Source organism: Numenius arquata, chromosome Z, assembly GCF_964106895.1.
Source record: "Numenius arquata chromosome Z, bNumArq3.hap1.1, whole genome shotgun sequence".
Classification (NCBI taxonomy): domain Eukaryota; kingdom Metazoa; phylum Chordata; class Aves; order Charadriiformes; family Scolopacidae; genus Numenius; species Numenius arquata.
The window spans coordinates 30,345,464-30,489,194 of record NC_133616.1 but is presented as its reverse complement, the minus strand read 5'-3'; the positions used below and the strand labels follow the sequence as shown (position 1 = coordinate 30,489,194).

The 143,731-nt window shown below is 41.0% G+C and overlaps 4 protein-coding genes across 4 annotated transcripts; 2 read left to right on the top strand and 2 right to left on the bottom strand.

Annotated features, from left to right (window-relative positions):
• The first annotated feature begins 60,707 nt into the window (after window positions 1-60,707).
• Window positions 60,708-79,827, top strand: FAM169A (family with sequence similarity 169 member A). Its single transcript, XM_074166655.1, has 12 exons — window positions 60,708-60,842; window positions 62,323-62,422; window positions 63,444-63,529; window positions 64,939-65,110; window positions 68,691-68,870; window positions 70,277-70,405; window positions 70,621-70,730; window positions 74,609-74,660; window positions 75,027-75,153; window positions 77,317-77,482; window positions 78,316-78,522; window positions 79,285-79,827. The coding sequence occupies exons 1-12, from the start codon at window positions 60,708-60,710 to the stop codon at window positions 79,825-79,827; spliced, it is 2,007 nt and encodes a 668-aa protein (XP_074022756.1).
• Window positions 79,828-85,874: 6,047 nt separating this feature from the next.
• NSA2 (NSA2 ribosome biogenesis factor) lies at window positions 85,875-90,123 on the bottom strand. The gene is made up of 6 exons (XM_074166139.1): window positions 90,054-90,123; window positions 89,650-89,837; window positions 88,566-88,716; window positions 88,186-88,365; window positions 86,832-87,024; window positions 85,875-86,164 (listed from the first exon to the last, which is right to left on the bottom strand). Exons 1-6 carry the CDS (start codon window positions 90,054-90,056, stop codon window positions 86,097-86,099), a joined length of 783 nt encoding a protein of 260 aa, XP_074022240.1. The 5' UTR covers window positions 90,057-90,123; the 3' UTR covers window positions 85,875-86,096.
• Window positions 90,124-90,387: 264 nt separating this feature from the next.
• On the top strand, window positions 90,388-112,257 carry GFM2 (GTP dependent ribosome recycling factor mitochondrial 2). The gene is made up of 21 exons (XM_074166902.1): window positions 90,388-90,472; window positions 91,205-91,294; window positions 92,643-92,727; window positions 94,402-94,447; window positions 95,436-95,533; window positions 96,575-96,700; window positions 97,104-97,192; window positions 98,641-98,729; window positions 98,972-99,032; window positions 99,128-99,313; window positions 102,156-102,236; window positions 102,979-103,127; window positions 103,621-103,761; window positions 103,844-103,943; window positions 104,746-104,932; window positions 107,855-107,931; window positions 108,448-108,586; window positions 108,741-108,926; window positions 110,330-110,445; window positions 110,701-110,883; window positions 111,313-112,257. Exons 2-21 carry the CDS (start codon window positions 91,232-91,234, stop codon window positions 111,439-111,441), a joined length of 2,331 nt encoding a protein of 776 aa, XP_074023003.1. The 5' UTR covers window positions 90,388-90,472; window positions 91,205-91,231; the 3' UTR covers window positions 111,442-112,257.
• On the bottom strand, window positions 112,258-130,163 carry HEXB (hexosaminidase subunit beta). The gene is made up of 14 exons (XM_074166901.1): window positions 129,830-130,163; window positions 129,585-129,742; window positions 126,658-126,723; window positions 125,821-125,867; window positions 125,527-125,637; window positions 123,025-123,126; window positions 121,288-121,417; window positions 119,361-119,541; window positions 118,182-118,268; window positions 117,522-117,594; window positions 116,684-116,858; window positions 115,768-115,858; window positions 115,449-115,553; window positions 112,258-112,568 (listed from the first exon to the last, which is right to left on the bottom strand). Exons 1-14 carry the CDS (start codon window positions 130,126-130,128, stop codon window positions 112,505-112,507), a joined length of 1,689 nt encoding a protein of 562 aa, XP_074023002.1. The 5' UTR covers window positions 130,129-130,163; the 3' UTR covers window positions 112,258-112,504.
• Window positions 130,164-143,731: the final 13,568 nt, after the last annotated feature.

Here is a 143,731-nt window from a genome sequence, read left to right as displayed (position 1 = left end):
AGGCCGCAAGGACTGCCCTCTGTGGCCAGCTGCCCCTCCTATTTCCTTCTAGTGATTTTTTTTTTAATACTATCACTTGTGTTTTACTGAGAATGCTCTCTGACGAAGCCTATTAGGAAGAGTGCTCTAGTAGTTTTGAGGAAAACAGGAAAGTCAGTGAGCAAGCTTCTTTGCACAGCAGGAATTTCTGCTGCTCCCCTTGGCTTGGTGGGCTCTGCCACTTGGCAAACTGTCACCGGTGCACAGTAAGCAGGGCATCAGAGGCTCTTCTGTGCCAGTTCGGAGATCTTCAGGTTTCTGCTCCAGCTGACACTGGGTTCAACGCAAGTTAAGTTTATGAAGCAGGGCTTTCTGCATCCGGTCACTTACTGGAGGTGGAATTTAGGTGGGGCTTCCTCTGGTCGCTCACTGTGCCAGAGACAGCAAACGCGGCATCCCTGTGCAAGCATGTGTACGTATATAAATACACACCGATATATATATACATATTATATATCTGTGTGTATTTATGTAGGTGTACATGTATAAATACACACTTTTAAGCAAATACAGACATTAAAAACATATTCTAAATGAAAGTATATTTGCTTTCCTGATTCACAGGTAATTATGCTGTTGTACCTTTCAAAAAGAAAATACTGCAAATGGCAAGTAGAGTTTGTGTCTTTCTCTTTGGCCTTTGCTTAAAGACTGTCTCATTGGTCTCTGTACTTAGGTACATGCTTTCACGAGTACAAAGTGTGTATTTATTACTTTGGCAATTTTCTTCCCATTTTATTAGCATGGACATTAGGAGCATTTTATGGTAGTTTGCTCAGATGTAAATGAACTCACCCTTTCCACTTTTGCCTTATTTAACTGGATTTATTAGGACATTGCTTTGATTTGATCTTTGGGATCTCCCTTTGATGCTTCCCAGTCCTTTCCCAGGGTATTTTGAAAGCACGTGTTAGAAAGAGAACAAGGGGTGTAGCGTGTGAAGGCACAGACCCCGGTCGCTGGTGCAACCAGAATCGTTTATTACAACAAACATGCAGCTTATATAGTACCAAGTATCTCCTTTCCCAGACAACACGCCCCTGCAACCCCCAACCGCCAGACGGGCGGAATTCCCCTCAATCAGTAGGGTCGCTAGGTGCTGTTTGTGGGTCATCCCCTGGCAGTGTTCCAGCTGCTTCTGTTCCTTTCTCTGGCCTTGCTTCTTCCACAATCCTGTTCACCCACAAAAGGGTGTGAATTTGGTCACATTACCCTGACTGTAGCAGCAGTATTTGGCCCGGTCACTAGGCAGAACATACCACTTGCTGTCCTTCTGGGTTGTTCCAATCCAGTGCAGCGTGGCCCAGCAGGGAGAGCTCAAGACTTTTCCTGCTCTCCCATTCATCCTTTCAGGATTCAAAAATATCCTCATGCCAGGGCCAGGGCATGGAAATAACATAGGCTGCATAAAATGTGGGGAGGCTTTCTGATAGCTGGGAGATCAGTATTCAGAATCTGCTCCTTTGTGCTTTTGCTGGTCCTGCATGACCCATACCCACAGTGCTTTGCCCCTGCTCCTTTTTGCTTGGCTTGGCTCTAGTGTGTCAAAAACACTCAATTATTTCTTCCTCTTCTCTCTTCACATCTGCTTTCACTGTGTCCCAGATAGCAGAGACCTCCTTCCTCGTGTCTAAATTAAAACATTTCTTCCATGTAGTCCTGATCATCTTCTCAGATGATAAAAATAAATCTCCCAGAACCTTCAAAAGGTTGTCATTACCTAGCACAACATCTATAAGCTCTTGTTGCAGACTATATCCTCTTTTCCTAGCAAATGCTTTCCTGCCACAGTGTTTGTTTCTGCCACTCATCCAATAATAGTTCAATGTAAAGTCTTGTGGGTCTTGTGAATATGAGCAAGCTTTATGTGTGTTAGCTGAAGAGAAATTGGCGATTCAGATTGTATTTTACAGCAAAGATACCTACAGTAGCTCTTTTCACTCTACTGGATCTGGTATTTTCATAGTGCTAGAGATAAGAACCTGGCCAAAAGAAGTTAATTCTTTGGAAAAGGACTGGAGGAACAAAAAATGCAGCCATTGGATTGTAAATTCATTGATGCATAAATACTTAAAAATACCTTGGAAAATTCGTCATATCTTTATGTGTACCAGAAGGTGAAAGTGATGTTTTAAAACATCATAAACACAGATTTGTGTCTTTGGAGTGTGTGTGTATGGGTAGTAGTAATATTAGGAAGTAAGTAGAATCAAGAAGAAACTATCTGATTATAATGTTACTACATGGGAGAAAATGTAGAAGGGGCGAATCAATGGATTAGATTATCACTGAGGCATTTGTACCTTCTGTCCTATTAAAAGCCCAGGCTGTCAATTTGACAGAAATGAAACTTAAGCCGCTATACGAGTGTGAGCAGTTCTGTCCGTGAAGATGTAACTACAGGTTGCATTTGAACTGCTGTGAGTAGGGTAGACTACAGGTTTTTGCAGGCAAATCTTTCATAGACCTGTCTGTGAATGCTGCATAGGTAACAATTTTTGGATCTCTACAGAAAAGAATCACCAGCTATATCAAGGGTTTGGAGCCCCAGTCTTGATGCATTGTTTGATCACGGAGTCTATGCCGGCTATTTGCAAGACCCAAGGAACAAGGCATGGAAGTAGAAAATGAGGATATATAAATTTTCAGCCTCCAGAACTTGCATATCTGTCTGATTGCATAGTCATAAACTTCTGAAATACATTTTGACTCTATATCAGGAACAAAGTTCATTATCATACTCACTCTCAGGCAATTGTCAATGGGGAAAATACTAATTACTTGCAACAGTTGAATATACTGAGGTTTTTATTAAGGGCTGCAGTTGCAGAGAGCTCTGTGCTCAAAGGAGTTCTGCATTTAGCTGCCTCCCTCAGGTCCTGTCTGACTGAAAAAAAAAAAAAAAGCTGTCACGAAAGCTGTCTGAAAGCTGTCATGCTAACATTAGTTGGTGAAAGGAACAAGTACAACAAAATCTGTCTCACTCAACGACTGTGTTCAGTGGGAGGCCATTAAAGCGAGCAGGCTGCGGCTGCTGGATATGACCCTTTGCTGGCAGACCTCTCCGTTGGTATCACCCCAATTCTTATTTATCATGGTTTTGTAGGAAGCACACAGCAGGTGGAAATCAGACAGGAAAGCAAGAGAAGATTTTCCACAGTTCAGCTTGTAGCTCAGGGCACACACAATGACAAAAACTATCAGACAAAGAATCGCTGCAACACTGGGACCTAATAGTGTGTAGCACCAGCTACAACCCAGGCATGTAAGAAAACAAGGCTAGCTGTAGTCAAGTCAAAGAGAAATGGCTCAGGGCAGAAAAACGGCAATGGCCTCACTTTAGCCTGTGCCAGACTCTTGGGAAGCTGGTGCTGATTCTGCCAGGATAAGGGGTTGAGGTGTAGAGAGCTTGCTCCTCCTGGTGACAGCACACCTCTTACCAAAACTTCTCACAGCTGATGGCAAACGAGCATCAAGATTAACTCTCCACAGTTACTTTTCCACTACTTTTTCCCTTCCTGAGTGCACAGCAGCATGACCCTGGCCCATGTTGCTGATGTGGCCAGCCAAGCCTCAAGGCAGCTCTGTGGCAAAAATGCGCAGCTGAACCTGCAGCTCTGGTTCTTCCAGGCATGGGCTGGGGTAAGTTTGTATTCTCTGAAGTTAAAAAAAAACACATGAATTATAGCTCTGTTGTGCTCAGATGCAACATGTAGTGATTTTGAGACTCTTCTTTCTATCATATAACTGCTGGTCAGAGGCAGATGGAGAAGTATTCACAGTTCCTAGGCCATTGAGTTAATCAGAAAGGATGAATTTGCCTATTATTATGAATATTTTGTGCTGCTGAAGTGTCCAAATCACTTGGCAATGTCTTCCGCAATCCAACCCCACTGGCATTAGCACAGCAGGCTCGAGGCAAGTCCGTAGCCAAGGAGATGGCTGCATCCAGGAAAACAGGCGATGTTTGCTTTCAAAGCGTTTAGAGATACCCTGTAGGAACTACACTGTGGTGCAAAATCAGGCAATCAGCTCTACCATTGCAAACAAATAAAACTCACCCATTAAATTGGGACCCATTTGGCTCAGTGGCAAAATAAGCCAAAAAAACCCCACTTGGGACTACTGTATCCTGTTTAGACAGTTAGTCTTGGGCAGATTGGTCTGTTCCTGTATCTTCTTGTCCTCTCTATAAGGAACACAGGCATTCACTTCAGGAGATGGCTTTCCTACGTACCTAGAATTAAGGTATGACTTAAGTGTTTCAGTCAAGCAGAGTAAAGCCTACACTGGGATCCAACAGAAATTTGGTCTTTCCTGGCCAGTGGCCAGATAAAACCAAAATGTGTTTAATGGAGCTTCTGTACTGACAAGTAGGGAAGATGGTGCTGGCTAACAACCAGGAAAAAAGGGAAAGAGGAGAGACAGCAGTCTGGAATGGTTTGGTTTTATTGACAGAAATGTCCTGGATGCAAATTAGGTTCTTTCTCAAGTCATTTAAAAGTAACCTTACTTTACCTGCCCTTAGGTGAGAATTGCAAGCTCCACAACACGCTGTGGACTGGTATCATCACAACTTGCTTTGTGATCTACAAATACCTGTGGTCCCTTCTTATCAGATTATGCACTGGTTTTGTTATGTCTCACCCTAATACTCAGTAGGTCTCGAGAGGGTTTCCCCACCTCTAATACTTTGCCCTTCTCTTTCATTACTGATTTTCTTACAGTAGTGCAAGACACAGAAAGGTCTGGCTTGGCCTGATTCTCAGTATTTTCTGCACTAATACCAACGAAGCGATATCATTATGTGGTGGTCTCCAGTGAGCAGGGTAGCATCTCCTGTTATGAGTGGTATCACAGATTCTGGTGAGAAGAATTGTGTTAGGGTGATATTTTATTGCTTTCTGGGTTTTTTTTTTGTGGTGGTTTTTTTTTTTTAATTTCCTGTTCACTGCTGATTGAAGCGATAACATATCATGTAACCAAGGTGCAGGCAAATTAATCGAGAAGAGGTGCAGACAGAAAGCAGTTAGAACATGTGCAGGGCAGAAATTGCAGTTGTTTTTTCTTAGTAATTTGGGAAGCATATTTCTGTAACTCTAGCTACAAATCCTACAAACTTAGATTACATTAAAAGGTTTCACACCATATAAAACACTGAACTGCTTCTGGAGGGACCTCCTTGGACTAACCAGACAGCCTAATGCTCCTTGCTTAGGCAGCAGTGTTTGTTGCCAAAAATTAAATTATATGACTCTTCTCCTGGCTTCTACCTCAGCCAGATTCGAACCAGTCATCATGCTTTGTGAAGGACAGTGCCATGGAGCAAGGCAAGCAAGTGTAGCTGTGCCAGCTCCTTACAAGCCATGTGATTCTCCTGCTGCTCCCACCACTTCTTGGCGCCCTTTCTGTGGTCCTCCTGAAAAAGGCTATTACAATTTCTTTACAGATGCATTGACAAAACCAGAAGACATTAGATGTCCTAATGTGATCCAGAAGCTCAGGCTTCTGAGCACACAGATATTACTGTCTATGTCTGACAAGCCAGTCTCCAGTGGACCCTGATTAACTGTACCAAAGAGCAGAGATGTAATAAATCTAACTGTAGGGCATAGTTCACCCGAGCCTTCATGACCACCCTTGAAAATGATGGGGTGATTGAACATTTAAGCCCTCAAAACCTCAGTGTAAGACACTACAGAGGCTAACAAGACACAATGGACTCAAAAAGTACATGGTGACAGATCCTGCAAGGAAAATGAATCAAAGCCTACTTCGAGCCACCTCGTGGGGTGCAGTGCTGAGTCAAACTGGCCTTAAGGGCCGATTGCTAGTCCCAGTTGCATGAAAGGACCCTCAGTAGTGGAAGTAGAGTAGCTTGTGCTTGCCCATGCTACCTGCTTTTTTGTGTACCCTTCAAATTGGGAGAGTGAGGAGAGGAACATGAGGAGATGCAACAAGGCTCCTCTAAACTTCTCCTCCTGGCACAATCTGCTGGAGATGCCTTGGAGTTTTTCTAGGCATCAGGTCAACCATATGGGCACATGCGGAGTGAAAGCATAAAAACACCCTACAGCTTTCCTACTTTACTGCCGAGGCTGCAGGCAAATGTGAGCATTATACAACATGTAACTTGATTAGGGAAGCAAGTTTCGCATTTCTGTAGCAATGCAGACAAAACCAAACCAAACCAAAGCAAACCAGACCCTACCTTCACCCTCAGTTTTTGCCTTCTGGAGAAAGCCAGGTGTCTATCTCTCCCCGAGGGCAGCAAAGTAAGAGGGAAGGAATTTTCATCATTAATCAGATTTCCTCCCCTTAGAAGTTGGTTGCTCAGGTCTCTGCTTCCCCCAGGTCTTTCCCAGCCCTTGGGGGAGAGGCTGCCCTATAAGCTTGTGGGGTTTATGTGGTGTGCTTTGGGATTGACTAACAAATCTCATTAACCCTGCTGTAATCTGTAAATCCCAGGCAGCTCAGCGGAACAGAACAAAGCTTGGGACTGGCGTCTTTGGCAAACAAGCAGGGCAGCCAACAAGAAGTCTGTTTGGGGTTTTTGTCTCTTACTGTCTTGGTCTGCTGGGTCCGGCAATCTGATCAGACAATCATTTTCATTAACTATTGCTAAAAGAAAAAACAGGAGTCAAGCTTAATATGGTCAGCAGCCACTCTAGTTTGCTAAGCAGCAGCTCATTTGGTGGATGAAGGCTTTTACAGCAGTATTTTTTTTCTAGGAGGGGAAATACTCAAATATTTTCACACTTAATTGATCTTCACTTCTAAAAAGACAGCAAGACTTTAGCCATGTTCTATCAGCTCTCTTCTTTTTCTCTCTGGTGTCTGTGTCCGTCATCACCAGGAGGTGGGCGCAGAATTTTCCCAGTGCTGAGTATCTCTGCAAATCCTGCTTTTAATCTCTGGATAGGGATCTGGGAATCAGATCTTGAATTCAATTACTGTTACTTTGTGCGCGTTACTTGATCTCTGTGTGACTCTAGTCTATGTCTATGGCTAAATGAAATGAAAAAAAATAGTTCTCATAAAGTATAGCTCTCCACCTGCTTTTCTAACTAACTTCTTGCCTACAATAAAGCACTGCAGCTGTGGGAAAAGATCAGCTTGAAAAGGTAGACATCCATCACTTGAACTAAAAAGGTGATCTGTTAGCTGTGAGTAGCAGGGTGGCTGCTCAGTTCAGGCAAGACAGGGACATAAGATCAAATACAAAGCCAGGATATAGCACTTTGTAATCAGAAATTTGGTGGTGGTTGTGAGTATTGTGAAGTGGACCTGCCGAGTTCAGTGATGAGGGTTTCATTGAACTTGATGGAAACAAGATCTAGACAACAAGGGCAAGAAGCAAGCAAGAGTACGGAAGTGGAACTTTTGTACAGCTTTAAAATATACATTAAATTGATGAAATCAAAATTTCCTCTGAAATATTTGCTCCTTGATGACAGGACTGGGAGGTTCTGGGGCCCCATCATGGCAGAGAAGGGCAGCTGAGTGCTCTGCAGTACCAGCCAGCGGTCCCACTCCTGCACAGGCAGCACCCACAGGTGCCTTTCCCTGATGTGCAGTCAGCATGGGCAGCCACGGGCACTGCAAGACGCACCATGGCCAAAGCTTGCAAGGCACTCCAGGTACCTGGGCTGCAAAGCGCCTCCATCCCTTACCTCATTTCAGGCATCAGCATTTACAAAGAGCAGACAGGGACAGAACTGCATTCGGGGAGGGGGGGAGGATTCCCTCTGTGTGTGGCCATTTAATCTTCCCTCAGCTCTTCACTGCGTGAGTTTGGCAAGGGGAAGTTGCTGATGCCAGGCAAGCCAGGGCTTGAGGCTGAAAGATAGGCACTGCGCTGTGCCTCTTGTAGGGTGCAGCGCAGAGTGCAGATGGACAAAGCCATAGGTATTTATTGTTTGTGTATAAGGAGTCACCTCTGAGTCCTAGTGAAGAAATGATCCTTTGATTTCAACAGGGCATTGTCAATGTTGCCTTTACAAGCAATGTTTGTGTTGGGCTGGGACTTTGTCAAAGCATGCTTTAAGCTCCAGTGGAAGCTTCTGCTTTGCTAAACTGCCATCAACATGCATAAGTTACTTTAGTATTAGAGCTTAAATGTACTTCTCTTTGAAAGGCATATTTATATTCAGGTGCTGCAGCTCATTGCAATTGGTGGGAAGATTCTCTCTAGTCTAGATGAAACACCTTTCTACATTTTCAGTTCATCTGCTATTCACCTAGCATTTCTCAGAGCTTCAGGCTGGGAATTTTTAATTTCACATTCCAAATATGAAATCTCAAATGCACATTTTAGGAGGTCAAAGTGAACTGGGTTTTTTTGTTTGTTTGTTTTTTCCTTCCCAAAGCCAAGCCATCAGAAACAAGAAGGAAAAAGTTACCATTTAGTTTTGTTGGTGGAACACTAGCGGCTGGATAACCCTCTGGAGAGATTGGGTAAAAAGCAAGGTGAAGCAAGTGTCTGGAAGGCAGTATTAATTTTAGGAAGGGGCTAGGCAAGGAAACTAGGGAAGGTTTAGCACAAAGTAATGAACGGAGATACCAATAAGGCTTTGTGGTCTACATGTAGTGCCTTTTGCTCTTATCTTAGTAACGTGGATGGGAGAAGTTAGCATGCCTGCTTTTTAGTGTAAACAAAAGTAGACAAAGATAGTGCTTGTGATTATTGAACTGTGAATTGCCTCTCTTTCTAATTGCAGGGATTTTTAAATAACTCTAACTCTGCAGTGCACTGTGCTTCATATTACCAGACTTTTTTTTATTACTTGAGCTATAATTTTTTTTGGTCTGGGACCCACCATTTCTATTTTCCTTTTCCATTTGTTAGAGTGTCATTTTTCTTTACACACAAACTCTATGTTTTCTGTCCTCACATACTCTATGCTCCACTGAAACAATCAGAAACTTAACATGCTTGAAAACTACTCCTGCCGGGGGTAACGAAGTATGCCCATACAGACTAAGCACACAGTTGTGGCACCACTTTCTGCTCTGTTATCTCTTGGATGAGTTTAAGAGTCGTTTAGATGTGGTGTTGGGGGATATGGTGTAGGGAAAAACTTTGTAGAGTAGGGTGATCGTTGGACTCTATGATCCCAAGGGTCTTTTCCAACCTAGCTGGTTCTATGATTCTATGATTCTTAACGTTATACAGGTCTACTCACTGTCCCAAAGCACACGCGCAGCGTTTCTCTGCGCTACTGAAACCTGCTGCATTCTACCCCAGCTGTGAGGGCTTGTGACTGCCATTTTCCCTCTACAGGGAAGATTATGTGAGGTTATTCAGCTGGATTTATTTTTTTTTTCTCTCATTTCTGTCTCCTGTGTCATGTGCCTGGCATGATTAGAAGTAGATGAGAGGAATTACTTTACAATTATATAGCATGTTGTAAAAGAAGTGCAGGGGTTTGCTCTCTTATATAACACTGTGCTGTGTACTGTAAATACATAGATGCTTTTGACCTTATTAGTAGCTTACCTTTGTGTTCAGCCAAATCAAATCCTCCTTAAGCATCTGCAGAAGTGATGCATAAATTGTTAAATATTTGGGTTTCCAAGCATCTTTCCAAATGTACTGAATATTTCAGCTGCCTTGTCACGTTACTGCTATTTGCCTTTCATTGGGCTCAGCAGAATCTGTCTGGTCCAGATTTACAGCAGCTTAATATTAAAGCATCTCTGTGCCAACACTGTGATTTGCTGACTTTATAAATTATTAAAGCATCTGGGTGCAGGAATATACTTCAGAGAAATCTTTGCAGGCCTTTGGCATTAGCAATACTATGACAAGATAATCTGGGAGCTTTGGTACCTTGAGGAACACAGCTTGCTTGGGGAACCCAAATGTGTCCATTATCCGAACTGCAGTGAGAGAAGCCTTGAAGGCTATTAAGGAATGGGGTATGGAAACAATGTGAGGTTTCCAGATTCATGTACCAATATTTGCAGAGTGCTGATGGAGAGAAGTCCATGAAACCTTTTAGGAGAGAGAGTTGCTACTTCCAGCCCCTCGGCCCTGGTTGATGACAGGCTGACCAGAGGCTGCTGCCATGCCCAGCTGCCTTGGGGCTGCACGGTCACTGTCGGTAGAGCAGGCAGGGCAAAGGGGAGTTGAGAGCCTCCAGATCCTGACGACATGAGGGAGTGCTCCCAAAGTGCGGAGATGTCTAAGGTGAGAAAGGAGACACGGCAGCATCCAGGGCAGGGGACACAAAGGGTGGCTCCCTAGCTGAGAGTCACCGTGCTTCTAGCAGCTCCTGGGTAGTATAAGGTCCTCTGTTATTTAATCTGCTGTTTGCAACAGACGTCTGTGGAAGAACGGATCATCGCCCACATCCAAGCAAAGAGTAAGGCCCCTCAGCTGGGCACAGCTGTTCTGGGGAGATTTGGATTTAAATCAGCGCCCAGCAGCTCGTGCCAGGTGGCAACCTGCTGCTGGCCTGGCAGCTGTTTTGCTTTTGCAGTGTCTCCCTAGCTGATTTGCAGTCAGTGGGGTCCTGTGCCAGCTGTTGCACGTGCCAAAAGAGACCCAGCAGCAGATCTTCAGCTGGACTGTGGCCAAGCCTTGCTGTAATTTAAAACTGTTTTGTCTGGTAAGGTGTATGACGAGATTATAGGCACCTAAGAAAAAATTGATACAGATCCTAAGAGTCAGACTCCAGAGTGGAAAATATCGAACGTTCTATTTTCTGTTTCATATTTTGAAACATGATCCCATTAGTATACTGATTAAATGCCACATTGGATATTTAATTTCAATATTAAAATTTTAATTTAATCTAGATTAACTATGGAAGCTATTTAATTGCTATATTTAGTACCTCTTCCCTGCCACATAACCCAGAAGGGGTTGTGGATGTGATGTGCAAGGTGAATTTCCATCTTGCTCTTGTACAATTGGACTTCGTTTTTGAATGATGCATGTAGTCAAGAAATAAATTAGAGCAATGGAAAGGGAATAGATTTTTTCCCTTTTATATTTAAAAAATAATGAAGTTAAATGAGATTTTAATAGAAGAGGCTTAATACCAGGAGGCTTGGAAAAGGGATATGAGGGGGAGAGGGCATCTGTTCACTGCAGGGTTATGAAAAAGGAGGAGGGAATGGAAGATAATGTGCAATCAGACTGAAAAAAATGGAAAGCCAGACAACTGCAGAGAGGATGTTTATATACTTTGCAGAGAAACATCTCAGTTTAAGTACTAGCCAGAGAGTTACAGAAATCCCTCTGAACTGTGTACTGTGGCAGGCTTGCTGTCCTGCGCCTTTTCATAATAAGCTTATTTTAGTACATTCTTTTTCTTGCTCATTTCCTCAAAAGTGATACTGGAAGGCATGTCACTACTTGGCTGTTCAAGCAATGAGCTCTAGTTGTCGTGTGTCCAGAAGGCAACTAATGGCTCTGCGTAGACTATCACCATAACATTAAGAGATGCATTTGGTGGCTAACACTAAAGGGCAAGGTTCCTGTCTATTCTCAACTTCTTTGCCTGTTGAAGTCACCAAGAGTCTATGATGTCACTAGGAATAGAAACTACAGGCCGGTCACCCTCTCCTTGATTCCTGGGAAGGTGATAGAACGAGTAGTCCTGGAAACCATTTTCAGGCACATGAAAGACAAGAAAGTCACCAGGAGTAGTCAGCAAGGATTCACCAAGGGAGTATATGCAAATTGAAACATAGGATCTTCTGTCTAAGTGTTAGGAAACACATTTTTACTGTGAGGGCGACTGAGTACTGGCACAGGTTACCCAGAAAGGCTGTGGAGTCTCCATCCTTGGAGATGCTCAAAAGCTGTCTGGATGTGGTCCTGGGCAACTGGCTCTTGGTGGCCCTGCTTGAGCCGGGGGTTTGGACAAGATGACCTCGAAAGGTCCCTTCCAACCCCAAGCATGCTGTGATTCTGTGAATCATGGTATGATCCATCATAGGTAAATGACGTAGCATATCAGTGTTTCAACATATTTATTTTCAAAATAAACATATTACCACTTCACAGAAGTACTATATAGGTGCACTGTTGAAGGGTTGTGAGACTGGGAGTACAAAGTTTCTGATAATATATTCTGTGCAGCTTTATTAGCATTAAACCAAGATCTCAGTGTGAAATTAAACCCTGCTGACTTTTACACTCCTGTGACCTTGTGGGTCATCTTTGAGGAGCGTTAGGCAGTGTTTGGGACAGTGGAATGGGTATAGTGGATGGCTGGTATTTGTAGTCCTTCGGAATGAATTGCCTCATAAATTTGCACAAACTTTTGGGGGACTATCTTGATGGCCTTGACAGTCTCTTCCTGTCTTATGTTCTTCTGTGGTCTCCTCAGGGAGAGTGGACGGCCCTTGCACCCCTCCTTCCCGATGCATTCATATTTCAAGTCAACATCCTCTGTTGACAGAGGTGACATGCCCCTTCTGGAAAGCACATCCATCATAGACGTGATGGCCAGACAGAATGAGCTAGGGGACAGATATTTTTAGAATCCAGTATTTCAGTGTTCTTCCGTAGGATAGGAGGAAATGGTAGACAGCCAGTATTCAAAGACAAGTCAGAGAGAAGGAGCTCAGTATCAGGAGCTGGGAACTATATACTTAAATATGTTTGAGGCCTCACTGTTGACCTGACTTTTTCTGATGCCAACACTATTCTGGACTAAGTGCATAGGTCCATTATTTCAGACATGCAGAAACTGTATGCTGGGAGATTTTCAGAAGCATCTGGAAGATTTATGATCAGAACATAAGGTCTTCTAGGAGTCAGTAGGGCTTCTGTCCCTAAATCTTTCAGCTGGATTTTAAACTAACTCCCGTAAACTGTAAATGGCCAGGGTAAAAGGAATTAACTTCTTGGCAGTTGTGTTAGAAGGTCAGCGACAGTGCCACTGAGAGGGAGAAGCTACATTGGTCAGTTACATGCAGAAATCTCAGAATACTTTGAGGTCTTTGCAGCTGCATTACTGCAGATTGCATCTCAGGAATTCATTCAGTGCTGACCCACTGATGCTCTTAATTATTCAAGTTACATGACTGGTGAGGACCATATTTCTCTGATCGCCGTTACATGTGAATTCCCCAAAGTCAGCTTCTTCTGAGACAGAAAAGAAAAACTTACCTGTCTCTTCCCTATGAGTACGTGTGCTATGGTCAGGTCAATGCGCATTTCAAGTGGCGCTCAGAGTGGCTACTGTATATCCTGTTAGATGGAGAAATACAACTTCTCTGCTTAGAATTTATCTCCTTGCAATCTCAAATAACTGACTGATTGCAGGCAAGATAATCACACACAATCACTGGCAACCTTGAGGAGCTTGTGTCAGAACAGCCAACCCCAAATTTTTATGTTTGATGTAGCAAAGACAAAAGTTGCTTGGCCCAAACCATCTGCTATCAGTTTAAAGTTGCATTGAGCTTTTATCTGATTTGAAGCTACATTTTCCTCTCCACTTTTTTCTAAATTATTTTCATTCATTCAATTTCTCTTCATCAGAAGTATGTCCAGGAGTGGTCCTTGAACACAGACAGTAACTAGCTGTGCTTCCTGAGCCTGGATTAATCCAGTGCAATCACAATGACCTTTTGACCACAATTCAATTGAATAAGCTTTATAATGAGGTAAGTCGTAATAGAACTTCGGGTCCATTTGAAATAAAGATAATACTCAATTACTGCAAAATATTTAACAGAGACCTTCCTTTCTTAGCCCTTAGAAATGAACAATTTTCACTGTTTCATAAGAACTATTATTTAGACAGTGGGGCAGGCTGACCTCTGCTGAGTAATGACCCATGTTTTGAGGACATTAAAAAATTAATTTTGAAACTGCAGAGAGGCAGAAGATAAGTTACAAGTCTTTAAAGGTCCCATGACAGGTTTCTAGGGAAATGAAGGAGGATTCTGTCTGCTGTTTAGTGAAAAAAAAAGAAAAAAAAAGCCCCATAATACAAGTCACACGGTAGAAAATAGATGGGCATAATCAGATTTGTCTAACAATTAGATCAGGGTAAAGGTTTAACAGCAAACTAATAACAAGGGCTGAAAGTGGGGGTCAAAGAAATTCTAGGTGTGCGGGGAGAAGGGAGAGCTGCCAGCATGCAGTGAGAACAGTTAACTATTTGAAGAGCTCAGTGTAATCTTTTCCTCTCCCAGGGGAATATTTTATCATCCTTTTTCCCCTTTTGTGGGCTTCACACTGAGATGGGAAACGTTTTGAAAAAGTATGCTATAATTGAGAGAGAAATTTTTGGTTTGCTAGCTACTTGTGGAATCTTGTATTGTAGAAGAGATCATATCATAGTGTTGTGTTTTAACCCCAGCCAGCACCTAAGACCATACAGCCGCTCATGCGCATCCCCCCCGCCCCAACCCCCATAAAGAAGGGAGAAAAGGAGGAGGGAAAACAAACAAACAAAAACTCATGGGCTGACATAAAGAAAGTTTAACAGAACAGTAGCAGAAGAGGGGAAAAAAATATTGCAGAGTAACATGCGAAATAAAGCAATACAACACAAGTCGCTCTCAAGGACCCAATCATCAGTTGCCCAGCTCATCCCGAGCAGTGCTCACAGATGCCTGTGTCCCAGCCAACCCCCATTTAATATACTGAGCATGATATCTATGGTATGGAATATTCCTTTGGCCAGTTTGTCCTGTCTATGCTCCGTCTAGCTTTTACGGGAAGCTGAAAAAGTCCTTGAGAATGTAAACATCACTTAGCAACTACTAAACCAGTATGTGTTACCAGCATTATTCTCATACTAAATCCAAAACACAGCAGCTACTAGAAAGAAAATTAACTCTATCCCAGCTGAAACCAGGACACATAGCAATTTCTGAATCTGTGAATTTGATCAAAGTTTCTGTTAAGAGTTTAAAAATGAGAGATTGAAAGCTGTCTCCTTTTTCTTGAGTCTTGCATAAAATTTTCTCTGGTGTGGTCACCTGCACAAGTTTTGCCATAAAGGTAAAAGACAAAGATGAATTTGTTTAAAGAATTGGTCTGTTGGGAGTTTGAATAGCTTGCAAGCATTAGATGAGAAGATAGGAAATTTTGAATTAGATTTTGGAAGCAGATGCAGAAGAAAATAAAGGAAGAGTTAGGAATGCATGAGCCATTGTGATATGACTGACTGTATCTTATAGGTTGTGCCATAATGCATGGGAGAGATTTTCTGACTGTTTTCTTCCTTTTGTCTAAGCCAAACCAAAGCCTAAAGAAAGGCTTTACACTTTAATGCTAAAATCTCTTGAGATATTCCACTTAATAACTTAAGTATTTTTTCTAATACTTTAAGTACCTATCTAGAGAGATACCTCTCTAGTATCGTTCCTACTATATTTCCTATAAAGAAATAGCTGATAAATGAAATAGGTAACCCAAATGTTATCATGAAATAAAGCTGAGATTTCACATGAGCTCAAAATAGGATGAAGTTTATTTGTAGTCATTCTATTTAGGATTGGGGCTTTTACCAGAATAAAGGTCATTTTCTTCATTGATTCTTTAAGACCAAGGTTTAATGGCTGACTCACAACATATATAGTAAAGTCTTAAGCACCATAACAAAGAATGATGCTCCATTGCTCAAATGTAAGTGGTTGCTAGGAACTTTTTAGAGCATTTTAAATATAGATCATGATGTTCACAGGTGAAGGTTAATATAATTCTAAGCAGTTTGAAATTCAGTAGTGTTCAAATGCTGAAAGATAGTCAAGCATTAGAGATTTTCTCTACTCTCTGTCTTGTCTGCATTTTCTTCCTGTCTTAGAGGAAAAGCTCTCAGCATAAATATATGAAAAAACATGAAGAATCCTGGCACTGTCCCAACATGTTTATCATTGTCTTAATTTGGCAGGGTAGTCTAGGATAGCCCGAGGTGTCATGTTCTACAGGAGGAGCACAGCCAGGATTTTCACATGCCCCTGATGCTACCTTTTTCCCCCCGCTGCCTCCGTTCCTCCTCCCCCATACACATCCCTTCCTTCCCATTTCCTCAGTGCATACATAGTCACTTCCTTTAGGTATCTCCGGTATCCTTCTTGTATCCCCCTCCCACATATATATATATAGTAACCAATTGCTGTCTGTGTCTTTAGGTTAGATTGTGTGGAACAAGAGAACTTGTTGTGTTGGCACTTTCTTGTAGCCTGCATGTCTGAATTCCTGTTGTCTCTTTCAATTATGTTGAAACAGACAATATGCCTAATATTCTCAGAGCTAGGGAATCTTCTTCCTGTGCTTATTCCTGTGTAGTGATAGGATGAGGGATAGCAGTTATAAACTAAAGATGCTAGGTTTAGATTAGCCATTAGGAAGAAATTCTTTACTGTGAGGGTGGTGAGGCACTGGAACAGGTTGCCCAGAGAAGCTGTGGATGCCCCATCCCTGGAAATGTTCAAGGCCACGTTGAACGGGACTTTGAGCAACCTGGTCTAGTGGGAGGTGTCCCTGCCCATGGCAGGGGGATTGGAACTAGATGATCTTTAAGGTCCCTTCCAACTCTAACCATTCTATGATTCTATGATTCTATTGTCTGGAGTGTCAGAAAGTTCTTTCAGATCTCTTCTCATGACATCTGATATTGCTGGACATTGTAGCAGCCGTATAGAAATACTGGGAGGACATGCAGAAATTACAAAAACAAGAAATAACATTCACTTCCATCAGTCTGCACCTTTGTGTCATAAACAATGGTAAATTTTGTGGCCTTCACAGGGATGAAATAAAAGAACTTAAAAATGGTGCAGGCATTATTTTTGTATAGTTGAATTTAATGTATTTGTATCTCCAGATGTCCAAATCTCTCTGAGAATCCTGGAATGTTAGTTATTCTCTCTAAGTATGGCCTAACAACTTTTCAAATAGTTTTATACATACATAACTGATTGGCCAGTGTTTTTTTTTTCCAATTTTGTTAATTTTAGGAAAATGTGTCATAGAACTATGCCCTTTCTAAACCTTGGATGAAATTGGCATATAGGTTTAAAATAGAGTTAGAAGAGGATGTTAAGGAGACACTGAGGCAGACAGGTTGTATGAAATGGAGGTTTTCAAAAGCACAAGGGAATTTAGGAACATTCTCTGTTTGTGGGGAACTGTACATAAAATACCCAGAATTTTACCAGATCGAAATGTTTGGCTGGGGGATTATTTTACTATGTATTTTGGCATGTTTAGTCCACTGAAAAGCAAGTTGCTTGGATGCTGTTGGGGTAAAGTCTTACTGGTACAATTTCTTTTATTCAGAAACAATACTGACCCAGGCAATCTTTTATATTTTGCTACATAATTTTTCACAGTAGGAGAGCCCACCAGTATCCCTGCACTAGCAAACCTTATCTGGTGTATGGCTGTGGTCCTAAATGTTTTCAGTAGTTTTAAACCATTACCTGCCCCTGTTTTTAATGTCACCCCAGGCCTCTGTGAAACCATCAAAGATCAATTGCTGTAGCATCTAAGTTTCATTTTCAAGATCAAACATTTCACTGAGATAAGCCTTGCATCATGTGTAATGATGAGTTTTCAGTGACAGCAGCTCTCAGGCGAGTGTCAGGGATTTACAGAGAACAAATTGCTGGGCAGCTGCTGGAGCAAGGGAGGTGGCCAAGAAATCCTGAGCTGCATTTCTGGCACCTGCCAATTCCCTGCCTTCAAAAATGACCTCAGTATCACAGTGTCATGTGGGGATTCCAGGAGAGATTCCCTGCTTATTAGCATCTGTCTCATAACGTTAAGCTCATACCGTACAACTATGATTGTAAGAAAAAGTGATTTTTTTTTTTTAACATATTCCATGTAAAATTTAAGATTTCATTTAGATTACATATCAGCATGTACTCTGCACAAAAAGGCACCCTAGGATTTTCAAAGAATTTTTTCAGTGTCATTAATCTACAGCTAAACTAATGGCAAAAGTGAGCATTCAGTGCTGTCCTTAAAGCCCCAGATGCAGCAGCCATGTGGAACCTCCTTGCTTGTGGGGGAGGACTTGAAACACCAAAGGGCAGAAAACACCCCAGACCAGAAAGCAGGCATAAATACTCCTTTTTGTTGTTGTTTTATATCACATTTTTTTAAAGCCATTATTCTTGTGACTTGGAGGGCCCAGATAGGCTTTTACTCTTAAACCTGTTGGTGGGCAATAGTGCTTTGTGTTTATTCACTCTGTGTCACTGACATGTTTGAATGCTGCCCGGTGGGTGTCCACCACAGTGCCGGTCCATCGAGAGCCTCCTGCTCAGATCGACAAGTTAAGCTGCTTTGATACAAGAGAAACTGTCCGGGCCAGAGTATCCCTGTTCCTTCGTTTTCCACAGTACCTCTTTCCTGGGGACTAAATGAATGGCTAGCAAGTCTAATGGGAAACGGTAAAAGCTATTAGGTTGCAAGCCAATATCTGATAACGGGAGCAGCAATAGATTATTTATCGTCTGTTGGTTTCAGACGATGTTTGTGGTAGTGTCTTGGCATTGATCTTAGTATGCAGTTGCAAAATGCATTAGCAAAGGCTCCATTGTTTAAATATCCATTACAGAGCAAAGAAACGTTTCACCAATTAATGCAAACCTTGGTCAAAGCATGTCTTTGGAGAGAGCCTTAAACAGCCCCGGACCAATTCCTTGCTGGAGGAAGGGATCTGTGCAGCAAAGGGCAGGCAGGTTTGTATTAGCTGGAGAATGAGAGCTCAGGGCGTAACACCACCCTCTGACAGCACTTGTGTGGCATCTCTTTGAGCTGCACTTGTCAACATCTGACCTTTGCAGGTTTTCTGCTCTGATGGAGAAAAATACATCTTAATTCTGTACACAGAATCAGCTGAACTTGCCGGAAATTTTTATCAGGAAATTATTACCTCCCGTGTATTCCACTAACAACAGCATCAGACTTAACTGAGTACTTTAGAAGAATGATTCTTTTAAAAGCCCTTTTGTCCACAAACATCTTCAGACTAGTCTGTTTAAAGCTATTCAAAATTTTCAGTCTCTCTGGATACTGTTAATTTATTTTCAGCAAATCTAACTCTAGCTCCCACATCCAGGGATTTACATGCCAGACTAATTTGTCTCTGTCTGTTGAGGTGGTATGGAAAGAAGGATGTTGCCTCTGATAAAATTAAGCACGGGACCGCAGGTTATTTTTTTAAAGATTTGTAACATTTGTTATTCTTTTTATATTGCAGTATCTCAAACAATTCTTAGCTATACCACCTGACTAACTAAATTTTATGGGCTGCTCCCCAATGAAAACTGAGAGACATCTTAGTCCAGGCAGATATCACAATATATTTGGTTTTGACTTCTATTAGCTGCCTTATAGCTGAATTTTATTACGTGTCATAATAGTAGGATTTCTGCTGTCCCCTAGTGGCTAGTTCATTTTCTGAGTTCAGTACATCCATTACTATTTCTGTCATCCTATCAGAAATTATAAACTGGCTTGCAGTTTGATTCACAGCAGAGAATACACACAAACTCAAAGAACTCAGTTAAAATATTTTCCAGCGTGAAGGATGACTGCCTGATAAAAGCCTTATGAAATAACCAGCAATTGTATCTGTCTAGCTTTAACTTTCCAGGAACACGCCGGGGACTGCGTGGTGCCCTTTCACACAAGCTTACAGTGAAAGACAAAAGCAAGGAAACCTGGAAACAGCTAGAGAAAACAGATTTAGTTTTCACTGAAGCAATTAGTGATGTTTTGACGCTGTGCTGAATTTGCTTAACTTGTTGGTAGAGTGAGACACACCGGATGGTGTTTTGAGAGGGTGAGAGTGGTGCAGAGCCACTCCCTTGCCTCTGCACCCCGATGCCAAACCCAGCTTGTGCGCCCAGACCCCACGACCTGCTGGTTTAAAACCATTTTTGCACTGGCAGAGCTAAACAAATGGCAGCATTGCCTGATGTGCAGCATGAAGACTGCAATAACTTCATGAGAGGAGATTAAAAGGAGCTTTATGAGCCAGCCACTACTGGTCCCAATCTGCATGACTAGTCCCCCTGCTACCACAGTGAGAGCCAGCCTTCAGGGAGAGCTTCTCCCAGCTTCAGGAGACTAAAGATGTGTGAAGTCTGTAAAGTGACTGCAGAACAGACATGGTTGTTGAAATGTAGTTCATGCATTAAAATTAATTTCAAACTGCTTGGGTAGAATGACCCTTCCTGTGAGACTCTATACATCCAAGAGGAGCATAGGGTGGCCCGCCTGTCTCAGCATGTTTTATGTTCTTCAGTTAATTATAAGAATAAAGAATACTCCACTGCTTAAAGACTTTTTTTGTTACTTCTACCCTGCATAAGCATGCTTTGAGGGTCCTCAAATGCATAGCAGGGGTTCTGGCCACCAGAGAGCATCCATAATGCTCTGCTACACTTCCTCCAGTCAGGGAATAGTTTACATGACTTGAAATATGCTGTGTTGGAGCTTCAGCTGGTGGAATGAATAGTCTGTTGGGGCAGCTTTTTGTTTTAAGCATACGGAGCAGAGCTTGAAGCCAGCAACATGTGTCTCTCATGAGCTCTTCTCCAAGAAGCTTCGAGTATAGTCAATGTTGTCAACCCCCAGCATTTCAATGCAAGCCTGGCAATATGTGGTGTTTTTCATGAAGCCTTCACCTCCTGGCATCACATTGCATTTGATTCCTGGCCAGTAAAGGAGAGCACTTGTGTCCATGCCTGTGGAGCGCTGGGATTTGGGGTAAGGGTGGCTCCACCTTGGTGAGGACTATCCTGGGCCAAGAAAGACTGACTAGACTTTGAGTCCCTTGGGAGTGCACCTCTTTCCAGGCCATGAAAGGACCTGTTAGCTCAGAATCAGCACTGGGCTCACGCTGGTCCCACACATTAGCATGGTGACTCTACGTTGGGTACATTAGCCTGTGTCCAAAAGTTGGAACAAGAAGAGGAGGGTGTGCTGTTTCTTCTCCTTAACAGTTTTGATTAGAGTAAGCTTTGTTTTGGGGAATGCGAGTATGTAGGTGGAAAGGCAGAAAGGTGTTTGGTATACAAAGGTGTGTGAAGAATCTGGCCAGCAGCACACTGAAGGGAGCAAACAGAGGAAATACGGAAAATGAAAATGGTTTTGCAGTTTTCACCTATTTGCTTGGGGCTGGAGCACGTGGCGTATGAGGAGAGGATGGGACATTTAGATCTTAGAAGAGCAGGTAAAGAGGACAGACACCTTTTTCCTCTCTTCAGCTACACAATGGGACACTGCAGAAGACAGAGACAGATTTTTCTTGGAAGTGCACAGTGACAGGACAAGAGGCAACAGACACAAGTTAGGTACAGGAAATTTTGATTAGGTATAATGAAAAAATTTTCATCGTGAGGGTGGTCAAGCACAGTAACAGGTTGCCAAAGGAGGTTTTAATCTCCATCCTTAGAGATATTCATCACTTAACAAGGCCTTGGGCTGCATGATCTGCTTGGACATACTTTGAGCAGGGGTTGGACTAGATGATTCTTAGTGGTCCCTTCCAACCAAAATTTTTCTGTTTCTATTATATTTTGCTGTTATTTAGCTAATCAGTATTTCTGGGTCTGGCTTTGAGTCTTTAGGTGCAAACCCTGACATAAGGGGCTAATAAGCAAGCTGCTGTCAGGACACAATCATTATTAACCATGAAAAATACAAGTTTCTTGAGAGGGCTGGGTTGGCCCTGGTTTCATTCACATGCACAAGTATTCAGATTACAGTAGAGTTAGGGTTGTAGAGTTAGTGGTGATAGTATAGTTGGATTTCTTGAACGGAGCTATTTTGTACAGCTTGCAAATAGGTGTGTCATACACATTATATTTTCTTGTACATAAATCTGTAGCCATTCAAACTATTCAAAGCCATTCAAACTGGGGTTCTAATTGACAAGCGGCTGAATATGAGCCAGCAGTGTGCCCAGGTGGCCAAGAAAGCCAACAGCATCCTGGCTTGTATTAGAAATAGCGTGACCAGCAGAAGTAGGGAGGTGATTGTCCCCCTGTACTCAGCGCTGGTGAGGCCACACCTCGAGTATTGTGTCCAGTTTTGGGCACCTCAATACAAGAGAGATATCAAGGTGCTGGAGCAAGTGCAGAGGAGGGCAACGAAGCTGGTGAAGGGCCTGGAGAATAAATCGTATGAAGAACGATTGAGGGAGCTGGGACTGTTTAGTATGAGGAAGAGGAGGCTGAGGGGAGACCTCATCACTCTCTACAACTACTTGAAAGGACACTGTAGAGAGGTTGGTGCTGGTCTCTTCGCACAGGTAACTAATGACAGAACGAGAGGGAATGGCTTCAAGCTCCAACAGGGTAGGTTTAAACTGAACATTAGGAAAGAATTTTTCAGAGAAAGAGTGGTCGGGCATTGGAATAGGCTGCCCAGGGAGGTCACCATCCCTGGATGTGTTTAAGAGCCATTTAGATGTGGTGTTGGGGGATATGATATAGGGGAGAACTTTGTAGTGTAGGGTAGATGGTTGGACTCGATGATCCCAAGGGTCTCTTCCAACCTGGATGATTCTATGATTCTATGATTCTATCTGGACTATTAGTGGAAAATTCTTAGCTGGAATTTTCAAAGGAACTTAATTATATTCAAGTTCAATGGAAGTTGCACCTGAATCTTTGTGAAGTTTCATTGAAAACAGAGCCAGTTTTGCATAGGGGTTTCTTGACTAAAGGATAGTACCTGGCATAAAAGAGATGTTTCAATATCTCCCACATCAATGGAAGTCCTATTTACTTATTAGACCAATATACAAATTGGTGTAAATTAGCATAAAATTCCCAGTCAAGAGGGGAGAGGTGGGGGCGGGAATTTGGACAGGCACCATGTCTTTCCAGTACCTCCACACTGTCTGGGTGCAGAGGGTCCCCAGAAGTTTGTGCAGGTGCAGTTGTTCCCTTTAGTGTTGTGCATTGCAATACTGGAGCTATAGTGCTCGCATATGAATGTTACATATAATATTTAACAGATGTTTGCTGCAAATGTTTTTTTCACACAGTTCACATTTTTGCAGTAGGTTCTCTGATATAGACACAAGTTAATTATTTTTTTTTAATTGCTTCTTAGTACCAAAAAATGAACTTCACGCAGGGTGGCTATAATATTTACCATTTGCTAGCCACATCAATAATAAACAACAAACTCATTTGTTCTTTAATTTCCCTATAATGGCACAGGAAAAAAAAAAAAAAACCCAAACAAAAGCTTTGCTCATTTATCCACTGGTCTGTTGTTGATACAGAGCCAAATGCAGTCCTTATTTCTAAGTCAATGGAGCAACTACATGGATGAATTTAAGCATATTGAACAAATTACACAAAACAATCTCCTATTTTGTTTGCACATCCACACATGATATAAGGAGCAATAGAACTAAATAACAGATGCTTCTGTTATTTTTTTTTTCATTAAGTCTTCAACCAAGCACTGAAACTATTTTTTGACAACACTAAAACCCCGTGCAACTAATATATTCATAATGGATTTTTATGATCCACTCTTGTATCCCCAATGGCTCATTTGCAGACCTTAATGCAATTTTCCAAAAGCTGAAAAATGTAATTCAGAGCAGCTTCCTGGTCTAAAATCACATTGATTCACTAATTCACTGTTTATGGCTTCTTGTTGCAGACAAGGCAGTTTTTTGCAGACAAGACCTTTCTCCGTAAGTAAAATGTAAACCAGCTAAAGACCTCAATTCTTTATCTGAAATTATCAGGAAGTGTTTAAGCACAACTGCAACAGGCCTCAAGTACATTTTAAAACTGAAGCGTATGCTTAAATATTTTCCTAGAGTAAAAAGGCTTTTCTAAACTAGTGTCCAAAATGGTTGAGAAGGGCTTGTCTATCAAGAAACCAAAGAAGACAAATTACAAAGCACCTAAATTAAAACATGTTTAACTCTTCAGTGAGTTTTTTTAATTAGGGGAAGAGAAGCCAAGAATCTCTGTTACACATACAAAACAAAGAGCAGCAAAAAATGTAATGAATAAAACAAAGAAATGACCATGAGAACACCAGACCATCTGTTTATCTCCCCCAGAAGCATTTAGTCATGAGGTACTAAACGTCCATAAGCTACACGTGCATATTGCAAAAGTTTGTTCTAATGCTTAGGCCTGGTGAAATATCCTTGGCCGAAAATGGTGATTTAATGTGTTTGAATTAAACTTCTAAGACTCTTTGTAAAAAAAAAAAAAAAAAAAAAAAAGCAGTCAGTGTTTGATAGTTGTGGAGTAAAAAATTATAGTTTTCCTTAAACAAAACTAATACTTGTGACTTTTCACCTATAGGTGAAACTACATACAGTCCATCCTTCAGAGCCTGAATACTGCTGGCAAAAGAAAGTCCTGGGGCTTTGTTCCCCATGAAACCCAGAATTTCTGTCCAATCCTGCCACCTGGTTTATTGGAGCAGTCCAGTGACTTAGGTATGATTGCTACATTATTCAAGCATGTCTTGCAACACCCTAAGGTAAACGTTGCTTTGCCCTTTACAGCTGAAAGACCAAGCCTCAGAGAGATCAGAAGGTTTAGGCCTTGGAAGGTTAGTGTCATCCATTGTCTGCTCCCTTGTCTGCTGTCTGAGCCTGGTGGCACCTGAGATTTTGACATTCAAGTTCCTCTGATGTCTGAAGAACTTCTCCCTGGCACATCTGGAGGCTCTCAGTTCCTACTGCTGCATGGATCAGCTTTCACCTCAAGCCTAAGCCTGTCGGGATTCACAAACCTGCTGTTTCCTCACCCAGCCTTTTTAAGAACCATTTCTCACATGTGCCCAGAGACACCTGCTGCATTGGCTTCCATGTAAAATTCAGGTTCTTCTTGCTGGAGAGATGGGTGAGGTAACACCTTTGTCTTCATGGCTTGAGGCAGGAGGTTTGATCTCGGTTCCCACATGTGCCTGGCAGCTTTGCTCTAAGCACCAAGCCACAGGTTCATTGGCTTGAAGCACAACTTGGGCAAAATGACCTGGCTCTCCATATGAAGCCAGGCTGCCAGCAAAAAATAAATAAGATGGAGGCTGATGTAGGCTGAGAGCAGGACCAAGACTATGGCCAGGTGGTTTGGGATCTTCTCTGGGAATGGGCATCCATGTTCCAAAGCCTACCTGTGCAGTTTTAATAACAGTCTCTAATTTCCAGCTGATTTCCCTAACCTTTAGTTTTAGCCTTTGTCACAACAGTTGCTTGATTTAAAATGGAAACCAGCTTCTGTCCTGCAAAACAGCCTGTAGTAGGTATGTGAGATGGTGGTTTAGTATCCTCAGGCAAAAGTGAGAAAGGGAGCTGAGTCCTCTGCAGCCTGTAACTCATCTGAGCAGTAGCCATTTGGCGCAGAAAGGAAGGGCATCCCAGCCTTAGGAGCTGTGTTGGAGGCACAGGAGTGACCCATAGCACAGCATAGGTGGTGAAGGCTCAGTGTGGGCAAGGTTTTGAGATGCATTCTTTTGGATTGCATCACCTTTCCAGGCTATTTTCAGTGGCTCCCTGTCCAGCACACTGTCTGTTGTGCTTTCCAATTGGAAGCCGTCAATTCCCACAGGCATTTCTTTGAGAACTGAACTGGGAACTGAGGATTTCTCTGCAGAGGTGGATGGTTATAGCTTTGGTGCTGTGAGACTGAATGTCTCACTCCCATTATGGATCTGGGCTTAAATTTCTTGTTTAGAATGAGGCACAAGGGTTTGATTCTGGAGAATAAAAGGGAAGAACAATGAGCCCTAAGGCTCATTCCCTTAAATCTCCTTTTCTGGTGGAGAGTCAGAAGTGATTCCCTCCACATCAGTGCGGGAGGTCTCCTCCACCCAAAGCAGGCACCTCTGCAGCCTGATGGCACAGAGGATCTCTTCAGGGGAGTTCGGCAGGGCAGGCCCTTCAGCATGCAGTCTTGTAATTCAGAAACACAATCAAATCGTGGTTATTTTGATTATAAATGATGCAAACCTGGAACTTGGCAGGGAAATGCAGGTGGTCCTCTAAGCCTGTTCCCTGAGAAGCTACAAAAGGCTTGAGAATAGCACCATCTCCTGGAAACGCCTCATATAGCTTTGGTTTTCTAACTTAGCTGAATGAACTTGTTTCCTAAAAGTATTGCCATTCAAACCAATCATTCGGTTAACGTATGCCCTACTGCTATCAAATAGTAGTTTGGCTAAGGGACTTCCACGCTTTGGCAATAAGTGAACACTACCCATGCCTGTTTTTTCCAGTGTACCCCATGTTAATGGTGAACCAAATGTGACACAGGCTAACTGAAACCCCTTGGGATAGTAACCTGCAATCCAAGCTAAAGTAACTTACACATTTTCTCTTAAGCCTTCATCTGAAAGCTAATTTTTCTCAAAGAAACAAAGAAAATAAAAACCAAAGGGTATTGGGTTTGCATGGCAAGTTTTTGGTAGCAGGAGGGTATATAGGGCTGGCTTCTGTGAGAAGATGCCAGAAACTTCCCCCATGCTCAACAGAGCCAATGCCAGCTGGCTCTAAGATGGAACAGCCGCTGGCCAAGGCTGAGCCCATCAGTGACGATGCTAGTGCCTCTACGATGACATATTTAAGAAGGCAAAAAAACCTGCTGCACAACAGCAGCTGGAGAGAGACGAGTGAGAGTATGTGACAGAAAGAACTCTGCAGACACCAAGGTCAGTGAAGAAAGGAGGATGGGCTCCAGGTGTCAGAGCAGAGATTCCCCTGCAGACCCTGGTGAAGACCATAGTAGTGCAGGTTGTTCACCTTGCAGCCCATGGAGGTCCATGGTGGAGCAGATTTCCACCTGCAGCCTGTGGAGGACCCCACACCGGAGCAGGTGCATGTGCCTGAAGGAGGCTGTGACCCCATGGGAAGCCCACACTGCAGCAGGTTTGCTGGCAGGATTTTTGACCCCATGCTGGGATCAACACTGGAGCGGTCTGTTCCTGAAGGGCTGCACCCCATGGAAAGGACCTATACTGGAGCAATTCGTGAAGAACGGCAGCCTGTGGGTGGGACCAAAATTGGAGAAGTTTGTGGGGATCTGTATCCTATAGGGAGGACACCACACTGGAGCAGGGTAAGAGAGCGAGGAGAAGGAGCAGCAGAGACAACGTGATGAACTGACCACAACCCTCATTTCCCAAACCCCTGTGCCACTCTGGGGGAGGAGGTAGAGAAATTGGGAGTGAAGCTGAGCCCAGGAAGAAGGAAGGGGCGAGAGGGAGGTATTTTAAGTTTTGTTCTTATTTTTCATTTCATACTTTGATTCGACTGGCAACAAATTAAATTAATTTTCCCAAGACAACTCTCTTTAGCCCATGATGGTAGTTGGTGAATGATCTCCCTGTCCTTTCCTCCGCCCATGAACCTTTTGTTGTATTTTCTCCCCCTATCCAGTTGAGGAAGGGGAGTGATAGAGTAACTTGGTGGGAACCTGGTGGCTAGCCAAGGTCAAACCACCACATTAACAGTTGATGTCACCCCACAGAGATCTCCCAGGATTGTCCCAGTATAGTAGAACACTTATCTTTCCCTTATTGCATCCTTGTATGTGCTGCTCATGTTGCAGCCTAGAACAGTCCCACAGTCAATGCCCAACAACCAAATAACACCTACCCAACACCCAAAGGTACATTTCTTTTAGCAGCTTTCTATTACAGCTACAACAGGTTCAATCTAAGATACAACTTTAGAGTATTAATCACATCAAATGGTAAAATTACCTAACAAGAAACAAGAGGTTCTAACTTTATATAGTTTGAAGTCTTACCTGAAGGTAAGCTGGAAACTATATGTTTCCTGTTAGGAACAGACTTAGGATGTTAACGAAGTATTGCTTGCCATAAATATAGCCATAATATGTGTTTTCTCTGTCTCCTCAAACTGCTGCATGAACATGCCCATCTTGTATCACAATAAGAGTTTTTTTCTTAAGGAACGTAAGTATTATCTCTCTTGAATAGATATTAAAGTAGATAACATCTAAATAGTCACATATTTTAGATAAAGCCTCTGGCAAACTTCGCCACACAGTACTTTATCACATACAAATTATCATACAAGCACGTACAAACCTCTTGAAAATTAGCTAACAGCCAGTTAATGATTAAATGTGTGGGGATAATTTGAATAATGTGATTGGAAATGTAATATTTGGCAATATGGAGAATTTTACTATTGAAATCTAGAGTTGCCTATATTGCTTCTGTCAATGGTTGCATTCTGCCTTTTGTATTTATACCACCTTAATTGAGGACTAGCTAAATGCACACTTTGCTCACTACTAAAGAGTAATTTTCCTGATAGTAAACTGATGTGCTACATCCTTTTCATTTGGAGTTATCTCAGTCTTTTAATTTAACAACTTTGCCCACTCTCCAAGTTGAAGACCGTTCCTTCTATTACCCACTAAACTTTTTAATGCTTAAGACATGACTGAATCTTCTTCTCTGCAGATGAAAAAAATCCTTCTGTATCTTAAGGCCTATCACTAAATACTGTCAGCTCTTTACTTCTTCTAAAACAGGTGAGAGAAGAATGTACCATTTCCAACGTAACTTTTTTTCCATGAATCGTTATTGATAAGTGGGTACTAGCTCATTTGGGATCTCAGTTTATACCTATAACTTTCAAGCCCATACTTTGACAGTGCATCTTTTTTCTGTTTCTCATTCTTCTGATTATGTGAATCTCAGCCTGACTCTTCCCAGAAGGCTTTTACCTGCATTCTGTTCTTTTGCATCTCTCCCACAAAACATTCCGTTACTGAGGATAAACAAGGGACTTTCAACAAAACTCACTTTTGATTTCTTTCAGGAACAGGGGAAGCGGTTTTGTTCAACACTTCAATCAGTGTCACCCTTTTATTTTTTTCCCCCAAGTCAAGCTCAAAGTTTCTGTCTTTGTTAAATCCAGTTAAAACTAAACCCAGGGTCAACCTGATTTCAACTAATGCTTTCACTGCTGTCAGTCATACGTGCTACACTTGCTTCTGCTCATAAGGCTAGGCTTATAGAATGAAGCCACACTACGATATACAGATTCATAGTGGGTTGAACACAGAATTCAGACAGCTGTCGATTCAGGATAAAAGAAAGGAGCTGTTTCACAGTAGGTAAAACAAAAATATTTTAAAGGAGATGCATCCAGCTGCTATGCACAAAGTCTTTCTAGAAATGTCTGCCTTTTCTTGAGGAGGCTAAATGTATAGTTACTAAGTAAATAAATATATTTATTAAAAAGAATAGAGAAATTGCAGTGGCTGCCTGGCTGCAGAGCAGTTGTTAAATAGCCAAAAGTGACCCAGGTGGCATCTGTGCTCTAGCACCCAGATGACACAATGGCCCCTCTGACTGTGTCTGCTCGGCACATCTTCCCATGCAGTATTTGTCATTCTCCTGCCCAAGCATCCTGATGGCAGTGCGTCCAGAGTAGGCCTAGAGAAACCTGGGGACACCAGTCATATCAACGTACATCAAGACATTCAGGGAGCTAATGAGTGCTATCATGTGTTGCCTGTTATTGGTAACCTCTTCCATCATTTTTCATCAGCAACCACTGAGACTCTCTCTTCTCAATTAGGGACCCAATTAGGGACCTTTCAGTGTGAGTGATGGTGCATGGAGAGAAGTGCATTAGAGAATTCCTAGAGGATGAGCAGAAGGAGGGGTGTGGTGAGTGATGCTGGCTGTTAAGGCCTCCAAATGCTCTTGGCTTCATGAATTCTATTGCAGGGTATCTATGGCTGGCTTTCTCTGAGATGGGGGAGGCAGGAGATGGGGAATGAAGGGTGAAGCTACCTCCTTCTTGTATGCATTAAGCAAAAGTAGTTTATCTAAGGGAACTGAGCATTTGTAGAGGGAAAAACTCTCCCTGGCGCTCCCTCCTGTCTCCATGCAATGAAGTGGGTTGGAAGGTGATTGCTCTTCAGTACAAAAAAAGATCATCTCGGTGATAAACGGCTAACAACCTGGCTTGTTGTCTCTTGAGTACTGAAAGGCAGTCCCAGAGGAAGGTACTGTGTAGCACATGCCTAAATACACCGGTAAAGCTGGTGGTATAAATGGAGAACAGTGTTTTCTGCTTGAGAGCTGATCCACCGACTGTGAAGCCACAAGGCTGCCAAGTGAGAAGCATGAGCTGAACAGGCCTGTACCCACAGCACTTGCTGGAGATGGAAAGGAGAAATCAGTGGGAGAAACATGAAAAGTAATTTCCTCCTTTCTGTGGCACTTTCAATTTCTCTCTCTGTCCCTATGTCATTACTTATATACAATGGAAAGTGACCTATATAATCCCGGTGGGTGTTCACAATTCACTGTTTTATTTTTTTTTATTTTATTTATTTTGGTTTTGGTGCAAAGGGCCAAAATGGAGTACTGTTACCTTTTCAAGACGTTGATTAACAATTTCAGTTGTCAAACTGGTGAGATTTACATTGCAGGATCCTTCCTCTCTGCCAGGGGCGGTAAGAGGAGAGCGACGATGCAGGAGTCAGCTGGGAGAGACAGGGAACAAGCTGTGGCTGGAGGGCACAGTGTGGGCTCCAGCGTAAAGGTGAATAAACTTGGATAGATTTGATGTTTCTTGTTTAGGAGAGAGGGATCAGTGAGCTGTGTCTCGGGAAATTTCCCTGATTTCATGTAAGGTTATCACACTACAGGCATTGCTCTATCCTGAAGCTCTGGCGATTTCCTGGGAGCTCAACTGAAATCAGGAATGATCAGTGAAGTACTGAAAGAAAAAAAACTATGTGCAGGTATTATGTCAGATTTACTCATAAGTATTTGAAAACCTCAGTTTACATCTCAGTTTGTAGTGTTAAAGACAACTTTACTATTATGTTCAATCCATAAATATTGAATAAGATAAAAATTGACCTACTTTAAAAGATCACATTTGAACATGGAGTTAAGAAAGATCAGTATTTTGTAATAATACTCACTTTTCATTTTTTTAATTTGAAGACTGTTTGGCCAACATTGAGCTTTCCAAGTTAAATATAAGCATATCTCAGAGCTTATCAAGGTTGTAGAAAACGCTTTTGCAATGCACTTTATTTTGGTTAACAAAACGATTATTACCTTTTTGAATCAGTGTCTTTAGACAGCACACTGTGATTTCCAAATGAGCTCTTGATGCAAAATTTAATGGTAAATCAAAATTTTTAACTACTGTGTTTACACCTGCATTAATTTTAGAATCTGTGCAGTACCTCAAAAACCTAAAATGTCCTTGGAAAAATCTAAAATCTACAAGCAGAAGCAAAGTTCAACTTTTTTTTTGCAATCTTTACAAAAGCTTTTTAGATGTCTCCAGGTCTTCCCTGGGTAAAAAATGGCTCGTGTTTTCTCTGATACCAGTTCGGATGACTGAATTCTGCCTATCTATCTAAATTTTGTCCTACAATTCCAGACAGGTAGGATGTTAGACACTTCTTGTCCTAAATTGCTGCTTGTGTTCTTGGTGGTCTGGTCCTCCAGCTCCAGCAGCAGCAGGAGGGTATTGGGCATCCCACTGTGCATCAGTCCCCATTCAACAGAAATACAGTATCAGAGCTGTCTGCTCCTCATTTATTACAAGGGGTGTTGTAAGAGCAGAAATTTTCACTGGGACTAATGAGTAGAGTCTTAATTGCAGTGGAACTAGGACAACAACACTTCAATTGCAGCATAACTGCTTGAGGTAAAATGAGGATAATCTCCTCAGGTCATCCTGGGCCTTTTGAAATTATTAGATTTGCAGATGACAGTACTTCATTACTGTACCGTGGAGTTGTTTGTGCAGTTCAATCTATGGCAATTCTTTCTGATTTCAAGTATAGCCTACCAAGCATATACAAATGCAAAATTTCTAGCAATTTGTTTACCCTTTCTGGAATTGCCAGAGCCTCTCAGAGATACAAGGGATGAGGAATTCTTTTTCCCCATTAAAAATTCCATATTTGGGATTTTTGTTCTTCTGAATTGGAATGAGAAGCCAAACTCCCTCCCAGTCAAAGCAGTCTGAGACTGAGGTAAGATTTTATTTTACAAACAAATTAAAAACTCTTTGGTTGCAATGAGGTGAAATCAATGTTCATACAATGTCAAAACCTTGTAATGGAGAGGACACATCTGGTAGTCCAACAGAAGTGAAGCCATCACAACTCCATGCTCCCAGGTCCAACCAGGAGCAAGGTGGAGTATGTAGTCCCCATAGACACACACACACAGGCACATGTATGTGATACACATATACACGTACGCATAGCTGGCCACATTGATGGACACAGACAGAAAACTCACCACTCGCACAAACACAAGCTGCACCAATGGCCTCATCCTGTTCCCTTCTCTGTCTTATCAGGATGAAGGTCATTTAGTGTGAAACATATCTATAAGTATAAACAAAATATGGATTGCTCCAGTAACTGACTGAGACCCTCACTAACTGGTCCTACATCCTCAGTTTCCACAGTTGCTAGCACCTGTGCACACAAGCCCCCAGCGCCTGCAACCCCACTCACAGACATCAGCACACTGTGGATCCCTCAGTAAGTGTCACCTGGATCCTCTTGTCCCCAGTTGCCTCACACAGACAAACACACATACACAGATGTAAATGGGTCTCTCATTCAACCCCAGCACCCACGGTCTGACCTGGACCACTGATCCCTCCAGCAGCCAGCTCCTTCTGTGGGCTGACTCTGAGATGCAGGCACTCCCAGCTCCGACACCACCCCTGCCTGCCGCCTAGACCAGGGTGACCTTTGCTAGTGCTCACATACTTGCTTGCACACCTGCACTCCTGCCGGTTGCTGGCACCATGGATGGATGGGCCCCTGTGATGTGTGGTCCGTGCTCCAGCTGCTGGCACTCAGACACCCGCACCCATATGTGTATGCAGGGTAGAGAATCCCCTACCCAGGAAATTGCTTAGAAATGGATTTTAGTGAGAAGACAGGACAGACTGTGGTGACCAGGCGCAGGGCGTTGCCAAACAAGCATGCTGAGCAGCAACATCTTTACATGTCACCATCCCTTTTTATCTCCTCATCCCTCTATTTCCCACAGTTGTTCCTCCCCAAACCACCCTGATCCCTTGCTTTCCCCACCCTTGGTTTCTGCCCTAAACATCCCTCAATAAGTCTTAAACAATCCCCAAATGCTCTTCGCAGAATCCTTGCTGTGGCTGAACCCTGACAGGCAGCTGAGCCCACTGCAGCCATTTGCTCACTAGTGGGATGGGGAAGAGAATCAGAAGGGTAAAAGTGAGAAAGTGCACGGGCTGAGATAAAGACAGTTCAATAGGTGAAGCAAAAGCTGCACACACAAGCAAAGCAAATTCCAAAGCAAGGAATTAATTCACCACTTCCCATGGGCAGGCAGGTGTTCAGCCATCTCCAGGAAAGCAGGGCTCCGTCATGCGTAATGGTTACTTGGGAAGACAAATACCGTAACTCCAAATGTGCTCCCCCCCCGTCCCCACCTCCCCGCCCTTCCTTCTTCTTCCCCCAGCTTTTATTGCTGACCATAATGCCATACGGTATGGAATATCCCTGTGGTAACCTGGGGTCAGCTGTCTCGGCTGTGTCCCCTCCCAGCTTCTTGTGCACCCCCAGCCTGCTCGCTGGTGGGGCAGTGTAAGGAGCAGACAAGGCCTTAACGCTGTGTAAGCACTGCTCAGCAATAACTAAAACATCCCTGTGTTATCAACACTGTTTTCATCACAAATCCAAAACATAGCCACATACCAGCTACTATGAAAAAATCCAGCAGCATCTCCTTCTTGCTTTGGATCCTCTTTGGAATTTATCTGGGTAATATCTTTCACTGAAGTATTTTGCCTATTTTGTGATTGATAGTATGAATTAAAGTCAACTTGAGAAATGTGGAAAAAATAACATTTCTCAGTAAAAATAAAATCTTGCTGAAGAACCATTACTTTTCTAACTGGATAATATAACTGCAGTTTGTACAAAGAGTATAACATAAAGAATTAAAACAAATACAGCTCCTGGTCCTGCAGGAATGTACACAAGTACTTAATTACTTAATATTATTAACTCTGAACAATAGAATGCTAAACACAGGTAGTAAATCTCTAAAGAAAGAGATCAAGAAAGTAATCAAGAAAGAAGTTAGATTTGTTTGGCTTGCCATTAATATTGACTACAGAATAAATATCCCTAAAGATTATCCTTGCTTTAAGGAAAAAAACTTTAATTCATTTGTTTGTAGACAAGTTGAGGTTCAGGGTCCTTGATCACAAATGCTCCAAAGCAGAACAGTTTCTTGCAGATCACTCCTCTCAGAAAGTTGAAAAATCCTCCTTGGCAGGTGGTGAGATCTGCCTTTTCCCAGGAGAGGAGGGTCTATTCAAATCTTCCTTAAGAGTTTGTCCTTAAAAAATGAAGACCTGAATAAAAGTTGCGGGTATTATAGCATTTTAAGGTAAAGCATGCTCAGAGTCGCTTACCCAGCAGTTTCATTTCATTCTACACTTAGGTTTGCTCATCCTCTTGAATGTTTGATTTCACGGGCTAAAAATCTCAGAGTGGTATTTGGAAATGTCAAAGGATGTGTGTAATTGGAAGAGAATGGAACATGAAGATCAATTTGAGACTGGAATTCTAGTTGTCGCCTTCAAGACTGGATCACTGATCCCACAGCCCCTGGCCACCAGTGAAGATACTACTGCTTCTCAGGAAACTCCACAGGGCATCCAAGGCTGAAGTATCCCTCCTTCAGTTATGCTTCAGATCCTTCCAGACCCACTAAGCTAACTTAACAAAAGGCTTGCAAGTAACGTGCCTTGCATGTCACAAGTAACATGGTGGCAAAGGCAGTTGCTCTGCAGTGTGGGAGAAAGCTCTTAAAAACTGGTAAGTGATTCTTGCAAGGAAAAGATGTAGTAGCAGAAGATTTAGTAACAGAATGACTGGTGGACCTGTAAAAGCAATCATCAGCAAACTTAGGAAATGGCAGAGAGGAGCTCTTTGGGAGCAATGAATGGTAAGAGGAACAGGCACTACATTTGGAAAGGAGAAATCAAATGCACACCTATAACATAGGGACTAACAGGGCAGGTAGCAATCCTTAGAAAAGGACCTGAGTATTATAGTACATCTCAAACTGAATATAGGTCAGCAATGGTGTGTTACTGGCAGGGAAGCAATTCTTTTCCCAGGACCCTAAGGTAATTCAGGTTGGACCTCAGGAGGTCTCTAGTTGGACTTCCTACTCAAAGCAAGGTCACCTAGGAGGTCACACCAGGTTACTCTGGGCCTTACCCAGTCTCACCATGAAAATCTCCATGCATGGAGACCGCACAGCCTCTCTGGTCAAACTGTTACAAAAATTGACTGACTTCATCATTAAAAAAGTCTTCCCTTATATCCTGTCAGAATGTCTCTTTTTTCAATTTTCCAGGATGCATTAACAGAAGTAATGATGACGATGGTAATTATTTTGGTCTGCTTATGCTGTTGGAGTCCCATTTTTACAGTTTGTAGTTTTCATATTTTTTCCAGTTTAGTATACTTCACTTAAAAGCATACTGACAAGTTGTAATGTCAAAGGATTGGAAGCATGATTTCTGAGGCAAGCATGAAGGGATGGGGCGGTTAGTGAAGAAAAGAAAAAACAGTGTCCAGCGCTGCACATAACAATGTTCTCTTAGGCTGTAAGGGGACTGTGATCAATCATGCTCACAGGCACAACGACAAGGGACAAAAAATAATTGACTTACATTGATGTGAGGTTTGGTTAGACATCAAAGGAATTTTATTTTTAAACTACAAGGCTGAGTTTGTGGATTCTTCTTCACCAGAGGTTAAAAGAGCAAGTTCAGACAAGTATCTGCCAGAGTTGTGCCCAGGCTCAGTCCTCCCTCAGTACAAAGGGATGGACTGGGGCTCCTTCTGGTCCTGTGTTTCTGAGGGCTTGCTGCTATTACATGGAGAAGAAAACAAAGATGTAAAAAACAACACTAGGTTGTCAGTCTCTCTGTCCCTCTTACACCCCCACAAAGGTCTTAACTGTGACCTTATCACTCCCTGTCCATTATTAGGGCTGCGGTGGGTTTCTTCATTCCCATTGGTGATTTTCTGGCCTTTCGTGGGAGTTTCCCTTCTGCAAAACAGTCTTCCCTACCTGTTGTCATCTAAGTGCTTCCTCTTCAGAACGCTGCTGAGGGAGATTCCCCAGGTTTCCAGAAACAATTTTAGAATTTCTTCCTACTATCTCCACAACAAGACCTCCCTCTTCTTCTTCACACAGAATGCTATTCGAGAGTGACTGCAAGAAATGAAGACTTGAAGTTTGTATTCCTTCGCTTCAGAAACACCCTGCAGCAGTTGCTCTCCTCACATGGACACATCCTCTGAGGTGGAAGAGTGTAGGTGTGGTAACACAGCAGTGAGTGCCAATGCCACCTCTGTCCCATGCATCAGGATGTGCAGACACACCCTCCACAGCCACAAGGGAATCAGCATATAGAAACAAGTGGTAGGGAGAGCTGCAAGTGAATTTTAAAAACAATTTTTGCTGTAAATTTTGATAGTGAAAGAGCAGAAATTAATTTCTTTATGAAAAATGTGACTGTCCAGTAGGTGAGGTCCTGCTTTCCAAGTGCAAATCACCTGAAAAGATAAAATGTTAAGAACTAATCAGAACATTACCAAATTTGTGTTTTATAGTAATAAATACACGTAGATATCTAAGGATGAAAGAAAGAGTTTGCTGTTTTCTAACTCCTTGACCTTAAAAATATGTTCAGGAGGAGCAACTGTTTTCACTCTTTCCCACATTACAGACCTCTCCTTTGCAATGTTCACCTCTATATAGTAAAATTAAGTCTAAGGACAGCAAACTTGTTTTTTTTCAAGTTATCCTTCATAAATCCTTTAAAAGTTGTCACAAACCCACAGGGATACATACCTGTGTTAAAAAACACTGTATTAGACAAGCGAAAAGATGAGGCTGGGAGACATTTTAACCTGCAAAAACAGTATAGGCAACATTCCCGTCACATGTACAACAACCTATGGTTCTTTTGGAAGTTTTGAAGATATGGGATGAAATCCTGGCTTTGGGATTACTGTTTGTCTGTAGTAATCTCTGTGTGGTATTTGAGGACACTGGCTGTCCTTCCATTATCTCCTCTGCCATAAAATGTTAATCCTGCCACAGACAGGGAAAGATCTTATGATCTGACCAGAAGATGGTTCCTGTTCAGAAAACTGACAGTCTCATGATAAGAAAGGAAGCATGAGGGTTTAGGAGCTGACAGAAGAAGCACGAGGTAACAGGGACACAAGAGTGACCAGCCTGACAAGGAGTGGTTCAAGCCCATCAGTGGTCTGCCTCTACCCATCTGCTATCAAGTGTTTGCAGCTATCAATCACTGACAAAAAAAACATGTAAGAAAGGATTTGAAGGGAGCCATGGAGAGCTGCTTTGGTATTTAATGAAAATATCTCTAAAGTACATGGAAAGTGTGTGTATTTTCGCCAGAAGTGAGGGTAAAAGTGCAGCAGAAATTTGTTTCATTTTAAAAAAATGAAAGGGGTAACCCCCTTGTTATTACCTTACACTCATCATTGGGTAAAGATACTCTCGCGGGTAGTTGCTATAGGTTAGTTAAATCCACACCAAGAATTGCTTCACCGTTGTTCTTGTCACCACTACATGTTGAGATAAGACAAACTGAGCTTGCTTACCTTAACTCTTTCTGCTCTTCACTATTTAAGTAATGTCTTGTGAATTTGATTTAAGTTTTTCAGAGCAATTTAACTGCAATTTTTTCCATCTGTGTGTTTCCCTCTTTCTTCCCATGTGTGCCCTGCACAGGGCCTCTCTAACTCTGGAAAACTGTGACTAGTGAATGCCTGGTTAACTTTTTCCTGCACAGAGCAGATGGGACTGCTGCGGTATTTCATTTCACACTAGGAAAGCTGTGAGGGGCCATAAGCCTTAGGGGCCAGCAGGAGCAGTAAGTCGTGGGGCCAGCAAGAGGACAGAGGCCACAAGGCCATGTTTCAAATTAACTGCATAATAAGAGCATTGTACAGGGAAATGGGGGGTTATGAGATAACATCCTGCAGAGGCCAGACTACTGATTGGAGGCAGTCCTAATAGTTGAAGAGGTGGAGGCAGTCTTGGAATGGTAAAGCCGTTTTTCAGCCTTTTGGAAGCATCTTCTCTTGACTGGCCCCGTGATGGTAGAGCCCTCCCAGAGAGCTTTCTACATCCACAATTCCACGTGGCATTTTCTTCAAACACACTTACAGGTCTCTGCATTACTAATGCCCTTTTGCTATGAATAGCAGAGCTGATGTAGTTAAATTCTTGCACACTGTGTGCACATTATTATGACTGCCTGTGTGGAAATCACACATGTGACTGCAATATCAACATGGTGCAAGAGTAGGTCTATGTTGGTAGTGTAAAAAGCAGTTCCACTTGTGTGGGGTCAGAAAATCTCCATATGTATGATATGATATGATATGATATGATATGATATGACTCCTCGAAATAATGTAAGGAGGAATTATCCATTGGATAATTGGATATCTAGTGCTTGTCATTTAGCATAGGTTTTCATGACCATGATACCACAAGAACTTGCTACCTGTCCTTTTACTTCCTCTTCATTGGAAAAACTTTTAATCTAGAAGTCCACCTAGGAAGGTTCTGGGCATCTCTCTCACTGCAGATTTAAGAAAAATCAGCTTAGACAAACATCTCCCAGTCTTGGTCTTGACTCGCTCCAAGATGGGCCAGACAATTTGTTGAGGTCCCTTCCAATCTGACATTTCTTGGAAAGTACCAATTGCTCTCAGATATCCACAGGATAATTCCTCCTTTCATTTTTTTGAGTAGTCATATCATATATATGTGAGATTTTATTCTCACCTTCCCATCTTTTTACAGGAGTAAGCTTCTTATTTGGCCCATTGACAGCACATTTGGTGCCCGTTCTGTACTTGGGGAGTAAGAATTTTTTGTCAAGAAATGGAAGATACAGATGAAGGGAGCTTATGAAATAATCCCTAGATGCTTAAAAAATCTTCACCTTTTGGTAAAACTTTCTGTAACCACACAAAAATATTTTATTACCAGAAGACAGAACATGGATTCTTTGAGAGGTTTGTCCCCATGTCTGACAAAGTAAGTTCAGAGTGGGAAAACAAAACTCATACAGTACTTGGAGGGAAAAGTGTGACTTCAGGCTATGAAATTGGAAATTGAAAAGGAGGCAACTGTCATTTGTGTTACATGCTGTTCAAGAATGAAGCTTCTGATGACAGAAAAATCATTCTGCATGTGAAATAGCTGACCAGACAGGGAGATGTTTCTAGTTTTACTGCAGAAATATAAGAAGAGAGAAACAACCTTTGTTATGCAACTGTGGATGTATTGGATTTGCCAAGGTTTTGGTAGCAGGTGGGTGAACAGGGGTGGCTTCTGTGAGAAGATGCCAGAAGCTTCCCCCATGTCCGGCAGAGCCAGTTTGAGCTGACTCCAAGACGGACTTGCTGATGGCCAAAGTTGAGCTAATCAGCAACAGATAGCGCTTCTGTAGAAACATATTTGAGAAAAGACAAAAACTGCTGCACAACAACAGCTGGGAGAGAGGAGTGAGAAAAAGTGAGAGAAACAGCACCAAGGCAGTGAAGCAGGAGTGGGAGGAGGTCTCCAGGTGCTGGAGCAGAAATTGCCCCGCAGCCCATGGTGAAGACCATGGTGATGCAGGTGGTTCCACTGAAGCCTACAGAGGTCCACAAGTGACCAGACATCCACCCACAGCCCATGGTGGTCCACGGTGGAGCAGATATCCACCCTGCAGCCTACGGAGGACTCCATGCTGGAACATGCTGGAGCAGTTCATGAACTGCAAACCATGGAAAAGACCCACACTGGAGAAGTTCATGGAGGACTGTCTCCTGGGGATGGGACCCCACACTGGAGTAGGGTGCGAGGAGGAAGGAGCAGATGAGACAATGCGTGATGAACTGACTGTAATCGCCATTCCCTATTCCCCTGTGCCACTCAGGCACAGAGAAGCAGAGAAATTGGGAGTGAAGTTGAGCCAAGGAAGAAGGGATGGGTGAGGGATAGGTGGTTTTAGATTTGTTCTTATTTCTCATTATCCTTCTCTAATTTGATTAGTAATAAATTAAATTAACTTCCCTGAGTCGAGTCTGTTTCGCTCATGGTGGTAATTGTTCAGTGATCTCCCTGTCCTTACCTTGACCCACGAGCCTTTTGTTATATTTTCTCTCCCCTGTGCAGTTGAGGAGAGGGAGTGACAGAGCAGCTTCGTGGGCACCTGGTGTTAAGCCAAAGTCAACCCACCACAGTGGAACACACAGACTTTTGCTAATAAGTGGCATGGATGGACGAAATATCTCATCAATAGAGATGTCGAGATGACATCATTTTTATTGGAGCAAACATGGCTCTGCAAAGGATGCCAAGGCTGTTCGTTGTCCATGGAGGGTGGTGGGAGAGGTTAAAGAAGAGAAAGCAAGCTGGAGGATAGATGTATCTGACTACCACGGTTTAGCCCCTGCTGGCAACTAGGACCATTCAGCCATTTACTCACTCTCCCCTGCCCTCCCCAGTAGGGTAAGGAGAAGAGGGAGAAATAAGAAAAAACACTTGTGAGTTGAGACAAAGACAGTTAATAGAACAGTGATGGAAGAGAAAATAATAATAATAATGGTACAGGAATAAACAAAATTGCAATGCAATACAATTGCTCACTACTTGATGATCGATTGCCCAGCTTGTCCCCACCAGCGATCACGGATTTCTGTCCCCGGCCAACCCCCATTTATATACTGAGCATGACATCTATGATAAGGAGTATTCCTTTGGCCAGCTTGTCCTGTCTATGCTCCCTCTCCGTTTCTATGGGACGCTGAAGAAGTCCTTGACTTAATACAAATATTACTCAGCAACAACTAAGACAATATGTATTACCAATACTATTCTCATGCTAAATCCAAAACACAGCAGCTACTAGAACAAAAATTAACTCTAGCCCAGCTGAAACGAGGACACTGACATAGCTGTTCGATGTTCTAATTGACAAGCGGCTGAATATGAGCCAGCAGTGTGCCCAGGTGGCCAAGAAAGCCAATGGCATCCTGGCTTGTATTAGAAATAGTGTGACCAGCAGAAGTAGGGAGGTGATTGTCCCCCTGTACTCAGCGCTGGTGAGGCCACACCTGGAGTATTGTGTCCAGTTTTGGGCACCTCAATACAAGAGGGAAATCGAGGTGCTGGAGCGGGTATAGAGGAGGGCAATGAAGCTGGTGAAGGGCCTGGAGAATAAATCGTACAAAGAACGATTGAGGGAGCTGGGACTGTTTAGTTTGAGGAAGAGGAGGCTGAGGGGTGACCTCATCACTCTCTATAACTACTTGAAAGGACATTGTAGAGAGGTTGGTGCTGGTCTCTTCTCACAAGCAAAGAGCGATAGAACTAGAGGGAATGGCTTCAAGTTGCAACAGGATAGGTTTAGACTAGGCATTAGGAAGAAATTCTTTACTGTAAGAGTGATCAGACACTGGAACAGGCTGCCCAGGGAGGTGGTTGACTCACCATCCTTGGATGAGTTTAAGAGTTGCTTAGATGTGGTGTTGGGGGATATGGTGTAGGGAAGAACTTTGTAGAGTAGGGTAGATGGTTGGACTCGATGATCCCAAGGGTCTTTTCCAACCTGAATGATTCTATGATTCTATGATTCTATGATGTGCTCTAAAAGAACCTGTCAGTAAAAGGAACTGCAAGATGGATGTTTCTTTCTTTACACTTCTCTTTCTTTACACCTAGTTTAGTAACACCCCTAAGACTGCCCTTTTCTAGGAGTGCAAGGAAAAAAATACAGCCAGTGGCTGTGATTTTTGCGTGTTCTGTACTTGGTTTGTTATGCTTTGATCTGGTATGTAAAGCTTGCAAAGAGTCGGTTGTCCCTTTTTCTAGATGGGCTAGGCATTCCTGAGTCATTAGCGATAAACGACTAATTCCTTCTTGCTGGCCCTACCTGTGCACTTCAACAGGTGTGGAGCCACCAGATGTCCCCCAGCAATGTCTGCCACCAGTTCTTTACTTCTCAAACCCCTGTCTCCCACTGGGAAATCCCAGTATTTTGCCTGCTAAATTCTCAATTTTCTCTAGCGGTAAGTACCAGGATGACTAGCTGTAACATCTGCTAATCAGTGTAATTCAATAAAATTTTTTATGATGAGGGTGGTGAGGCACTGGAACAGGTTGCCCAGAGAAGTTGTGGCTGCCCCATCTTCAGAAGTGTTCAAGGTCCAGTTGGATGGGACTTTGAGCAACCTAACCTACTGAGAGATGTCCCTGCTCCTGGCAGGGGGGGTTGAACTAGATGATATTTGAAGGTCCCTTCCAGCACAAATCATTCTATGATTCTATGTTTTCAAGTACCTTATATATCACTGGAACATACGTTTGGAGTACAAATCACAGAAGCTGTGCCAAATACATGGTCAGATGCCTATTTTGTAGCTGCACAGCATGCTTCTATTTAGCATGCTACATAATGTGCTTGTCATTTAGCATAGGATATTCATGACCATGAAACCATGAGAGCTTGCTACCTGTCCTTTTACTCCCCCTTTATTGGAAAATCTTTTAATCTACAACTCCACCTAGGCAGGCTCTAGGCATCTCTCTCACTGCAGATTTAAGAAAAATCAGCTTAGACAAACATCTCCCAGTCTTGGGTCTTGCCTCACTCCAAGATGGGCCAGACAATTTGTTGAGGTTTCCTCCAATCTGACATTTCTTGGAAAGTATCGCTTACTCTAAGGTACCAGAGAGAGAATATATGAAAATACAGGGCAAGATGCTAGACTTTCCACTTCTACATTCTCTCTTCAATGCAAAGGTTTTACAAAAGTATTTGGTTGTGGAAGCATCTTGTTTTCCTGTACACTGCCATGGCTGTGATGGGATTTGGTCTTTACTACAAAAATTATCATGTCAACCTAAAATGACGAAAGAGAGCTAAAGGCATCTTTGTGGCAGGTGGGATTGTGTGTGTGTGTATAATCTGTTGCACATATATTCAGGGGATCATCCCAGTTCCATGTAATGTAATCTGTAAGATGCCCCACTGCATATTATTGCCCCACTCCATGTTATTGGTGTGAGTAGTCATATTAGTAAGGTTGAACAGGCTTTTTAAAATTTCCAATGTAAGCATGATATAGGAGAGAAGAAATGGAGACGCAAACTCACAGTGAAATTAATATTACCTGAAAAAGCACTAGTCATGACCAAGCATCTTTTGTCAAGATTTCCATAAGCCTCACAAGTTAAAGAGAAAGCTGAAAGTGCATATTTAGTTGCAGGTTTTGCACCAAGGTTCTTCCAGACATAAAAGATGGCATGAAAGAAGTAATAACAATTTAAAAAAAAAAAGAAAATAAAAATGCAAATCTATTCCTAAACAATATTGGAAGTGACCTGTGCAGGCAATAATTTACTGGAGGATTTCTGTCTGAATTTATTTTTCTGCCTTAAGATCGTATCTGTCTTTATATATTTCTTTTCTGAAAAGACTTTATGACCAGGATTTTAATAGCACATTCATATCCTAAGCAACTAAGAAGGGAGATATTTTCATTAAATTACACTGTGTATGTTAAAGCCTCCTTATCTCCTTTACAATACCTAGCAAATAACCACGACAAAAAATGGATAAAAAATTTTTCACCAAAAGAGGCCCAAAGGTTCTTGGTCCTTCCATGACACTGTCAGCAAAAATAAAGATAGAAACCCACAACCAGTTTCTAGGTTCTTTCCTCATTTGTCATGAAAGCAAAAATACAGGAAGTGGAGTTGCTAATTTTAGGAAATTCCTGACAGGGTTAAATTCTAATCTTACTCCATTAACATGTCTTGTCTTCTACGACTACATATTGCAGAAGAATTTTCATTATGTAACACTGCATGAATAAAATTTTCTGTCTTTCTTTGAAAAGCAAGTACAGAACATGGACAGTATTACCCTAATTAGGAGAAAAAAAATAAGGTAGCATAAACCTTGGTCCTGCTATACAAGAGCTGTATGAATTGATCTTTGAACTCATAAGGCTTCTTGATGGACTAAGTGTGTTTTAGTATGACCTAAAGGATATTCCCATATCAATCCCTTTTTCCATAGCCAGACTTTTGTCAAAGCTTGGTCATAAATGGATTTTTAAGGTAATCATTGTATTTAAAAAGTTCTGTCCATGCTGTCTCTTAAAAGACCCTCTTCTAATCTGATAGTTTCAGCAAAGTTACATTATTTTGGACACACACATAATCATTATTAACGCTCTGCTCCTCTGCCCCCTGGAGCAACAAACCTATCTCTGGGAGACAGCACTATCCATGGAATGACTGCTGTCCCCCACATTGGTCACTGACCCCATTTTGTGCCCAGCCCCCTCTGTCCTACCGATGCCACCACAGCTGCACAGTTAGTACTTCCCCAGATTGGAGCCAAGAATCATACGCTATAGAGCATAGCCTGAATTAAGGGCAAGTGCTGTTCTCCCGCAAGAACCCTTGTTTGGTTTTGTTGTTTTTCAGCCCCCTGGCATGCAGGGCTGGGTGCTTGGGTGGCCATGGCTGGTGGTGGTCAGTGCTGCGGAACAAGGCTGGCTGTTTTCCTTTGGAGGATGCACTCCTGCCAGTATGTCCCCCCAGTTTGGTGAGTGGGAGCAGCGGTGCGGCCTTGGGCAGGCCCACTGTGTGGGTGTCTGTTGGAGATGGGGAGGCAGCCTTACTGGCTGGGGCCCTGAGGCCACCTTTCTTGCTGAGGGGACATGTATTATATACATATACGATGCAGCCTCATGGTGACCCGCCCAGCTCTAGGAGACTAAGCGTGGCTTCACCCCTTCCTCCCTATGGGTACCCTCGGTCTCCAAGGCAGCCCCGGGGCTCCCTCCATGTGCCAGGGCCATAGGGCAGCCACCACCACCCCTGCCACAGTGAGCGATGGCATGAGTACCACCACAGCCACCGAGGCTGACCACCAGTACCGGGGCTGCTGCCATGGTGTGCAATGGCACAGGTACCACCACGCTCTCCGCCATAGCCGGGGGTGATGGCACAGGTACCACAGTACCCGCCATGGCAGTGGGCGATGCCGCGGTGGGCCCGGCGGCCGCCATGGCGGGCGGCGGCACCAGGCGTAGCAGCTGGAGTACGTCAGCGGCGAGGGGCGGGGAGGCCGCCAGGAGAGATATCAGGCGCCGGGCGGCAGGACCGAGCCAAGCCAGAGGTGAGCTGGGAAGCGCTGTGATCGCTGTCAGGGAGCTCGGCCGCCGCCGCCGCCGCCGTCGTCTCCACCTCCTCCTCCTTCTTCTTCTCCTCCTCCTCCTCCTCCTCCTCCTCCATACATCCCCGCGCCGCCGCCTGCGTCCCCGCCCGCTGGCGCCGCGGGAAGCAGGCCGGCCGGCTGAGGTGAGGCGCGGCAGGGCATGAGGGGTAACCTGCCGGGGCGTCCCGCTTCTCCGCGCAGCCCAGCCGGGCCTGGCCGGGTGGGTGGGAGGGCGGACTTGCGGGGCGCCCGCAGAGGCCGGGGGAAGGGAAGGAGGCAGGCAGGCTCGGCCCGCCGCGCCGGTGGGCGCGGGTTGCGCTGCCCAGTGGGAGGCAGGTGGGCGGCCCGGAGCGGCCGCTGCCCCGCGGACCCTCGTCCGCAGGCCCCGGCGCCAGGTGCCGTCAGGGCCGGCATCCCCGCCGCCACCCCCCGTCGGCGCCGCCCTCCCTCCTTGGGGGCTGCGCCTGGTCCCCGCCGCCATGGCAGCGCCGAGCCGCACCGAGCCCACGGCCGTGGGGGCAGCGGGAGGGCGGAGGCGGCTCTTTCGGGCGGTAGGGCCGGTCCGGCTCGGCATCCCCTCAGGCCGGCCCGTCGCCTCGCCCGGCCTCCGCGGGCTGCGGGCCGCGGCTTGGCGGTGTCAAGTTTAATGTGAGTTTTGGCCCAGGCCACTCCGTGTTGGCTAGGGCCAGCCATCTTTTGTGGGGGCATCTACTGTAGCTTTGCAATTTATGTATTATAGCCACACATGTATGTATATAAGATCTGTTATACATACGCATACCTCTAGATGTGTATGTGAAAATAGTAATTGCAACGCTACAATGAATCCCTCCCACAAAAGATGGCTGTGTGTGTATGTGCAAATACATGTGGACATGCACAGTCACACACACACACTCTTCTGTTTTCTTATATCTGATGTGTGAAGTATTTTTAAATGATTTTTTTTTCCCTTTGAGGTAGGGTTGATTCTTCCCCCTTAAAACAAGGGGAAGCATCTTGCTGAAGATATCCATTGACGTAACATTGCTATCCTGCTTATGGAGTATTAAATCCAGCCTGAGTAAGTGGGTTACGCTGAGAGCTAGAGCAAATGGTTTTTCTAGCACTAATGGAAAACAAACTCACTGATTTTATATAAGTGTCCTATTTAGAGGAAACCATTGAAGAGTGATAGTTAAATTCTTCTGGGCTGTGGAGTGTTCAGTATTAATAATGAGAAATTTGGAAAAATATTCTGTGATGTGGAAACGTTGTCCAGCTGATATTTGGATTTTTGTGTATGTGCATGCAGGAGAGAGGAGGGAGCTTGGTTTTCTTTCCACTTAAGTGCAAATAGTCATTTTGTTTGTCAGGCTGCACCATTGGTCATAGTCTAGTATACAACCCACCAGTTTTTAAGGGGAATAAGTATTCTGACAGTGATCAGTATAGTAAAATTGGTGTTGCTTCACTGCAGGACCTATAGAAGATCAGAGTGATCGTGGCCTCACTTCTCATTCAGACTCTTCCTATGGGAACTGAGTATGTCTTCTCTCTGTTTACTTAACCACACCGGCACCTTTCTTGTTTAATTGACCTCTGCTTGATTTAGATACTGAAGAACATCCTGCTTTTTGTCCTAAGGGTGGCTAATAAAACATCTTAGCACCTGTTTCATAGAAGGGGAAAACATCACTGCAGAGAGTGGTTCATACTATAAATGTTTAAATTCTGGTGTTGTAAACCTTAATGATCATCTCAATTTCAACACCATTTTATGAATGAAAAGCTTCTGAGGAGACTGATGTAGCAGATGGGTGTTTAAGTTGCATCCTCATTCCCTTTCCCTCAATCCGATCTGATTTAGCATCTGCTCTGTATGGAAGCAAATATTTTACAGTGGCTTTCTTTACTCTTGTGGAAGATCAGTAGAATCCCATTTTAATTACTTTACTTTTCCAATATACTTTCTTCAGCCATGTGCAATCAAGGCACATGGTACCAAGTCTTTTTGGAGTGTTTCGTAACTACCTCCTTTACAAAGAGTCATTACTCTGAGAAATGACTTGAAAAGTACTCTGAATTTCTTCAGTGTGCATATTAAGGTAGATAATGTCTCTTCATTTTAATAATTAAAAATAGGGGGAGGTTTGGGGTTTTTTTTTAGATGCCTATTAGTAGTGTAAAGATAACACAACTCAGAATGAACTTAAAACTCTCTGTATCCAAACATGCTGAAAACTGGAAGAGAGAAGATCTAGATTAGATATTAGGAAGAAATTCTTTACTGTGAGGGTGGTGAGACACTGGAACAGGTTGCCCAGAGAAGTTGTGGATGCCCCATCCCTGGAAGTGTTCAAGGCCAGGCTGGATGGGACTTTGAGCAACCTGCTCTAGTGGGAGGTGTCCCTGCCCATGGCAGGGGGTTGGAACTCGATGATCTTTAAGGTCCCTTCCAACCCCAACCATTCTATAATTCTGTGATCCTATTTGTGCAGGTTGGTTGAATTAGTTGTAATTGCATGCCTATTACAGTGCAGAATCTTTGCCAGTGAAAGATGGAAGAAGTTCAGTTCAGTGTAAAGACTGACAGTTATTAATGCTTTTGTTTTCATTTTTAAATGCGAAAAATGGAAATGTTTGGTATGAAGAATCACTGAACGAACACCACAGAATTTGGTGATACTAGAGAAACTCTTCAGAGTAGAAGAGCCCTTTACTTACTCATGTTCTTAGGTAAAATGAGGGTTGGTATCAATCTCTATCTTGTAGCAATCAATGAATATCAAGTAGTAGTATTCATGTAAAGGTGTTACCAATCCTGTTTTTGGATGTCAAATAGAAATAGCAATATTAGAGCTGAAGTAATGTATATGCTTATATTTATGTTGCTATTCCTTAAATATTTCTTTATTCAAGTTACTAGCTTCTCATTTTGTCACAGATACATACCCTCCTCCAGACTCACAAGACTGCAACCTAGTCATCAAATTCTGTGAGCTGTATATATCAGCTGATGTGTAGCGATTCTATACGTTCCAGGAAGCCATATTCTTCCTTTGATCTGTGAAATGTGAAGTTTGGGGCAGCTGTGGTAGAGGTACATGTTCTTGTTTGGAACTGCTTTCACCAATGAATGTCTCTTGGGTATTCATTTTGTAAACTGTTTAAAAATGAAAAACCTCTTTTGTACAATAGAAATGTTTCTTTAAAAAAATCAATCAACCAAAATTCAGCTCTCCTCTGAAACTTTTGCTTCCAGCTGTTACAGCATGGATTAAACAATCCTGAGTGGAAAAGACGGCTTTAATGTGTTTCCTCTGCTGCATTGTTTTAAATATGACTGAAATGGCATGCGCAGTGTCTTGATAGCTCTTTTCTGGCATTCTCGCAGTTTTGTCTGCTAGTCCTGTGTTTTTCTTTTTTTTTTTTTAACAATGGGATATGACAACATATATTTATTTAATCGTTATAAATTTAGTTGTTGTTCTTCAGTGAGCTGAGATTTCAAATAAGCTTTCAAATAAGCTTTTAAGTATCTCCCTAAAATATGGAAAGAATCCTGTCCCAAAAGAGTGATGAGCTGTCAAATATTCCCTAGAATCTCACTGAAATTAATGAGACTTGTCAGGACTAGCATATCTCTTTCTTTGTTTCTTCTTTCTTTGTCTTCAAAGTTAACTGGAAAACCTACTAGTGTTTAAAACAATACATCCATAAGTACTAAATGGTTCCTTGAATTGAAAATCCAGGAAGATGCATTTGTCTGTGTACTGAACTGTGTGTTGTACGGCTATTCAAAATAGCATTTTAGATTTTTGATTTGTTTTTGAGTCTGAGTTGTTCCTCTCTTGGTCCCGTGCTTGGTCCTGATTCTGTTACTATAGAACAAGGAACCTGTGTGTTCACAGTGCTGGTGTCTCCCTTCTGCTTATGGTTAGAAATGGCTTATAGGCCAGGATGAGTTGAATTCACCGTTACCCTTTTTTTTTTTTTTTTTTTTCTAGGCTTCATCCAAACATTTAAAGTAAGGGTGGTTAAATAGATTTCTTAAATTCTCTGGATCACTGAAGAGGAAGAATAATTGGTAAAGGTGTGGTCTCTGTCAGATCAGTAGCCCCTGAGGCAGTGCTTGAAGAATACACCCTGTTCAGAAGTTTGGGCATAGCAGTGGTGGGCCTGCGGCTGCAGCTGCCTTTCCCAAGCACTGGGTATCCATGTACTTTGAATGGTATGGAATGCTGCATTAACCATAACTGACTTTATATTTCTAATACACCAGGTGTAAAAATATGAAATGCGTTTAGGTTAGCAAATGTATTGCTAGAAAACCAATCTTTTTTTTTTTCTAGCTCTTTTGCAGGTGGCAAATCCTGCAAATAGAAAGGCTTTCTAGCTTGAATAGCGCTTCTCACAGGTGGTGTAGAAGTAGCCAGCAATAATCGTAACTCTGGGGAATTTAAATGATTTTTGAGTAGATAATGATAAAATAGTAGGGTGTTAACAGTATCAAGTCAAATGTTATTACAGTGCAGCACAGACAACTTAAAAGGATTTTAACATGTTGGAGTATTTTATTTTTTTAATACTGCAGCATTGGGAGTTTATGTTGTCAGCCTTTATTCTGAAGTTGCAGAAAGTAGTTTTCTGAAGAAGCAGGAGGTAACAACCTTATTCCTGCAACTGACGCTTAAAGATGAACACTACTTTAGGGTCAATATCATGAGTTAGCAGTGCTAATATTGTTCCAGTTTTTTATGTAGTACAGTATGGTGATGATAAATTCAGAGGTATGATAAGCAACTAATGCCTGTATTTCTAGAGAAGATCAGTTATTGAAGCTTTCAAGGCATTTTTTTCAAAAATTCAAGTACGTACATAACAGGATAGCCTAGGTACTAGGAGGTGTAGCTTAAAAGTTTGAATCTTACAAACATGTATTACAGTGAGAAACAGGGGAAGTGCAGTATATTCACAGAAGCGTGGAAGTTCCTGGAAGGATGTCAGGATGGTTAATGATGAAGATAAAGACAGGATGACAACGGGGAGGAGGTTGTATGTGCATTCCTTTCTGCTACGAGAGACATTCTTGCTAACTTTCTCAGACATTGAACTTCAGTCCTGTGGTAACAGGCTTGCTGATAGCTAGTGAAGGCTTGCTGATAGCTAGTGAAGGCATATTAACAAATATTTTTTTTATAATGCAGCTGTGGTAGGTTGAACTAAAACAGTGGTGGCTACATCCAGGCAATTGTGGGAAACAAAAATGAACCATCTGTAAGTACAAGACTGCTGAAAGCAAAGGCAAATGCAGAGCTGCTCAAGAATGTGCTCTCTCTGCTAATGAGTTTGCTAAATAGTGGTTCTGATGGCAGTAGGTATGGACAGTGGGGAGAAGCGATTAATTTTGGGGAAGATGATATGACCTGAGCTGCTGTTAATTTGTGTGGTCCTGTTGGAAAGCCTAGAGAAAAGGGATGCAAGTCAGTTGATGGCTGAACAGATTCTTGAGGGCTCTGAGCAATGAAATACTCTTTTGATGCTTTATTCTTCCTTTGTTTTGGGAACAGGACTTCTACATAAACAAGAAATACTAGACCTTGCTACTTTTTTTTTTTTCTCCTAGCTGGAACAGCCTACAATATGCCTCTTTCCTAGCTTCTTAGTCATATTGATACTAGGTTTGAATTTGAACTTCTTGAATGCTTATTTTTCAGAGGATGGTCTTTCCTTCTACTTATGTAGTCTTAGTTCATATGTGCCTTTTTCCATCCTTCTGAAGATGGGGTGAGATAGACAAACATATTCACTGCTGAGTCCAACTGTGAGCTAGAGTGGAGTAGTCTGTCTGTGTGGCCTTTGTAGAAGTGAGGAAGTATTGCTGCTGCTTTGCATGGACATATGGAAACACCTACATGTAGGGCCACACAGTCAGATTCTGAAACTTCTCAATCTTGTGTGCTTGCTGCTTTGCAAGAAAGTTTTAGGGTTGACTGACAGGGATCTGTTGTTGCAGTTTTCTTTATTTGCTTTCCCTGCTTCACTTCCATGACTTACTCCTATTCCTGGGAAGTTCCCATATTAATTTCTACCCCCTTTTCTGCATTTTCATTTGAATTGCCCACAAAAACAAATCAGTTGCTGCTTTCTTAGTTATAGGTCTCCTGCTGCAAATGACTTTAAAAACAAAACCAACAAAAACGCCTACATATAATTTAGAAAATATAAAAAGAGTTTGAATACTACTTAACTCTTGAATTTTCCACAGTTCCTCTGCTGAAAGCCATGATGTCTACAGGCTTCATGTGGCATAGTTGTAGCTCAGGCAACTGTTTTAGTAACTCCTCGGGTATGGAGGCTATAATTGCAAAGCTTAATGACCTTCTGCTCACTGTTAGTAACCATGGTCACCATCACATTTGAATTTGCATGTGGAATATTCTCGAAGCAGCCATAAAGAGAGTTGCTGTTGTTTGGCTGATGAGCAGTAGCTCATTAGACTGTGCTAACATGTGTCTGCAATTGGCTGACCTGATCTGTGCGGCTTTGAAGTCCGCCCCAGTTGTGGGGATAAGGGAGAGGACAGCACAACCAAGCTTTTTAAAAATAGATGCAAATGCGTACGTAGGGTTACTTCAGTATCAGTGTCACTGCAGTGTTAGGTTAGTCCACCAGCTGTCTGACCAGAGTCAGTGGCTTCTTTCTAAGTGTGGTCAAGAGAAGAGCTTGCTTTATTGTTCTTAGCTCTGAAATCACTAAATGTGTTTGAGGTGGCCCTTCCTAACCAGAGGGATAACGTTAGAGGAAGGCATGAGGGTTTGAAAACTGAACAAGTTGCCAAGAAGCATGGGTTCCAAGTGGGAGTAGGGGGTGGTCTTCTGATAGCAAGTGGCACTTAAAGCTGCAGAAAATCAGAGAGGAGGAATATTTTATCTCCTTGTTGAAGAGGTCCCTGGAGAAGCAGGAGGTAAACCTAGGGATGCAGAGTTGTGGAAGATGAGCAGGCGCAAGACCAGTGTGGCTCAGGGTGTCCTAGGTGGCTGGCCAGCCACCTGAGGAGGGAGGCTGAGTGTGGTCTACAAGGTCTGAGCTATAGAAAGGCCTTTAGGATCTTTAAGAGCAGGTGCTGTGTATCAAGTGCAGGAGCAAAATTGGAGGGAGCTGAGGGTGGAGCTGGAGAACTGCAAAACGGCATCTCTGAACTGCTGAGGCATGGAAGGGAGAAAGATAACCCTAATGACCCACCCTTCCTCTCTGTTCACTGCTCTATGTGGGGTTTGTTCTTATTTTTTTAAGACACTAAGCAGGTTGGTCTTGTGTAGTGAATGGGAGATACAGGAAAGTGCGAGATTAGAAAGAAGGGGAGTGCTGAGGACAGGAGAGATCTGAAATATGTGTGAGAGAAGCTGATCCAGGAGTAATAATCCCACTTAGTCCTATCTTTCTGTCTTCTAGTTATTTTCAAACACAACTGGAATGGATTTCATTTTGTATATGGATATATTTACCTTGAATCTGAGAAGCTGAAAGGGAAGGCATGAAAGTTTTCCTTAAGAAAAATTCATTTTTTAGATTTATTAATTGTGGCTATTTTGAGTTGTCTTGTTACCTGAAACAAAAGCTCTTGAAACCAAAAATAGCTCAGAGAGGAGATACTGCTTTATTCAATATTGGATGCTAGGCAGAAATCCGCAAATCTAGCACACATTACCGGGGATATTAACCATTACTTGTACACAAAGGATTCTCATAATCCCATGTACCTAATACGTAACTCCAGCTAGGCTTACATATTCTTTAGGATGACTGAATAGCCCTTTTGCACATGCATATTAAATTTTGCACCATCAGCAATATACTTCTGCTCAGGTGTGAGTTCCTCAGTAGTCATTTGGGTAAGGCTACCCTTCCTTACATTGTCCTTTTAAGGTATGGAGTCATCTCAGAAGAGTAAAAGTTTACTGTAAGTTTGCCAAATTCTTGAGGATGATAAAGATTTTCCTTGAAGTAGCCACAGCTCTGTCCTAATTGGTATAGGAGTACATACTTTGACATATGAGGGAATCTTGATGTGATTAAGTATTTCTTGTTATTCCATCCTTACCAGCTCAGTAATTAACTATTTTCTCACACAGTAAGAAGGTTGGTAGGAAGCAAACAACATATTAGTTAGCATATGGTTATAAACAAAGCAGAGGCCTGTCTTTGGTAAGTCTCAAACACAGAACTTTAATTGAGTAAATCTCAGCACACTTTCCTCATAGGAAACACTTGTGCATATTAATTTCCCAAAACTCTCTACTGTAGACAGTGCTCTTCAAGGAACCGGGTTATAATCTCATTAAAACGTGAGACTTTGTAGAAAAATGTAAGTAACAGGTTAGTAGTTTGTAGACCTAAGATCTTAGTATTTGATTGAATAGGCTACCTAACCAAATACCTAATTCTAATCACCTGAGCAAAATGCCATTGGTATTGCACAGATGCTTAGTCAGGCATATGCTTAAGAATCTTACCTACTTAAGGTGAGTTTGAGAGTGAAGTTGCATAATATATTCTCCCTAATATTGCTCTGTCAGCTCACTTTTGATAACTGGGTAAGTTTTCTTTAAAGCCATATAATTACATAGTTTTTAGCAGAGCTCATGTTTTCTACAAATCTAACCGCCAATTGATTAAAAATACTCTTATTGTTGCTTATACTTTAGAGTAATCTAGTTTTATGTTAGTACATTTTTGTCGTATATTAGTCTTTTAGAACTACCAAATGTTAGGGTTTTTTATTACATGTTAGAACATCCTGTATATATGTAATTGTAGAATGAACTTTTAGGTACTTTTTTAAAGACTGTATTTTGTTTTAATGAAATTAATACATGTTTTTCAAACTTTATTTTTTTTAATTGAAAAGTAATCATGAGCAAATACTTTTTCTCTTCTAATGTGGAGGACTTTCTTTTTCCTACTTTGTTCATTATTCATTCGACAAGACACTGTTTGAACCCAGTCAGATATGGTCAAAAGATACAGTTCTTGCTGGTCTCCACTGCAATTGTGTTTTATAACAGGACTGGGGGATTGGCTCCTTCATGTAGATTTCATAATTCTGTGTTATACCAGAAAATTAGAGTTAAGTTGTGGCAGCTAATTAATGAACAGAAAGGATTGATAATTTTTGTTTGTTTATTTGCATTCAAATCAACAGCTTTGATTTTGTGTCTCTGGTAGAAAAACAGAGCTGCATAAGCTGCTTCAAGCAGATTACGCATAATGTGGTTGGCATATTAATCCAGAGCTCTTGGTGGATGTTGACAACAATTTCTAGACCACTGTCCTGTATTTCCTTAAGAACTTTCTATTTGGGATTTTATAGTATATGAGTAGATGTTATTTAGGATTTTACATGCCCTTGTTTAAAAAAGAAAAAGACTTTGAGGAAAAAATAAAACCCTAAACCACAGATAAATTATCTGAGTTGGCAAGAATTTGTATTTAAGATCGATGTGTCTATATCCTCTAAAAATGTGAACAAAAGCCACACTGCAGGAAATAGTATTTATATGACTTAGTACTATGATGCAGATAATGGTCTGAAGACAACCTAGGTACATACAAAACCAAGCTTTTTTTTTTCTTCATTAAATCCCAATAAAACCTACTTTTAAGTATGTTGTTACTTGAGTGAGGAGGGTTTGAGTTGTCTATTTAATTTGGCACTTCAAATGGTGTATGTTGATGCTTCTGCAGGCCTATATGGTTTTCAAGAAATCCTAGTATATATTCTAGTGTTTAAAAAACGTCTTCCCTTTTCTGAAAGGTCTTCCTCTTCCCACAGTTAATATATATTACATTACAATAAAAATTAATAAAATTTTGAGAGATGGGAAAATTTATAAAACATAAAAACTTTGTTAATTATGGGACAGGTTTTCTTTATGTGTTTCAAGACTCAGATAGGAACTCTGTATGCATATTTAAATGATTAATTATCTTAGCATTTAGATTTACTTAGCAGTTTAAAATTTACTTATTTTCATATTAGAAAAGGTTAAACAACCCTTCTTTCTTAATGAAATGTTTCATACTGTATTTAGCTGGAAACAAGAGAAAAACAACATTTAAAAACAAGCCCTCCCAATTTAAAGTATGCAATGTGGAGTAAAGAAGAAACAAAAGCAATGAAAATGTTTTGTGTATGTGACAGCTGGTATTTGAAGCAAAGAAACACTTACGTAATTGCTCTGTTAATAGAATTAGTGTTAGCAGAATTTAACAATTTTAGAAGTGGCAGATGCAATGTGGTTTTTTGTAGTTGAAGCTAGAAGGTTAAAAATACTGCCTTCTAAAAATTTTTATTTTTCTCCCAACTTCTATGTAGCTTCACAGCTTTCACTAAACCAGCAACTGGACATTGCAAGGTGGGAAACTAACATAGCAAAACAGAAAGGATGTTGCTCTGATTGAGAAAATGGTTGCTGGTTTGGTGCATCGTCAGTTCTGGTTCTAGATCATGGCTTGGGAGTTCTGCAGTCCTGGCTTGGTTTCCTCTGGAACATCAGCAGCTAGTGTGTGTATGGAGATAGATATTTAGTTTGTTATTTATGTCTTTGCTCATGATGCTGCTCCAGGTGAAGCTTATCACTAATCTGGGAGATCATGGTAGGATTATATTTTTAAAATAGAAGTTGGCTCAAGGTGTGTGGCGATTTGTAAGAAATGCATAGCAGTCCTTGAGGAGTTCTGTGATCCAAAACTTCAGCACTTGTTTAAATAGATTAAAGCTTAGGTCAGGCGCTATTGCGCTTTACTTTTTGTCCAGGTAGGCCAGTACTTCATCACAGGACTGGACCTCATGTGTGTCCTGCAGGTTGGGGCTGGATTAGTTGTCCTGGTTTAGCAGAAAAGTTCTGTGGGTCATAGCTTGAGCACTCCAATGTCTGTTCTCTAAATGTCAAATTTTCATGACCCCCTTTCTCTCCCAATTAAATTATAATTATTTATTGTTAAACACAGGTATAATCTGAAGATTGTTCACCTACTGTGTAGCAGTTGATTTAGTTTTGCACATATTTGTTATACCAGATATGTTTATCTGTCCCACCTATTTTATGTTGAAAAGTCCTTTGTGAATTATTTGTGACTTTTTTTTAAAGGAAAAACAGCTATGCAGTTAAGTTGTGCTGTGTAAGTAATTGTCTACCTCCAGCACTTCTCAAGTTTTGATGCAATTTCTGTGCAAGTATCTCATGATTCTGGTAAAATATCTGTTGTACTGCTGGTCTCTCTGATGTAGTGATTATTCACATTTTGTAGATGAGGAGTTCAGGCAGATAAAGTAACATGTCTGTGCGAGAGCCGGAAATTCATCCCGATTCCTCTAAATCCTTGGCTGGCAGCCCAGCCACTTAGACTTCAGTTCCCCTAAGATAAAGGCACCCAAAACCAGTTTTAAGCTCTACTTAAGCCCTCTGATGTGCTGTAAGAAACAGTATAGCTTTTGACTTCTTATTCTTCTGAGATTTTGTGGCATTCTATTTCGAGGGTCTGCAAGCGGATGAACAGATCTCTCAATTCATGGTGAAATTCATGGTGAGCTGGAAGCTGCATGTACTGTGCACCTCTCCTTCATGTGCTTCTAAGATGAAATAGGGATTGTGGCTGTAATTTCTAACTAAATCCATTTGCAACATTGTCTACTTATTCTACACCTAATTATTTTTTTTTAAACCTTATTGCTTTAGTAATAAAGATTTTGTGAATAAGAAACTGCCTCAGTTGTTCAGGAATGTGTTCACTCATCCTGCTAAACATGGGGGAGTTTTGGTGTTCCTTGGATTGATCTGTGCTACAGCTGTAGCAGTTCCTAAAAACGGACGTGCGGTTTCTCATGTAGTGGCTTACATAATGTTGACAAGGGGGGAAAGTGATACAATTCCTCATTAAAGCCAATGTTGCTCATGTGAGTTTATTACGTACTATCTTTAATGCTATTATGTGACTTGATCTGGTTATGAAGAAGCGTAGGCTTTATTTTCTTTCACTTGAATTGTGAAAAGCATAATTTGCCTCATTTAAAAAATAAAATTAATTGTATTTGCCCCCCAACCACAAGCTTCCAATATATGCCTTTTGTACAAATGGTAGTGATGAGTTTGGTTGCTTAAGGCTGTGTCGCATGGGTCAGCCTGACTGTTTGCTAACCAATCGGAGCAGTACCCAGAGCACAGCCCCATGATGTGTGGTGACAAGGATTTGACCTGACAGCTTTACAGTCGTGTAGCACATGGAGGCTTAGAGGACAAAAAGGGGCATGAGGGACTGTGTGGCAGAGACCTGTGCTGTTCCTGCTGCCTTTGCGGAGAAAAATGTGTGATCCTCTTGTCAAGGAAAACTGAAAAGCCATTTTCTCTTTCCCTTTTTCTCTCTCCTGAGTTAATTGAGATGGGCTAGATGTGGAGCCATCTGTATTTCTACTTACTTACAGATGCTGGCAAGTCAGCTGTGTTTTTGTGAGGGAAATTTATTATTTTATTACTAGTGGAAACCACTTGGTTTGTCTTTAGGAGGTTATTTTGCCTTTCAAAATGCTTGCATTTTGGGTTGTTGAACTACTTCCTTATGCGCTATTTTAGATGGGCATGGGATATTATCCTTTCATCACTGGTTTAATGCTTTTAATGTTATTTGATAACTTTCTGTGTGTACTTACTGATTCCTTTGGCGTTCCTGTGAACTTAATATTGTGAAATATTTCTGATCTTATGAACACTGAGACAAGTTACATGACATGACTGTTTGAGAGCTCATCACCTTACATGTCTAATCTGCTGCACGGTACAAATGACAGATGGTTTTTAAGCAATGATGCTGAGTAGGATTTCTTTGGTTCAGTCTTGAAGATTGCTCTATATAGGCTTTTTTCTGCATAACCCATTTTCTGTAAATGATAGAAAATTCAAAAGCAACTAATATAAGTGAGTTGCAAGTGGATAAAATCAAAGTATGCTATATGAAAGTGTTAAGTAACCCAAACAGCTAAACAGAAAGGAGGTCTTTGAGTGATTTGGAGGGTAATTCAGTGCATTTATTAATTAGCAGAAAAGAGGTTTTTGTCTTTTTTGCCGATAAGCAAAGATACGGTTGTTACTTTTGTCTTCATAGTGGTTGGAACTCGGATAATCTGCTGAATTTCTTACTGCGTGTTTTCTGCTTTGGTCCTGCATTATTTTATTCTTAAAAAATGTCAGGAATTGCTACCTAGAGGCTTTCAGTTATAGCTTGTGACTTGCTTGTCTTTGTCATGTAATAACAAAAGCTTAGCTCAGTTTGTTATTCTCAGAGTTATCCAAGCATTTAGATATTTCTTAAATAGTGGAGGGGGGTTTCCCCTTTCTGCTAGTATACAGAAAATTACATTTTTTTGTTTTTTCCTGTCTGTATTCCCTTAAGGCAGAATTTACCTGGCCTGTTGCAGCTAACTGGGTCCTAAATACTCTTCCTGTTGTAGAAGCAGCGGCATGTAATCTCATGGTTACCTCTCTTCCTATTACTCTTGCAACATACTTATATCAAACTAGGGTGTTTGTGTGCTACAGTATTGCTGGTGTGTTTCAGAACTGTAATATGGGCGGGCAAACCATATCTGGTAAAGGTGAGGAGACCAGCAGTGGATGAATTGCTCCTCTCTGCTGTGCATTGCTGTTGTGTTCAGAGGCATGCAGGCCTCACCATTGGCTCTCCAAGTCCCTTCACTGCTGAACAGGAGGAGCAAATGGAGTTGGCTGCTCTCAGGTGTCTCTTGCCTGCTTCTGCCCTGTTAGCGAGGGCAGCACCTGGAAGGTGGGAGGAAACGGGTGGAGAATTGAGAGTTGTGGCTAAGCATCTGAAAGGGGCAGTGAGCAACAGCAGGAGGAATGTGAGAGACTGGACGGGAAGGCAAGAGAAAATACAAATAACAGATAAGGAGAAGGAATGAGATGAATTTGAAAGGAAATTCCTGTGGGGAATCTGTGCATGTATCTAAATAATAGCATTCATGGAAAGCCTTTGTGTTTTCATCAGCAAAAGCATTAAAGCTAGTGGTTGTAAATGCCAATGAAGTCATTTCAAAGTTTGTTTTTCAATTTTAATAGGAAAAAACAGTATCTCTTCTGTAGAAGGAGCGGTCTCATCTATTCAAGGAACTTAATAGTATATTGTTGCTATTAAAAAGCTTTTAAAATGCAGTCTTTTTAATTGCTACTGGATGAGTTAAAATAAAAACTTATTTTGCATTTGATTTACCTGTGTCAGTAGGACACTGAATAGTGGATTAAAGGGAGGGAACTGGAGATAAAGGGGAAAAAAATCATTGGAGACAGGAATTAAAATGAAATGTGAAAAAAAGACTCCATAGTGGAGACTAGGAATTGTAAATGCCCTATGGAAAGCTTTGTTTTTGAGAGTTGGGTGATGAGTTCCCAGGAGCTGAGTGAGACAGATGAAGAGATTCCTGTGTTCCTCCAGAGCAGGTTCTCATGGAATTCTGGTAGGTCATGCTTGCAAGAGTTTGGGCTGTAGCTTGAAAGGAGCTGAGGGGCCTGTTTCTGTGTGTGATTTTATAGATCTGGAAGACCCTTAGGTGAAGAGCACTCAGTGGATTCCAGGAGCTCTTATTCATCTTAATTTTACACCACTTTGACAAGGAAAATTTGAATTAAAGAACTGTCAAGGAGCTATTGCCGCTATGGTTGGCCTTTGGTGCTTTAGTTTTTGTCTTGTCACCTCCTTAAAGTGTCTTTAGTCTGCTGTGGGCTCTTGTTTTTAATGTGTCACATCCTCTGTTCACAGTTGAAATGCTTTTGGTGACAACCAGCTGGTAGACATGCTAACTGACCAGCTGTTGAGAGAAGTTCTGAACAATGCTTTGGTTTCTTCAGAGATGGATTTAAATGCAAAGTCTCTGAAATTAACTTTTTTTGCTGTTGTCTTTTGGGCTGTTTACTTTTTATTTGACCAGCCACCTACTGCTTAATCCGTAGCCTCAAAAATATTGGCTGGGAGGGAGATAACTGAGCCTGCCACCTCAAGGCAGCATGTGGTCTGTTGTACATGGGCTTTTATGTTGGAAACCTGTCATGTCTGGGTCTAGGGGCATCTATGGGCTAAACCCATCCTTTTCTGCTTATAAACACATTGGGTTCATGTATTGTTTTACAGACTGGCTGTTAATAGGCCTGGAGCATTTCTCCTTTCTGGCTTGGATATTATAGGGGGCTCTAGAGGGCAGCAGATGGGGTTGTTCAACAGTCTTAGTTACGTGTTTAGTAGGAATATGTGATAAACTGCATTGTATCTCTCAAACTACCTACAGTAATAATACTGCTTTTTTTTCTCAAAAGGATGTCTTTCCCTGTGGATAAGTTGAACAGCTACAGTCATGAGGACTTGGAGAGCTCAGCAGAGGAATACTTGGCTGACCTTCGGTGTAGGGATCCAAACCGTCTTGAATTCTTATCTCTGCCAGACCGCAGGAAAGTAAGAACCAGCAAATACCTTAGTACCAGTTTTCCTGATATACTTGTAGATTTAAAAGATTTAAAATATCCAGTCCATAACTGTTGAATTAAATAATTATTTTAGCAAAGCTTTTTTATTTTCCAAATTCCTGTTTAAGTTATACTTTTTTCCGTTCTGTAACTAGGTTTACATCTGGGCATCAGTGACTATTTGCTGCTTCTAGGCAATGGATCTATATGCATTAAGTAATTCTTTAGAAAAAGTTAAAATCAACTGAAGAGTCAAACACTTTCCTATAGAGCACTAACTCACGCAGTCAAAAATTTGTCTGTCTTCATAACTAAGAGGTTTCATGATTTACAAAAAGAGCCAGTTAGCTTCAGTACCTCAGTCCTTCAGTGTTCTTCATGGGTAGGTTCAGCTCATGATCAGTAAGTTTCACTGATTTCAGAGGTTATTCTTTTCTTTTTACCTGAAATATTATTCCCTGCTGCTGTTGAGAGCTCTAGTAAAGGCTGGGTGTAACACTTGATGTTTTTAACATTTATCCCTTGTGTGATAAGCTGGTCAATGTTGGATCTGTCTAGATGAAAGTTTCTAGTAGAATTAGTACCAATAAAAGTAATGGGGTATAACTTTAGTGAATAATAAGTGAGCTGAGAGGATTCTCTGTGGGGAAAAAAAGGTCAATGCTGCAGATTCCTTGGCAGAAACAGTCTTAAGTATTTTCTGCATTTCTGCAGGTGCTGTTTGCCTAAATATTTCTATTATCATCCTTGTTTGTGGTATAGCATATCATAATCTTCTTAAACTGGGTAAGCAAGTCTATTTACCACACCATTAATGTCTGTCTAGTTTTATGCATTAATTAAATATTGAAAATGTGAATTTAAATATCAACATACATTTCCACAAAGGTACTCAAATCCCGAAAGATGGATTGATTTTACCCTTCTCATATTGTTCCTGAGGGGAAATCAAGCAGACAACTTCGGAATTTCTAAAATGTGTGCAATTTAAGGGGGGAAAAAAAACCCCAAACTTTTTGAATCCAGCATTCCCACCTTAGCACATTAGGGCTCATGTTAATAAATAGCAGTTTTGCTGTGCCAGTTTGTTTCTGTGCTTGACTGCCTGCCTTGTTCTTCTGTTGGCTTTGACAGCTTGCACAGCTGAGGCAGTTGAAGTGAACATACTTATGGCTCTTTGTACACCTTACTGCAGTTGTACACATAAATGCAAACTGCTGACAGCGGAGAGCTGTAACAGTATACATTACTGTAGCTAAGGCTGCCAGAGCTCTTTGTAAGGTAGTCTGTCTTCAGGAGGAAATGTCTAAAGGGCTGGGGTCTGATGCTTGTACTTCACAGTTCACAGTTAACTGTTTAGCACTCGGTTTTCAACATTCATCTTGCTTACCCTGCTAAACATTCTCTGTATGTTTTACTAGTGGTGTTCTTGCAAGAGTCTATTGAAGTATTGTACACTCTTGTTTCAGATTCCTATTAGGTTGACAACTGTGGGCTTCGTTCCTCTTTATGGTGAAGAACAGACACACAAACTTCTTGCCTTGTTTGCACCAGGGGACTTGCTCACAGGTTTCATTTTAAGATTTTAATCTCTGTGTTGCTGTTGTTGTTTCTGTGACAAATACGTATAACCAGGCCCTTGCGCATTCCATGCTAGTGTAGCTCATAACTTTGCCACTCTTGCATTTGTTCTTCATTGTGTTCTTGTTCCCATACTATATTTTTGTTGTGGATTCATCTACACAAGTGATAGAACTTTGCATGCTATTTGGAGTAGAACTGGACCCATTGAACTCAGAAGATATGTAGCAAAATAAGAAGGTGCTCATCTGAATCTGGATCTCTTTATGTACACATCACTTCTCTAAAAGGAATTTATTGAGCATTCATAGAACCCCTTTAATTTAGATGCTCTTTACTAGCAGTGATTGATTAGTGTCAAGTGTAAATTTGTCTTTAGCTTTAGGTCCTAACAGGCTAAAGTGACATCTCACTGGTTCTAGGGGGTTTTTGCTCCCTTTCTCCCTTCCCTTCCAGTCCTCCATGTTTCCTTCTCTTTCCATTTGATGCCATGTATGAGATTGCTAAGTTTGCCACAAATGCCCATAGATAAATTATTCCTGATTGCTAATCCCATGGCCATCGGCCTTTTTACATTCATCTGACTCCCTAAAACTTGCACAGTTTCAATATCAATATCCATTAGCAACACAAAACTACAATACATGTATGAACAAGACTCCTCTTGGCAGGCCCAGTTTTTAGGAGAAAGAGGTTCTAGAGCACAGTGATGAAGGATAGTGCTTATGTCTGAAAAACAGTTTCTGGATGTCATACTGCACAAAATCTGTTTGGTTTTATTGTTCTCAGTTTTCAAACAAGTGTTGGACTAGGAAGCATTGCATATGGGAGCGTGTATAGCACCACAGTTGTTGTGACAGGGAGTAAGAGCTACATTAATATAGTGCCAACTAAAAGGTGCTTAACTTGTTTTCTACAGTGTTATTCCTACTTGTTTAGCAGCTTTAATGAATATGTTTCTTCTGGAATGGTAAGAATCACTAACTTATTTCCCATTGTTTCTTTCAAGCTGTAGCCCTGTATCTTGCTGGCCAGTGGTGGTCAATTGATGACATTGTGAGAACATCCATCCCTGCTAGACAGGGGCTTCATCAGGTAAAGCACACCAACATTCACGTAGTGATTATTCTTATCTTTCAAGATAATGGCAAGCAATGGCAAACAGCTAGTGTGTGAGATAATACATTTTTTTTTTTCATTTCATTCAGAAATTAGCTGGTTGTCTCATCTCAAAAGCAAGGTCAATAGAAATAGAGGAATAGGTACTATGGAAAAGGGAACTTGATTGGGAAGATAGTATCTAGAGCAAGAGTGGCTTTTGATGAGTACTTCATATGTAAGCTATATAGATGTTAATGATGATAAGAGTTTTTTCTTTACTCTTTAGAGCATCCTATGTTTGGTTCTATTGAAATGTCTTAGAGTGGTGTGTTGTATCATACCAGTACCTGTTGGTCTTACCAGGAGACTAGTAAGGTGAAAAAATTGTTGGCAACCAGTTTGATAGAGGCAGGTTGGAGCTGGTGGCTTGCAGTGGCAATACATGAGGTTTGGGAAAGTTAGTTGCCTGGTATCTGCTTTAATGCTTATCATTGACCTTTGTTACCACTACTGACATCTATGTAACATGGAGTTTTAATTTTTTTCCAAAACTGGAAATATGTTTTTCCAGGAGTGTGATTTCTATCTACCTGCTCATGGAATCTGGGCACTCATCTTTGATTTTTGTATTTCTTAACTTAATCTGGAGAATTTGGTATGTGGCCTTGTTTTCCTTGTCCTTCTTAGTGGTACAGTGGTGATCAAATCAGGAAAGCTGAGTCTTTTACAGGTAGAGTAGCTGAGACTTTGGGCATCAGGAAGAGAACATGGTTCCTCCATTCTTCCTTCACAGTGGGTAGGAGAGTTGTGGACTTATATTTCATATGTAAAAGGGACCCTGCAGGACAGACAAAAGGATATTGAGTTCCTAGTTTCATGCCACAGAAACTGTTTTAACTAGTTCTTCCACTGCATCATGTCCTGATGCCTGCCACTATCAGCAGTGATTGAGTATGCCAAGTCCTGCTACCCTGTGGGACTCATTTCTCCTTTGTAGGACTCCAGTTACCTGCTAGCATGGGAATTCTGAGGCTGGTGTACTGCTATTGTGTTTGGCGAATGTTTCTTAAATCCAAAAATAGTTTTGAGTTAAAATAAATTCCACCTACTGCCCCACTCCCAGCACTTGTGTTAACTTTTACCCATAGGATTACCAGTGACATTAAAGTTGTGAAATACCCTCTGTCTATGGTAATGCTTTATATTTAACCCATGGCTATGGCTTCTGATCATCTCCTTGCTCTCAAACAAACCCCAGAGCTTCATCCTGCTTTAGTGTTTACAGCTTCTCTGGACTCCATCTACAGCTGTGTTAACTGGCAATTTTGAAAAATAAGGTCCCTGATGTGTGAGTATTAACTAATCTGACCACTCTTCTTAAATGTTCTTCTATGTTTCCTTAGGTGAAGTCTGTTGGGGAGAGGATTGTTCTCTATGTTCTGAATCGAATTATCTATCGGACACAAGAAATGGGAAGAAATGAGATCCCATTTCTCTGTCACGGTAGCAATGACTACGCTAAGATCTTGTGGAAAAAAGGAGAGGCTGTTGGGTTCTATTCTGTTAAACCTAAAGGTAAAACACTTAAGCATTGTGGGATTTGGGGGTAAAGGGGGAAGACAGTTTTTGAGGAATACTGTGTTTAGTAGATTTTACAAGCCTTGTACATGTAATAAGTTGGTGTTTTTCTGAAATCCAAAGAGGTCAGATTGCTGTTAGAATTTCTAGCTTAAATGCTTATGTGCTTTGGTGATCTAAGAAAGTTCTTACACTTCTTCACATTCTACAAAATATATTTAAAACTGTAGAAAGGAGAGATACTCAAAAGGTTTTTGGTTCTCTTATTCTGGAGAACAATTGTTTACAGTTGAATTGGGCTGTGCTTTGGTTTTTTTTGGTTTGTGGGGTGTTTTTGTTGTTTTTTGTTTTTTACCTAGTTCCAGAATGCAGAGATCCTGTCTATTTGAAATGATTGTAGAATCAGATGTCGTTATCACTGTCATGGTTTAACCCCACTGGCAACTAGGACCACACAGCCATTCAGTCACTTTCCCCAACCCCCTAGTAGGGTAAGGAGAAGAGGAAGAGGAGGAAAAAATCTCATGGGTTGACATAAAGACAGTTTAATAGAACAGTAACAGAAAAGGAAAAAAAAATAGTAGTAATGGTAAAAGAGTATGCGAAATAAGTGGTGCCATATATCTGCTTTCACTACCTGATGATTGATTGCCCAGCCTGTCTTGAGCAATGATCATGGATTTCTGCCCCCAGACAGTCCCCATTTATATACCGAGTATGATGTCTATGATATGGAAGACTCCTTGGGCCAGCTTCTCCTGTCTGTGCTCCCTCTCAGCTTCTATGTGAAGCTGAAGAAGCCCTTGACTTAATATGAATGTTACTTAGCAACAGCTAAAGCAATGTGTGTTACCAACATTATTCTCATAACAAGTCTAAAACACTGCATCTACTAGGATGAAAATTAACTCTATCCCAGATGAAACCAGGATGATCACTTAAATGTTATGAAGCCTTATGAACCTTAAGTTCTACAAGGACAAGTGTAAGGTCTGTCACCTGGGAAAACATAATCTATAAACCTGGCTGGGGAACAGCTCTGTGGAAAGGGACCGGAGGGTCAATATGAGTGAACAGTGCACTGCAACAGCAAAGAAAACCAAGATGTCGTTGGGTTGCATTAACAAGGGCATCACTAGCAGACATAAGGAAGTCATTATCCCACCATACACAGCACCTATCAGGCCACACCTGAAATACTGTGTTCAGTTTTGGTCCCTGCTATGAAAAAAAATGTGGACAGGCTGTTGAGGGCCCAGAGAAGGGCCACCAAGATGATCGAAGGACTGGGAAACCTGCCGTATGAGGAAAGGCTGAGAGAATTGTTTGTTCAGTTTTGAGTAAAGAAGGCTTAGGGGAGACCTTTTCATCATGTTCCACTGTTTAAAGGGTGGCTACAAAGAAGATGGAGACTCCCTTTTTAGAAGGAGTCACAGTGAAAAGAAAAGGGCTAATGAGTACAAGTTATTCCTGGGGAGATTCTGATTGGACACAAGAGGAAAATTATTTACAATGAGAGCAATCAGCCCTTGGATTAATCTCCCCAGGGAAATATGGGATTCCTCAACGTGGGACACTGTTAAGGTTCAGCTGGACAGGGTGCTGGGCCAGCTTGTCTAGACCATTGTTTTGCCAAGAAAGGTTGGACCAGATGATCTTTGAGGTCCCTTCCAACTTGGTATTCTATAATTTTATAGCACAACAGCATAGAAACTTTGTTCACAGGCATAAGATTTAGCTACACTTGATGATAACAAAAAGATACTCCGTTTCCTTCCACAAACTCATTTTCTCAGAGATTACAATTGAGTTTGTTTCTGTTTTCCTGTTTTTTCTAAATCATTATAATTTCCCTTTAGTTATTTTGGAATTTATTGTGTTTTTCATTAAATGTTGAATAAAATTTAGTGTTTGGGTAGGCTATTTACCACATTGTAGAATATTACCACGTTGTAGAATATTAATATTTGGATCAAGGAGAAACAGTCTGGCATTTTTGTTTCATCTCTAGAGGGGGTTAACTAATTCAGGATTAATGATGGTACTGGAGGCTTGCTGGAGGCTTTCCTCATCTTACATATATGCCTTTGCAAACTGTTAAAAATAAAATAAAGTAATAAACTGTTTGGGTCAGTGGCCTATTCTGGTCTGGCAATCAAGATGGGAAAGCAACCAGCTAATTTGTTCTGATTGTTATCTTTTTGTGTTTTTTTCCTTACTTTTCTTTTTTAAAGAAATAATGCATTGTATAACTTGTATAAATCTCCGTATTATTTTTAATGTCAAAATTGCTGTAGTGTGGTGGTCATGAAGTAGTATGTACACTGCAGTGTTTTTGGTTGTGGCCTTATTGTGGAAATTGTGGAAATATTGTGGAAAGAATAGTGGTTCTATTTTTAGTCTAGAATGGGGACACTTCTATATGTGGCACTGAAGTTATGCTATACTAATGCAACTGTTAAATTTCTCATCATGCTCTCTCATTTACTTGTCCTGAGTTAGCAAACACTGAAGGCTAAACTTTCTAGGCCTTATCAATATTTCACCCATGTTTGATTGTGTGCTGTGTTCTCCAAATGAGTAGTCTTTGTGGAGAAAGACAGCTCTGGAAACAGATGGTGAGGAAAGAGTGGTGGAGCTTGACTGGTATCCCAAAGGGTACTTGAGTAATGTAACCTCTCTGCCCACCTTTTCCTTGCTTGAAAAATGAAGATAAATTTATTCACTGGTCTTAAAAGTACAAGGTTGCAAAGACTAACTATGTTGTATAGACAACTGTATGCTGCTCTTTGGCCTTGTTAGAGGAAAGGGCAATTTTTGGTATGGTTCTCACTGACTCACAAATCAAGGGCCTGAAAATAGGTTGGATAGTTGATGGGCTATCTAATGCCATTGTATGGCATCCCTTTGTCACCACTGAGTCCATAGCTACCCTTTGAATCCTCTGACACTTAAGTACTTGTGTTGTGACTGTCTATTTCATCTTTGTTTAGTTATGGATAATGTATTTTTTATGGGAAAATTCCAGTGTAAAGTGTCTTAAGATTTTTTTTTTGTGGTTTCAGCTAAAAAATTGGAGTTATTATTTCAGTCTTCAAACAAGAGCTGATTTATAATCCTCCTATCTGTCCTAGGAGTGATACAATCTACGTAAAGGCTCTATTCAAGAATTTTATTGTCTCCTTTTCCCTCCTCCCTCTTTCAGCTTTATTTTTATTGTAGTTTTCCTATGGAGTTGTGTAGTGAGATTTCAAAGTGAGCCTTTCCTCTCTCTCTGCTATTCTTTTCTGGTACTACAGACTTTTTTTAACATATTAACCTATTGATATACCTTGGCAACCTCATGAAGCTTGCCCAAAGAACCAATAAATGGCTGACAGCAATTACTTATTTTTAATGAATGTTATAAATGATTTTTATGATTTTAAATATAATTTTGCATAAGTAACAATTATATAGTTTGGTATACTTTTATAAATTATAAAAGTCTTTATTTGAATATACTGAAATCTGTGCTGCAGCATGTCAGTGTCAAAGTAGTGATGGATACTTTTTTCCCCCCCTCCTATTATTTCAGGAAGTGTTTGTAGCACTTATCGCAGTCAGACTTATTATCTGCCAGTGCTAGACACAATATTTGTGAGAAAGAAGCATCGTGGGAAAGACTCTGGGCTAATCATATTGGAAGACTTTGTGAAATCCTTTACTGAAGGCCCTCTCGGCTTGCGATACCCGCTGTCATCCTTCGCGTACACAGGCAATCTCTTTAATTTATTCTGCTGTTCTTCTTTGTGCTTTCTTTACATGTGCAAATGAGTGCTGTCAATCAAGCTCCATGTTTGTGGCTGCATGATCAGTTTTTGTATTAAATGTTCTGCTTTTCAGTGAATGTTAAAAAATTCTGATTTGTTTAAGATGAAAGTAGTTCCTGATTAGATTTTTTAATCCTATACATGAGATTAGATTACTGGATCTCTGTTGGTTTGCTGCTACTGTGAAGTCCAGTGTATTCCCCCAAGCCTCCAGAATGGGCTGGTGTGTTTCTGTGTGTGATCTAATGTATGTTGTCTTTGTAGCACCTTTTTCTTGCTTACTCCCAAGTGTCACAATGTCATTTAATTCATGCTTTCTCAGAACTTCTGGTCAAGTGAACATACTAGGCTACATTTTAACTTAGAGATAAGATGGCACAATTCTAATGTATGAGGAAAACACTGTCTCTTCTGTTAGCAACCCAAGAGGGTTATGTTATCTAGGAAATGACACGCATTCTGGAAACAGTATTGCTTGGGACAATGTTCAGGCAAGAAGCACATTCCCTTTGCCCTGTTTCTCAAGGCTTGTCTTAACTCTTAGGCCGTCTGCCAGGCTTCTTTGTATGAACACTTTTGTCTGGCCGCCTTAGCCACTGCACATTTTCTGCCTTTCCAAGTATCACTGTCTGTTATTGGATCTGACTAGACGTGGTTTGTTAGGCTTCAAGTAGCAAATTGAGCAGAATTTAATCCATTTCCCTGGTCAAGGGATCTTGTTCACTGAGATTATGCATCAATAGTGAGTCAGGTGAAAAATGGTAGTTTTCTTCATAGCTACTATAGAATAATGCAAAGCATGCCTCTCCACATGGATGTTTAGTACATGTATCGGGAAAAGAGGTGGAGGAACAGCAGAGAAGAAAATATTCCAGAAGTGAACAGTGGCTGAATGATAAACCCTGCAATGGTGACTTGTTTGCGTTCTCAAAGAGTACTTTTCATGAGTGTGTATAATAACATGGGGTGGCAAAAATCACTTGACTATATCCTCTGCCTAAGAGCCCTTCCGTCCTGGCTTGGGTCTTGTGATTGGTAAGGACAGTGACCAGGGAAGTTGTAAAACTCAAGGGGGTGCTTAGAGAAGAAGAAAAATGTCATCCATCTTTGTTTTCAGTTTCAGGTAATAATAGAAAGTGTTTAAACCTGAAGAAATAGCTTTACTCATCCTTCTCAAAAAATTATATTATGTTTATTTCAGACTTAACTGTTTTGTTGAACAGTTCTTTCTGTGGTGGTTTATGTGTATGATGGAAGATTGCAAATTAAACTGATTTCACGTGAACTTAAACTGACATACGGCTAAGTATGTAGTATGTATAATATAGCGTTTTTTCTTATGTTTGTTCAGCTTGTAAGCAATATCTTGAGAAGTACCCTGGGGATCATAAACTTTTGTGGGAAGTGGAGGGACCAGGATGTTGGTTCCAGAGATCAAATATTATGGCTATGATGCAAAATGAAAAGCTCAAAATGGAAGGTATGGATTCTTTTTGTTGTTGTCTGATACTTTGTAAAAGTGTTTGTTCAACACTCTACAAGTTCAACAGTGAGTCCTGTGAACACTGCCCATGAAAATAAGCAGAAAGACTTTATTTGTCCTGAGATATTTGACATCGTATTTGCAATGGTTAATTCTTGTATAAAGGTACTATAATTTTCCATTTCCCTGTTTCCTCTTTTAAATCTTAACAGCAGAAGCCTCACAGGAAGAAGAGAGTTCCCAAGCAGACAGTAATTTTCAGCAGTCTGCAGCAGTATCTGAAGCTAGTGGACAGAAGACTGAGCTAGAAACACAGCCAAGTGTAGGTACACAGACTGTCATGCATATATTACTGTGTTAAATTTTGAGCACCTCGCTACAAGAGACTTTTTGGTGCTGGAGCATGTCCAAAGAAGAGCAACAAAGCTGGTGACAGGTCTAGAGCACAAGTCTATGAGGAGGGGCTGAGGGAACTGGGTTGTTTAGCTTGGAAAAAAGAAGGCTGAGGGGAGACGTTATCACTGTCTACAACTACCTGGAAGGAGGCTGTAGAGAGGTGGGGGTCGGTCTCTTCTCCCAAAGTAACAGGACAAGAGGAAGCAGTCTCAAGTTGCACTGGGGGAGGTTTAGATGGGATATTAGGGAGAATTTTATCCTGGAAAGGGTTGTCAAGCAGTGGAATAGGCTGCCCAGGGAAGTGGTTGAGTCACTGTTCCTGGAGGTATTTAAAAGACATGTAGATGTGGTGCTTATGGACATGATTTAGTGGTGGACTTGGTAGTGCTAGGTTAATGGTTAGACTTGATAGTCTTAAAGGTCTTTTCCAACCTAAACAATTCTTTGATCAAAAAGGCTTGAGAGCTTTTAAGTTTTCTATACTCATATAATGTGTCTTGTTCTAGTCTTCTGACTTTAATTACCTGTTCTTTATATTCAGTAAATATTTTAAATTTCTACAAGAGAATGCATTTCTGAGCTTAAGAAATTAAGGATTTCAGCACATCAGTAAGTTTGCTCAACTGTATGTTATGGTTGCTAGATATTTCTATTTCAGGTTCTCAAAGAAAAGTCCTGGGTTATGTAGAGAGTTTGTACTTCCTGTCTCTTGCAGCCAGCCTGACAGAACCAATGGCTTTTACCAGAAAGCGATATATCTTTTTTTTTTTGGTAGTATTGTTACTGAAAAAACCCCAAAAAACCCCCAAAGTATGAGAAATGCCTTTTGTCCATCTCATTATAATTGAGTTAGCTCAAGTCGGCACTTCATATAAAGATAGATGCTTTTGTTACTTTTTTGGGTGGATGTTACTCTACCCACTGATGTAACATGATGACTAAGCTGGAGTTAAAAATACTTTTTTTTGGGGGGGGTGATGGGGTGTCCCCATGAATATAGAGGATCTGTGGTACAGGTGTCAGGGTCTATAATTTGAGCTGTGTGCTAGCAGCTTAGAGGAGGGGAGAATATTTCAACTGGCCCTGAGATTAAAGAGTCTAGAAAGGCTATTGAACAGTAGAGTCATTGTAAGAGTGGAGAGAATGGGGAGATGTTTTTATAGAAGTGCACATTCACATCACAGTTCAATACAATGGAAAGTGTTTAGTTTGCATTCAGAGTTACACATTGCCCATATAGGACTGCAGCTGTCTTTGGATGTATTTGAAATATCAGTCAGATTTCAGCTACAAATGGATATGTGGTCATGAATATATTTGTGTCTTTGAATATTATGAAGCTGTTGCTCTATCTCATTTGTGTTCTGAGCCCACAGAAAATGTGCTTGAGAATAACTTGGAGCTCCAAATAACAGTGAACATGGATTTGTGTGCTTCAGAACTGTCTGTAGTATTGGCATGACCATACTGTCATGGAAGTCAATGCTTTAGTTGAAAATAGGAAATAATGGCTTAGTTGATACTCTCAGCTTTTAGTATCTAAACTTCACATTTGAAATGTAATTCAAATATCCCTTTTCCCAGTTGAAAATGTGCACTTCCCAAAGCAAAACTGACAGCAAAGTAGTGATATTTTTAGTCTCTAAATTACCAGAAGCAACAATTCCTAGTTGTCTTTCATTTCTTAAGTCCAGAATAGATTAAGAGCAGCCCTGAGGAGAAGGACTTGGGTGTTGGTGGAGGAGAAGCTCAACATGAGCCAGCAATGTGTGCTGGCAGCCCAGAAAGCCAAAAGCATTCTGGGCTGCATCAAAAGTGTGGCCAGCAGGTCGAGGGAGGTGATTCTACCCCTCTACTCTGCTCTGGTGAGACCCCACCTGGAGTACTGTGTCCAGCTCTGGAGTCCTCAGCCCATGAAGGACATGGAACTGTTAGAACCGGTCCAGAGGAGGTCCATGAAGATGTTCAGAGAGCTGGAGCAACTCTCCTATGAAGACAGCCTGAGAGAGTTGGGTCTGTTCAGCCTGGAGAAGGCAATGCTCTGAGGAGACCTTATAGTGGCCTTCCAGTGCCTGAAGGGGGCCTATAGGAGAGATGGGGAGGGACTCTTTATCAGGGAGTGTAGTGATAGGATGAGGGGTAATGGTTTTAAATTGAAAGAGGAGATACTAGAAAGAAATTCTGGACTGTGAGGATGGTGAGACGCGAACAGGTTGCCCAGAGAAGTTGTGGATGCCCCATCCCTGGAAGTGTTCCAAGGCCAGGCTGGATGGGGCTTTGAGCAACCTGCTCTAGTGGGAGGTGTCCCTGCCCATGGCAGGGGGGTTGGAACGAGATGATCTTTAAGGTCCCTTCCAACCTGAACCATTCTATGATTCTGTTTGTGATAGTGTCTTGAGCATTATCAGTGAGTTCTAGATTCAGATTCCAGTAGTGACCATATTAGCAAAACTATCTAAAAAATGTATGTTTTGGTTGTACAGCTACATGGATATACTTGTAGATGACAGCAGAGGGATAGTAGTTCTTACGATTTGTGGTGTTGTGCGAAGAACTCAAGTCCTGTCTCTTGCCCTGTTCCAGAAGAGGAAGATGGTAGATACCAAAGTGCTCTGACTCCTCATAGCTTGGTAGAATTGCTGGCAGCTGTCTTATTGGCACCTGCACTATCTATAAGCAGTTCTGTAATGCTTTGAAAACTTTTGGACCACCAAACAAAATAAAACACCCCACCTTTGCTCAAACCAGGAAAAATATTCCCCAACTTTGATTTTCACCTTTCACTTAATGCTCCCTGTTTTGTCTGTTTTGGTGCTAGAATAACTTGTAATTAGTCTACACGTTGTTATTTAACTCACTTGAAACTATTTCAAGCAGCAAAATCTAGATAAGCCCACCTTTTGCTGACATTCTTGGATAGTACTGGAAGTGAGGCTGGAAGGGCAGCAGAAAACCTGAATGCTGGTTATTGCCAGTTCTAGATTACTTCCAGGAGCTAAGAAAGAGGAATGTGTGTAACTTTAAAATGAAGTGTACAGCTTGTACCAGTTCAGAGTATCAAATGCTTGATCACTGAGTCCTTAGCTAACCCGAAGAAAAAATGGGAATACTGGGATGGTGGGGAAGAACAAGAGGCAAGAGAGCTCTAGAGAGAAGGAACTCTGACATAAGCAGCCTCTTGTGCTGACTGTATATAACCAGCATTACTGCTGAATCACTCAGTTTTGTTTTTCTTGTCTGATCTTTTTTTTTTTTTAACATGGGCTGTCATACTCTGTTGCATGCTATGGTGAAAACAAGACTAAAAAGTAAACCACAAATTTAAAAATAACTTTCCTGTTAGATTTTGTGAGCAACTGTAGTGTAGTCCCTAGGGTTTATACAGAAGGGGGAAACAAAAAAAAAGACTTCTAATATTTAATTTATGTGGACACCTGTTACAAAGGGAATGGTTAGGAAAAAAAACTTGGTAGTGTTGTTTATAATGACAGGTTACTTGCAAGTCTTATCTTCTATGTTGAGGTCAGAAGTAAAATGCAGAAAAAACATTCATCCTTGTAATAAAAATAATAAATAATCCATTGAGAAATAAGATACTTGCATGTAAATATCTTAAATTAAGAATGGTTGTAGCTGCTGTTCCATGACTAGATGATCTGAAAGGTCCCTTCCAACCTAGACAATTCTATGATTCTATGAAATAGCGAGTGCTTTAGAAAGATGCAGCCACAGATAGAGAGATCAAAGTATTTAAATCAATTCAGAAGTTTTTGGAATAACATCAGCTTTGCTTTTTGTCCACAGGCTGAATCTCAAAGTAAAGAATCAACAGATGTTGATGCAAGCACATCTGAAGGTAAAAATAACCTTGATTATCAGTACTGCGATTACTGTCAATTAATAGGTTAGCAGGGTCTTTTACTGCTTTCAATCTTATCATATTCATCTGCAAAGTGTATGAAAGCATGCCTTCCTCTAAGCTGCAGAGGCTTAACTCATAAATCTTTTAGATGACTTTAGATAAAATTGTTAGGAGTGTTGGTAAAGATATTATGCATATGTGTTCAGAAAAAAAAAGGCACAGCAAAATGTTCTTTTACTTGCACTCAGTTGCTTTAATGAAATATTAGGGGAAAAAATTATGCACAGATAGACCTTAGAATGCATTTGTTCACTTGCATTTATTTTGTTTGAACTTCTTTTTCCTAAGACCCAAACATAGCTCCTGTTCCCATCTGGACACGAAGCAGTCATTTAAAACGTCCCAGGATAAGAAAAAATGGCAAGGAATCACAACCTGAAACTTCTAAAGGAGTTGAGGAAAATGCTCCTTGTGTGTCAGAAAGCAGGTAGAGGAGCCCATATTTTACTGATTTCTTAATTTGTTGCTTGGGCAGTCACAAACTGTATCAGTGTCTCACAGTGCGCTATGGGGTATTTCTTCTCCTTTCTTCCTACTTTACTTTCTTGATTTTAAAATTTCTAAAAATAAAGTGTGATGTGAGAGAGAAAATTGAGACATCACATGAAGAGTGATTGCACCAAAATGTAGTGTCTTTGAAACCTTAGCAGACACTGGAACTAACAGTAAGAAAACAGTGAGGGCTGAGGATGTTCTATCATAATTGAGTCTGTATGTAAAAACATCAGTATTCATACAGCATAGTTTCTTGCAATAATGAAACTGGGCCTGTATCGACAATGCTGTGTGTGATCTTTGGAGAATTGTCCCTTCCTGACCTCTTGCTATGGTGGCATATTGCAGTTAAATAAGGTCTGATGGTTTAGTCTGAGAGCTGGTTACTGCTTGACACTTAATAATAAAAGAGATACAAGGAGCCACCAGTCTTCAAAGTCCAGTCCTTTGTTTAGACAAATTCTGATTTAGAACCATCATATCCAAACTTACATCCTGGAGGAGGAAAAAAGTCATCTTCAGTTTAAAGGATGTTATCCTGTATAGTAATTGTCAAATGGGGATGTGAAGAATTGTGGCACTTGAGTGCCATAACAATTCATACAAACAGGGCCTGAAGTACTAATTTGTACTGGCTTCCTTCCAGAAAGCAGAACTCTGGCTATTTTAAATAATTGAGTAAATGGCTCCTTCCTCCCCCATACTGTGTGTGAGTATATATACACTTGGGACACACAGTGCCCACTCCTCCACCCTGTGTCTGTCTCTCTCCCTCTTTCTCTTCCAAAAAACCCCCACTGCAAGCTGAAAACCTTCTTTTGAAGAACTGAAGATAACCTGATTATTTTTCTAGGAAATCCCTCAAACTTGTTCCATTAGGCTTCTTTAAACAAAATTAGTTTGGGGCTTTTTGGTTTGGGTTTTGTGTTTGGTTTTTTTTCAGGTGAAACTGTCTTTAGCTAGATGCAGCCAAATTTTTATGTTTAAATTGCTCTGTGGAACTATGAAGATACAGCTCTGCTGTCCTACACTGTCAGTGTATGGCCCTAAGCTGGTTCAGACAGGCCAAATGGCATGGTTTGATGCTGCCACAGGTTAAGAAATTCTTTGCCCTGTTACTACTAGTAATAGGCTAGTTGGTATGTGAGAGAACTAGCCTGTATTGAATGTCAGTATTTCGCACCTTGCAAAATGAAGTCAATGAGGTGCCACTGCTCCTTTGAACAAGATGTGTAACATGGTGTTTGTGAGCAGAGCTAAGGGGAATCCTGGTGGCAACAGGGCAGGATATCAACTTGGATTCTCTCCGTTCATGCACATTAACAAATGCAGCAGGGTCTTCTGTGAGGGACTTTCCCCTACGGAGTGCCTTTGTCTGAATACTGGCATCTGGGATAAAACTCTCCAATATTGCCTTTAATATGGGATTGTGAAGCAGTCTCCTGCAAATCTATTGCATGTACTTTTTTCTTTCTTGTGTGTAATATTTCCACTCCATCTAAGTTTTATCATCTCAAAAATGAAAACTGAAAGCTTGATACGGTGTTACTGCCCATCAGGTGCATCAGAGCTTCATCTTTAGCTACTGGCTGATCTCTAGCTGATTGAATCTTCTTCAGCCATCATGATTCTATTGCCTTGAATAATTTTCCAGTCATGGTCTTTGTAATATAAGTATATTCAATGATTATACTATATATTTGCTTTTGTAACTCCATAATCTTAAACTGTTTCTGTAGTGGTGGGTGGGAGAAGTTGCTTCTTTACCCACCCCTTTGTGGCTTCCAAATATGAATGGATTACTACTTTCTACATTTAAAGTAACAAACAAATGTCTAACTTTTAATCCCATAAAATGGAGGTGAGATGTCTTTATAATTATCAAAGCAATTTTTCCTAGTTGATGTTGAGGTTTTTTTTTCCCTTAGGAGTTAGCCATTGTTTAGATGTATTTAGTTTTCTGGATTCTTATTGGCTATGGCAAGCCTGTGATACAGCACTTTATAATTGGTCATGAAAGAATTTCCCTGTTGAGATCACCAAAATTATTTATTAATCTAAAGGATTAAAGGATATATCTTAATACCTGCTACAGGGTGGAACTTCCTGCCCGCACATCTGAAAGCTCTGAAGACTTAATAGAAGTACCTGAGGAGAATGCTGTTGAGAAGAATGAGGAAATGATTGTTGAAAATGAGGGCCAGTCTGTATCAGAAGCAGAGCTACATGTATCACCCCCAGAGAAACAGAGTGAGAAGGAGGTGAGCTGGATGTGATAACAATTATGTTTGGAATACAACTACAGTTTGTTAAATATGCTACCTTGATCCATGTAACTATCAATTCTTAGATACTTTTTTGTACTGATGCTTCACTGAAGTGTATCTGAGAAGCTAAGGCTAGTATAGAATTAGCTTCAGGGAATATTCCATTCTATTTTGAACAATAGAGTTCATAGGGTCTTCAGTAAGGTGAATTTCTAGCTTGTCTACCAACCTAATTTTCTTAATTGATTTCTTCTACTCGCATGTTTTGGAGAACTGGAGTAAGGTCAAGATCTGATCCAGTGTCTCAGTTTGTTTAAGAAAAAAAAAGTTCCTGTGAAGAAGCCAATAGCTGGTATGCTTCAGTGACTACTGTTGGCTCTTCTTACTTTTCCACTTAAAGCTTGCTTGCTTTGATGTTTAAATCCAACTTCTGTCTACGACTTGCTAACAGCTTGAATTCTGTGAGTGCCCTTTGTGCCTAGTGATGTTCCCAGGGTTTTAGGCTCTTACTGATCAGTGAGAAAGTGGATCTTGCACTATGTTGGGATCAAGGAATGACTGCAGCCTGTATGCTTGCGAGATGCATAAAAACTGCTTGGCTGGATTCCTAACAGTGTGAGATATGGTCAGAAATTTAGTGCAGGTGACAGCACCAAGCTAATATGCTGGTTAAGTTACCTACTCTGCACTCAGCTCTGTTTTATTAGTACACGTTTCTGGGTGCCCGAGCTTCTCACATTAAGCGGCAAATTTAGATCACAGATACGCCCACTAATGTTGGGGAACAATGGCTGGGCATAATCTTGATTTAGAAATGTGATTTTTAGGAAACTCCATCAGAACCTCTTAATGGTGAGGTAACAGAAGAAACTGGTAAGACCTCACTTATGGCTGAAGAGGAAACAGCAAATGAAGTTCTAAGTGGCGAATTGAAATTGCAGTCTGAGAGTCAAGGAGAAGAACCCTTAACACTGTTTGTTCCATTAATCCTTGAGCCTCCGGCAAAACCTTCAGAAGACACTGTATCAGAGAAGGTGAGAGAATTGAAACAAAATATGAACTCATCTTTTCTTCAGAATGTACATATCTTGCATAGGTTTTATTAAGCAACAGATAGAAAGTAGCCCCTACCATCATATTAAATTCTTGGGAGAAGCAGTTATTAGGCCAGATGATGTAAATCCATAAACAGAATATACTGACATTTCTGTTTTAATATGCAGAAGTGGTGTGTGTGTTTATATTCCTGTGATACCAAAAAGAAAGATATGTCACTCCAGTTTCCATTGGCAGTAATGAAACAACTCTTTCTCACTGAAATATTAGTTGGATATGAGCGAAGCCACATTCTTATTTTGTCTGGTAATTCTGCCCTGATGAAGTGTACAAGCAATTAATTTACCGGTAAAATACCATTCTAGAATACAGATTTTAGTGGTTTTTGTTTATAGGGCAAAAGCAGATTGTTATATGCTAGCAAAGTAATAATTGTATATATCTGAAATAAAAACTTTTTTTTCCCCTGGGTTTAGTTCCAGAATGAAAGGATTATTCAGGTACAGTAAAAACAATAACTTGAATTTGAAAATAGCAGAGGAGTTCTGGTTATCAAATGCAGTTCACAAAAGTCTTGTGCAAAAAACACTGGTTTGTTAACTGTACATGTAGTATTAAAAATTCCTGAATGCCATAATATTCTCCAAGGTTGTTAGCTTGGGGCAGTAGTTGTTCAGCCTCTTGTATTTTCAATTAAGTGTCCCTTTGGTTGTTTTGGCACCTTTCCCCTCCCCCTGCAGGTTTTAAATGCAAATGATTCAGAAGAGCTGACTGAAGAAAGTATGTTAGTAGAGGAGAGCACTGAAGAAGAGCAAGAATCTGAAAAGACTGCAACTGAAAATGCAGATCCTCCAGCACCAAAGGAAGAGCCCTCTGACAATGGCCTGCCCAACTCTGTGATAAATGAAGCAGCAGAAGAACCTGTTTCTGAAAACGTATCCCCCAAAACAGCTTCCTCATTGGAAGATCAAAATGAGGAAGCAGGGCACAACTCACAGGAGGCCCCCGTTGCCTTGAACCAGAGCTCTTTGATAGTGGTTGAATTTGAGGGCGTTTCTTTTCAGCAGCCTTCGGGACCGGAAGGACAGAAAAGCCAGTTGGAAGAGCACTCAGAAGAGTCTGTTGAGCAGATGGATCAGTACACACAGACAACCGCGGAGCGGGCTGCTGACAGCAGCTCTGAGGAAGCAGAAATTGAGGTACCCATTGTAGATCGGAGAAACTTGCGAAGAAAGGCCAAAGGCTACAAAGGCCCACCCAAGAAAAAAGGAAAGCCAGCTTAAAAATGAAATATTGATTGTTAATTCATCTATTTATAAGAAAGTTATTATCTTGTGTAAAACACTAGGGTGTAACTAAATCATATGGGACACAGGACACGTGCTTAAAATTCTGGGTTGGACTCCCTCTTGGGATTCACCTTTCCTCAAGCCTTCTTGAATTTTTAACCAGTAGACATTGAGCTTCATCAGAGTATGAAAGTAAACAGCCAGTCTCGTCTGTCTATAAACCATACATGCTGGATAAACACAGTTGTGCTAGCAAAGGCAACAGTTTGCATATTTGAGGTGGCAGTTGTGGAAGAAAAATGCAGCATGAAATCCTGGCCTTATCAAGGTCCCCGAAATTCCCATAGGCTTCCATGAGGCCAGATATCACTCTTAGCACTTTTTAACTACCCTTGTGTTCTCTACTGTAGAGAGAAGCAGAACAAGAGAAATTCTTGCTTGCTTCTTGTTCCCTCCCCATAGATTTTTTTTTTTTTTCCGAGGTGAGATTAAAAGAATGTAAGATTCTGTAATTCTAGGTCTCAAAATACACAAGAAGGTATAACTCAGTAGATCAAAACAACATGAGCAGCATTGGTCTTTCATAGAGTCACTTGAAACAGATGAGTCAGTAGAAGCGTGGTCAGCTCAGCGTCTGCCGTAGCACACTCTGATAACAAAGTTCTTCATGGGAGATCAGGAGATGCCTCCACAGTAAACTGTAGCTTCCAAACTGAGCATCTCGATAAGCCTGGTTTGGTTTTTTTTTTCCAGAGCGCATGGAGTGTAGGCTCCAGTACCTATACAGAACTGTTTGAACTGCCTTTCTGACTACTTGCATGTGTTGAGTGGATACTTCATTACTTGTTACGTTCCAGGAAACTGATATGACAACTTTGGATCTCATTTTGGTCTGAGTGGAAGTGGTGCTTTATGTGTTCCAAATCCTTGGCTGGTTCTGTGGGTTAACTATTAAAATGTGTCTGCCAGGTGTGTGACTCCTGTGAGTGCTGGCATTTCAGGTGGTTGTGACATTCATTAGTGTGAATATTAGTGGGTGTTTCAGCAAATGCTTGTTTGCCAAACTTCTATGCCTTTAGGAGTTAGCAGGGGATTGCTTGCAAATACTTCTGATTCCCACTTTTTCTAACTTGGGTGCAATCCCTGGGATAATAGCTTCCCAGTTTGTAGCTTTTCTTAAAAGCAGCAACCAAACTTTGCTGTATGCGAAGAGAAATAAAACCAGGCTTTTTATGCATGTTTCCCTTCAGTGGTTCTCCTGGCAAACCATATATTTTATTTAATTTGTCACACATACATTAAGTTACTCCTCAGTTTGTGTTTTTCCTTCAATAAATGAAGCTACTCTCATAATGGATTGAAAACTCAGGAATAAGAAAGAACAATGGTTCTAAGAAGAGAAAATCACACAGCTATTTGTCCTGCTATATGCTTTTTCCAAGATGAGTGAACTAGTCTCCTACAGTGTCTCAAAATTACTGTTCAGGACTTCGGAGTACGAGGTTCACTTGAATAGTTGCAATGCTGTCTTAACTTTATCCCTCTATGAAGCTGATGTGAGAATCTGGTTTTGGATTTTATGCTTATACACTTTAGCTGTGCTTTCTAAGGTATTTTAACTATGTAAGATACATTCATACTATCTCTTTCAGCTGATGAAGTACCATGCTCCGTTTTAATCTGTTAAGAGCAGCTTATAGAAAGAAGAAGAAGAAAAAGCAGCTGTTAAGAATTGTGTAATACTTAAACTTTAGATTCAGGGTGCATGGGATTACTGAGTTAAATCTGGGGTTTTTGAGCTATTGCACATAGGTGTGAGTTCCTATCAATGTACATGCAGGTACTGTGTATGAACCCTATGACTGGTAAATGTACAAGATCTTTCATAATTGTTTGTAAACATATTCAAGTGAACCTTAAGCATTTCTAAAACTAATCAAGTATTTTCTATAAAGCATATGAGATAAAACTTTTATCTTCTGTATGGTTTCTCTTCTACTGCTAAGATTCATCATGGGGGGAAAAAAAGCGGCTAGAAAACACATCAGTTGCAGTGCTAAGAATTTGGGAATTGTGAGGGCTGGTGGCTTAAAGAGTGGTTGTATTTGGTATATTGTAATTCATCTTGCATTTTTAGGGCAGGCTTTACTAAAGATTAATCTGCTGTATACTTCAACTGATACAAATTTATTCACTTTCAAAAAGTCAAGGACTCTTTTTTGTTTATGAAAAGTGAGTCCCAGTTACTTCAGTTACTTCTGGGGGATTTTTTTGATATGTATGTTTATTGCTTGTATTCCCTGTGAGGTCAGAAAACAATGTTTGTGTGAAGGTAATGTCACTCATCTGGCTTCTACTTTTCATGGTGAAGTTGGAACCAATTGCAATTAGTATCTTTCTTTTAAGAGGCTTGCATATTGAACGCATAAATATTACAACAAGATTATTAGATTAGGTCAGTCTTGGTTTCTACTGAGAACAACCAGATTTCTGATCTCATTTCAGTGAGTCAATTGTAAATACTAAACTTAAATTCACATCTCTAAGTATACTCTTGAGTAGATACCTCTGTAAATCTGAGGTACCTGAGATAGTAGCAGATGGCCAGACTGTTAAGTACAGAATGTAGGCAGTTGGGGTGCAATTAGCAATTCTGTTAACTAGTACAGTCCTGAAAACTGGATATTGTTTTAACTGTGATTGCAGCAGTACTTTGAAATAAAGGGTGCAGTTTACTTCTGCAACAACTTCTTTGGCAACAGTCATGTTGCAGTAAATGCAGAGTAGCAAAATCAAAATACTGACTTTAATATTTTATTGCTGTACTGGTGTCCCATGGGAACAGTAGTTTAATAATCTATACCTTCTGTTACATTAATGCAAGGGAACGTACCTGACAACTGTATTGACTGAAATGTTTTACCTTGGGAAAATCAGTGTTTTTTAGGCTTGGATGATTTTTTTTTGGTCTGTTAACTGTCTTATTACCATCAAACTCTTAAAGAATTTTTCAGATCTTATTGCACCAGCAACCAATGATTAAAACCTCAACTTCATATGTGTTTATAACAAATGCTATTATAACATGCTGTGGAACTACATGTGTACAGTGACAGCAAGCAGTATTATTTTTGAGCTTTACTTAGTCCAGGAATAGAGTTTCAAGAATATTAATTTGTGGCTTCAGCTTTGCACTTAAATGGTAAATGGCTTTGTATTTGAATCCAGCATTTGTTCAAATGTCTCTCTTGTACTGCTTGTTAACCTTTAACAGGATTTGCTTTGCATCTCCCACAATTCTCTTTTGGTCTGCTTTCATTTCATGCAAAACTCGTTTGCTGTTCTCATGTTTTATAGCCCTTTACACAAAAATGTATACATCTTACTTCAAAAGTGTTGTTAACTGACTTGAAATAATGTCTGACCTTGGTTTGTTGCTTTTTTTAATACCATTTCATTTGTAGATATCTGTATTCAAATTGATCACTTACAATGTCATCAACACTACTAAGGTAAACATAGCAACAAATAGGCCTAAGTTGCAGCTTCTCTGCTTTAAGTGACCATTCTAAAAAAAATAATTATTTCCAAGAGGATACACTTCTAAATTTATTTTCACAAATGTGTTAGATGTTTTTTAAACTAGTGATACCCTGTTTATAAATCTTTATGAAGGATGTGTTGCTGTTCTAGAATATTGTACTGAAGTCTTGCTACAGTGTTAGTTTTTCCTTTTTGTAGTGCTGTCTTTGCTGCTTTTGAAATGATTTGAAGTAGCAATTAAACTTATATTTTGTGATTAGGTTTTTTTTTCTTGGTTTTCAGTCTTTGAGTTCTTTCTGCTATACAGGAGGCATGTTTTAAAGTGATCCTAGATCTAGCATCATTTTACAATCTGTCTGCTACCAAGGAGCTTTAAAAGCTGAAAGATGATTAATTGAAAAATCTTTACTGATGAAGACAATTTCATGTATTAATTAGCTTAGAATCAGACTTCTATAAAAAAAAAGCTGTAAAATAGGCTGTTCTGAATGTTACAGTGTGCATTCTGCTGTTTGTACCAACTATGCAAGATGATGTAAATTAGCAGTTATTGACAAAGTTTGCTACAGACAAGCCAACTAGAAACGCAGTAACGCACTCCCTACAGTGTGGTATATTAAAATGTCTGAAGTACAATTGTGTTACTCGGCCAACCAGTCACGTATTGATAGTGCAAAACTATTAATGTTCTTGAGACAGCTGCTGTAGAAAACGACAGTATTCTGTCCATGTTACTTGTTAGTGTGCAGGAAAGGGTAAAGCAAGAAGAACATAAGTGGAGGCTTATCTGTTTTGACAAAATGCCCTCGAGCCTCCAAGCAAGTGACATACTGGCTTGTGCCCCTCTCTTCGTTTCAAATCACTTGTCACTACACAAAGAAGTAAAAATCATAGTAACATATTAAATCTGGACTAGGGCAATGTGTTAAACTGACAAAATAGCCTGTAAGAGGAGAAGACTTTGGTATAGTTTAAGTACTGCTTCTCAGTGTAGATAGTGTCAGAGAAGTTAGAAAGGTGGTACAAAAGCAGCTAGCTTGACTTCCTGGCCAGAATTCCAGATCTGAAACATGATCTGGTCATGAAGATGATTAAAGGCTTGGAGCAGCTGTCATATGAGAGGATGAGAGCTGCAATTGTCCAGCCTGGAGAAGAGAAAGCTTGGGAGGATCTTAAACTTGTGTGCAAATACCTAGTGGAGGTGTACAAAGGAAATGGAGCAAGACTGTTCTCATTGGTGCCCAGTGACACAAGAGGCGGTGGGCACAAACTGGAGTATAGGAAATTCTATTTAAACATAAAACTTCTTAAACTGTAAGAGTCGACAAACACTGGATGAGGTGGTGGAGTCTCCATCCTTAGAGATACTCAAAACCTCATTGGATGTGGCCCTTAGACACTTACTGTAGTTGACTCTGCTTTAAGCAGAGGGCTTGCACTACACGGTCTCGAGGGGTCCCTTCCAACCTTAAATGCCCTGTGACTCTCTAACCTGCTACTCAACCTGCTTATTGCACATGTAACCACCTCTAGCCTTAAACTTTTGTTAATGCAAAAAAAACCCAACGCAAATTATTCACATTCTGGCTTCTGAGAGTTTTGATAGTCTCCCTCTTACAACATTGAGGGGTCAGAATGCCCTCATGAACTGGAGAAAGCCTGTAAGGATTTTGACTCGGGATTCATGTTAAAAGCTCCTTAGCTTGAAGTGAAGTACTGTTTAAGTAGGAATATAAGATGGTGAGTATGCTTATTTGTAGTGATAAATGGTGCTGTTTGCCACCAAATTCTTGACTGGAAGATTGCTGATGCAGTTATATACAGCATCCTGTTTAGAAGCAGCTTTTGTTTCTTGTATTTTGAGGATGCAAGATAAATACAGATTGATCATTTGGATGTTCACAACCTTTAGTTTTTCTTGAGTGTTTCTTAAAACTTACGTAGCTATAAGTAGCTGCAGTATCAGGGTTGTCACACTGTTTTCAAAATACACATCTTAAACCCCCTACAACTTCATAAATTTAAACTTCCAAAACTGTTCTCTTGCCTGGAACTACTTCAGTGATATACTCTCCAGCCCTTATTCCTTCCATTAATGCAGTCACAGAAGCAAAGGGGAGAAAGATGTGAGGTAATGGGGGGAGGAATACCTGTCCTTCTAGTTATCTTCCCCCCTTCCCTGCATGGAACTATGCTGCTAATGTGTTCTCAAGCCCATGCTTCTGTAGGAGCAAACTGAGTGTTTAATTTCTGATGTCAGTCTGCAGTAAGATTATAGCTGCATTCTTCCAGCTCTTCTGCTTTCCCAGAAGCAGAACACAACTTAGTATGTTCTTCTGTACCTTTAGCTATTACAGTAGGCCATCATAGGAGACAGTGGCTGTATTTCCCAGCACTAGGGAATGTGAACTGAATTAAGTATTTATATGATATATCTAAGCCAGGAAACTGCTGATGTAAAAATACTATGAAGGTTTCAATCAAATCCATACCACATTAGCAAAACATAAAAATTGAATCACTTTATTTGGATACTGTTCAGCTGAGCAAACACAATAAATATAAAAACCCGAGCAGTCGTTTCTGGCACTTTTAACTTCCTCACCAGCTTGTGGGGTCAATGTTCTTGAATGGTTGAAGGTTCCAGAGATCTTGCAATCTTGTTGAAACTGCACTGATTTTGCAGGAGCCCATGTCCAGCGCTTAGTGTCAAGGATGACTTAAACAAGTAGAACTGCATTAATACAGCCATCATTTTCTGGATTGTTTGTTACTTGTGCATATTTCCCTAAGGAGAAAAGGGAATTAAATGTCTACAAAAGCTTCAAGTACTTAATATATAATAAATTAGATTTTTCTATGTTTGCAAGTTCAATCCACAAGTCTCTAAAGTGTAAGGAATTCCTGTTCTAAAACTGAAATGCATTTTGAAATCTAAATCTACCTTCTGCTGAGCTGCAAACTTAGGTTCTCAAAATACTTAGGCGTTTTTTTATAAATGGATCATTTAGAGTTTAGGGTAGGTTTAAAAAAAAAAAATAAAATCATAGGTTCTGCTACTGTCCAAGTCCTCTGTTAAAAGAAGTCAGCCTGATCCTATGAAGATACTTCTACACAGAACTTTCAATGAAAACATAATACAATTGTTCATAGTTCACATGGTTAGGTCTTTACAGAATTGTAGCACTGCCTACTGAGAGACACGGGCAAGTTGAGTCTTTGTTCTGAACTTCACCTAAATTGATTTTTTGAAAGTGTGAACACAAAGCCTAAGGTTAAAACTTAAAAGCTGCCATTTTTAGAGTTGCCTGGTATTTGCTTCTGCTACAGGCCAAACCTAACATTTAACAATGGATCAATTATGACTATATGATGTGGTCTTAACAATACATCAGGCAAAGAAGACTTAAAACTTCTAAAAGGCGTTCTGCAGTATAGCTAGTTTAACAACTTACCCCAGATAACTTTGCCCCCTTGTGTCACGAGGCCAAGCTCGCTCACGTTCACCTCAATGACGGTCCCCTTGGTAATTACACCCAGTTGTGTATACAAAGGAGAAGAAGGATTCTTTTTTACACCAAGGATAGGTAGGCAAAAAGTAGCTTTAAGTTCAGGATGTGTCACATGTGCCTTCTTGAAACGCAAGCCCTGTTGCACAAGGAGTGTTAGAATGAGTTAGTATTTGCTTTAAGACCTCGTGGCTGATCTAGTTTAACACTTTCAGCATTATGTCCTCAGCTTTGTACGTTTTGACAGATTGGGAAGAATGAAACAACTTAGAATACAGAGTGCTATCTGCCTACTACAAAATGCCAGATTTGTTTAAAAACCCAACTAATGACTAGGTATAGCTTTCCATGTTTATTTTCAGGATGTCAGTTTTTAATAGTAGCACAAGACTACTACTTGCTACCTCAGATGGCTTCTGTTCCATGAAAAAATGAGGTGTTCATGGTAATGCATTTAACAGTGTTACTGGTTTTTAAGACTCGAAATTTTTTCATTTTTTCTTGTAAGACCTTTCACATATCATAAAATATTAAATACCAATCTCCTATAGCACTTTACATCTAGCAACCTGTGCTTTTTAAAGGGTACTTTACTATTAAGTACCATAAACTTTTCTGCATCAATAAAAATCTATCCAAAGCTTCTGTGCAAGACGGCCATCAAAATAGTAATGGGGTACGGTCCAACATGTTCTGTTGATTCCTGTGACGGAATGGGAACGGGTATTTGTAGAAAAACTACATTGTCTTGGTGAATCTAGTTTTTCCTCCTGTGCACTGCCAGGCTGCTAGAGCCTAGGCACTGTTCCTGCAGATGTGTAAGGAAAGGTCAGGCAGGAGGCACAGCATTGCCCTTTCACACCGTCACAACTGCTTCAAGCTTACTTAACAAGCCAGAAGGAGGGTGTTCTGGAGTCCAGCAAGAGGGTTGGCTTCTGCATCTGACAGAATGATAGCAGCTTGAAAGAGAAGCCTCCAACTTCAAAAGCTATTCAAAGTGCCTTTGCTAAAGACCTTCCCATGCTAATTTGACTTTGCTAATTGAGCTTTAACTTTCTGGCACCATCTGACTTACAGGAGTAAAAGCAGAGATATTTCCACACAGACTGTGACTGCAGGGGCATCTCCCCACCCTCAGGCTAGTCAAAGTTTAGGTTTCTGCAAGGAAACTAATACGAATCTTCTCCATCAGTAGTAGCAACTGCATTATCACAGAAGAAAGTTTCCTCACCACAGGAACTCAAAGCAGTAAGTCAAAAGAAATACTACTTAAATGTTCTGTAAGGCTCAAGAACATTACCATTGGTCGAATGAATCGCTCATATTTAGGAGGCTTCCTGGTAAACCCATCTCCAACAAAACAAACTTTTGTAACCATCCTCTTCCAGGCCTTCTTCTTTCTCTTCCCTGTACGAATCACTTTTAAAACTTCTGTTTCTCCTTGTGCACGGACCTTTGGCACAGGGACCTCCCATTTCCCCTGGAAGGGGAAAAAAAGAAGTCAATAGTCTTAACGTGCTGCACTGCTAAATGAAATGGGACAACCAAAACATAAAACAAAATTCCCCTTTTTGTGTAATACAACACATAACTACTTATTTTAATTAGCATTTAAAGTTATGAAAATCGGTCATTGTTACAAGTAATTGCAAGTATCTGAATATTAATACAGTTACTTACAGCTTTTTCTTTTCTTTTCTGCTTGATCATGTTTGAAAGAACCTTAGCCCGGGACTGGCCCTCTCTGTCCAGCAGGTATGCTGGTACAGCTCCTTTAGGTGTTTTTTCATCATTCTTTTGCTTTGTATTTCTCTTTTCATGCATTTTAATGCTGCAAGAAAAAAAAAAAAAAACAGTATTAAGAGTAGAAACAAAACAAAAAAAAAAGGGCTCGTTTTTAGATGAACAGAAGATGTGCATCTTATTAAGGAATTTCTGAATCACCTGAAACAAGCAGCCAAGCACTTTGAGAAATAGCAGCCTTCCTCTCTGACAAAAAATAACATACTACTACTCTTCTGAGATTTGATGGCAATGCTTATAAATGTGTGTGTGTAAAAGGGGTTGTGTTCTGTTAATTTTTGAGGCCATGTTGGGGGGGAGGGAAGGGAAAGACTCCCAAGCTAGTTTAATAAACCAAATATTTTTGCAAGTAGCAAAGAAAAATAACTGTCTACACTTGGAAAACAACAAAAACAACATGGTGGAATGATATTAGAATAGAGAACATTGCTAAAAGTTTTTATTTCAATTTCTGAACAACAGAGAAAACTTTCTAAAAACTGCTGTTGTTTATCTATGCTCGATATTGTAAGCATAGACTTCTTATAGACTTATAGACTTTTAGGACTCATCCTAGAAGACAAGTCTCACAATCTGCTCAAACACTCTGTATGTTATTGTACTTTTTCTACTAACACCATTTAAAAAAAAATGCCTGCTGCCTCTTGCTACAGTGATGCAGCTGTTGGTGTAAAGGTCTTGAGAAAATGCATTCATACTTTTGCAATAATTACATTAATCACTGCTATTGCTAATTAAAACTTAGGGAATACTTTTAGGAGTTTTTGCTAACATCCACTGAGAAGAGAGGAACTCGTAAGTGTCTTTACTGTACCAAACCCCACTCTCTCCTACCACCTGAACTCTACTTAAAAGTACGACCCAGGCAGTGAGTAGTTCTTTGTAACGGCATTAACGTCTCGTCTCATGCTTCCAATGTCGGGATGACCGGGAAAGAGCCAGAGAAGCGGCGGGTACTCACGTTTTCTTCATCTGTATCTTCTCGGCGTGCCGCTGCTTGTGGTAGAGCTTCGCCTTCAGCCCGATCATCTTCTTGGCCTTCCGCGATCGCTCGTGGGCCTCTCGGCCCTCCTTTTTCCTCTTCTTCTCGTGGTAGTCCAGGCGGTAGCCATACCGTTTGCGGTGCAGCTCGATGTACTCGTTCTGCGGCTGTGAGGGAGGAAGGCGGCGGCGCGGTGAGCGCGTGTCGCCGGCCGAGGAACGGCTGGGCCGGGTCCGGCGCCGCTGGAACACGCGACGGGGAAGCGAGCAGGCCGCGGCCCCGTGGCGCCCTCAGCGCGGGACCCGCTCGGCCGCCGCCATCGCTCTCTCCCCTCCTCTCTCCCTCTGTCCCTTCCCCGTCCCGTCCCCTGCCCCAGCTCTCACCATGTCGGCTACCCCGCCGCGTTCCCCCGCGCTCCGCCGAGCCTTGCGCCCCGCAGCCTCCTCCGCCGCGAAAAGGAAGGACGCTCCGCGAAATGGCCCCGGCTGGAAACGTTCCCCCGCGACGCTTTGGTTCCCGGCGAGGGAGAGGGGGCGCTCCGCCTTCCCCAAGAGCTACGCGCTCAGCTTGGCGGGGCCTGAAACAGGAGAAAAACGGAGAGGGAGATGCCGGAGCGGCGCTTTTGCCGCCTGGGTCTGTGAGGTCGGGGTAGCGGGGCGGAACGAGGGGAGGGCAGATTAGGCGTAGGGGAGAGGAAGGAGGAGCGCAACTTCCGGCGACATGGCGGCTTTCCCGGTTAGACCCAGGCCCGGGCCCGCGGTGCAGGCCAAGCTGTGGCTCTGTTAAAGCTCTTCGTCTGGCGGTTCGTAATGGGGCGGGTTGGGGCCGCGCCGGTTTGCGGAGCGGCTGCCTGGGCCGGGTGGCCCCGCAGCGGGCAGCGTGAGAGGAGCGCTACCGCCCCACTGCGCTGGGCGGCAAAGGGCGACACAGGACGGGCGGGGGGGAGGGGGCGGAAGCGGGCCTGGGTGCAAGCTTCTTTCCCTACCACGAAGCTTAACATCACTGGAGCTAGATATGGGTGTCCCCTTAAACAACGTAGCGGCCAGCTAGAAATGCTCTTGAAGCTTCTGCGCTGGGGCTTTTCATCCTACTGCTTTTAGCGATGCTTAAAATCCCGTAGCATCTATTGGTTCCTGTTATTTCCCTCCCAAACACGTACTTCTCCCAGCTGCCCCTTCCTCTGCCGAGATCAGCAGAAGCTCTTTATGCTTCGCTGATGGGTAATGGGTGCTCTAGAGCTTTTCTGAGTGTAAGCGTAAACAGCAATGTTAATGCTTATGCTTTACTGTTTGCAAATTTCTTTGAGAAATACATTCAGTGTTTGTGGGCTTGCATTTATGCTGCATTTTTAAGGCTTATTAGCACAATTTTTACAGATCTGACACCGATTCAATGTGCAAAGCGGTAACCTGAAAAATAGTAACCCCGTCTAACTTGAAAAACAGTTAAGTTTCCTGATTGTTTTATGTGGAAGTAATATAGCTACCTGCTTCCTGTCATAAACATGTTATACAATGTTTACTTATCTTGGCAGGGAAGAATTTTAGGTACAGGAGCCAAAATGTTGAGAATTACGAGGAAATTTCCGGTTAACGCATTGAAGTCATCCAGTTTGTGCCATGAGGTAAACTTTTTTCCCGAATTTTGAGACTTCCTCTGTGAGCAAAGGAAATACACAGGTTACTCGGAGTAAACATTTTACGTTTTTTTTTCTCTTTCATTTAAAAATTGGTATTCAAATAGAATGTGTAGTTTCATATTGAAATTAGACTTAGAATCATAGAATCATTTAGGTTGGAAAAGACCTTTGGGATCATGGAGTCCAACCGTCTTCCCTACTCTACAAAGTTCTTCCCTACACCATATCCCCCAACACCACATCTAAGCGACTCTTAAACTCATCCAAGGATGGTGAGTCAACCACCTCCCCGGGCAGCCTGTTCCAGTGTCTGATTACTCTTACAGTGAAGAATTTCTTCGTAATGTCCAGTCTAAACCTACCTTGTTGCAAGTTGAAGCCATTCCCTCTTGTTCTATCGCTGTTTGCTTGTGAGAAGAGACCAGCACCAACCTCTCTACAATGTCCGTTCAAGTAGTTGTAGAGAGTGATGAGGTCTCCCCTCAGCCTCCTCTTCCTCAAACTAAACAGTCCCAGCTCCCTCAATCGTTCTTCGTACGATTTATTCTCCAGGCCCTTCACCAGCTTCGTTGCCCTCCTCTGCACTTGCTCCAGCACCTTGATATTTCTCTTGTATTGAGGTGCCCAAAACTGGACACAATACTCCAGGTGTGGCCTCACCAGTGCTGAGTACAGGGGCACAATCACCTCCGTACTTCTGCTGGTCACACTATTTCTAATACAAGCCAGGATGCCATTGGCTTTCTTGGCCACCTGGGCACACTGCTGGCTCGTATTTAGCCACTTGTCAATTAGAACCCCCAAGTCCTTTTCCACCAGGCAGCTTTCCAGCCACACTTCCCCAAGCCTGTACCGATGCATGGGGTTGTTGTGGCCCAAGTGCAGGACCTGGCACTTGGTCTTGTTGGAGCTCATAAGACTTGACATAAGTCAGAATGTGGAAGCTGAATATGTAATTTTTCTGTAAACTTTTTTAGTTATCTGTGATTTTGATTACTTAATAGTTGTAATTCATAAATTTGTATTATTTACACAAATAATTAGAGGCATTTAAAATATTGTGGCTACTAACAACATGCTTTGGTGCTGCCATAGACTTTTACTCCCCCAAAAAATATTGGGATTGGACTTGGTTTAAACCTCAGTGCTACCATCTTCATGCTTCTGCCTCCAAACAGCTGGTATTTTGAGCTTATGTACATATCTAAAAAAAAATATCATTTCTTGTAGATTATTTTTTTTTAGTTTAGTTTTCTACAACTGGTAAAAATGTAGCTAAAAAGTAATTGTTTATAATGATAAATATTCTATATGATTTTTTTTTTCTTTTAAGCATGTGCATTTCAGGAAGACAAAATTCAGAGTCGTAAGTGTGACACAGCAAAACTGCAATCTACGAACCTACAGTTCTTCCCCAGGTATAAGTTTAAATTATTTTCTTAATTGTAAGGATTACTCTAAAAATTAGTAAGAATGCTTTCTAACTTGTGTTTTATTGTATTCCTCTGGTCATTATTTATAGAATTTGGTGTATGGACTGCAAACAGAGCAATTAAAACATTGAAAGACTGAAAGGAAGTGTTTTGCATTGCTGCTCTTTTCTTAGTGAATGTATGGTATAAAGCCTTTAGAAAGTAAGAAAAAGAAAAGATACAGATTTATAGGAAGTCCACGTCAGTTGTGAAGTGTGATGATAGCCAGCATGTCGGAAAGGGAGAAAGACAGGAATCTGACTAAATAGAAGTTTTAAGTTATCATCATTAATTTTCTTTGCAAACTCAGGATAAAGAGAGTAGAAAGAATAAGATCCTTCAAAAACCAAATTTAATTAGAAGGAATTTTTGTGGTCTTTGAGTAGCTACAGTGAGATTGAAGGGAAATCAATTGCTACAAGATACTTTTGGGAGTCAGGGACAATATTTCTACATTGTGATGGGAAGGAATTGGTAACTGGTGGGTAGCCAACTTCTTTTTTTTTAAAAAGAGGTAAAATTGTTAATGGATTCAGTATTGTGTATCTTCGCAAAAGTCTGTATCCTGCAGTCATGTACCTAAGAAGACAGCTTACTCTTTGTTGCTAATATCAACAGCGTCTCTGTTGCTACCTATTTGTGTGTAGTTGTCTGCGAGATGTCCTTGCTGTCTGCTGTATTTATCCCTGGTTTTGCTGTGCTGAGTGCCTCAGTGTGTCACATGGGAGGCAGAGCTTCGTTCCATACACAAGAAGACAAGCAAGAAATCTCAAACATACTCATATGTTGTTTTGTGGGTTATTTTAGAAACTGGAGGGGAAAAAGGGACTGGTAGTTGGAGTTTTATTTTAGACTTCAGTCTTTCTCCTTATTGAGACATTAGCCTGTAAGATGCCTCTTAAATGTCTCTCTGGTAGGAGGGATGACCTGTATGTGGTTAAGGAATGTTAATTTAAACATTGTTTAATTCTGTTTGGCCTATTGAAGGTAAATTAAAGTACTAGGAAAGTGAGTTCCTGAAACACAACTTAAATGGCTTGAGTAACAATTATGGATTAGTCTCCTAAAAATTGAGCTTGGCAGCTTATTTTCCAACTAAATAGGGTGTGAGAGAGGAAATATCTTTCAGGAAAATATACATTTGAAACTCCTCAGTCCCGTATTTTTTAATCTAGGTCAGTTTGTGTTTTCTCCCTCATAATTATGCTGTCTAGCTTCAGTGTTACAGGAGAAACGACTTTTGAAATTTGTTACCTAATAGCCTGTTCAGATGAATGTCAGTATTACAGTTGTCTTCGACTGTGGCATATTTTGCTATTGCTTCTGCAGAGTAAGATTTTACTGTTTACTTTTCTGTGTAGGCTTTTTCCTATTGTTTTTGCATTATAGCTTGTTTGAAGAGTTTCTCCTTTTGAGAGAGAGATATTTATTGAAAATTAAGTACACGTTTCTAGAAATTTGAAGTGGTAGAGATTGTCATGCATTGTGGCTCTGAATCTTTTTTTTTTTTTTACTAAGTTGTTCAGGAGTTTTGTTAAATATATTTAATTCTGTTAAAATCTATCATTTCTACATTGGGATCAGTCTTACAAATTGTTGTATTGTTTTGTTTGTCTCCAGGAGATGTTAAATCTCTGCGTTCTGTCATTAATCCTCATATATCCAGGTATGTCATGCTAGCTTATTTTTCGGATGTAACTGGCAGTCAGAGCAATTGATGTGATGTAAGGTCACAGGTTGCTGCTATGCCCATCACATCTGTCGTTCATGCACATGTTCTAAGTTAAAGTTAGAACTTCCTTAGTCTTACCCTTCTGACATTTCAATACAGAACGGTTATTGGTGTCAGAAAGATTTTGGACTGTCTCTTGTTTACATTATCAGACCCAAAAGCTGGGCTTTTAGGGAAGTGCCAAGTCCATGATGGGAGCTGAACAAGGAGGCATGGATGTCTTGGGACCGCTGCTGTGGGCTGGGGTGTATGCTTTGTGTTCATGGGAGCACTCAGCTGTGTTAGGTGAGGGCATTAGTAATGAGGTAATTAGGGACTGAGCTGCTGGAGAATTAGCTTGGGGCTGAAGTTCCCTTGGAAGACTACTTCTGCCCTGAGGGTGAATTCAGCTAGCATTAATGGTGACTATGGGGTCTGAGCGCAAGCCTGTCATGCACAGAGCTAGTGAAGCCATTTTGGAAGCTGCTGGCAAGGTAACTTCAGAAAGGAAGACTTGGCTGAACAGAATGAAGAAGAACTTCATAGCAACTTGGATGCGGTATTTAGGGCATAAAGGATATATATGCAATGGATTTTTTCAAGCGCCAGGGGCTAGGGATTGGGATGGATGAGAGGGTGAAGGGCCTGCTTCTGTCTGTGAGGAGGGTGGGTGGGTGAGGATGAGGCCAAGAAGTGTCCTTCCCCTCAAGTGAAGCATGGAAGCCTGTTCCAGAACTCTTGAGTACTTCTGATCTGAAGAAAATCCACCATTTCAATACTATTGTACTTCAGTATCAGAATGTACACTGTCAGATATGCAACAGAGGAAAAATCTTATTCATCTGTTGTACTACTTCCAGTGAATATTAATTTTTTTATACAAATACCAATATAACTGAATAAAAAAATACCTCAGTAAAAGCAAAGTTTTTGCTTTATGCAGGATCCGAAATATTGGCATTATGGCCCACATTGATGCAGGGAAAACTACAACAACAGAGAGAATGCTGTATTATTCTGGATACATAAGAACGCTTGGAGGTTAGAAATACTTTCTGTATTTCAGTATGTTTGAGAGATTTAATAGCATACAATAACATGCAATGCAGTTGGAGGTTGCTGGTGGCATGCTTAGCATAGGAGCCAGTTGTTCCGAAGTTGTGCTGCAAGATAATGAAATTTTAAGGCACATTCCATTATGTTTTAAGGCAGTTGTACTTTGAGAAATCATGGGTTCGTATTTTTCTTTTAGTGCATTGATTTGCTTAATATTTAATTAGAGGTTCTCCTTGTTTTGCTTGTAGCTCATTGGCTATTCTGGTAAAGCTGTTCCGTCAGTTCTCTTTTGACCTGTAAAGAAACCAGATTTACTAAAACTAACCATTTCTTTTGAAAGCCAGAGCATAGGAAGAATTCTTTGCTTCAACAATTCTCACAGAATTCTTCAAGACTGAAAGGATCACAGCAGCCTCCATTTGTGCTACCTTTTGGCCTTTTATATTTAGTTCCTTGTTCTCTGCTGTGTGTGAGAATGGTAGATGTTAGGCTTGTGGAGCGGTTGAACTTGGTGGCCTGATTATTTTAAAATGTGGAACTGCTTCTCTTTTTATTAAAAATAATTTAAAAAAAAACCCAATCAAAACCCAACCTCGTACTTGTTTGGTTTGGGGTTTTTTGGTGTTTTTTTTGTTTTTTTAACCTAATTACCTTTTAGTTACTAAATTTTAAAATGGCAGGCACATTCCATACAGTGAGTGCAGCCAGGTTTTTTAAAACTGTAGTTTGTTCGTGATTTTGGACTTTGCTTTAGTTTTTAAGTTTCTCACAGTGTTACTAGGATTAAGAACAACAAAAACGTTGTTAGAATTGCTTGTCTTTGACTTAAAGAGCATTTGTTCCCTGGAAAGGGAGCCTGGGTAAATTAGTTGGCATTACCATTTTCTGAAAAAGGCCAGTTTTCATAGGTTATACATCTATAAAAAGAAAAGTATTTCCAAATCTCTCTCAACACCTGTATTCCAAGACAATTTCAGCTTTTGAATTATTTGCCTACACAACTGTAATCCTGCTCCCTGTGCACAGATGTTGATGATGGGGACACAGTGACAGATTTTATGGTACAGGAGCGAGAACGTGGTATTACCATTCAGTCTGCTGCTGTTACATTTGACTGGAAGGACTACAGAATCAACCTGATTGACACGCCAGGTACTACACTTCAGCAGTACTCACATTATTATGGGAGAGTAAATGAGGTGGAGTGTCGTAGAATTTAAGTCTTGCTTTTAAATGTGGTGCAATATTTATTTGGTTTAATTGTAGCAGTAAAAAGCCCTATACTGAGCTCTCTTCAGCTTTGGCTAATTATTGTTTGCTGGTGCCTAATCTAGCTTGTTTTAAGTGAACTCAAACTGTCAATGTTAAATTGCTCTCAGTTCTGGGATTGCAGTGTAACAATCTTTTGTGTTTCAAGGACTGATGGTGCATTGCTCTGCAAGCAAAGACAAGGTTGTTTTGACATGATTTAAAAATAAAATAAAATAAAATTTTAATGACCTGTTGACGTTACCTGTTTGAATTATGATGATATAAAAGGAAGGTTGTTTTTTAGGTCATGTGGACTTTACAGTGGAAGTGGAGCGTTGCTTGAGGGTCCTGGATGGAGCTGTAGCAGTGTTTGATGCTTCAGCTGGTGTTGAGGTAAAAATAACTGGTAGATTATTTTATTTTTTTTTGATCTAATGATTAAAATCATACTGAAATTATAATAGTACAGAGATGTTGCTCTATATTACTCTTTTGATGCTTTGATCAAAATTCAGCTTCAGAAAGCTGCACATTTAATTTCAAGTCCTGTAGTGTACAGGAATTTCCATGGTAATAAGGGGCAAATAAGTGAGATTCCTATTAAACTCTGAGGTTTTTTTTGTTGTTTTGTTGCTGTCCTTTACAAACATTGATTGAGATGAATGCTTCTGGCTAGCTCCACCGGTGGAAAGAAATGAATAGCTGTTCATTTCTCATTCTTGGGTTTCCTGTAGAAACTGAGTAATTTTTCAGCCAGAATTTCTCCCTCCCCAATGGCCTGTTTAACATGCCGTATTAGGCATGGTGCAGAAAAGATGGAGGCAGTCTGGAATTTGACTTTATAGCATGAGATGTTTGAGTAGTTCAGCCCTATAGAAAAGTTACATGTTGTGAAATCACTGTGTTCCCGTAGGACATACTTTTTTACTGGATGAGGGATGAGAGAACTCTTGATCAGTGTGAGTCACATTATTTAATTTGCTATTGGAAAGCATTTAGGTACCATCATATATGAAACTGAACTGAGTAACAGCCCTCAGCCCCAACAACAAAACAGATAGATCTGCTTGTGGGTTGTGGGGTTTTTTTTCCCAAAACTGTGTAGGAAATTCTTGCATTATTTCCATGTATTGGTAAGAGACTACTTCTGAATCTGAACTGATTTTCATATATGCCTGTTTTAACTTTCCAATGAAAATGCAGTCATGAATTGTACATGTACAATTACTAGCAACACAACTGGTGTTGCTAGTAATCTATACAACTAGTGTGCAACTAGTACACAAATAACTAGCAAAACCTCAATAATTTCTAGTGTTGTATTTGTAGGCACAGAAATGCTTGCTTGTGTGTGCTTAAGTATCTTGTCAATAAAGTCTTAAGTCTCTACTGGTTTTTTTTTCCATATATATCCCCAGTCACGGAAGTCACAGACCTGTTAGAGTTGGAAGGGACCTCTAGAGATCATCTATTCCAACTCCCCTGCCAAAGCAGGATTGCCTAGAGCACATTACTCAGGACTGCATCCCAGGCGGGTCTTGAAAATCTCCAGAGAAGGGGACTCCACGACCTCTCTGGGCAGCCTGTTCCAGTGCTGTAATGCTTAGTTTCTCCCTGTGTTCCTTTGCCCATATACCTGTGTGCCCTTAGTGAAGGAATGATGACAGCCGAGAGATGAGATAAAGCTGCTTGTGGAGTTCACCTGTGCTGCTAGATACAGGATTGTCGCAACGCACCCAGCACGGTTCCCTTCTGTACCCTGAACTGCGTCTCTCAGTGGTGTTGCGGAGTGTCTATTTTGGCTACCGGCACTAGTGTTTCCATTTTGTCTTTTGCTTTAGGCCCAGACTCTGACAGTGTGGAGACAAGCGGACAAACATCAGATACCACGAATTTGCTTTTTGAACAAGATGGACAAGAACAGGGCAAGGTATTTAGATAGTTATTTTAATCATTGCTAAAAACCTCATAGGAGAATGTACGTAATTAAAGTTTTTCAGTTAAGCATAGTTCAAGCCAACTATGGTAATGCTTACCATATACGTCTTTGATTATGCACATGCATATTTTTCTGTAATTGTAGGAGTAATTTTTGCCATAAATAGGGAAAGTAAGCCTATTTTACTATATCATTACATTTTGTCTAACTTAGTGTCTATTGTTTTAATATAGTTTTACATATGCTGTTGAGAGCATCAAACAGAAGTTGAAGACTAAACCGTTGCTTTTGCAGGTAAGCTTAGAAATTAAATGTTCGTTTGCTTTCTTTCAAATGGTACTTATTTCTTAATGTTTTGCAGCTGTCCAAAATGTCCACTCTATTTGCAGTTGCCCATTGGGGAAGCCAAGACCTTCAGAGGACTGGTTGATGTTGTGACTAAGGAACAAATAATTTGGAAACCTACTTCTGATTTGGATGATGGAAAAAATTTTGAGCAAAAGCCGCTGCTGGAGGCTGATGACCCTAGCCTTTTCCAAGAAGTCCAGGACGCCAGAAATGCCTTAATAGAACAAGTAAAGTTCTAAAGTAAATACATAATATATTTAAAACCATTATTTAGAACAGTAGAAAAAACAGACTGAAAGGGACCACCAGAGGTGTCTGATGCAGTGACCTGCTGACTTCAGCATTAGATCAGGTTGCTCAGGCCTTGTTCAGTTGAGTTTTCAGGTCTCTAAGGATGGTGATTACTATCTGTCTAGGCAGCCTGTCCAGTGCTTGGTCATACTTGTAGTCAAACATTATTTCTTTTTGTCCCATGGGAATTTACCACGTTGCAGCCTGTGACAGTACCGCTTGTCCTTTCCTTGTGTACCTCTGAGAAGAATCTGTCTGTGTTTTCCCTGAAGCAGACCCACCACCACCTCCACATTTCAAGTAGTAAGGGACAGCATTTGCATCCTGCCTTAGCCTCTGCAGGTTAGACAAACCCATCTCTTTGTGCCTCCAGCTGCACTCCAACCACCTTAGCCGTTTTCCACTGGACTTCACAGAGTTTGTCAGTCTTTTTTGTGCTGAGGAACCTAGAGCAGACAGTGGTTTAGATCTAGCTTCACAAGTGCAGGGGAGAGGGTACTAACCACTTGCCCTGATCCACTGGCTATGCTCTGGCTGATGCTGCCCGGAGTGCTGTTAGCCTTTGTCGCTGGAAGGGGACACTGCTGACTCATGCTCACTTGTCCAGCAGGACCCTCTGGTTGACTTCTGCGGAGCTGTTTCCTAGCTAGTTGATTCCCATTCTGTCTCAGCACATGGATTTGTTCTGTCCCTGGTGCAAGGTTCTGTATTTGTCCTTATTGAACTAATTTCAGATTTTCTTCACGTCCTTTTCATCTGTCAAAGATGCTTAATGCACATTGGAAGTGCTAATGCATGGTGGCAAAACATGCTGAATGTAGAGAGTTGGTGTCCCTGGCTCTTCAATATATGTGTAAAATGAAAAATACTCCCTGCCTTAAAATAGGGAACTGAAAAAAGAAGACACTAAACTTAGTATTCAGTTGGCTAACATGGCATCTGGTATTCTTAGTCTTAGATGCCAAAAAGATACTTGGTATATTGACATGCGGCCTGGCAGATGTGACCCAGAACCTGTAGGATGTCCATACCCTTCTGGAGTGGCAGCTAGAAGTTGGATAGGGTGTAGCAGGCTGGTCAAAATGGTGCTACATACTGTGTTAGAGGCACCTGAATCCCATCATAAATCCTGTTGCACATCCATCCAAAAAGTCAATGGGAGGGATGAGAAAAGAACAGTATAAATATTTCTTTAACGTAAATTGTCATACTGTGAACCTAAGAAAGGTAATAGAAACTTGATCTACTTGACACCAGGTTTTGCACGGTTGGCAGTTTAGAAGGTGTGAAGAATGGAAGAATTAATGGAAGTAAAAGAATAATTTGCTTATTGAGCAGTGCAGAACATTTGAAATAATTTGTCCAGAGTGTTTTCCTTCTCCCCTGAGCTGGCATTTTAAGGTTTCACATTATTTTGTGTAATTTAGGTAATGCTATTGGAATATTTGGTTGTACTTGATAGACTCTAAGCAAGTCTTCTCTCCAAGTCAAATGGGTTGGGTTTTTTTATTACATTTGCTTTGCTTATATACAACTTAAAAATGTAGTAGTGATTACACTTGAATGCATACTTTTATGAGCAAAATTTGGGAGATAAACATAGTTGTTAATCTCAGCTGTCGATCTATTTTGCTGAAGGGCTGTCCTCCGTACAACCTTGAATAGCACTGTGCAAGTGCATAAACAGATGACACTAGGCTCTGGGTTTCCTTTGAAATATCAGAATTGGAGAGATCCATTTTATATTGCACTGAGTTCAGTAAAACGCATACACATTCTGGTTTTCAAAATTTCCAAGTTCTAAATGGGGGTGTTATCACTCAGCCTCTTATCTTAAGTAATGTATTGTCAGATAGAAAGCTTTGAACAGTGTCGGGTTTTTTCCTTTGGTTCCTGGGCCCTTCCTGAAGCAGGAAGGGGTGGACCAGTAGTGCGATAATTGAGATAACTTTGTGTACATAAAATATTCTTTGATGTGTTTTCTATCCTATTAACACTCCCTATGAGAAACACTGTAAAATTTAGTAGCTTGAATACCAGTCATCTTGCACACTTGCTTTCACTTAATTAAATGAACACTTCCCTTTATCTCTCATGTTTTAATTATCAGCTTGATTAGACTTGTAAATGCTTATCAGTGATTCATTTCAGTATTTGTTAAATTGCTGTTGTAGCCGCCAGAGGGGGCAAAGTGCTTTCCTGCACGTGGGGTGTCCTGGGTCTATAACAGTGCAAGGCTGTATGTCAGAGGAGGCTCAAAGAGTAGTTAATTTATTTGTCATGCTAAGTGGCACAGTTTGAAAATACAAATCAGCTCTTGGACCTACAAGCCTTCAACATGAAGAAGGTCAAAATGCCCCGAAGGCTTGTCTATTTTTTTCCAGCTGTGTATCTGTTGATTCACAAAGGTTATTTGCTGGTTACTTCAGACTTAGCCTTGTTTGCAGATCTGAAATATATTCAGTTGTACCCTTCACGGCTGTCACTGTCCGGCTGCAGGTTTTTTCAACTTCGGGGAGAAGTACAAGCATTCTTTCTCCCACTGATCTTCTGCCTTGACAGCAGCTTTATAAGTTGATTTTTTTATTGTTTTTTTCCCCCTGTCCTTTCTTGAAACCTTCATTTCCATAATTTTCTGTGTTTTGCGTTTATGATCTCTGATGTCTTTAAAGGCTTTATTCCTGCTCTGTTTAGCTTTATATATCCTAAATAAGTAAGATTTGTGGATTGTCTGTGAAACTGCTGTATGCCAAATAATAAAGAACTATTCTTTTCAAGGTTGCAGATCTGGATGATGAATTTGCTGAACTGATTCTAGGAGAATATAGTGAAAATTTTGACTTAATTCCAGCTGACAAGGTAATTTTTACATTTCATTATTTATAAACAAGTTTTTACTAGCCATTATTCTGAAAGGTTGGGTTTTTCTTCCTTGGGCAGATGTGCATTTTTTTATCAACAAAAAAAAAATCACACCACCAGCTCTTGTAGTGAATTTACAGTACTGTGTATTTAGGACAAAGTATGTTCAAGCTTAGTATGAATTTTGTCTGATAATGCATTAACTGTTATTCTCAGACATGCTAGGCATAATTTTAAAAGTAAGGTACCTTTGCTCAGGAAGGTTTGGTTTGTGGGGTTTTTTTTGAACGTTAGGCTGCTGCAAAAAAATTTAGGGAAAGGTGAATGGAATTTCCAGGCAGACTCAGTGCAGTTTTTGTCTGAGCTGCTGATTCTTACTAACAAAAGTAGCATCTCAACCACCCTGAATTGGTTGGATCCTCAGACACTGCATATTGAAAGTGGTGAGGTGTGACATTTCTGAATTGAAAGGACTGTTAGAAAAGGAACAAGAGTAGCTGCAGATCTGGATGAAGTGTTTAGAAATCTTAAAAGCAGTGCTGTCTGTTTTAGCATCGAAACATTTGGGGTTATGGTTTGGAGCTCATTAAAAGCAGTGAAAAGAGTTTGCATGAGTGATGCTGTATTTGTAAGCATATTTTTTAACTTTGGGGGATTTCTTAGCAGTATCTGATAGCTGGAATACAGTCCAGGCTAAATTGTAGTTCACTTGCTAATAGAAAATAATTGGTTTTTGCAGTTGCAGTCTGCTATCCGCAGAGTCACGCTGGCTCAGAAAGCGGTACCTGTACTCTGCGGCAGTGCCCTGAAGAACAAAGGAGTGCAACCATTACTGGATGCTATTACTATGTACTTGCCTGCACCTAATGAGCGCTCGTATGAGTTTCTGTAAGTTACAGGGGAAAAAGGAGGGTCGGGAAAAAGGAAAAATAAGTAGGAAAGCATAAAAGGAAAAATATTAAAAGAGTATTCATATCTTTAAAAATGTTTACTATTTCTAGGTATGAAATAACAGTAGAGATGTGTGGACATAAAAATACACTTGAGTACTGAACCTGCTTTGGTCAGTGCTACTGGCATTGTATGTGTTTATCTCCAGTTGTGAAACTTGTGCTTTAGAGCTCTAAAGTCTATTTTTAATCTAAGGATATTGCCATTTTACAAAATTAGGTTCTATGGGTCGTCTTTAGTATTCACTGAGCTGCATGACATCTTACGTATCCTGCTGGAACTAGAACTGCTTAGGTTAATATTTTTTTGTACAAATTATGATTTTTAAAAATCTGCCTCTATTAATATTGCAATAAGGAATTTAGGTAAACGTGAGTTTGAGAGGATTAGTCCTCCAAGTATGCTTTTTGCTGTGCTTTTTATTTTGCAGACAATGGTACAAGGATGACCTGTGTGCCCTAGCGTTTAAAGTTCTCCATGATAAATGTCGTGGACCACTAGTTTTCATTCGCGTTTACTCAGGTTCACTGAAACCTCAATCAGCTGTATATAATATTAACAAAAGTTGCACGTGAGTAAGATAGAGGTGTTGGTTTAGTGTAGCATTGGAATATCTGCTAAAGTCCTGAGTAATACAAGAATTTCATTTTCAGGGAGAGAATGAGCCGGCTGCTCCTGCCTTTTGCTGATCAGCAAATTGAAATACCATCACTTATGCCTGGCAACATTGCCCTTACTGTTGGGTTAAAACAGGTAATGGAAAATACTGGTTGTGTAAGGGAGCTTGTTTCACAAGTGTGCTTTCCACTTTTATGATACTGTATCTCAGAGGTGTTCTTGATTATTGTGACATATGTAAACTTGCTTTATTTGAAGTACATGTACTTCCCTCTAAAGTGAAATATTACAATGTACATATGTCAGTAACTGGGAGATGCAGTGCTGATTACATAGAGAGGACTGAAAACTGAAGGTGTGTTTTAGAAGGGTTCTGAGGTTGTGTTTGTATTGTAACTCTTAAAATACAATGTAATGCCATGGAGAGACCTGCGGGGAAGGAGAGCGATGTTCCAAATAAGATACCCAAAAGCAAAAGCGTACCTTAAGTTCCAGTAAGTTTGTTTCATGCTTGCTTCTATTAGTTTACTAATTCAGTGTTTTATTGTCTGAACAGGCTGCATAGATCTCATTTGCACAGATTTTCTAAAATGTAACGAACTTTGGCATGCATAAGCAAATTTTCATTTACCAATACTGTTCTTTGTGGCTTTATGTCTTGACTGGCAAGTTAGATTTAAAATGCAGTGGATTGGACAAAGAAGTGCTAGTCTAAATTTGAGCACAGTTTTTCCTATTCCAGATCATTTTAGTTATTTGAAGATAGACATTACAGTAACGGTTTAAGTAGATAAATGGAGTTTAGCACAAGTGGTTTTGAGGAAGAAAAACGGTCGGCGTTTGTGGTTTTGGTTTTTTGTGGGTGTGGGGTTTTTTTTTTCATACCCACTTCTCTCCCTCTCCGGTGTCTTGTGGGACACTGGGTGTTGATCTGTAGAGTGCCACTGGAGATACCATAGTGTCATCAAAGGCTTCAGCAGTAGCTGCAGCACGCCGAGCTGGAAGGGATGCTGCGGGAGAGAAGTCTACCAGTGATGTTGAGAGCCTTCTGCTGGCAGGTGTTGAGATCCCTGACCCTGTCTTCTTCTGCACAATTGAACCTCCTTCAATGGCCAAACAACAAGGTACAATGTAGCTACCTAAGAATATAATCAGATATTCAAGCGTAACCATATCCTCATATGTAAGGAGCAATGCTTATCACCAATCCATGCACGCCTGGCTGACATGAGAGAGTTGCACGAATTGATCAATTGGTGATCTAATAAGGACCTTTGGTGTTTTGCACAGAAGTTACATTTTAGACTGTGGTTGTCAGTATCCTTTGCTATTACTACGTTAAGCAGTACTAGTAGTAGTACTTTTCTAGTTTTTGCGTCTAGAAAACTAGTAGTTCTTCGTCTTGAAAGAAGAGATAGAGGCACTTTCATTTCCTACTGTCATGCTTAGTTTTGCTGCAGTCACACTGGTGTGCTGTATGTAGTATAAGTGCGAATAACCTTGAAATGTGGTTTTCTTTCTGTCAGCACTTGCAGTTTTGCTCTGTGGTGTGAAGTCTTCACTTACCAAGACTTCTGTGTGCCTAGTTAGGCTTCACCCATGCAATGTGAACTGCAGTCTTAACTGCCTTTCCCAAGATTCTGTCCCAGAGAACTTGGTTCCATTTGACTCTATTTGACCTTACTGGGTGCAGCGGGAAACATAGTGACAAAGGATGAGGAAGAGGCTGAGGTAGTTAATGCCTTCTTTGCTTTTGTCTTTAATAGTAAGACCAGTTGTTCTCAGGGTACCCAGCCCCCTGAGCTGGAAGACAGGGATGGGGAGCAGAACAAACCCCCCATAATCCAAGGGGAAATGGTCAGTGACATGCTACACCACTTAAACACACACAGGTGTATGGGGCTGGATGGGATCTACCCAAGGGTACTGAGGGAGCTGGTGGAAGTGCAGCGGTCTTGGCTAACTGGGAAGGTCCCGGTTGACTGGAGGTTAGCCAATGTGACACCCATCTACAAGAAGGGCCAGAAGGAGGATCCAGGGAATTACAGGCCTGTTGGTCTGACCCTGATGCCGGCAAAGGTTATGGAGCAGATCGTCATGAGTGCCAGCATGTGGCATATACAGGACAACCAGGTGGTGGGGTCCAGTCAGCATGGGTTCATGAAAGGCAGGTCCTGCTTAACTAATCTGATCTCCTGCTATGACAAGGTGACCCGTCTACTGGATGAGGGAAAGGCTGTGGATGTTCCTAGGCTTTAGGAAACCTTTGGCACTGTTTCCCACAGCGTTTTCCTGGAGAAACTGGCTGCTTATGGCTTGGACGGGTGTACACTTCATTGGGTAAAAAACTGGCTGGGTGGCCAGGCACAAAGAGTTATGGTGAATGGAGTTAAATCCAGTTGGCAGCTGGTCACAAGTGGTGCTCCCCAGGGCTTAGTATTGGGGCCAGTTCTCTTTATGTCTTTATCAATTATCTGGACGAGGGGATCAAGTGCATCTTCAGTAAGTTTGCAGATAACATCAAGTTGGGTGGGAGTGTTGATCTGCTGGAGAGTAGAAAGGCTTTGCAGAGGGACCTGGACAGGCAGGCTGGCTGGCTGGGCTGAGGCCAGTGGGATGAGGTTCAACAAGGGCAAGTGCCGGGTCCTGCACTTGGCTCACAACAACCCCATGCAGCGCTAGAGGTTTGGGGTAGAGTGGCTGGAGAGCTGCCTGGCAGAAAAGGACCTGGGGGTGTTGGTTGACAGCCCGCTGAACGTGAGCCCGCAGTGTGCCCAGGTGGCCAGGAAGGCCAACAGCATCCTGGCACGTATGAGAAATAGTGTGGCCAGCAGGACTAAGGAAGTGATAGTCCCCCGGTCCTTGGCACTGGTGAGGCCCCATCTCAAGTACTGCGTCCAGTTTTGGGCCCCTCACGACAAGACGTTGAGCTCCTGGAGCGTGTCCAGAGAAGAGCAGTGAAGCTGGTGAATAGTCTCAAGCACAAGTCTTATGATGAGGGATCTGGGGTTGTTTAGCTTGGAGAAAAGAAGGCTCAAGGGGAGACCTTAACGCTCTCTACAGTTACCTGAAAGGAGGTTGTGGAGAGATAGGGGTCAATCTCTTCTCCCAAGAAACAAGTGATAGGAAAGAGGAAACGGCCTCAAGTTGCACCAGGCAAGGTTTATATTGGATATTAGGAAAAATTTCATCATGGAAAGGATTATTAAGCATTGGGTCAGGCTGCCCAGGGAAGTGGTTGAGTCACCATCCCCAGAGGTATTTAAAGTAAATGTACATATGGTGCTTATGGACATGGTTTAGTGGTGGACTTGGCAGTGCTAGGTTAATGGTTGGACTTGATGATCTTAAAAGGTCTTTTCCAACCAAAACGATTCTATGATTCTATGACTCTTTTTGGAAATAGATACTTTCAACTGTCTATCTTCATTCCAACAAAGCTGAGCTTGGTTGGGGGTGAAGGGGAGGAAGGACAAGTACCAGTGTAGTGTGATGGAATGGAGCAAGGTAGAAGGCAGATTTGGAGCTGTATGTTTGTGGGCTGAGCAGTCTCAGCTGTGAGTTTAATCATTCTGTAGCTGCTTTCCTCAGCAGTTAAGGTAATGGGGAATCAGAAAAAAATAAATTGCATCTGAACCTTTTCACATTGAACTCATCTTAAAATATTTAGGCAAATCACTTAGGAGTTAGTTGACAATTTTTGTTATCTGTAAACTGGTAGCAGTACTTTTTATTGACCTGATGAAGCACTTACAGGTCTATTCTGTCTTCACAGGAGTACAAAATACCACTCTGAAAACAATATTTTTAATAACTAAATCAAAGCACTCTGTAGCATGCAGTTAATCTGTTGGAGAGAATTAGAAGTTGCAAGTTGCTTGCAATTTCAGTTGACTGTTTGCCAAAATCTGTGCTTCTTCAGGGTCCTTTTGATTCCTTCCGAGAATAAGATTTGACCTTATGAGGAAAGTGAAGTTTAAGACATTCCTTGTGATTCTCAAATTACTGAAATCTCTTTAGATGTAATGTTTGATATTTATGTACAGACTTGGATAACGCATTGAGCTGCCTTCAGCGTGAAGATCCAAGTTTAAAAGTGAAGCTAGATCCTGACACAGGACAAGTAAGATGAATCTTCTATTGCTCACTTTATAACCAGGCTCTACTTAAGAACTGTCAAGACCACCCTTTGGTTAGTTCATTTGCATATTGAAATTTTCTTGAATAAAAAGGACTCACTAAATGTGCGTATCTTGTAAGTATGAAGTTCTGTGCATCAAACTAAAATGGAGCCTTGTGCACTTATGCTTTACAGAGCAGAGGAAGTCATCCTGTGATCTGCATGTTTTTGACAGTTTTGTATTAAAAAAGTTTTTTTTTTTTACAGTTTTGTATTAGACTTCAAGGTAAAGTGAGATGACCTTTTTTCCAGTGGTCACAGTAGTGGTAATTACCCTCTCACTTACATGGTATTTATGTCAGATGACCTAAAGCAGTCCTGTTTTCTTTCCAGGCTCCTTAGAATTTGAAGTATTTCTAAGAGGCTATTAACAGCATGCAAGTCCTTGCTTCATCATTTTATATTAAAACTTGAGTTTTGCATGTTTCTCCTGTTCTCTCTTAACTCTCTTCTTAATAGACTATTCTTTGTGGCATGGGAGAACTACACATAGAGATCATTCATGACCGAATCAAACGTGAATATGGAATTGAGACTTATTTGGGACCTCTTCAAATAGCATACAGAGAAACCATCGTAAATGCTTCCCAAGCTACAGGTAAAATGGGTGAATGGAAGGAACATCTTGTTTCTGGTCTTGTAGCTTGATTTACTTTAAATGACCTTATGAGTAACTTTCAGATTAATTTTATGTATTAAGTGGGTTTTTTTTTCCAAATGGTTGTTTTGCTTTTTCCCCCCTTCCCCTGCAGATACATTGGACAAAACAGTAGGAGATAAACGACACTTAGTAACTGCGGAGTTAGAGGTGAGGCCCAGGTTAGGAGAGAGAGCAATGACAAAACCCGTCATCGAGTACGCTGTAAGCGTCATTGAAGGGCTACCCAAAGAACTCCAAGGAGCTATAGAAAATGGAATCAGAAATTCATGCATTCAAGGTAAAGGAAGTGCTATGACAGCTATACTGGTCTAACATTTCTGTAAGAAGCGATTTAGTATGTTTCTAGGGGGGAAGACTCCTTGGTAGCTTGAAAACTAAAAGCTGGTACATACTAACAGTAGATGCAAAGGAGAATTCAGAAACTTCCAAAACTACAAAAATTGACAAACAATCCTTTCCCTATGCCAGGAATGGAAGTCAGCATGCCTCTGGTTTTAAGGTCGATTTCTTCTCAGTCACTCAACAGTGTGCTTGGGATTATTTTTTGTTTTTTTTTTTAATAAGAGATAAGGTGTTTACTTGATGACATCACATAAACCAAAGTGATGTGGCAGAAGGAGGTTTGGAGGCCAGCACGTACGTACCACACTTCTATTAGAGTTCCTGATTTATTTTTTTATTTTAAAATAGGTTAAATCCATTGAAGTGTATAATAAAAAGCCTTACATAATTGAAAAGTACAGGCTTTCTGAAGGATTTAAAACATCTTTACGTTTGATTAAAAATAGGAAGTATTCTGTAACTTGTGGCTAAAGAAGTCTTCCTTACAGTAAAATCAGCAGGCAGTGCATTGATAAAAGAGAATTACTCTAGAAGCACTAGCATGAGGTGGTTTTTCCATGTTGCTTTGTTGAGTTGGAAAGCGTCTCTCATCTCTGGCTGTGGAATGAGTCTCAACTGTGTGCTTTCTTCATACTCCTTGAAGGCATTTCAGAACTCCAGCCTAAAATTCATGCCATTAAGTGCTTAAAAAACAAACAAAATAAAGTAGATCTGGCAACGTTCTTTGTAGGAAAAAAGCTATGTGTTTTTTCTCACATGAGGTTCATGCCTCCAATCTGGTCTAATACAGTTTTTGGTCTGGTTGAGAGTCCTGGGTTTGAGTGAGATAACTTAGCTAGGACACAGCGTCGTTCATCGCTCATGGAACCCTGCCATTTTGGTAGTGGGTTAGTATCAGGCTTTGAGGTGGTCACATTGTGTTGAAAAGGAAAATACAGAAGATATTATGGCTCCTGTTTAAACAGAAGGTTTCACTGCTTTTTCAAATGAGGCCCTGTTTCAATAGACAAGCTTTAGATACTATAATGTATTAAAAAATAACTTCATTTTTGAGAACGGTTGTGTGGATGAGCACACTCGGACACTTCTGGTTCTGAAAATTATCTGTGCTTTTGGTAGAGTTAAGAAAATATGACTGCCAGAAGAGACAAAGCTAGGTAATGACAAAATGAGAAACAAAATGAGTCATATCTTTGGGGGCAGGAAGGGGAAGGAGAAGGGAAAGAGTAAAGTGAGAAGTTCCAAATTAACCCTGAAACTCTTTTTGCATGTGTCTTAATGTTCTGAAAAACAAATGTGCTTTTTTCTTTTTCTCTTATTATTATTTTTTTTTTTCAGGGCCCTTGCTTGGATTCCCAGTTCAGGATATAGATGTGACAGTACAATCACTGACAGTGCATCCTGACACCTCCCACACGATGATATCGGCCTGTGTCTCCCGTTGCATGCAAAAGGTAACAGTGAAACCATAAGCTGCTGTAGACCACAGCAGCATGATACACTATTGGGAAAATATATGTTTCGATATCTGGTAACTCTTCTTCTCTGGCAGAAGAACAGACTTCCCGCACTTGCTGGGGACTTAATAGCTTTTGGGATTAGAAAATTCGAGAGGCAGTGTTAGCTTGAGTTATAGAAGTACTTATTATGTCAGTGTTTAAAAAAAAAAAAAAAAAAAGACAACATAACTGTCCTTCTCTTCCATTTAGGCTTTGAAAAAAGCTGGTATACAAATACTGGAGCCCTTGATGAACCTAGAGATCACAGTAAGTGAAGATCATCTCAGTGCAGCACTCGCTGACCTTGCACAGCGGAGAGGTAGTATTCAAGAAATCCAGAGTCGTCAAGATAACAGAGTTGTGGTTGCTTCTGTTCCACTAGCAGAAATGATGGTATGTGATTATCTAATTAATGGTAAAAAGCAAATCTGATCTTTTTTTTACGTGCTGAAAAATAATCAGGCTTCAGTTCACTTCTCCTGTTGTTATGGATGGATAAACTTGGAATGGATTTTTTTTTATTATATTTTAATTATTGAAGGTCCAAAGCAAGTGCCCCTAGTGGTGTTTTTGCACCTGATTCAGATTGTTAAACCAGCAAGTTTTCAACAGTAAGTCAGAAAAGTAGTAAATACTACTGAAACAGGTTTCACAGAGAATAGTTTTTTAAAAAGTATATTACTAGGTTGACTTATGCATCTATTGCACTTTTAATACAGTAATATTAAATATTATTACAGTAATAATATTATTAGTATGTTGCCGTATACTTCTGACACTCTGTGACCTAATTTGAGTGACTTTTCTTCTCCATTTGTCCAGGGCTACTCAACAGTTTTGCGTTCTCTAACATCAGGCTCAGCAACCTTCACTTTGGAGCTTGCCAGTTACCAAGCCCTGAACAGTCAAGAGCAAAGTGCGCTTCTTCAGAGGAGGATGGGGTTGATGTGATTACTTTACTCTGTAGAACAGTAAAGATACATTTCTTACCCTCCCTGTTAAATATTTTTAGGAGCCTGTTTATGTGCACCAGTACGTTCTTCTGGGACCAACTGGTTGTGGTAAATGATGAATTAGCAGCTGTATGAGCAGATGGTGCTTTTAACTGTCCAAGGGAAGGTTCAAGAGATTGTGTTCTTCTGGCAAAGCCTGGAAATCACAAAGCAGCTGAACCAGAGATGCAACCACAATTTGCTGCTTGCGGAATCTCATCATACAAATCTCTGCAGTGAAAACTGATTTTAAATCCTCTTCGTAGAAATGAGCACCAAGGGCACCTTAAGTAAGAAACTGCTAATCGCATATTTAGTAAGCAAAGTTTGTGGAGTTTATGTCAGTAAATGAAATAACTTTACAGTTCTGGCAGTCTGTATCTTGATTTGTTTTCAGCTGAATAAAAAAACATGGTTAGTAAGCATTTTAAATGGAACAACTGTAAAAGCATTACTTCCTGTATTGTTAGAAACCAGTCTGAACCAGAGTTCAGGACTGGCTGTAACTTCTACCCAAGTTTATTTTAGCAGAATGGATGCTTCTGCAATTTGAGTAAGATCTGTGCAAAAAATACGACGACAGTGAACCCTGCCCACTACCTTGGAGTATGTTGAGGGAGTATTTTTTTTTTGACCTTCAGGAATGGGTGATTTAAGTTGTAATGGTTCTGACTTGCTCTGTGTTACAAGTCGGTTCTGATTTGCAATTTGGTTACATAGAAAAGTGGCAAATTATAAGATACACTGAAATAAAAAGATGGTTTGCTCTTTATTTAAATAGCGTCTTTATTTTTCTTTAACTTCAGAATGTGACAGAACTGGAGTTGGTAACTCTGGTTTCAAGTTTCAGTATTTCACAGTGAAGAATCCCCATTTCTAATGAAATTGTTTTTACTCCAACAAGAATGTCAAATAATTTTAAAAGTGAAAATTTTAAGCCTTGGTTCAGATTTCAGATTGCATGTGCATACATTCATACCCCAGAGGCACTTCAGGTTGTTGACTAGAAATCTCTGCAGCAGTTACTGCCCTCTTGCTTCATGGGCGCAGTATCCAACAAACACAGGTTCAGCTGCTATGCCACGGCTGTTAAAATAAAGTGGAATGTGTATAATAATAATTAAACACCTGGCTGGTTGTATAGGCAGGAATAGAGATACTAGCACTCTCTTTTAATCTTTGTGTAAACAAAACTACTTCCAAGAAATAACAGCTTAGGGACTGAAAGAGGGCCCTATTCTACAGTTGATTATACTTCAGTTAAGTACAATTCTGTTTCAATAAGATGTACCAGAATACTAGAAAACAGGTTGAAAAGCTTAAACTCAGGGTCTGAGTGTCTTGATGTTCTGCAAAATCTATTGCTTTTATTGAGAAGAGGTCATAAGAATATGAAAATATGCATCAGTTGACATTTGCGCACACACGCACCCCCCAAATGTTTCCTTCATACGCAGCTCTATGTCATTTTAATTAATTTTTGGGGGGAGCCAGTTTTACTAAATAAAGGACTTTTTCTACTGACACTAACATAAGTTATTCTCATGTGGCTTTAAAAACAAAAAAAAACCCTTTAACTTATGATGGTGCAGTAAGATAGTATAAAAAGATATTTCAGAGTTAAAGTAGTTGTAGTCAAAATTCTGCTTCTCAGATATTTAAGAGCTAGATAGTACTGTTACAGTGATTTGTAGGATAATACGTAATGGTGTTTAAATTGAACTTAGGAGCTGCAATGGAAGAAACTGAGTAATGAAATAGCTCAGGTGAACTATTGTTTGCCCCTAAGCAAGACCTGCTGTTCGTAAAAGACAGGGTTGTTTTCTAGGTCTCTGGAATATATGCCCACCTTTTTGTTTCCCTTCTCACATCACCATTTCTCTGCAATTTGGGCTGCTGTATCTTACTGGAAGAAATGGTACTATTTCAAGAGCAGCAGCTTTGCCCTTCTGTAAGTGGAGCTACTGTTATGCCAGTGACCCTGACCTAACTGCTACAAAGTTCTACCTGCCCCTTCCTCACTCCCTGGTACCCAGCCCCAAAGCAAGCCAGAGCTCTTCGTTCTACCTAGAAAGGCTCCTTGGCCTGCTACAACTGCCATGGTCTGTGTATACCATGTATAAAAATGTTAGTAGGGCCATAGACCTTTGCCCAGGCTCTAAAACTTTCCAACAGTCTGACTGATTAAATCAGGTCTTTTGATTCACGCGATGCTAAGGAAGCCCCATATACATGAAAGGCAACAGAACTGCAGCTCCAAGGAATGCTCATTTCATCAGTGGAAAGGGAATGGGTTCTCTCATGGTTTTTTGGTTCAAAGCCTATATAAAAGGAATACATTTTCAGGAGGACATGTTCTTTTATTAAGGTAGTCTGTTTATAACAGGAATTGTTCACCATAAGTTTATACGCCAGCAAAGCAGTTTTAGCACCAGAAACTAGTTTAAAGGAGGAAGTGTGCAGCAAGTACAGGGAGCAGTCCTTGGTCTGCCTCTGTGTTCTGCATCTCTCAACGTGAGCACTACCAGAGCAGCTGCAGTTATCTGGATCAGCTCCCTGTGTGTGCAGCATTACAAGTGCCAACATTAAGGAAGAAGATGGAGATGCAGAATAGTTAACCAGTTCCAGGAATAGCATGGCTTAGTTCACTGTAAAACCCTAATCCTAGAGGTACAGCCACTGTACACTTCACTGTTCGGTGTTTTCTGAGCCCCATCAAGAGATGCACCATCTATTAAGTGATAAGACATAAGTTTTTAAAGCCCTTTAATAATGTTTTTAACATTTATTTATTAACTCTCTCTTATCTATTTTTCTCATGACTGAGGGAGATAACACAATTTACATATAGCTATTTTCCTACAGCATTATTTTAAGCCAGCTTGAAATAAACCAAAACAAGTGAAAATTTGAGTCTTTCACTAAGAACTTGATTAATTAAAAAGGTACTTTATACTATGTGAGAAACCAACATAAAACAGGAGATAACATACTATAAGCTGAAAGTCAGTGATTCCGACAGATAATCATGCTAAGACATCTACAGAAACATTACCAGAGTGCTCAAGTGCTGACTCCAACTGCCATTGTACGTTATTCTCTAAAAAGCTGATTTGTATCTACCTCAAAATACTTCTTCACGCTGCTGGGATTTTCAATGACTTGTTGTAAACTTTTGTAGAGGAATTAAATCGCATGTTGCATTCTCGCTGCAGTCCAGCTCTCGCAGCAGTATTTGCAAAAACCTAAAAGGCTCTCTGGCTGTATACTTTTAAAGTGGAGTCAACTTCGACTTAAGACCTAGAAACCACTCATTTCTACAACTGTGAATATACAAAGACAGCACTAGCAACAGTTAACCAGTAATTTCTCTAGATACTTTGCAGGAAAGAACTGCAGAGAAAAATAGGTTACGAACTGACTTTGTTTACAGTTGTCATAAATTTATTAAAATTTATCAGGGAGTCCTGACCCACGCCTTTCAGTTTGTACACTAAGGCAATACCTGAAAGAATAGCTCACTCAAGGTCTCCGCTCATGCAAATAGCTCCACCTGATTGCCTGCTGTAGGGCTTTAATTATTATTTATAATAAATAATTAACAACTTTTTTTTTTAAAAGTCTGCTTCTCCTGTCTGTGTACTCCTCCCACATACCCTTTAATACCTTTTTTTGTCTGAAATAAGTCAATCATAGTGTTGGTCTTTCCTTTCTAGAGGAAAGAAGGTTCTAGTATTTCACTGGAGAAAGTTAATGAGTTCTGAAAATTTTAGTTGCAAAACTGTCTAGAGCTCCTGCCTTAGTGCATCTGTTCTTCCTCTTTTGGGTACAAAACCACATGGGATGACATTTATGCAGTCAGATTAGATTGCTGCTGGCTTTCCTCCCTTCGTTTCCAAGCCTGCACTTGAGCTCCATTGGTTGTAAGGCAGGAGAACCAAGCTTTGCTACAGCTACTAATCTTACCGGAGCATGCGGCATCGGTGATTAGTCAGTCTTTCATAGGCATCCTGCAAGTTGGTCACATTTCTGCTGCTCCAAAGTCTTTCCCCTATAGCACTTGCTCGAGGCCTGTAAAGATATACTGAGTTTTAGAGTAGGTATGATCTATAACCAGAATGGAATAAAGTTTTTAATACCAAGTTTTATATATCCAGAAGCATAAATTTTTATTGCAGCTCAGGCTCAGCACAGAGCACTGTAACCACTAACATACAGTCCTGTTGGATTTATTAATGCTCCATGTAGCTAGCTTTCTAAAATCTAAAGATAAAGCAGTTCATACCATAATCTTGGTGTGAGGTTAGTTGCATCCACAAATTCCCCCCATAGGCAGGCTTCTCCACCTATTAAAAGCTTTTTCTGTTTTTCAGATCCTGAAGTCAAAGCAGAAAGTTAGAATTTCTATTTGCCCAGAAGATGGGCATGTATCAACAATTTCATTTTCCAATACTGATAGAGGACTGATGTTCAGTTGTTTGTTTTATCATATAAAATACCTACCCTGAGCACTAACTTAGCATTTTGGTAGTCTTGTTACTGAATGTGAGAACAACCAGCCTATTTGCCCAGAAAACCCGTTTCCCTTCTCTGTCAGAAAGGATTTTGCCTTTTATCTTCTGAAAGACATTCCTGTGTTCTGACATTCTTCAGAGATTTCAGCCCTGATTGAAACTGTTCATTCTATCACACACAGAACACTCCTTGAAAAAGCTATGAAGTCAGGTGTTCTCCCTGATCAGCTCCAAGAGCTACCTTGCATAAAATGAAAGCCCCAGGGAAAGAATAAGATGTTTGTATCAACTTCAGCCAGAGAGAGAAAACGTCTTTTTCTAGAACAGTCTAACACTCTAGAACCTTGCTAACATATGAATTCAATGTCTGTCTACCAACACAGCCGTTTTGCACAACTCTGGCCCTAATGCATGATGCATCTGTTGACTGAGTCCAGCATCCTCTCTCACACAAGCACCAGTGCCAGATGCTTGAGGAAGGTAACACTTTTCCCTGTGAGAAGTGGGAAGTTGTGTATTAATTTGAGAATTTTCCAGAGTTCTAGCGGACATTAAAGTCCTTTGATTACAGCCTGCCTGATCATAGTGACTGCATGACCACTCTAAATAGCTTTATTCTTTCCATTTACTCCTCACTATGAATCAAAGACTTTCATGCACAAAACGTGTGTAAGAAAAGTAACAAACCAGGGAAGTTAAGCGGTTCAACACTGTAGTACTTCTTCCAGTCTTGCCCATAGCTAATGTAGTCTAAGTACCAGGGAGCTGACAGGATAGCAGTGAACCCAGCTCCAGTGACACTGCTCAGTTCATGAGCATAGTTGTTTCCCATCCACACTTGAACTACAGTGTCTGGTTTCAGCTAAAAGGAGAAAAAAAACCAAAAAAAAACCCACAAAACATTAGAGGCAATCCTAATTGCTGTTATCAGGAAAAAAGGATGATGGATTTCAAAACTGGGTATTGTGTTTCAAAAAGGAAAGTTTTGGAAGCTACCTTTTGTCATTTCCACCTCCCCCACACCCTAAAGCTGATTAGCTCTTTGCTGGTCTTAAACAGAGTTCGCACTAGACTGAAGCCTAGGTTATACTACAAACAGTTAACGCCCTAAGAGGGTTCCTACATGCACTAGTTATCTTACCAGCTCTGAAAATCTGAGCAGCACCTGGTGTGTTACTAGGCCAGATACAGAGCTCTTTAAAAAAAAAAAAAAAAAAAAAACACACACCAACACGGAAACTCAGAAATTTCCCTACCCTTTACTCAAGAAGCTCTAAAGCCTATTATACTACCTGTGTTCTTTAGAAACCACTTCAATGCCGGTGTTCCTGTTCCACCTATTTTACACATTCAATAAATGATAATTTCAAGGCAAGCCCCACACCTGGGGACACCTGCTAAAGTCAGCAGACTTGACTTGCTTTAACTGTCAAGAGACACACGCACAACTACTTCATAGTCTACTATAGCCTTTCACAATATTCCGCTGTTACGGAAGAGTATCTTACTTATTTTTCCATCTTACCTGTGCTTTGTTATCAAACACTTCTTGCCAGACCACATATCCTTTGTTATAGGAGGAAACAATGTCCAAAATCCTAGAATTTAGAAATAAGTTCATGTTTGTGAACTTCAGTGAGGTCAGTACAGGCACACTGTTTTCTACCCTGAGGCACATCAGACCTTTCCCAGCACTGCACAGGGGACCAAGAAAAAATATTTTTTTCTGAGGCCTTCGGTGCTCTGCCTCAAAGAGGATGCTCTCCCATGTAATAAGGATATGCACATGCAGTGACACAAACTGATGTTCAGAACTACCAGCAACTCATACAGGTGTCTAAATCCATGTTTTTTTAAGAATAAGAGAAATAAATGGCTGCAAAAGCCTTAGGACTTTTCCTCCGCACCCTGTGTGTTGACATTACAGCAGTTACCTAGTCTAAGCTACCCAGTACATTCAGAGTGTCTGTAGAACTAGCCTATATGTCATTGTTGTGTCCCGTAATTTAAAACTGTGAACTTTACATTAAGTTCATTAAAATAAAAGAAAGTAGGCAGTCCCCCATACATGGCAATTTTTGAAAACAGTATAAGCTAACCTAAATCAGCTTCACTATCTGCACCTCAACACCACCCTCAGACAGTGGTTGTGAAAAGCTGAGCAGGAATTAAAACACCAACATACTTCTGAATATAGTAAGATTCCAGTTTAGCATAGTCAATGCCAAATCCTTGCTTCTTCATGAACTCTCTCACGTCAGGGTTAGATTTCCTTAAATAATAACAACAAGTAAGTTAGAAGAAAAAAAAAAATAATAATAATTTTGTTACATTTTAAACCGGGTTTCTCAACCGTTTCCACCTATGCCCAGCAGACTAGTTGATGCCTCAGGCACGCCATAACCTGGAATGCACAACAAGGTAGATGCAGCAGGCTAAGATGATTTAGGTATTTTGAAACAGTTCATCCTGATTTGAAATAACGCCAACAGTCCTACTTCTCTGTTAGAACTACTGGAGTCCCTGTTCTGAAGTGGTCTCTGGCAGGCTGCCTCAAGCTCCTAAGAGCTCTGGGGTTCCTGGTTTCTCTGTGACTTCGCAGGAAGGTTGCAAGCAGGTCTGGAAACTGAGCACCATAATAACAGGGGATCTTCAGGAGTGACATCAAGAATTTGGGAAAATACGCAGAAAGCAAACCAATACTTTTGTGATAGAAAATTTCTGACAAATGCTCTATTTAAAAATTAAAGGAAGTCCTGAGTGTTCATATTTGATGTTTGAAGAGAGCGCATAGACACTAACTAGATCAATGTGAATACTCATGCAATTAGATCTGCTCAAATTCTGTAATATTAGTTACCGCAGCAGAGAGACTCCAAAATATTCAAAATCCACAACCAACTGAAAAACTCTACAAGCAGACAGGAGTCAGTAGTGTAATACTTAATGTTAGCAGATTTTCTGGAAGGCAGAACTCAATGGAAAGAAATGCTTTTCCTTTAACACAAAGCATTTAAATGTTAATTATCTTATATAGTGTGTATATATATATATATAGTATATATAATTATCTTATATATCTTTTCTACCATACTAGTTCTCCTTCCTGCTAGGTTAATTTTCCTGAAGAAATCCTTTAGAGTACCTAAACATTTGTGAAACTACCAGTCAAAGCAAAATTCTGCACAACATCACTTGCGTGTTGAGGATTACAAACACTCTGCCTGTAAATCGTTACAAAAGTAGGAGTGGAGATCTTTGGTTTAAGCAATGAAAATTGTCTCACGCAACTGAGTTGCATAATGGATGGATTTAGGGAAGTTTAAGAGGCACCAGTTATTTATTCTTTGAACTCTCACCATACCAACAATTGAAGTCCACTTCATCTCCTCCCAAATGAATGTATGCATCGGGAAATACACTGCTGATCTCTTTGTAGAATTTAGTCATGAAGTCATAAGTTGTATTCAAAATGGGATTTACAGGTCCAAAGGACCCAGTTGGATGTTCTCCACTGTAACAACGTGTGAGAAGATCTTTTTGACCTAATAGAAACAATTAATAGAGGATATTCAGTTCCATGTTGGTGTGCTAACTTTACTAGCAGGAAAAGGCAGTTACCCATATTAAAAAGGTTAATATTAATGACTTAAGTATTCATCTAAGTATAATCAAATGAGGCAGGATGAAATAAAACAACTTGCCCAAGGTTGAAGAACCCTCTAACTGCAAATTAGGACTCTGGCTTTTAGATTTCTGATTTAACACACACTAATTTATGAAACTGTACTTATGTTAGTGTACCTGCAAAACAGCTTCTAAATCACTACTTGAATAAAAAAAGCTTTAACGGACTTAGAAAGCAAGCCAATTAGAAGGAAGCCAAACATAACGAGTGTGCTCTGGAGGCCTCTCTTCTCTTTTTATTACTCTGCTAACACCTAAGTAGGTGGGAGATACATGGCTCAAGGCAGCTGTCCTACCTTAGCCTGCTAGGTATTTACCTCAACACAAGAAAGAAAGGCTAGACATCAAAACTAAGCACTGCTTCTTGAGTCAAGGTATCTAAAGCAACATGAGCCAGGATAGCAAAATCGGAAAATGTAAATTGGAGATTCCTAAGTCCCAGTTTACTCGGTAAACTGGGGTTGCAGCAGCAGCACCTTTCTGGCTTTGTGTTTCCTTCTCTGAGCACATTTCCCCCAAACATGGCCCTAGTGGCAGATTGCTTCAACTACCCTCCTTGCATGTCTTCAGACTTCTCCCCAGTATCTTGAATTTGAATGCAAACAAAGCATAGCTACCCAGATTCATAGGCAAAGCCAGGACTGGCTCCTGTGCATCACATCAAAAAAAGCTATTACACAAGAAGCTATCAGGAACAGTTGATTTTAGGCAAGGGAGCTCAACTGTGCTCCTAATATGAACGTAGACCACCTCACATATCAGCAGGCAAGCCACTGGCTTTTATTAGTGCTCCATAACAGCAAAGACCACATGAGATGGACTCAGAAAGACTGTTCAGAAAATTTTTGTTTCACCTTGTTCCTTTCCTCCTCATTTTGAATTAGTGAGAAAGAAACTGAGGAATCTTCCAACACTATGGCCACGTCTTCACAGGATGAGGGCAAGACTTGTCCCAAGGCTAAAGCTAAAGCTACGAAGCACTATAAAAACCTTTACTATTTCCAGTTTGGCCAAAACCATCTTACATTAATTGTAGTGAAATTGGAGTCAGTGCACCTTGAATTAAGGCACAAGGTTCCCTGGTCCTTGAGTACACGTAAACATTACCACCCTCAGGATTCAAGCATTCTCTATCAATAGAAGTATTATTCTGAAACCCAGAAGACAGAGAGTGAAAAAGCACCCAACTTTGCTGTGTTTCGTACACCAGCAGACTACCACTTTACTAACAGAAACATTGACAGAACCTTCCCAAAGCAGAAATTTCTACTCTAGACACAGCAACTCACTATTTCTAGCCGCTGCCTTACTGCTGTAAAAATCAAGAGTACCAGATGGGGGGGATAACAACAACACGAAGTCAAAGGCAGACAGAATATATTTGTGCCTTCACACACACACCCAGCACAGGAAGTGTTAGTTTTTTCCGTTCACTTTAGTTCCTCAAACTTGTAAAGGTCATGGCCATCACGGAGTCTGCCCCTTGCTTATCTCTCATCAAGGGCCTTTCAAAGCACTTTAAAGGCTGATTTTTAACAAGTTAATTTGCTTGCTACACCCTACTTACCACAATCTTTTAACCATTAATACTTTCTTGGACATACCTTTTCCCCAAGACTGTGTGTGTCCTGGAGTATCAAACTCTGGAATAACTCTAATGCCCCTTAACCGGGCATACTCGATCACCAGACGGACGTCAGTAGGAGTATAGATGTGGTTATAGGAGTAGGCTCCCTGTAAAGTATTCATGTTTAGAAACAGTTTACAAAGCATTATACCAGCAGCTCACAAAATTGGGATTAAAGTGTTGTAATTTAGACTGGAGAGCAGTTTTACAAGTTGGCCTTTTCTGGTTATCACATGTGCAACTGCACTGACAGTACTTTTAGGCTGACCGGGGGGGGAAAGAAATGCCAAAATCCACAGAAATTAACCCCTTTTTCCACATTAAGACAAATCTCCTGAGGAGACCAACCTTTCCTCCTTAGCTCACAGTTACTGAACAGAAAAGCTAGCATCTATTACATCAGATTTTTGAAAGATACATTTTTCAATTCTTCTGTACAGAGGCAAGTTAGTTTCTCCCTCCACCTCTGCATAATTAGTTCTGAAATATGCGGCCCTTGTTAAACGACATGCAAGACTAACAAAAAGAAATCTGCCAAGTCAGAGAGAATAGCGTCTTCTTTCAACACCTCTGCTTGTCAGTTTGGATACAACATTCAATTTCACATCAGGGCATGTTTGTTTTGTGATTCTGAATTTCAGCGTTATTCCACTTCCATGCAGCAACAAATGTGACAAATGACCCAGACTGCTACAGTTTTGTGAAACAGATGCTTGCCAAAGAGCCGAACTACATAAGAAAAGCATGATGACTCTTCATGATTAATAGCACCTTAAGGTTCTATTTATCTGGCATCAATTTCCACAGCTGAGCTGCTCAAAAAAGATAATGGTAAACAAGAAGCCTTTCAAAAAGAAGGCTATTGAGACAAAGGCCATCTACTTTTCTCCAGCTGTCAGCGGGGAATGGAACAGAACTCCACAGCTATTACTAGGAAAAATAATCTGACTGCACCATTTAACATCTACAATTTTTTAATTAAGAAATTCTTCACAGCATCTGCTACATAATTTTCATGAGGGTCAGTTTAGGCTCTACTTAATTATTTTTAATTATTATAATACAGATATTAGGCTCTACTTAATTATTCATGATTGATTTGACTACTACTCTACCATGACTAAGCAAGAACCTTATGATGGCTTCCATTAATTAGCAAAACCTGCTGTGAATCAGGAAATAAAGAGATACATTGCATCGTATTTGTTTTAGAAAACAACCTCTCACTTCAGGATTTCTTAAAGACATGTTGTGTATTGTAAAGGTAACTAGTTCTCAGAAAGGGCAAAAGTAGTACTACAGCGGTTCCAAACCTAGAGGTGACAGGAAAATCTCTTACACTCGTTTGAGTGGCAGGAAGTCTACCAGCTAAACAAACCAACAAACAGAAATCCAAGCACTGTTCAACAAATTATTTGCACACCATTAGTGCTTGAAGGCCTGCAAACACTGAGGATCTCTGTCAGCAGCAAACTTGCACAGAAGAGTTAGGAAGGTCATTTACCATGCATCCTCCAAAGAACGCTCGAACATGGTCCACACAGACACTCAGGTAGGATCCTAAACATGATCTTGCTGGTTACTGGTCCTCTGATACTGTTTCACACTCAGCCAGAGCAAATGTATTCAACCACTGGTAGGCTCTGCACTCTATTTTCACAAAATATGTGCCAGAATTCCGCCCTCCCACCCTGCTCCAGTGATGTATACTCACCTTGTCACTTAACTCAGGGAAATAAATACTCTGGTAAGGGAATGACTGATCATCTACTATATGCCAGTGAAGAACATTGAACTTGTTAAAAGCCATGGCATCCTGTAACAAATAACGCAATACAGTCTAGTTAAGCACTTCACTCTCACAGAAAACCTATGCAAAAAAGGTGGTCTTGTCTCTGTATATCCCTTCTGCCAAAAGCAACAACTTAAAAAAACAAAGAAAAAGCGTACCATGTTCCACTGAATCCTAGAAACGCACCAGCCTGTTTATACTACTGCTCCATTCGTCTGCCATCTATTTGCACCACCCCTGCCAACAAGCTCTTGATCTGATCATGCTACACTGGCTTGTAGAAGCGGAACTGCTATATATGCTTATGCATTTCTTCCACTTCAGAACATAGCTGAGTAATTCCCTATGCACCATCATCTATTTCAGCTTACAGAAAAGCCTGTATTTTTCTACCTAAATAATTTGGACTCGAAAACTAAACAGCATGAGAGAGTTTCTGACTATTTAGCACCTCCCTACTTGCTAGTGACTTCTGCACAATCCCATTTGAAAGGTATGCAATATAAATGCATGCATTTTCCACACAGAAGATGTGTTCTCTTATTGTTTTCAGTCATTACAGTGTCAGTACTTCCCCTTTTTGAACCTCAAGATAATCAATATACATGTTAACACACCAATTTTAGAATTATGACTCCAGATGGACAGTTACATACACACACACGTTATGCAAGTTTGTCAGAGTCACTAGAAGCATTGTGTGCTGCGAGCAGTAGGAGTAAGTGTTCTCTATATCATTTGGGACTAAGTAATTGTAACACAATTGCTTCCGATCCCTTGCCACAATACAATTATTTCCACAACACCCCCCCTTTCTTTTTTTTCACCAAGCTGGGTTTAAAGAAGCGACAAAATCTCTTCAGGAACTCCCACCAAATCCAAAGGAAGACTACCTTGTCCATTCCCCAAAATTATCTCATCTGTGTTATTAGACAGCAGAAGTTCTAATTACTACATGTCTTCATGCATTTCTATCAAATACCATCTTTCCACACGGAAAATTACACCTCCTGACCTTTACGTCAGCCACTCCTTCCTCAAGGACAATGCACTTCCTGGAAACACAGTACAGCAGCTGAACACAAACATAGAATGTACTTGAACTGCTGCCTTAAGCATCTAATTACCACATGACAGTGAAGGGATTACTGCTGCTTTTTATTAGGCTAGCCTGGATTCAAGCAGGCACAGAGGTGGGAGGAAAAGCACACTTGTTCTTAAACCAGCAAAATGTCATAAAACGTAGCTCTGGGAAGTTATTAGAGCCACAGGTACCATTTAAGGAAAGAAAACAGAACAGCAACAGTTACAGAAACACAAAAAAGTTTACAAATGCAAGCCTCAAAAGTCAAGTTACTCTTTGGACATTGTTGTCTTTTTTAGAAAAGACAACAAATATTGACACAATTAACTACTTGAGTCTTTGAAGCACCCTCAGTTGCAAATGAAACACTACACAAACACTGCTTGCTAAACAGGGACTGATCTTAAAGGTAAATACAAGTGGTAAATACCCATGGAGGGGCAAGTTCCGAGCACAGTTCAAGGATGACCTCAGAAATGAAGACTGATTTTACCTGCCCTCTCCTCCTGCCCCCATCTTAAGCCTGCTCTGCAAAGTTCTGCAACATGGAAGGGAAATTTCTAACACTATTTCATCTTTGAAAAGCAAGACAGAGACAAGACACTGCATGCTCCTCCACTCGAAGGCTCCTCCATTTCAACCCACCAAATAAATCCTGCTACAAGGATTTCAACAGCAGGAACGAGGTGTACAGAACAGAAGAAAACACAGCTTTGACTTCTATGATTACACAAATTCACCACCATCAAGGTGAAAGTATACAATTCTTAGTGTGCTTATGTAAGCTGTTCAGAGAAAGTTTTGCTTGGGTTTTTTTTGTTTGTGTGGTTTTTTTCATTTTGAAGGGGCATGGTGAAAGAAATCAGTGGCTTCCAATGTACATTTCCAATTTCCCCCCTTGCTCTGTACTGCTCAATTGCCGGCTTGCTGTTAGCAGCCTAAGAAAGGATTACCAAAGCCTGGTTATTGAAAAGACTGGAATTTTCCTGAAGCCAGGACTTACAAGGTCTCCCCTGTACTGTTTGGTGACAGTCAGATGTCTCAAAACTTGATTCCAAGAAACATGTGAGCTGGTTTAGGCAACAGAAAATAACAGAAAGCCCGAAGCACCACAAATCCCAGCCCCCTTTACAGATCCACTAATCCTTGTGTCTGCCCACTCAGTTCCTCTCTGGCGTACATTCTGACCTTCACTCAGCAAAGTTCACTCTGTCCTTTTAGAAGTCAGCCAGAGGAGATGGGTTCTCCTTCCACACAAGCTCCAGTTGCTACCTACTTCAGGGGGCAAAACACAACAGCAAAAAGCCTTCATTGTTAATGATACAAAACTGCCCACTTACCAGGTTTGTAAGAATAGATTTCAATGGTAAATAATGCCTTGAAGTGTCTAGTAAGATTCCTCTATGAGCAAATCTTGGGAAGTCGTCGATTTCAGATTCATTGACAAGAAACTATGAGAACAAGATATAAAAATTAGAATTCTTATTTTACATTCACTGTTTCAAACAGACACTACTTACTTTTTAGTTTGTTAAGAGCTTTCCAAGGATAATTTTCTGAAAAAAGTGCTTAATGAAACTAGTAGATGTGCTGCTTCTAGAAAAGCACCTAATAAAGAATGTGGCTATACTTACACTTCCATAGTCGTCTTCATGAACCAACTGGCTGAAGGTTTCCAAACCTGGAAAAAAATATCCAAGAAAGAGATCTGGAGTACAATCCAGTACTTGTCCTTAAAGTTTTAGTTAAAAACAGGACCATAGCTATTTACAGGTGTTCGCATAGCTAGAAAGAATGCTTTGTAGCTGAGATTCTTTCTCTTTAGAACAGTTTCTCTAATTGCTCAAGCACTACAGTGCAACAATGAAGTTCTGAAGAGAGAACCGTTTAAGCTCTCCATTATACTCAAGTACTGAATATTATCAGTACAGCTCAGCTGTATCAAACTAATATCTAAGTAGTACGGAAGTTACTGTGAGCAAGGTAGGAATTTCTGACGTTGTCATACTTCTACTCCTGTCCTTTCTGGAACTGCTGAAATTTCTAATTTAGCATGAAAAATCTGCTAGTTTAGACTAACATTCCAGTAAAAACAGCAGACTGAAACTTCAGCATTATGGTCTTCTTGGTGATGCGTCCAGCATGTTCAGTCATTAGATGCAGTCAGAGAATAATTTGTTATTCATTCTGTAGATCAGAGAGCTTTTCAGCACCTAGGATTTGGTTGACTTGGCTGATTTCAGGCACAGCAAGGGTGCACTTCTGGTGTGACACTGGATCTGAGATACTGAGCATCCGAACTGAGGGTCTGACTAACACACATGCGGGTATCCTTCTGGCGTCTATGCCCAAGTTTATTTCCCAGGAAGGACTGAATGAGGGCAAGGCTCAGTGGTCAGATGGTTCTTAGTCTGGCATAGATTTTCTGTAGGTTCATACCAAACAGCTCTATACGAAAAGTATCAGCTTACCTCTTAGAGCACCCCATACCTCATCTGCTTTAAGTATAGCCACAGGCTCAGCTACAGTTAAATGATCTAAAGAAAAAAAAACAAAACACATTATTCCTCAAGGAAGTATGGAATGACTGGACAACGTTAACAGGCAGTCAAAAGATTCTTCAAGTGCCACATCTTCTTTTGGTTGTTTTTTTTTTTTTTTTTTTTTTTTTTTAATTCTAACCAATGCTATTTTTAACAGTGATACCGTGCCACTATATTTCATTTATGTGCTCCTGAAATAATGCAAGTGACTAGTCAGAGAGTCAGCAGTTAATCAGTAAGACAATAAAAGAAATATAGTGTTTAATAATGGCAATGTTAAATATTGCACGTGGGCCAAAATTCCAGCCAAGTTTAACCCAACTGATTTAAACCATATCAGAAGATATTTTTGCATTTAAGGCATAGGTGATAAGGGTTAAGTAACTAAGCCAGGCCTAAATGCCTAAGTTTACTTCTCCTTTTATCTTCCTTTTATATAGATTATGCTTATATATTTTTTTGAGATATAGCTTACAGAGATATAGCAAGTAATACTGTTAAGTGCTAGCTATAAAGGTATAGTTACAAAAGAAAAATAAAAAAACAGACCCCACCATCTAATGATCATGTGTACAGGGGCAATGAGATGAAGTAAGGGAAGAAGAACGGTATCTGAAGCTATTCACAAAAATCCTCCCTTGAGTTTGAGTACTTAAGTACAGTACAAAATACTGGGGAAAAAAAGGCTAAAATAATTTTGTTTTTCCATTTAAGGTGATTCAGTAAATTTTAGTGAAGAAACAAATATCTTTTAAATATGTTAATTTTAAAAAATCACATACAGTGTATTTTTATACATCTATGTGTATCTATAAAGCTATAAACATATTATTATTTAAGCATCCAAACAATAATAAAATGGACCAGAGTTGCACATTTGAAGCGGCAGGGGGGGGAAAAAAAAAAAAAAATCAAAGGAGGAAATTGCTGTATAATGATTTATCAGATCTGCCTCAACATGAAAGAATGGCTGGTTATCAACTATACAGTTCAAACATTTGCCCAAAATACTACAGAAAAAGCCATTCAGGGACATGAAGAAAGCACCTCAAGGTTTCATTTTAGCCTAAACACAGTCTGTATATACTGGAAGTTCTGGGTAAGAAACAGAAGAGTACTGCAATCTTCACAGGTCTTTCTGTCGTAAATTGTAATTCAGTCAAGGATTTACTTCAAAGACAGCAGGCTTTCTTCTGAACATATATCATACCTTAAATGAATGCAGAGTAACAAGTTTTGTATGGCTACTTGGAACCTTTTACACAAGCAAGCAAGAAGCCAGCAGGAAGAAGGGTAGATAACTTGTACTTTGATTACATATCCAATACTCTTTCTACAGGATAGTCATTGACTGATCTGTGCTACCTCTATTAAGAAAAGAAGCCAAACTGCTCAATCCAGCAAGTGACTGGTTGCGTATTGAAATGTGTATTTCAGCATTTGCTCCCTGATCAAGTTATCCCACTATAAACAAAACTAACACCTTCCTGAAGTCTGGAGATCTCTGCTTACTACATGAGGAAAACTCCATGTTATTCTTAACAGGAAGCTCCTTTTCTACAGCAGTGGGAAAAACTCTGATGGTTCTGAAGAGTGCAACCTAGAAATCACATGATCTGAGAGATTCACTGACAGAAAAGAACCAGCTTTGGTTAAAATCTGAAGTTCATAAAACAGTTCAAAGTTCACCTAGTGGTAAAGCAGTATAACCTGACTGTGGCAGAAAAATTCTAAAGCGTTAGCAATTTTGCTGCTATACCTCATTTGCATTGAAATGAATGACAGACTTGCACACAAAAATTGCACTACTTGGCTAAACGTACCAAGAAACCAAGGAGACTGAGTAAACTTAAAATGAGTACATTTTATCACAACTCAGGTGGAGTTAATCCTGCTGCAGGTGTATGACTTAAGATGAAAAGGATCTTTCCTAAGGATCTGTATCCTGCATACTAAACAACTAAGAGACCATCTGTCATTTGTTTTAGTGGCCAGCCCAGCCCAAACCACAACACTAGTATAGAAGATTATCTCAAGACAGAACTAGATAAATTGATTATGTTGAATTCTGTGCTAACTTGCCCAGACAAAAAGCAATACTATCAACTCATCCTTAATTCTGTTAAGAAACTTCTCTGGTGATTAGGACTTGAATTTAGAGTACTTCTCCATTCTGGACTTCGGTCATAAAACTTAAGAACCATAGCAGAACTAATCCAATGTAACCATCATGTTTTTAAATCCTTTTTTGGATCTACTGGTAGAATGAAAGTGAACTTAGAACACTGCAAGATGAATAACAAGGAGTTCAATGAACACTTTCTGGTTTTCCAGGAAAAACAGAAGTATCATGTACATGAGGCAGCGTAGGTAGCTTCAATTAAGATGTCGTTATTTCTAAGGAGAGCAGATAAATAAGCAAAGCCAGCCTTCATACAATACCCTGTACCGAAAGAAAGGATGATCTCTTGACTACGTATAGATCTCACCACACAGCACAGCTTAATATCTCTAGTCGCTAATGACAGTTACTAGAAAGAATAGCAGCAGATAAACTAGCTAAACTGCTAGCTAAACCGCAGAAATCATCGGTTACACTTCTAACCGGCTTCACGATTCACTGTGGGCTGAGATCTTCCACAGCACTAACTAAGAGCAAGAATTATCTTCTGGTTGCCGCTGCTTGTGCAACGTTCTGGCGCGCCCCAGCGAGCCTATGATTCCCGGCTCCTTAAAAAAAACAAAACCCACAAATAAATCTGCCGACCTTTCCATTGGACACACGACTGGAAAACGAGGGCTAAGGATGCTGCCTAAGGAGCCGAAGGCGGGGAGCGGCGGAGCGCGGTACTCACAGGCCTCGCTGGAGGCGAGGTGGGGGTAGCTGTTACAGCCGGGGTCCGGGGCCTCGATCACCACCTGCAGCTCCAACAGCTCGGGCCCCCCGAGGCCGCCCGGCGGCCCGCGGCCCCACGTCCGCCAGCGGGACTGCCCGAACATGTACTCGTAGTACCTGCCGGGGAAGCACAGACACCGGCGGGGCCCTGAGGTAACCGCTCCCGCCACCAGGGCCGCCGCCCGCCGCCCCGCCGCCCCTCACCTGCGGAAGGCGTCCTGCAGCAGACCGCAGTCCGGCCCCGCCGAGGAGCCGGCGCCGTGGACCAGCTGGAAGCGGCCGGGGGCCAGCTGCAGCTGGCGGCGGGACGTGCGGAGCCACTGCGGCAGGGGCCATAGCGAGTCCTCACGGACGGTTCCCGAGACCGACTCCCACTCGGCCAGCTCCGGCGCGGCCTCGGGCTCGGTCGGCGGGACGCCGTGGCGAAGGCTGGTGCTCACCAGCACGGCGGGCACAAGGAACAGCCCCAGCAGCAGCCCGGCCAGGCCCATGGCTCTGCCCATAGCGCGACTGCTGCCACAGCCCACGACGACCGGCTCGAAGGGCGGGCCCAGACCGCCTCCGCCATCACGGGACCGGGCGGGGGCGGGCCTCGGCAGCGCGGCCTCGGCGCCTGCCCGCCGCCGGCACCGCCTCCGCAACGGCCCCGCAGCGGGCCTTGCCGGGGCGGGGAGATGGCTCTGCCAGGGTGGGAGGCCACCTCTCACTCCTCGAGGGCCGGGGAGGTGGTCGCAGCAGAGCAGGAGGCCGCTTATCGCTCCTCCTGAAGGAGGGGTTTCTTCCTTCGGCGGTCCTCGCCGGGGCCCGCGCCTGAAACCGCTGGAAGGAGGGAGCGTTGCCGAGTGGGAAATTGTGAGCCTTTTAAGTTCTGGATGGACAGATCTTGATGCGGGTTACATCTTTACAAAGGGAAAGCCGGCACATCTCTGGTACTGCTGCAAAACAATTTCAGCAGAAATTAACTTTCTAAGAGACTTTCCTGCAGGTTGTGTTGTAAGCTAAATTGTGAATAAGCAGAAGTCTGAGTTGCAGTGAAGTATTTCAGGCTTTAAACCAAACAAACTAAGGTATTTTGGCAGATCCCAGTTCAAATTTTGGAAACTTATTGGCAAGTGTTCAGAAGGCAAACCCAGCGTGTTGAAAGCTGGAAGTCACAGTGGGGAGGAATTCAGGTTTTAAGCCACCCCGAATTGAATGATGAATGCAAACACTGATGTGTTATCGCTGTTGCTTTGGCTGATCACAGAATGGCAGGGGTTGGGAGGGACCTTTGGAGATCATCTAGTCCAACCCCCTGCCACAGCAGGTTCAGTTAGAGCAGGTTGCACAGGATCGCATGCAGGCGGTTTTTGAGTACCTCCAGAGAAGAAGACTCCACAACATCTCTGGGCAGCCTGTTGATAGAGCAATTAAACCCACAGCAATGAGGAAGTCAACACCTGCATGCTGTTACTGCAGTGTAACTGAGCAACCAGTCAGCGTTGCTCCCTCAGCGATCTTCCTCGTGTGGATGGTTAACTCCGTAGTCACGTGCTCAGTGTTACGAAATAGACTCTTCAGTTGAAAAAAAGAAGAGCGTCTCCGTAACCAAGGTTACATCTGTTTGCAAAGAAGACGGATGTCTTGCTATAGAATTACTAAGAAGCAAAGCCCCTCTTCTTTGGTAGGGTTTGTCCTCTTTCAGCCTATGTCACTTTGCAACTTTGGAGAAGAAGCTCTTCCTCCAGTTGGGAGGGCTCCCTGGGAGACGCTGGTGTCTCGCCCACGCAGTGAATCACTGCAGGGCTGGGCTGCACAGCAGCTTACCAGGAGGTGAGTCCTGGCTCCCAGGTGTCCCCAGCGCTGCTCCCGGTCACACAGATTTATGTGGTCGCACACTCAGCAGGTCCAGGGAGCTGATCTAATCTCACCCCCCTCCAAAAAAAAAGCAATGACACACTGAAAAGAGGAGGAGGAGTAAACAGCAGGATGCAGGGAAAGCTGGGACTATGCCAGGCCTGTTTAGATTGTGAACTGCACCTGAAGGGAATGAAACAAAACATCCTGGATTTGTGGTTCACTGTGCCCATCCGTGCAATTGGAGCGTGAAGGCTTGATGGAAGCTATTTGATGCAGGCTATCCATAGCAGAATGTTAGTTAATCTTGCCATGCTATGAGTAAAAAGCAAATCTTTATTATGTGATAACCGAACAGGCACATAATGCCTGCCCATCTCCCTTCCCACCCTCCAGCACACCATGAGATACGTGGAAACATCAATGCAGCCTTTTCTGTCCCTCTCAGAGGCAATTTTTATACTTTGTCGTTCAAGTACCGGCAGAGATTTCAGCTTGCCTGTTTCATACGCCCTTCCAGTTGCCTGGTGTGACTGTCTCCTCAACTGTCCTGACTCAACTGTTTGTGTTGCCTACCTCTGTTCATCTTTTAGGCACATTTAGAAAATCTGGACTATTTGATAGGTTTCTTTGGCACAACTGAGAGATCAGTAAACTCTATTGGGGAAATAGATGGTAAGGTTGAGTAGCTGAAGTTGCTGGGGGGCTGTAAGATACTAAACTAAGTCTGCTGTTTACAGGTTAAGTGTTAATCAGGCTGGCCATCTCAAAGGGCTGGTGGCTATAGACACAATGAGCATTTTTGCTTTCGGTTCTGTTTTCAGTTGGTGTAACTTCTGTAGAGCAAGGTTGTTCTATACGAATTCAGTACACCTATTTATTAGTCACCTAATAAATATTCACCTATTTATTTATTATTGTCACTCTTTAAATAAAAGTATTCTGTGCATTGAAAACTAATTAAATACATTTTGCATAATTTTTTTTCTTCTCTGGGTAGATTTTCTGACGATCAATAGAGTGCAGGTAGTCTAGTCTTTACTTGTTTAAGTCCCTGAATATAGTTTCTTTCTTTTACTCATTTGTATATTGGACAAGCTTGGAGGAACCTAGTGTCTCTGAGACATCTACGTCTCTGCACATTTTGCTTGAAATTGGCCACTGGGATTTAAAGGTTCCTGGGTGGAAGGTTGGAGTAGAGAGACATGAACATGCTATCCTCATTTTCTGAGGAAACCTGACTGTAGTGTCTTTAATAACCACAAGCAATCTGCCTTGGTATTTTTAGGCAGTATTATGTTTGAAGTGCTGTAATGTAACCCAGTTTTATATTACATCTGGGCACTGGTTCTAAGCTCACAGGGAAGAAGCAGAGGATAAAAAGGGAGCTGTAAAACTGCAGAGTATTTGACTGCAGGCTGCAGTCCTCCAGCACGCCGGCGTCTTCAGAGGCCTGCTGATTTCAGTGGGGTTTCCACCGAGCATAGCTGACTGATGAGTCTGCAGAGCTGCGACTGTAATTGTTTCCAGCACGTGCACAAGGAGAGAAGACATCAGTGTGATTCATGCTCTTCAAGGAAAAAAAAAAAAACAAAACAAACCAACCTTAGTCAATTCAAGGAGCGTATCAAGGGTAAATTAAAAAAAAACAATAAGGAGACTGGGCTAGTACCACAGAGATGTGGAATGGAGTCTGAGGTTAGACAGCAACAGGCTGGTGAGTGTCTCCTTTTCCCCTGTACTTCCTCAGTAGGGAATGGACACAAGATCTGGAAGACTGCATGGATCCCAAGCGCACACAGTTGACACTTTCGGTTCCTTAAAGATAGCTAACAAGGCAGAGAGAAAATATTATGTGCATGGCATACATCAGTTATTAGTATGAGGCAACTTCCTGTAGATAATCCCCCAAACAAAATCTTTATTCAGAAGAACACAGGCAAAATAGCCACTCTTCAGTTATTATTAAAGCCAAGGAAACAACAGGCTCCCTGGCCTCCTTCCTTATCAACATCATAACCGCACCCCATGCACTAGCTAAAGAGCTTCTTTCCATTTCCCCCTCCCCAAACAAAGACAGTGTGTCCCCTCTGCCAGGTGAACAACAAACCCTGGTGTCAGTGATGGAAACATGTCTATGTGCACTGGCAGAACAAATGGTTCCTTGTGTTCTCAGGAAGAAAGCAGGACTCCAACAGGTATTTTATGTGGTGTGTTACTCCTGTTAGTTTGTGGGGAGGGGGAAATATTTAATTCTTGAGTAACTTTTCTGTCTTACAGAATTACTAGCTGTCTCTAACAGCTCTTTTTTAGTTTACAGAATTAAAGCTGTCTCTTTTTTAGAGGATCAGATGTGAATGTTGGCAGTGGAGGAGAGGCAAGATGAGACATAGTAAATGGAATAAATGTGGACGACGCAGGAGTCTGGGAAGGAAGGAATCTTTTGCAACTATCTGTAGAAATAAATCGGGCCATAACAGTTGGGAACAGTGGTTTTGACAATGGAAGTAGATTTCAGGTAAGAGGTACACCTTATTTTAGATACTCATTACAGTGTTAAAGAAGTGTCACGATTTGGGGGAGAATCATTCTATTTTGTTTGGTTTTCTGTTTGAAATTACTAAGTAGCCTGATACATCAAGTGATAGCTAAGACTTTAATAATAACAGATATGGTTATGCTTTCAGACTGTACTATGATTAGCAAATGCTGTTTTAAAAGTATCTGTGAGTTGTTTATTACTTTATACCTCTAATTTATAGGACAACCTGGGGAAGCAATGAGCATATTTCTCAAAGTCCAGTATCAACTCAAAGTCTTGGATGTGAAAATCTATCATGCTTTATCCTTAGCCTGTTCTGTAAGTTTGTTGTTGTGCTCCTGAGAGGAATGGATTTTGATCCTCTTACTGTAGACTTTTTGCTTAGATTGTAAACTGTGTGGAATGGGAATGTCCTCTTAAAGTACTCCTGTAAAGACTTACACAACTTTATAGCTTATACATACCTAGTGAATAAGTAGTAGAAGTACTATTTTGCATTTTTTTGTGGAAATTTTTAAAAGCTCAAACCTGCAAACATGAATCCTTATTCAGATAAAGAACCTACATCCCTTGGTTCTATCAGAGATGGCTTGTCTATTCTCTAACGTAAAAGTGAAGTGTCAATTAGTTATAGTCTAACCCCTTTTTCTGGGAGGTCTGAAGAAGGGTAAAAAATGCCACAGTGAAAAATAAAACATGGTATGAATATAGCTGAGCTTGACTTCTACAACAGAATTGTACAGATTCCTTCACACACACATCCCTGTGTTAAATAGGAGAAAAAACAAAAGCCGTTTTGGGCATTAAGGAATCTCAAAGGTTGCTCTCGCTAACCAAAATGGTGGAATTGGGCTGGACAGTGGTATCTTTTATAGGAGGAAGTGGTAAACATGGCTTTCAGTTCTTGCAATTCTGCTGTGGCAACAGCGGTCACTTCAAAGTGACTGGAGATGTCTCTGCAGTGTTTCCAGGTGTGCAAAGAAATTTATCATGTAGTCTCTGCAGCTGACTCCCCTTCTTACTTGAGAAATAACAAAGCAGCAGAGAGGAAATAGTGACTTATTATCACCAAGTCATATTCTGTGGCCACTGTATCACTGTGGTCAACGTATGGGGATGTTAATGCCCAGTAAGCTCAGGTGTGAATTGACACCAGACTGGAAATTCCACATTGGTGTCTCTTGAAGACATTTTTAGAGTATGTTAAAGGCCCATCCATTAATTTTTGAAATAAATTTATCACAGTTAGCAAGACGTGTGACTTTCCCATTATTTGGAAACCAGGTGATATTTTACTTGCTGCATTTCCAAGCTAAGCTAAATTCCCAAGTTAACTGAAACTGACTTAAAGTAAATGTTCTCAGCATGGTTGTAAGCAGTTCAGCTGTTCCACTACATGAGTAGGGGAACGTATCCTTCTAAGTGTGAGTTATACATATCCTTTGCAGATGAGCCTGAATCTTTGTATGCAGTAGCTTACTCTCTAGGTAAATGGCATAGGGCACCTCAGCTGAAGGGCTTGCCTACAAGGAGGTGTTGTGACTGAGTAAGATGGGATGATGATTTCATACTACACGTAGCCACTCATATTAATTTCCTATAGAGATAGGTGGTGAAGATTCTGCAGTTGGGAAATGGAATAAACTTCTAGCAGAGAGTCATCTGTTGCACTGTGAACTCCTAACCTAGCTTATAAACGGTCCTCTGTGTGGTGGTTGTATGTCCAGATTTTGCCAGACCTATCTTCTCTTTTATATGGGCCACTTTGCACAGATTTATTTTTAAGGACATCCTTTATGTATCAGGGGTATCCAGGCCCCTATTAGACCTAGAAGGTTGGAAACGCCCAACAGCATAGAAATCCTATGTGTGACCACAGAGTAATTGAATTATGGGCTTGGGACTGACTGACTTCAAGTATGTTTGTTGGCTGAGGACAATTCCAAAATGGAAGAAGATTATACAGGAGCTATGTGTGAGCTACACACTGAGAATGCTGGTACTGATGTTGACATACATAAGTAATTAGGAATGAGAACTAACCAAAACAGGATGTTTAACTGATGTAACTTGAAGAAAACTGACAGGCCAAAACGGCTTTAAACAATAGCAAGGACAGTTTGTGAATGGATGCACATGCCCCACACATGGTTAGTGTAAGTATGTGAACCATCTACAAAGCAAACTTTGGACACAGCGTATATAATATAAGCATAGTGTTTTGTAAAGGGAATTGTGGTGTAGGCTGCCAGCCTCACTGTTTGTTACTGTCTGATTAGTGTTTCAGTGTTTGCTATGTTGTTTGAATACAAGAAAATCTGAATGATGCTGGTACTGAATCAAGCCTGTGGCTTCAGTATTTAAGCCCCTAGAAGGTGTGAAAAACATGTTGGGAGAAAGCACCAGCGTATGCCAGATGCAGAAACATTCTAGTCTACTGGCTGGCTATAAAACTCCTCCTGGTCTTTTGTTGATTTGCCTTTTTGCTTCACAGCTGTCTGGGAATTCCGAGGTGTGCAGCGGTGCTGATTCCGGGTTTGGGGACATCAGACTGATGGAGTCTCCTATTCTGGTGGAGAACTGCTGCTCCCAAATAGATTGCTCCACGGTCTTTAGTTTCATCAGCCCTGGGTCTTTGGTCTGCAGCAATTTCAATGAGATATCAGAGGGGAGAAAAGGCTGAAGCAAGTAAGGGCTCTTGTACAGTCTGAGTAATGATTTGTGCCTGGTCATTACCTACTGGTTTCTTAGACCACTGTCCATCACTGCACACACAGTTTGGCAGGGTAGGACATGGCAGAGCTGTCCCGGATTAGAAGCGAGGTAGTCAGCAAATGAGTCACTATTTTGAGCACAGAGGAATAAAGACTATTCAAGAAGAAGAACAACTTCTTATGCCTTTATGACCACTTCCCTGAAGATCCCCAGATCTTTTTCCAGTACAGCCCAAACACTCAAATAGTTCTGGCCTTCTGCTAAATAAAGTTGTCCTTGAAAATAGTTCCAATTGTTCTTCTTGACTTCTGGGCAGGCTTCCTCAAAACTATGCATTATAGTCTCTAGCCTCTTATCTGCCTGGCTTCCTGCAACTGCATTCCCTCAGTCATGGACCTGTGTGCTATTAAAAGGTCTTTTAGTGCAAAGCTTCTAATTATGATAGAGTTTCTTTGTACACATAGAGGGTGCAGCTCAGTTGGGGAGAGGGGACTCAGACAGGACCACTAGTTTGTCTGTGCAAGGTAGCTATGATAGCAGTGCAGGATGGTAATTTCCTCACAAGCTTTCTGATGTTAAGCATTCAGGGCATCCTGCCTCTTTGCTGCTTCATAAAATCCAGGATCCCAGCATAGCTCCAGCTGACAACGCAACAAGGCAGCACAGCACGTAGGCCAGGTACTGAGTCTTCTAGTTAGATGCTCTGTCTCCTCGAAGTGGACCAAGCCTGTCTGCACAGCAGCATTTTTTCATAGAGGTGACATCAGCCTTCTAAGATCTCAAGAGAACAGAGTGCATCCACATAAGCAGGCTGGTGAATCAGGAGGAGGTGCGGTACAGGAAAGCAGCTGCTAATGTATTATGAGCCAAAGGCGGACCCACAAACATAACAACTGTACATTTTGTTTGAGGTTAAATTACCACCAGAGCATCTTAGTCACTTATCCTTTGCATCATTGTAATAAATTACACATTGAACACACAGATTCTTCTACGTCCCTTGCTTTGTACTAGACTAAACTGCCTGTGTGTACCAGCTCTAAAAGGGATGTTTTATAGAGAAGCACCTTGTCAGCACTGAATATGAACATAATGGCATACTTTAAATGGCTGAGAAACACCTAGTAGGAATCTCCACACAACACCCGAGGTGCAGAACCCTTGCAAATTTCTATGTTGGAGACTTCTTTAATAATCAAGGATGATGAGGTCTATATAGAGAGGTATTTATTTATTTAAATTAAACCTAGCAATATTACAGGGAAAGATGGCAAAAACTTTTCTTCCCTTCTGAAGCCTTGTCTTCAGCAGCAGATGGTGCTGTGCTCTCACTGAATCAGCGCTTGGCTCTCATTCCTGGGTACATCACCCTGAAGGTGGAACTACAGGCATAATGGAAATGGCAATTAGTCTCATCTGCGCCTTTTGTTAGCTGATTAGAAACCGCCCTGGGATTCCACACGCATAGTTTTTTGCTGACTTCCTCCATGCTGTGCATATATGGCAAAAGAAGTATTATTGCATTTTTTTCACTGAAGAAATCCATGCAAGTCAGATGCCTTCTTCACGATTACTTGTATTCTGAGTAGTTAGCACTCAAATTTACTGATTAGAGATTGCAGGATAATAATTTAATTGTGTAATTGTTGCATCTTCTGAGGCAGGGCAAAATACAATTGGGTAAGTCCACGCTCTTTAAGGACACTAAAATAATTTTCCAGTAGCAAAAAAGCTAAACCAGCTGTGTTCAGAGAGGCAAGAAACAAAAATATTATTTCTCAGGACCCAAGTGTCTTGTTTTGTTCCTGCCTTCTTCCCTGCTGTCACTGAAAACTTAGGATGAATTCAATTGCTGGGACCTCGGAAAAGTTTTGATCTCTTTCCCCTAATAATTTTACTCTCTACTAGGCCCTCACTAAACAAACACACACAGTAGTTTCAAGTGGAGTCCCTGCTCTCTACAGGGGGTTATGCTGGGTCTGTTGTGATGAGATATCCAATTTGTGGACAGTACAATTTGGTAGGAGAGGATGGCAGGCCTACAGGTAAGTTCAGAGAGATGTTGAGAAACTTAAGGATCAGATTAACAGAAGACTTATGAACTTGAATATTTAGAAGTGTGCAGGGGTAGAATAGCCCTGTGCATCAGCACAGGCTGGTAACTTATTTGGTGCAACATTGGAACAAGCTATCTGGAGAGGCCATAGTGTTTCATCCATAGCGATTTTAGAGCCTGGCCAGGTAAAGCTGTGGCTGACCTCGTCTGGTGTTGGTGTTAGTCTACTCTGTGCAGAATTCCTTTCCTGCCAATACTCTTTGATCGATGCTGCCGTAGCTTAGTGCCAGCTGCAGCAAATCTGTTAGATCCAGAGAGGTGATTCTGCCACTTTGCTCTGGTGAGACCTCACCTGGAGTACTGTGTGCAGGTCTGGAGCCCTCAATATAGAAAGGACATGGACCTGATGGAGCATGTCCAGAGGAGGGTCACTAAAATGATCAGGGGGTTGGACCACCTCTGCTATGAGGACAGGCTGAGGGAGCTGGGGTTGTTCAGCCTGGAGAAGAGAAGGCTCCGGGGAGACCTAATAGCAGCCTTCCAGTACCTGAGGGGGGCCTACAGGAAGGCTGGGGAGAGTCTGTTTACAAAGGCCTGCAGTGACAGGACGAGGGGCAATGGTTATAAGTTGGAGAAGGGGAGATTTAGATTGGATATTAGGAAGAAGTTCTTTACTATCAGGGTGGTGGAACACTGGAACAGGTTGCCCAGGGAGGTGGTTGAGGCCCCTTTCCTTGAGATATTCAAGGTGAAGCTCAACGTGGCCCTGGGCGACCTCGTCTAGTTGGGGGTGTCCCTGCTGACTGCGGGGAGGTCGGACTAGATGACCTTTGGAGGTCCCTTCCGGCCTGGACCAATCTATGAATCTATGAATTATACACTACAGTTAAATTAAGAATATGCACTGATTCATGAGGTAAATGTGTGTGACATCAAAGTTATTAGGCACAGTACCCTAATGATACTGTCTTCTGTTCTCCTTGGATACCGTTAACTAGGTTCAGCTGCTCTGTGCCACCTGGCCATGGTGTGCCTCTCCCTGCTGCAGCTGCAGAGAGAGACCCCACAGCTTCATTGTGACTGTGCCTTGGTGTGCTGGGGTAGGTAAGGTGCAGGAAAAGCTGACCTGGACACGGAGCAGAGTTACCGCTGCATTTATGTGGTCCTGGAAGGGTAGTAAGTCTTGTAGGGATATCAGAAGAGAAGAAACAAAGGGGTGGGGGGTGTGGTGTCACTCAATGCTCCAGGTTTTCCATGGAGGTAAAGTTCCACAAGTCAAGACTTCAAGAACAGTCAGATCACCTAGCAAAAAAGTGGTTAGCAAAAGGTGAAAGGCAGAGATGCTCCAAAAATGTTACAGATGCTTGTGTTACAATATATATTTGGTATCTGTATGTCTAAAAGCTCAGGTAGTGTTGCTCACCACTAATGTGTTCTCTTCTGCTACCAAGCTAGATCTTATTCATTGCTCGCAAATTGTTATTGAATTTCCATTATTTTAAAACAGGACTGTGATCCTGAAAAGCAGCAAGCTGCATGCAGGGTAGTCTGTTAAAAAGAAAATAATCTAAAGTCTTTTTTTTTTCAGTGTTAAATACAGACTCCTTAATGCAGGATGGAGTGGATGGAGGATATGGTGGAAGGAGGTATAAATTAGCCTCCTTAGGCTCATTTCATTTTTATTACAAACTTTGATTACAGAAGAGGCATGCTTTATGGAGCAGTAAAGAAGCCAGTGGATACAAACTCTTCCACCGGTCCTTATAAAATGAAACAAGAACATGTGTTAGGATTACAGCATGTATGCAAACAGGACCCAGAGTACATACAGGGCAGACATTGTCTAGTCCAGAAAATCAAAGATAAATGGATATCCTTTTTTCCCTTGGATTTCATTAGAGCCGCAAAAGGAATACCCCATGTTTCAGACAATAATATAGGTAACAGTATATTGAAAAATCCCCAGAGGGGCAAACTTTGAGGATACTGTTTTGGTTTTAACAACACTTCTCTTTCTCTTGGGCAATAGTATTGTAGTGAGAGCTTGCAGATGCTTTCAATAAAAATTGATAGCGGGACACAGGTGAATGCATTACTGTAAAGACTGAGGATGAGGCCAGTTCTACCTGCCATATAATTTTCAGCTGTTCTGATTTAGCTTGGGATTATTCCATCTCTGTGAGTTGGTTAGCGTGGTTTTGCTAGCACATTTGGAGAGCTATGTCTCCTTTGCAAAGTATTTGGAGACTTCCTGACATAAACACTGTTATTAGTATTTATAATTCTTATGTTCTTAGCTTTGGAAAAAAATCCATTTTGAGCATAAATGTGTAAGTATTGTGATGTTTGTAACAAACTGCTTGTTTTGAATTCTCTTACCATTATGAGTTTATATTGCTATAGTCAGTCAAATTTAATTTCATTCTGTTAGATACGCTATAGACATATTCTAAATGACGGATTTGATCCCTAGAGGTGTCAGGATATTTAGCAGTGTAGAGAAGCTGAGTTTTTTATACTTTCAATAGCAGGAGTCATGCAGAGTCTCAAGATTAATTTAACCAGTGCTTCTTGGTGGGATTCAAAAAGGAAGAATTCACTTATGTTTCCAACACAGAAACATTGCAGAGAATGTACAGGATATTTTTCTCCTGCACAATTGCATAGTCTCTCTCTTCTTGGTGGTGTTTGTATGCAGAATATTTCTGCATACTCTGCCTGCTCTGAGCAATCCATTGTACAATCAGAATCAGACATGCTCTCATCTCAGATCGCTTTCCATTTACTATAAGAGAACGAAGAGTTTGAAAGAGAAAGGGGAGAGAATGCATTTGTGATTAGGCTGATACACACAGTGAGAAATAATTAATTACCTCCTTAGTCTTATCACAGCTATCTCAATCATTATACATAACCTTTTGAGAGGGGACATGAGAACTCTCCTGGCTTTGGCCACAGACCACATTCAGCTGCTATTTGCCTCCACCACCGGGTCTTGTGTTTACCAAGGATAACTTCCTCTGTTGTGCCACTCGCTCTGTAATTCTAGATGTCCTGGTTTTGTAGCTAATAGTACACTAAACCACTAATAACTAAACTATCTTGTAGCTAGTAGTACACTAAACCAGTTTTCTGACTGGTTTAAGGGCCCTGCCGAAATGCTTATCAATAAGGCAGTCTTGGGAATTGTCTTTAGAGAAAAGGGCTAATGGCTGCAGCAGCACAAGCCTTAACCTGAGAAGTAGGGTATTATTGATGATCATCCTAATTTGATTTCTGAGGAACTACCACTGATTTTTCATGTATGAGATGATGAATATTTTCCCATTTTTTGAGTCCTCTCTAAGGCTTGGGTCATGTTTATGGTCTATGCTGGGTTCCAGGTAAACCCAAGTTAGGGGGTAATGTTATTCATAGGACTGAAATTAATTTTAACTTCCCAGACATTATGTACCTCAAGAAATCTGGAAATGTTTTTTAGGTTTTTAGTGCATATAGCATAAATCTGTTTTAAATGTTGGTATTCAGTAAATATATAAAGAAGTAGTCAAATTAGTCACTTAACTGGGAAGTCGACCTTAGAATCATAGTCTGTAGCCTCCAGTGTTCTCTGAGACACTATGAGGACTGCCTCCCTTTACCTGATCATTGAAATGTTTGGGTTTTTTTTTTAAATGGCTGTGTTCCTGCTCAGGGTTTACTAAAAAAGACGGGATGGTGTGAGAAGTACTACGTAATTTGGAACAGGACCCACAATGAATTTAGAGGAACTTTTAGGTTTTCAGTGCCAGTATAGGAAATGTCACAGGACAGAAAAGCCTAGAGTTAATGTCACTTCTTAGAAGTTAAGAGATCAAGTTATGATGCTGTTTTGAATGGGATTGTGAAGTAAACTTACTATAGTCATTCAAAGTTTTTTTCAGGGATGAAAACACCAATACACCAAATATTCTAAAAATCAGTCTGTTTTCACTTGGTAATCTTTACATCTCTCTTTAAGTTTGTACTTCACTAAACTAAATGCTGCATTCAATGAAATGTACTTTCATTACAAGGAAAACTAATGGCTACTGTCCAACCCTTACGTTAGTGCCTACTTTCTAATAGCATTCTTACAATTGCTTCATTTCTACCTTGCTGTGTTCAAACTAAACTTAGCCCCGTCTCTTCTGACATCTTGGTGAAACACCATTTTTATGACATACTGTCTGCTGCTTTTCCTTTCCTTTATGTGCTCACCTACATACCTTTTCATCCACTTCTCTACTTTTACTATTGCACTAGAAACCTTGCTTCTGCAGTGGACCCAAACAAGCTTTTCAGATGTCGTATGGCTCCTTAAGAACTGTCACTTTCACTCCAAATAATGTTTGAAAACACATTTCTGTTACTTACAGAGAAAAAAAAAAAAAACAAGAAAAATGCCATAGCCCAATTCCAAATTGGAGGAATTAAAGGATATTAGTTTTCAATGTCTTCAGAATTTTGATCTAACTGCTTGATGTGGTTTTGGATATGGTTATAGTTACCAGCAACTTTTGTTCTAATGGTTTCCATTTCATTTCCATTAGTTGCTTGCTCTGTTTTTTGTAAATATTACCTGCAATTATGTGCTATTTACTGCTGGAAGAATAAGTAAGTGCATATTTAAAATGCAGTCAACTAAAATTTTAGTCTGAAATTGAAATTTTAAGTGCATCTCTTTAAACATGATAGCACTGATGATTCAGTCACATGACTTGCCATTAACTGTATCACAAACATTTCCTGTAGCTTAACTCACTATCCTTGTCCCTTGCCCTCTTGAAATAAATGGACTTCTAGCAACAGTTTTGACAATACTCTTGTCTACAAGTAATAAAACATCTGGAAATTAGGCTAGATGGATAAAACAGTTCCACGTAATAATACGTATCTGGCATTCATACAACCTCTGTATAATGCATGTTTTTTATGG

Excerpts from the sequence above, each read along its gene's own strand:
- FAM169A (XM_074166655.1), top strand. The coding sequence starts at position 60,708 with ATGTCTTTCCCTGTGGATAAGTTGAACAGCTACAGTCATGAGGACTTG. Across the intron at positions 65,111-68,690 it reads CTATTCTGTTAAACCTAAAG|GAAGTGTTTGTAGCACTTAT; the intron begins GTAAAACACTTA and ends CTATTATTTCAG. Across the intron at positions 68,871-70,276 it reads GTCATCCTTCGCGTACACAG|CTTGTAAGCAATATCTTGAG; the intron begins GCAATCTCTTTA and ends ATGTTTGTTCAG.
- NSA2 (XM_074166139.1), bottom strand. Across the intron at positions 88,717-89,649 it reads AAGATACAGATGAAGAAAAC|CATTAAAATGCATGAAAAGA; the intron begins GTGAGTACCCGC and ends TTTTTCTTGCAG. Across the intron at positions 87,025-88,185 it reads AGCGATTCATTCGACCAATG|GGCTTGCGTTTCAAGAAGGC; the intron begins GTAATGTTCTTG and ends CTTGTGCAACAG.
- GFM2 (XM_074166902.1), top strand. The coding sequence starts at position 91,232 with ATGTTGAGAATTACGAGGAAATTTCCGGTTAACGCATTGAAGTCATCC. Across the intron at positions 99,033-99,127 it reads CTAAACCGTTGCTTTTGCAG|TTGCCCATTGGGGAAGCCAA; the intron begins GTAAGCTTAGAA and ends CTCTATTTGCAG. Across the intron at positions 103,128-103,620 it reads GAGCGCTCGTATGAGTTTCT|ACAATGGTACAAGGATGACC; the intron begins GTAAGTTACAGG and ends TTTATTTTGCAG.
- HEXB (XM_074166901.1), bottom strand. The coding sequence starts at position 130,128 with ATGGGCAGAGCCATGGGCCTGGCCGGGCTGCTGCTGGGGCTGTTCCTT. Across the intron at positions 123,127-125,526 it reads AATCTATTCTTACAAACCTG|GATGCCATGGCTTTTAACAA; the intron begins GTAAGTGGGCAG and ends TATTTGTTACAG. Across the intron at positions 117,595-118,181 it reads GAATCTTACTATATTCAGAA|GATTTTGGACATTGTTTCCT; the intron begins GTATGTTGGTGT and ends TCTAAATTCTAG.